Raw genomic sequence first — 144179 nt, 5'->3', positions numbered from 1 at the left:
TCCAAACTTTTCTTACAATCATCATTCCAACATTATGTAGCATCCTTTTTCAATAGTTTTTCCATTGGCGCTGTTATTTGTGTATAGCTCTTGATAAACTTTCTATAGTAACCAGTATGCCCCAAGGTAGCACGTAGTTGTTTGACACTTTGCATCACTTCCAGATTTAGAATAACGGCAATCTTCACAGGGTCCACCATTAGGCCTTGTTTGTAGACCAGGAAGGTGCACTTTTTAAGATTCAACGCAATCTGGTGTCATTGGCAAGTATCTAGCATCAAAAGTAAGCTCGCTATATGGAGATTAACTAACCCAAATACAATCCAATCATCCAGATAGACCTCCAAGAACTTGTGGATGTATTCCTTGAACGCGGCCACCACTGCGCGTGAAAATATCTCTGGCGCGTTCTTCAATACAAAGGGCATAATGATGTATTGAAAACAACCCCATTTGGTTGTGAAGTTTGTCTTGCTCCTATCTTCTGATGCGATCTTAATCTAATGGTACCTTGAGAAGCCATACACGAATGAGTAAGCTTCCTAACTACTAACATTCTCCAATACTTTTTCTGTAAATGGTTTCGGGAATGGATCATGAACAAAAGCATCGTTAAGCTTCCTGAGGTCCACGTAGATTCTAATTTTGCCCTTCTATTTTTTCTCCTATACTACCATAGGACTCACCCAGTCGGATTCTTCCACTAGTTCAATAATTCTGGCTGCAAGCATTTTGTCTAATTCTTCGCAGACCTTTTCTTTATACATTCAATTCAAACAGTAACGTCACTACATAACTAGCTTTACGTCCAGTTTCAGAGTGATCTTCATCATCCCTAAGTCGCCAATGATCCCCTTTAAGTTCGTGATTTTGGTCGGGAATAAATCTTGGTATTCGCAGAGTAACTCGGCGACCTTGTCTACCGTAGAATTGTCCCAATAGTCCCCAAGCGTCGCGTATTTTGGCTCCGCGTCTGTACCAATGTTTACCTGCTTTGTTTTTAGCGGTGCAGTGATGTCAGGATCCTCAATTGATGATCCTCGAACTTCGCGACACCCTTCAGTTTCTGGAATATTAATATTTCGGGGGTCATCATCATCCTCCTCTACTTGTACGTTATAACATTCTAGGGCACTACTTAACTGGGTTTCCCATGCTGGTTGAACTACTTCTCATGGTTCCTATGGTATTTTGAAGATGGCGGCTTTTACGGCTTGCAGCGCGTCGTCAACAGTATCTGACCATCGATCTTCAAATGTGAATGTTAACAAAAATCCCTCATGCAAGACATCCCATTCGCCTGTACCATGTTGGAGTTTTGTCTCAGTATACCAATTCGTGGGTATGACATCCAGGGTATGGTAGAATAAGTGTACCCATTCAGGCTGAGGTTCTTCTCCATGGGCCTTGGTCCATTTTGCGAGGTGCATGTGCGGGTCATTGCATCCATCGTATTTATCTGTTATCCATAGTTACAGTTTCCCAAATCGTAGGCACATCATCCTCCTATATCCGTGCTAGTTTTCAAAATTTCCTTGATTTGTTCCCCACTAGCGCACAGGTGTCGCACGCAGCGCCCACTTCAACACATCGTACCACTATTGTTTCGGTACTATGCTCTCAAACTTGCTCAAGAATTCATCCACCACTGTCAATCCATCATATGTTGCCAGATCTCAGGCCTGGGTTGTTACGCAACATAGTGATCTAGTCATCATGTTGCAATTCAGCGTTGTCACTTCGTTCAACCGATTGTGCTAGCGTTCGTCTTCTCCGTCTGAATCCGAGGTGCAAGAACTTGCGCGCTCCCACGAGATCCTTCCATCTATAGTTAGGTTCACCCAATCCTAATCTCGCGCAGTTATCTTGTAGATACAATCTAGCTTATCATCACTTCCATCGTCACGCATATGTTCGGTGTAGTGCGCTCCTTCGGCTGGGTCTAGCGGAACAACTACGCGAAGGGACCTTTTCTCGAATATCATCTTCCGCTTCTTCAGGTTGATGACTCCATTCATATTAGTGGCCTAGTCTGTTCCTAGCAACGCGGGATAAGGATTGCTTTCATCGACAATCTCTATTACTTCAAATTCCGTCTGTGTGCTCACGCCTTCGATATCAACTGTTACCCCTTGCAACCGTCCCATGGGCAAAATCTTCTATTGGTTCACCATTCATAATTGAATAGGGGACCACTGTAACGCGGGTCTACCCATGCATTCCCATGTCTTCTTTTGTAATACATTTTCATCTGAACCCAGGTCTAGGATTACCTGATCCATTTCATACTCACCAATTGGCATCATCAATATCATTTCCCTCCTGGTGTGCAATGCATGCTTTCCTAGTTTCTGGACTACGTGCGGTTCCGCTGACCCTGCGCACCTAGTTATCAACTCCTGTAGTCCCTTAACTACCTTATTGTCACACAACAATTTCATGTATGTCTCCAGAAAGGTAGTAAGCATAGAAGGATCCATTCCTGGCTCTGTTTGATCCTTACTACATGAAGTGGAGGCTTCCGAGAAGCTCTTCTTAGCTTCCATGAACATCTCCTTTGTGCATTCTCTGTCAAACTCAGGTTCCTTTATAGGAGCCTTGCGAACCCATGTATCTTCCTCGGGCTGCTTCCCATTATATTCCCCTATGGTCTCACCGTTTCTGAGCACTATGTTCGCATTTGGGTCTTCTTTGCACGGTTCAAACCTCATCATTTGAATATTTTGAGTTGGAGTGGGCTGGAGTACCCTTTTTCGCGCATCTGTGCAATCAACGTAGGACAATCTATTGCTTCATGATCAAACTGAGCACAATATGAATAGGATATTCTCGTTAGGTTGGTACAATCGCAGGCATAGTGCCCGAGTGCTTCGCAATTGTAACAAATTAACTGTCCGCAGCCCCTTCTTGGTCCATTCCTCCTTGTCCTTGACATCACCCTTGAAGTCCACCACTCGCCATTCCCGCCACTAGGTTGAGGGCTCGTGTTTCTATCTGCATCCGATAGGCTGGGGTCTGATCCATCATTAACTCGTAGCTATGACAAGTACGTTCATCGTGGCCTACTGACCTACAGAAATTACAAAACAACTGTTGGGAAGTCTGCGTATACTTCTGCAACAAATGAAAATTCTCCATCATGTGCTTTCCTCCTATCTGACAGATCGCGCACCATGGCATGGGTGTCACACTCGGACCTGCCTGTGCCTCTGGTCTCAATGGTATTGGCCCCCCTCCTGCCAATCAGTTCGCGAATATTGGACAGTGATCCTTGTCATGGTCCTAGCATTTGCATTTTACGCACCACACTTCCTCGCGTGCCTCTAGCCGCGGTGCCCTATCCTGCTTCAAGCTCTGCATTTCCAGACAGAGATTCTATAGTTGCGCGTTGATTTGTTGAACTCCCAGCCCCTGTATTGTGTCTCATGAAACCTCATCGCCATTTCTAATGCTTCGGCCTAGGTAGAAAGTTTTTGTTGCGACAATTCCATCCTTAGGTGTGGTGTCAGAGATGCCACAAACCATGTGCGATGATGCGCATCCATGAGCGTCATATTAGCCTTGTGGATCGTACTCTTCAGCTGTTGATCCAGATCCCAGGGGGTCTCACCTGGAAGCATCGCGATCTCTTTAAATCCAATGATTAACTGTGTCTCTGATTTCAGCCGCCTAAATTCTTTGTTCAGTGCATTCTGGATCTATGTTATTCCTGCATTTGGGTGATCATTGGAATGCTTCATATACCATGTCAATGCATGATCCTGCCACGCGATCATCAATGTATCCTTCTTAATGTTGTCGTCCATGACCCTCTTGTGCTTCCCATACTGCTCTTACCACGAACTATAACTGGTCCGAATCCTCATTCCCTACTCCTCTGAATACGGGTAGCTTGATCGCGCTCGCCATGTTGAACTGTGGGGGTGATGGAGGTGAAGGAGGTGAAGCGGGTGATGGCGTAAGTGGAGGTGGTAATTGTAGAATGTGTTGTTGGTTAACCTCAAAATCCACTCATATAGTTCAAAAGGAAATGATGTGAATAATATCTCATGGATTTCCATATACACGTAGCGATCCAACCACCTTTTCTCGAATAACTGCGGAGTCATGTTTTCCTGCGTCACAAACTCATGAATTTTCTCATCCAAACACTCTTCAATTCCTTTCTTCATTGGGTTCCAATGGCATGACATTAGAAATCCCTTAGGCAGATCCCGGTCCCTGCAATGGAACCATTTGTTGGCTTGTTGGGGCCTGACCTAGGTTCAGAAGTGATTTAGCCAAACAAATCCTGAAACTATCGGCCCTTTCGACAACATTCTGCGATGCACAGACTGAGATCTCACCTAAGGTAGTATGGGAGGGTGTTTGAACTAGGTTTCCGCATCCTAGGGATGTCTTGATGAAGTCTAGGATGTTCGCGAACTGAACCTATGTGCTGGAGCTGCTCCACGCAGCCGTCTGCCCTTCGCAACTTGTGCAACTACTTTCACGTAGCTCTATAAAGAGCATGAAGAGGTGTTGTATAGATCCTTTATCCTTACTGTGCTATTATTATATATCTTACTTAATTGTGTAGGCCCAATATTCTCATTAATCATTCAACATTCATAACAAGTACGCGCAATCATAAAACTGTAAAGAGATGCATAAATATAACAGAAGCGTAGACACATAATATTCTAGAATTAACTTATCTTTTATTAATTCTCTGTCCAAGTACAATCCCAACTCTGCCCTATGCACTCAGCTGCAGGGGTCTACGCACACAGCTGCGAACTCTACTAGGCCTCTGCGCACTCAGCTGCAGAGCCTCTTCCTACTACTACAACCCAAGACTCGGACTTACAGACTCAGAGCTAATTCATCATCCAAAACCCATCTATTTTTTTCCCAAGCTAAGACTTACTTTACCCTTAGAGCCTCACTCTATTTATACAATCCCATGGTTCGCGTACCATGGGTAGGCCGACACACTTTACATTACATTATCTTAGGGCGAACAACCCTAGACTCTCGTGCTCCGTGCCCACATTTCGTGGAGTCTTTACATTACACTTGACCAAAATTCAGGCTTCAAGCCCCAAAAACACACTATGGGGGGATCTGCTGCCCAATAGTTTATTATTCTCTTTGGTTTATAATATCAATCTTGGTCAACCATGATCAATCATGGTCAATCATGTTCGACCATGGTCAACCATGGTCAACTATGTTTTATAAAATCAATCATGGTCAACCATGGTCCAACATCTCATTGTGACAAATATTGTCTCAATATGAAAGACCAACCATGGTGAAGCATGGTCCAATGTCGCATTATGACAAATATTGTCTCGATACGAAAATCAATCATGGTCAACCATGGTCCAACCATGGTTAAGGGTTCATATTCCCATGGTTTAATATTATTCCCTTGGGTTTAATATTATTCCCTTTGGTTTATTATTCACCTGGGTTTATAATATCAATCATGTTCAATGATGGACAATCATGGTCAACCATTTTATAAAATCATTGATGGCCAACCATGGTCCAATGTCAAATTGTGACAAATATTGTCTTGATGTGAAAATCAATCTTGGTCAAGCATGGTCCACCATGATCCAACATTTCATTGTCATAACGATTGTCTTAATATGAAAATCAACCATGTTCAACCATGTTTATTTTAGGGTTTACAATATTTATCTTAGGGTTTATATATGTTGGGTTTATATTATTAATCCCTTAGGTTTAATATTATTCTATTGGGTTCATAATCCCTTCAGGTTTTAGTATTAATCCCTTGGGTTTATAATCCCTTAGGGTTTTAGTATTAATTTATTTGATTTGTTATTCCCTTGGGTTTATAATATCAATCCGTTGGGTTTATTAATCTAAGGGTTCATATTCCTAGGGTGTAATATTATTTGTAGGGTTTATAATATGAATCCTTGGGTTCAATATGAACCCCTTGGGTTTATAGTTATGGTCAAGCATGGTCCAACATCACATTGTGACAAATATTTTCTCAATATGAAAATCAACCATGGGCCAACATCGCATTTCGGTATAGATTATCTCGATATGAAAATAAATAATGTTCAACCATGGTCAACAATGGTCCAACATCACATTGTGTCAATATGAAAATGAACCATGGTTAACCATGGTCAACAATGTTTATTTTAGGGTTTACAATATTTAACTTAGGGTCTATATACCTTGGGTTTATAATATTAACCCCTTGGGTTTATATTACCTTGAGGTTCTAGAATTAATCCCTTGGGGTTTATTATTTCATTGGGTTAATAGCATCAATCCCTTGGGTTTATTGATGTAAGGATTCATATTCCTAAGGTATAATATTATTCATATGGTTTATAATATTAATCCTAGGGTTTAATATAAATCCCTTGGGTTTATAATCATGGTCCACCATGGTCCAATGTCACATTGTGACAAAGATTGTCTAAATATAAAAATAAACCATGGTCAACCATAGTCCAACGTCACAGGGTTTATAGTATTAATCCTTAGGTTTAATGTAAATCATTTAGGTCTATAATCATGATCAACCATGGTCCAACGTCGAATTATGACAAGGATTGTCCCCATATGAAATTCAAATCATGGTGAACCATGGTCCAACGTCACATTGTGAGAAATATTGTCTCAATACGAAAATTAACCATAGTAAACCATGGTTAAACATGTTTATTTTTAGGATTTATAAAATTTATCTTAGGGTTTATATACATTTGGTTTCTAATATTAATCCCTTGGGTTTATAATCCTTTGAGTTTAATATTCCCTTGGGCTTATAATAATAATCCTAGGGTTTATTAATCTAAGGGTTCATATTCCTAGGGTGTAATATTCTTCACAGGGTTTATAATATTAATCCTCAGGTTTAATATAAATGCCTTGGGTTTATAATCATGGTCAACCATGGTCCAATGTCACATTGTGACAAATATTTTATCAATATGAAAATCAACCATGGTGAAACATGGTCAACCGTTTATTTAAGGGTTTATAATATTTATCTTAGGGTTTATATACCTTAGGTTTATATTATTCTCTTGGGTTTAATATTATTCTCTTTCGTTTATAATCCCTTGGGATTTTATTATTAATCCCTTGGGTTTATAATATCAATCATGGTCAACCATGATCAATCATGGTTAACCATGTTTTATAAAAATCAATGATGGTCAACCACGGCCAATCATGGTCAACCATGGTCCAATGTCGCATTGTGACAAATATTTCCTCAATATGAAAATCAAATATGGTCCAACGTCGGATTGTGACAAATATTGTCTCGATACAAAAATCAATCATGGCCATGCATGGTCAACCATGGTCCAACATCGCATTGTGACAAGGATTGTCTTAATATGGAAATCAACCATGGTTAACCATGTTTATTTTAGGGTTTATAATATTTATCTTAGGTTTTATATACCTTGGGGTTATAATATTTATCCCTTGGGTTTAATATTATTCCCTTGGGTTCATAATTCCTTGGGGTTTTAGTATTAATCCATTGGGCTTATTATTCCCATGGGTTTATAATATCAATTCCTTGGATTTGTTAATCTAAGGGTTCATATTCCTATGGTTTAATATTATTTCGTTGGTTTGGCCATGTTCAAGCATGGTCCAACGTCGCATTGGCAAAGATTGTCTCAATATGAAAATCAACCATGGTCAACCATGTTTATTTAAGGGTTTATAATATTTATGTTAGGGTTTATATACCTTAGGTTTAATATTATTCCCTTTATAATCCATTGGGTTTTTAGTATTAATCCCTTGCGTTTATTATTCTCTTAGGTTTATAATATCAATCTTGGTAAACCATGGTCAACCATTGTCAACCATGTTTTATAAAATCAATCATGGTCAACCATGGTCCCATTGATCGCATTATGATAAAGATTGTCTCAATATGAAAACCCACCATGGTCAAGCATGGTCCAATGTCGAATTGTGACAAAGATTGTCTCGATACAAAAATCAACCATGGTTTAGCACGGTCAACCATGTTCCAACCATGGTAAAGGGTTCATATTCCCAAAGTTTAATATTATTCACTTGGGTTTATAATCCCTTGGGTTTTTAGTATTATTCCATTGGGTTTATTGTTCCCTTGGGTTTACAATATAAATCATGTTCAACGATGGAAAATCATGGTCAACCATGGTTGACTATAGACATCCATGTTTTATAAAATCAATCATGGTCAACCATGGTCAATCATGGTCAACCAATAGGTCCAACGTCGTATTGTGACAAACATTGTTTCAATATGAAAATCAACCGTGGTCCAACCTCAAATTGTGCAAAAATTGTCTTGATATGAAAATCAATATTGGTCAAGCATGGTCTAACATTTCATTGTGATAAGGATTGTCTCAATATGAAAATCAACCATGGTCAACCATGTTTGTTTCAGAGTTTATAATATTTATCATAGGATTTATATATCTTGGGTTGTATAATATTCCATTGGGTTCATAATCCCTTGGGGTTTTAGTATTAATCCCTTGGGTTTAATATTATTACCTTAGTTTTATAATTCTTTGACTTTATAATGACAATCCCTTGAATTTATAATATTAATCCCTCGGGTTTATTAATCCCTTGCAGTAATAATCTTATAGTTTTTTATATTAATCTTAGGTTTGATATATTAATGTTGGGGATTGTAATATTTTTTTTTGTAAGCTTGGAAGGACTACATCTTCATAATGTCCAATATATCACCTCGATTAGAGAGGGGAATTGAACCTGTGACTTCACATCAAGGAGTGCCTTAACAAAGCACCCGATCACCATCTATCCAAGACCCCATGGATGTTAGGGATTGCAATATTAATCTTAAGGTTTAATATTAATTCCTTAGGTTTATAATCCCTTGGACTTATAATATTAATCTTAGGATTTATATTGCTCCGATTTAATATTAATCCCATGGGTTTATAATATTAGCCCCTTTATTTTATAATATGAATAGTCCCTTGCATTTATTAATCTCTAGGGAGCTTATAATATTATTAATCTATTGTGTTTATAATATTAATCCCTTGGGCTTATAATATTAATAATCTCTTGGGTTTATAATATTTTTTTTCTAAGGCAAGAGCGGATCCTTTTATTCAATTAAAAAAGAGAAATAGTGTACAAAAGTGACCACAGCGGTGAGGCCCACCAATATGACAAGCCTACCCCAACCCATGGTCCCAAGATGACAAAACAAACCCTGGGCCGCGGGCCCACCAGACCAAACTAGCAGTCCAAAACTGACCGATGGATCCAAAGCTAAAGATCTAGCGGAAGAAGATCATATCGGGCCAACAAGCACACCGTTTAACAAACAAAATGTACCTGATGAACCCAATAGTCCATAATTTATAACCATATCGGGTCCATTTTTGACATAACCTCTGATCACTTTAACCTCCCAAAATCCACCATTTGCACGCAATTCCAGAGAGGTCGTGTGATCAGCATGAAACATAACCTCTATTTCAGACCCACCAACATGCATGATTATTCCTGGCCATGGATCTGCCTTGCTTGATCCAACGGTTGAGGATCATATCGCTCAAACTAAAAGCCCTGAGAATTATCACGCGATGAGGGTGGTATTTCCTCCCCACCCTTGGCCACGTGTTGCGTGGTGAGTGGAATCGCTCTTGATTACGAAAAAATGCTTCCGGCTTGATGGGCATGCGATAAACCGGAAACCACCCCGAGGGCGAAAAGGCCACCACGGAAATTTAAGCGAGGGTTTTGAGTCTATCGAGAAAGTCTGGACTCCGGCTCCATGTACCATCCCATCTCCTCAGGTACATGGGCCAAAGGAAGATGAAGATCCCTCCTTCCAGCCATCCCCCTGAGACTTCTGGATTGTTGTTACCTGGGTTGAGGAGGCTGACAGAGACCTGCATCCCAAAAAAGACCTCACTTTTGAAATAACACTTCATAATGAATCCAAATCAACTAGACCTTGTCTCTGTGGCTCTGTTTCGGAACACCTTCTTGTCCTCATCCGCCTGATCAAGACACTGCTCCCTTAACTTGTTCTGAGGTAGCTCTTGCCAACTCAACTTAACCCTGCTTTTGGTGCAGAGCACCCCTTGATTGGCTAGAATGTCCGCCAATTTATTTTTCGTCCTTTGTATATGAGTAAAACTCACGGTACGTAAGCATCGGAGGTGAAACTGGATCCTTTGAAAGACCTAAAGCAGCCTCCAATGTCTTGAGACTTTTTCCAGCTCTGTACCACAGGAGATTCTCTTGACCGAGTTAATGATCAGCTTAGACTTAGCCTCAATTATAATATTCTGGAGATTATCCTACTTCAGGGAATCTAAACATTGCTCAAGTGCCATTAGTTCCACCATATTGTTTGTAGCTCTTCCCAAATGGCAATGGAAAATAAAAAGGATATAGTCATTTTCATCCCGTAACACTCCTCCAAAACCAGCAATACCCAGGTTGGCTTGTGAGGCCCCATCAATGCTATATTTCAGAAAAACTTGAGGGGGAGGATGCCAGTAATCTGGCTTATTTTCTAGATTCATTAGCTTCCTATCCATTCCTTGTGGTATAAGCCCCTGCATACCCAACTGAATAAGTATCTCCATTTCATTTTCTGAAGGTGGATTCTTTGGGGAATTCTGCACAATAGTGCCAACCATCTCCTTAAGTTGTCTTAAGATATGTTCAATTATGCGTTGGGAGGAAATGTTTTCATTTTTGAAGATTCTGTTATTCCTTTCTTTCCAGACATTCCAAATTATGAAGCTTGGAGTTAAGGCCCAAGCTGAGCGAAGAAAATCATAATCAGAGAAGTTACGTCTCCAGTTATTTAGGGTATTGGTAATGTTTCCTTTGTCCTTGTCTGTCTATTGGAAAATTGTGGCAAAAGTATCCCACAACATGGAGGTGAAAATGCAGTTATTGAGAAGATGCTCCATTCTTTTCTCTTAGGCTTCACAGAGCTGGCATCTAGAAGGTCCCAGAACACCCCTCTTCCAAATGTTTTCCCAGGTCATAATTTTCTTATGATGAACAAGCCACATAAAGAGTTTAATTTTCATCCAACCTTGATGCCTCCATAGGTTCTGCCAAACCCTATCAGGTATAATGAAGTCCAGCTCAAGGATTATGCCCTTTGCCTCCTTAAGATTGAAGCTACCTTCATTATTGTTGCCCCATCTAAGTTGGTCATGCCCCTCTGAAACAAGAATCTTCCTTTGATCCAACATTCTCAGTAGTGCATCTGCTTTAGCATTCAAGGGGTTATCATCCCTTAATTCTATATTCTTCCAGGTTCTCCATTTTCCTTCATTATTGGTTTGATCCCAAAAATATTTTACCCTTAGAAACCCTTTGGTATCAGTTTCTCTCTTGAGGTCTAGAAAGTCCTCTCTTAACAGTGTAGGTTCTTGTTGTCATTTATCCTCCCAAAACAAAGCAAGATCTCCTTCTCTAATTTCCCAGAAGCTATTTTTTTGCACTAAGCCTCTATTCTCCCAGGCCTTATTCCAGATGTGGGAGCCTTTTATGATGCCGATCATCCTTTTGTGATCATTATCTTGCCAAGTGCTAGCATATTTTTCTTTCCAAATGCTAGCCCACTAAGCCTTTGGATCTTTTACCCAATGCCACCATAATGTTTCCCCTAAAACCTTGTTGAGTACTTCCGGATCATCCAATCCAAGGCCCCCATGGTTTTTCAGTTTGCAAATATTATCCCAGGCTACCAAGGCCCATTTCTTTCTCTCCTCCCCCTTACCCCAAAGAAAGTCTCTTTGAATGGTTCTAAATTGTTGTAAAACTCCTTTTGGTGCTGGAAGGGCTGAAAGCCTGATGACGGGGATTAATTGCAGAATAGCTTTTGTAAGCATCAACCTGCCTGCCAAATTTAAAGATTTGATAATCCATTTCCTGATTTTATCCTGCATCTTATTATCACCAGCTCCCAAATGCTCTTGTGAAAAGGTTTATTAGTTATAGGAAGTCCCCGGTACTTGGAAGGAAGGACGTCCCTTTGAAAGCCCAGAATTCTAGAGATATTTCTCTGAATAGCAATGCTAGTATTAAAGAAAAAAATCTTAGATTTGGAGAGATTTACCTCCATACCTGCAGCCATGGCAAAGTCATGCAGGATTTGTTTATAAGCAAGAGCTTCTTTGACCATGGGGATTCCCTGTAGCATAGTGTCATCATCAAATTGTTGATGGGTCAAAGCCAGTCCAGTCTCAGAAAGTTGAAGACCCTTGATGTTACTAACTTCTTTCACATGCTTGATAGACCGACCAAGTCCTTCCATCATGAGGATAAAGAGGAAGGGAGAGAGCGGATCTCCCTTCCTGAGGCCTCTTGAAGGAGTAAAAGTCTTGGAAGGAGAACCATTAACCAAAATTGAAAGGCTAGAAGAGGTTACTAGTGCCATAACCCATCTTACCCAATTATGATCAAAACCAAAGGCTAAAAGGACCTTCCTGATATAGGTCCAATTCAACTTATCATAAGCTTTGGCAAGGTCCAATTGCATAATCATTCCCGCCTTCCTCTTGCTTAACAATGAATGCACCACCTCATACGCTTGAATGATGTTATTGAGAATTTGTCTACCCTCCACATAACCTGATTGCTCCACAGAAACTAGAGTAGGAAGAAGGGGTTTGAGTCTATTGGCAACAACTTTGGATATTATCTTGTACACCACATCGCACAAAGCTATGGGTCTAAACTTGTCTGGAGTCTGAGCATTATCTTGTTTGGGGATCAAGGAGATGAAGGAAGTTTGAGCACCTTCAAAATGGTTCTATTCATGTTGCACTCCTCCACTACATTCAAAATATCTTGTTTAACAATGCTCCAACAAGCTTTAAAGAAATCCACATTGAAACCATCAAGGCTTGGCGCCTTGCCATTCTGCATTTCTTTAACGACCTCACTAACCTCCTCTTCAGTCACTAGCCTATTGAGATTGAAATTATCCTCTCTTGATACTAGCCTAGGTATATGCCTTGTTAAATCCCTAATACAATGAGCTCTGTCTGCAATGGTCTACTTTGCTATACCTTGAAAGTGATGGACTAACACAGATTCTATCTCTTCATGGGAATTGAGTAGATGACCTCCCTCGCCCTTGATCGAAGAGATCCTATTATGAGATCTGTTTGCCATGGTGGATCTGTGGAAAAATCTGATGTTTCTTTCCCCCTCCTTTAGCCATTGAAGTCTAGATTTTTGTCTCCAAAATATTTCCTCTTGTTTACATAAGTTCTCCCAATCTTGATGATGTTTGGTGACTTGGTCATTTCTGACTCTATAAAAGCCATCTGTGATAAGGGCTTGATTGAGTTCCTTCATTTTGTCTTCAACAACTTTTTTCGCTTCAAAAATATTGCCAAATTCATTCTTGTTCTAGTCTTTGAGTCCGAGCTTGATATGTTTTAGTCTTTTGTGTAGCAGAAACATTCGTGTTCCCTAAATATACAGATCTTCTGTCCACCATTTTTCTATATTGCTGATAAAATCTGGGTGGGTGAGCCAGATATTCTCAAATCTAAAAGTTCTATTCTTGGGGGTGCCAATGCCCTATACATCAATTTGTACAGGCCAATGATCTGAGCCACCAAAGGCGAGAATTCTCACTACCATTTCCTTGTCAGTGAGCATGAGGTCCTCTGAACTTATGAATCTATCTAACTTTGAGGTTACTTGAGACTCTCCTCCTCTCTTGTTGTTCCATGTAAAGAGGCCATTACTCATATCAGTGTCAACTAGCTTCATATTATCTATAAAAGTTTGAAATGCTATAAAGTCTTTACTCAAAGTTCTTGTTCCCCCTTTTTTTTCTAAAAGTGATTTGATCATGTTGAAGTCTCCACCCATGATCCATGGTACTCCTACATGTCTGTCTCTTAGTTTTACAAGAGAATCTAGAAAACTGAGTTTATCATCCAGTCTTTGGGGGCCATAAACATTCATGACCAAATAAGTCTCCCTATATCCCACAGGCTGAATAACCACTAATAAATAATTCCTAGATGCCTCAGCATCTATTATGCCAATCTTGTGGGGGTTCCAAAGAGTGAGTATACCTCCTACTGTATTATCTACTTTGACTTCTAGAAACTCAAATTTATTGAGCCATTTGTTGTGAATTTCTTTTATTTTCTGAATGGAACATTTAGTTTCTTGGACAAAGATTATATCCAGAGCTTCTTGTTTCATTCTATTGCTAAGTAATCTCTATTTCCTTTTACTACCTAGACCTCTTATATTCCAAGATGTGAACTTCATTATGAAAAATTTGTAAAGGAGTAGTTGATTAGGTCTTTCATCTTACCTGAATCTATCATTAGTTTTCCACATTCCATCAATAATTCATTCTGCTTTTTTCTGCCTCTTTTCTTTCCTGGGTTTCGACGAGCTAACCCTGGTGTGGTTTTCATAGTTTTCACACCTTCATTGCCTTTCCTTTCATTGTTTCTTTGTCTTTCCAACCCTTTAGCCTGAGTTTTCCATAGGAACAGTTGTTGTACTCTGTTGAACTCCTCTTGAGGTAGTGAGTCTACCCCTCCCATGGTCCCTTGTTTCAAGAACCCTTCCAGATCTAGGTGTTCTCTGTCAATAATATCTTGTAGTTCATGATCCTCCATATCCATCTCACTCTGGATCATTTCTTGGTCCATTTCTAGTTTTCCATCACTCAGCGTAGTCTCTTTCTATTTATTACTATCTTGTGTTTGTTCACTATTTTCTTCTTTCTCCTTCTCCCTTGGGCTGCCTTCCATTACCTGATCTGCCTTTGTTATCTCTTCCTCTTCTTCGAGTACTTGGAACTTGTTCAAATTGGCCTGTTGCCCTTCTGTTTGAGGTGGCTTTGGCCCCCTTTTACCCCCTTTTCCTCTATATCCCACTTTGTGAAAGTTTTCAGTATCTTTCACTGTGGTAGCTTTGCTTTTATTCTCTATTTTAGTGAGAGGGCAGTCTCTAAATAGGTGCCCATGCTCATGGCACTTACAACATTTGTGAAAGGAATATGTTCATAATCGACTATTTGCACCCATTCTTCATCAAAAACTTCTAAGATGACCTCATTCGGTAGAGCTCCAGAGAGATCCATTTCAACACATATTCGTGTGAAGGAAGTGTATTTTCCCCTTCTGGTGGCTTCAGAAGCTTTGACAAAAATGCCCTAATTTATTTCCTATGGTAGATAACGATTCAGTTTGACAGTAATCAAGAGGTAGGGAATAGAGTCTTACCCAGACTGGGACCGAAGTGAAAGTCTCTCGCTCCGGGACAAAATTCATCATCCATGGCCACATGTAGAGGCCTGCAGCTGCATAGAAGTAGGGCCCTCCTTCAAACACCCTGTCTTTGTCCTCGATATTTATAAAGACCACAGTGAAGAAACCCTTTGACCCAAGATGTAAGTCTATGCCTCCTTTTGGTTTCCAGTGGTATTTAATCCACGTTTGTAGTGCCTTTTTAGTGGGCCATAACCCCATGAATTTATAGATGATAGCATAGGTTCTCATGTGGTCCCTGTGTGCCTGCAGAGTAGGGTCATTTAAAACTACTCTGGGTGTAACCTCAGCCTTGGGTTTACATGGCCCCTTTTGCACGTTGTTTTCTGCTCCCTGTTTCTTGTCTTCTTCTTCATTTTCTTTTGTTCTATTATCCTCCCTTGTTTTGGTTAAATCTTGTTCCTCTTCCATGTTTCTTATTCCTTCTCTTGAAGGCCCTCTGTTAGTTTCTATTGGTTTCTTACCTCGACTGGCCACGACCTGCTTGTAGGAGGGAGTGGAGCTCCCCCCTTTGCGCCCCTCCGTGGAGTTCAACACTTGCAGTAGTTTGTAACCCTAGATCTTTGTCCGTAGTCCCAAATCCACTGGTTCCACCTTCTTTCCGTTTGTTACAACATATTCAATATTACTACTTGTGAAGTATATTATGAGTATATTTCATGTTGGCATAGTTTGATAGTTTTACATGTATACCAAAGGTTCTTCTTTACTTCTCTTTTCTTCCTGTTTGTTAATTGGTTCAACCATTAATTAATTCATACCTTGGGTTCACTTGGGTTTATAATATTAATCCTTGATATGTTTAATAATATACTAGAGTTTATAAACATATGTTTTTTAATATTAATCTTAGGTTTAATATATTAAACTTAGGGGTTTTTTCTAAGTAAGGTTAATCTATTGATATAATACAAAAAGCAAAGTTTCCTGGCCATAGAGGGACTCAGCCTTAGTCAGCATGCAACCATGAAAATTGTCTGAGACTGCCCCAACAAAGGGGAAACCAGTCCAAAAGAGAAATGTCCAAAATACAACCAAAGTTAACCCACAGTTTTCCTAATGAGATCATCCAGAAAACAACATCAAAAACCACCCAGAAAGCAATAGTTTGTCCTAACTGGACAAACCAACCAACAAGTTACCCTGAGGACACATAAGCAAGACAGAACGAGACCAAGAACTAAAAGAAATGCCACTTGGCAGATGTGACACGCATTTCAAAGTCATCCGGACTAGGTTCCTCCACAACTGGACACTCCCAATCATTCGGGTTGTCCACCTCACCATGACCCGCCGCCTGATGTCCTCCCTCCCTGCTTCCAGCCTCAACCGGCAGGCCCGATATGTCCTCCAAATGGCTTTCCACAGCCCGCGTATCACTTTGAATGCCCAAGTCATCATGCCAGCTGCCAGCAATGGCTTTCCCATCCTTCTGTTCCAACTGCCATTACCTTCCTGCTCATCATTGTTGGCCCTGTTTCGACCTAGGCCAGCACAGTGTGTCTTCTCCATGGAAATAGTCATAGGGATGTGCTGCTCAGGCTCTTCAGTAATGGATATGGAGACGATAACAACAATTACCGGGAAATTCAATAAGCTACGAAACCAAAACTGCATCGTGTGAGGAACCTGATGCGGAGGAAAAGGAGAGGTTGTAGTGTGAACCGTCGCTTCTTCGCATCTTGAGCAGTAGAGGCAGGCTCTGCCTCTTCCACTTCTGGTATTCGGATAATGACTTGCAAGACTAAACTAGCGGGGATTTTTAGCAGAGGAGACAAGGGAACCTGAATTATGGCTATGCATAGAAGGGGAGTGAGAACTTCTGCCTCGCGTGCCACCGCGTCGGCTACGCATTCGGTGGTGGACGATGGTGGACATAGGAGCAGTAGCAGAGTCGGGGGGGCAGAAAAAGAATTGACAGAAGAAATTTGCGCAGAGGTTATAGTGTTCTAGGGGACAAGAGTTGAATTGCAGAAGTTTTTTTGGGAGTGGTGGAAGCCATTACCTAAGTCAAGACAACACACAATCCAGCATCTGCACCCAGTACTGGTTCGCTCAGTTGGCTCTCCCGCCTGCGGAGGGAAAGCACAGTGAAACAGGGGCAGAATGACTGAAATGTTCTCCGGCTCCATGGTTATGCAAGTAATGGCCTTACCTCGACTGGAGAAGGCATTAAATGCCACCTGTGAGGTGACATGAATATTAATCAGATTGATCTTGGGATGGTTGTAGAGGGCCATGTGGCCGCCCTTCCCGTCGTCGCCCCGTCTTATCATCATAATCACCTTAATTAACACCTGCATCCGAGGAGGGGTTGCAATATTAATCTTAGGGTTTAAATATAAATGATCCATTGGTTTTATAATATTAATCACAAGGGCCTATAATAATTATCCCTTGGGTTTACTATTAATTAATAATATAATAATATATTAATATTTAAACTAATATTTATGATTACAATATTTTCTAATTACATAATTAATATATTAATATTTAATATTAAGGTTTATAATTAGGGCATATAATATTGGGTTTGATATTATAGTTTATAATATTAAGTTGGTGCCTACAATGTATATCAACCACATTTATTGATATGGTTGTGCTAGTTCAATATTTTTAGATTTTCCTGTGTAAATTTTTTCATCTCCAATATTTTCCTACAATTTCTATCATCTAACACTTTTTCTGATATTTCCTAAAAGTTTCCTTCTAGAACCCCTTTGATTTATTCCACAAAATGAAATTTTCAACAATGATCTATACTACCATTATGAGATGTAATGTTGCTAGGTTGGCATTCTTCCAAAAAATGTAGGTTCTGCCTAGGTGGTTGGAAGGAAAGAGCCTTGGCTAAAGGGGAAGAATGAGTGATAGCCTACGAAGGAAAAATTTCCCTCCAGAGATCACAAGAGCTTAAGATCCTCTTTCTTGTAAATAGTCTTAAACCCTCAGATCGCATCAGCTTATGTTGCTCCCCTGTTCTGCAATCACGCATACTTGATGTTCCGGAAAGCATATGAATTCACCACGTCTTCAATGGACTATCTCAAAGCAAATTCTATTCCTAGAAATTGATACATCCCCTCGGCGCCCTGCTCATGCCAGATCTATATTGGTGGCTAAGAACTTACAACAAACGCTAACAACCAAAATCCACAATCGACACAGAAAACCAAACTTATATATTTATTCATCAATGCAAAGCGATGCCAGGTACACATATTTTTCTTAAATCAATTATTTATCGAAAAAACTAAAACTCAAAATTATCTCTTGCCCTTAATGGCTAATTTACATTGAATCTAGGTGCTCCCAAGGTCCTACCCATTCTTTCTATACTCGCTATCCTTATTCGAACGGATTTACAACCATATCCCATTCGAATCCTCCAATAAATAAATCCCTAATTAATTGGAATATAAAACACCTATGCTAACAAATTCAATCGGTTCGTTGCCAACTTGGTAATCTTAACAACTTATTACAAACAAATAATTAAAGAAAATTAAGAGGACCAACCCTCTTTGGTAAATGATTTTGACTAGTTAGGTCAAAGTGAATCGATATAGTTTGATGCTCCTGCATTAGACTCCCGAGGAAGAAGAGAATGCTCCATCAAAACTTCAGGATCAATCTGATACTTCTGCAATTCAGTTGTTGTCATCCAACTAGCATCTTCTACTGACTATCCCTTCCATTTAATCAAATACTGAAAATAAGTTTGTCCTCTAGTTTTCTTGGTCACTCTCTTATCCAAAACTGCTTCCACTTCCCTTTGTGTTTTAAATTTTGGCAGTTGTTCCCTCAACTTTAAAGTCTGAATTTCACAGGTTCATCCATTACTTATGTTTCTGATTCTATGTAGGGCTATAAATTTGCAACATTAGATATGGAAGAAATTTCAATTCCTTCTGGCAGTTCTATTTCATAGGCATTTGAAGATAATTTTCTCAATATTTTGCATGGTCCTATATTTTTCAATTTCAACTTGTTGTATGTCCCTACAGGAAATATTTATTTCCTCAAATAAAGCATAACCAAATCACCTATCTAAAATTCCTTCTCTTTCCTTCTCATATCAACCTCTTGCTTGTACTTACTCTTGCTTTCTTGTAATCTTTGTTTTACATCTTCTTGCAACTTTTGCATTTGTTCTGCAAATTCTTCAGCCTTTGCAATCCTTATTTTCTTCTTCTCCAAATTTCTATGTTCATATACTCCTCTAGGGTGAATTCCAAAAAAAAATTGAAATGGGCTCATGCTTGTACTCCTATTAGGAGCATCATTGTAAGACAATTCAGCTTGAGAAAGTGCCAAGTCCCACTGTCTTGGATTCTTATAAACCAAACTTCTTAAGATGTTTCCTAAGCTTCTATTCACCACTTCAGTTTGTCCATTTGTTCGAGGCTGATAGGCTGAACTAAAACTGAGGTTTGTACCCAAATTCTTCCATAGATTCCTCCAAAAGTATCCTAGGAACTTAGTATCTTTGTCTGAAACAATAATTATGGGTAGCCCATGTATTCTTACAATTTCTAAGAAAAACATATTACCAATATGTGTTGCGTCATTAGTTTCCTTACAAGCAATAAAATGATCCATTTAATAGAACCTATATACTAAAACGTAGATGGAATCATTTCCTCTTTGCATTTTAGGCAAACCCAAAAAAAAATCCATGTTGACTGCATCCCATGGCCTATTTGGAATTGGAAATGGCTGGTATAATCCAACGTTCTGACTTCTTCCTTTGACATGCTAACAAATCCTGCACTTCTCAACAAACTTCTTTACATGAGTCTACATTCTATGCCAAAATAAGAAATCATTTACTTGAGCAAATGTTTTGACTTGTCCAAAGTGTCCAGACATTCCCCCATTGTGCTTTTCTTTTTTCAGATTCTCTCTCATTGAACACTTAGGTATGCATAGTTTATTTTTTTTAACAACAGGCCTCCTTGTATCATGTAATCCAACCATTGGCTTCTATTGTGAACAACAGTATTTTTAACAACTACATATATGTCCCTAAGGTCTACATCCTCTTGGTACATGTCAATCATTTCTTGAAATCGCAATATGCCAACTTTCAACACCTACAAAACCAAATTCACTCTACTCAAGGCATCAACAACTTTATTTGATTTGCCGCTCATGTGTTTGATTACAAAGGTGAAACTTTGCAGAAATTCCACCCATTTGGATGATTTTGACTCAATTTTGGTTGGTTGTTTATAAATTGTAGTGCATGATTGTCGGACTATAAAACAAATTCTCTAGGCAACAAATAACGTTTCCATTTTTTGAGTGCTTTCATAATAGCATAAAATTCTTTTTCACATGATGAGTACTTTTGTTTAGCCTCATTCAATTTCTCACTAAAATAAGCAATAGGTCTCTGTTCTTGACTCAACAAGGCTCTAATTGTTATCCCACTAGCATCAGTTTCTACTTGAAACGTTTTGTCAAAACTAGGTAAGGCTAAAATAGGTTTCTCAGTGGTATTTCTTTTCAGTAGCTTAAATTTTTGGTATGCAGCCTCTGTCCATTTAAATAGCTGCCTTCTCTCCTTTATGGTTTCTATTATAGGTACACAAATTTGATTGAAACTTCTTATAAACTTCGTACAAAAACTTGCAAGACCATGAAAGCTCCTTACCTCAAATACACTCTTTGGAGTTGGCCAATTTAAAATCACTTGTAGGAGATGAAGGCAATAAAGCTAGAGCATTGTTGTATGGGGGCCTGCACCCTTGGGGTGGTGCATTCCACTGAGGTTGTGGAGGAGTATATGGCTAAAATGGCTGGTTAGTCGGTTGGGAATGGTATTGAGGTGCAAAATACTAAGGAGAAGGTGTAGACAAGGAGGGATGAGCAAGGGGGCCCCAAGAGGGAATGTATGTGCTTTGATTAGGGTTTTAATATGCATAGGATGACCTTGCATGCCTTTCTAGTATGGTCGAGGCCCATGAGGTCTCCTTTGGTTTATGTAGCAGAGTTGTGCAGTCACCCCTTCAGTTCCTTGATACACAACTTTTAGTTCAAGTAGAGAAGGGCACTTTTCTGTGGAGTAGTTTTCTTCACAGTTCGAGCAGATTTCTATAAGGTTTAATGGACATTCATTCCTAGGGTGCCTCCTTATGCATCTAGGATAAAAAATGGTTAATTCTCTCTCTGCTTCCTCCTGCTTTCTCTTGATGTGCATAGTGTCCATCTATAGGGAAAGGGTTTTCAACACTGCACTCTCGAAATCTTCCAACATATTTCCAATTTCACCTTTTATGGATGTGTTGGAAGAGGATGAGTTGGCCATTGGTTGACTACCCCTACCCTTTTTCCTAGCTTCCCTAGAATGGTTCTTAAAGACAGTCTTGATATCTTCATAGGGTAGCTGGTAGATGTCCCCTCCTGCTAGCAGGTTTAGGGTATCCAGAAGATCTTCCCTTACCCCCCTGATCAGGATTAGCTTTAGTGAGTCAAGATCAAGTGTGCACCTGGCCCTTTTGTAGATAAGCTGGAATATTTCCTCATAATCCTTTAAGGATTCATCATGCCCCAAGGTCATTCTAAAAATTTCCTCTTTAGTGTCTTTGGACCTGCAGTAGTCCTGATTCTTGTTATTGAAGGCTTGCTGAATCTGAGCCCAAAATGTGATGTTATCCTCAGGTAAACCCATGAACAAGTGTAGAGCTGCATCCTTGAGAGTGGATGGGAATACTTTCAACTTTTGATCATTAGTGGTGTAATCATAAGTTCTACATATGACAACGAACTCAAACAAGAAAGTATATGGATCCTCTGAGGTCAAGCCATGGAAGTGAGGAAGAGTAGAGGGGCTTATGTTTTTCATCTTGGCATCCCCATTGGTTTCTCTGATGGGAAAAGCACCCTCAATTCTTTCTCTATCTCCTTTGTCATTTCTATTTTCATCCATTAGGTCAGTTGAAATGGGTTCTCCTTCTTCTTCTCCCCCTGTAGGCTCTTCAAAAATCTCTAGTTATTCACCTAAGGGGTCCTCTTGTTCACAGCCACCCAAAGAAGAGAGAAGGTTGGTTGTTTGAAGTGGTGGGGGTATTTGGTACAAATTTTCATAAGTTATCCATATTCCTACAAGGCACAAAAGAAGTTTTTTGTTTTGTTTTGTTTTTCCAGCTTTGAGACTAATTGCAGAATTGAAATAACAAACTGAATGGAAACTAGCTGCTGAATGAAATCTCACTTGCAGAATGGAAAAGAAAGAAAACCAACTATAATTACTTTTGCAGAAATGAAGCTAATAGCATAATGAAAGAGATAAGAAAATGGAAGAAATAAAGTAGAAATCACATCTTACTTATACACCTCCCTGTCAACGGCACCAAAAAGTGATGAGCTCCAGTATTACAATAAGAGTGTTGCAAATCCTGGGGCTACCAACTTTTCTTTATCAACCCGAGGTTCATAAAAATTGGAGGTGAGAGTGTTGTATACACAAGCAAATGTGATGGGTCCAATCTTTGTCATTGCTGACCTAGTGATAGACCACTATGGTTTCTCAAACCAACCTTATATTGATTTAGAAGAAGTTTGATTACCAATGAAGGAAGGAGAATTGTGCACTAATTGGGAGAATTGAAATATTGTCTACTGCAATAAGGAAAGGTTGAAATCAATGCTTTAAACAAACCACTCATCTAACTAATTTCTAAGAGATCTTGCTTCAGAAGAATCCTAAGCTAACATGTGTGTAATCCTAACTGTTCTAGGCATGCAATCTAAAATAACCAAACATTTTACTGTTGTGCATATGAATGAATACAATAACTCTTTTTTCCTTTTTGTCCTTTTTTGTGAAAATGTGAATGCTAAATCTTCTTGTTGATGTGGAAGGTGGGTTAGAGATGGTGGTGAAAGGTCAGATGGATTGGGAGGCAAGTATGGATCTTCTCCTATCTTCCTGGATGCTTTTTCCACAAATTAGCCTCGAAGCAGGACACTACAGGTCATCCTACAGGATGTCCTAATGCTCCTACAGGATCCCCTGTATTCCTACAGGATCTGGTTGAGAGCAATAGGAGTGATTTGGAAGGTGTTATAGGGCTTAGGGAAGGTGAATGATGGAAGAAATAAGGCAAGGAAGTGGCTAGGACTTCTTCAAAGCTCAAAACAGAGTTTGTAAGATGGTTGGATTTGCTCAACAACCCTGGAAAGTTGTTCTTATGGAATGATAAATTGGTTGAGGGACTTAGCAGATTTTGGTGACCATGGATGGATGAGGTTAGGCTGGGGTTATTGGCATGAGATCTTCCTACACTATTGAAACTCTTGAAATACATACATCACTGGCATTTATCCATGAATCATGTCAAACAAGAAAGATTTCCAATCAACTTAAGAAAACAAAATTTCATTATTTAGTTTCCTAGTTCATGCATGGAAATACTTGCAGAATATTTTTGAAATAACAGGAGATCTAAGACAAAGCTGGAGATATCAAAAATGACAATTGAAACCTATTCTTGAAAACTGAAAAGATGCTCACCTAAGTAGCAGAAAACCCTAAATTCCATAAGAAATCAGAATTCTATATTTTTGGGGCTGAATAGGAGTTCTTCCTCAAACCATGGTACCTGAAGGGAGGAGTGAGTCCAAATCCACCTGCTATCAGCCTTTCTTGTATTCCTTTATCTCTCTAAAGCTACTGCTAAAGCGATGCACAAATGGAAGCAAACTAATCAAATTCACCACTACTTGCAATGAAACAATGCTAAAACCAATTCAACAATTAATCTATGAAATAACCTAAGCATACAAGTACAAGAAGAGTAGCCTTTGCTGCCAGGTTTGGGCCCTAACCCAAGAGATTCATCCCTCTGAGTCAACTCAGTGCTGGATCAAGGAAATTCTCATTCTCATTATCATATCAAAAAAATTACATAACAATGTTTTGCCACAAAACTTGAACTCGAAAATTCTTAGTTCTCTTACATAAAAAATATGAATCCTAATGAGGCTTTAGGCCTCCTTATTTATACAGTTGAAGTCTCCAACAACTTCCTTAAATCTAGAGAGGCTTGGCTCCCAAACTCAAGATGAAATGGCTCTTAACTGTCACTCACTCTACTGCCCATGATCTCCATGACTCGGTTGCTTGCAACTCCAAGTTGATTTGTTTGATTGAGGAATATTCAAATGAGTGAGCACTTAATGAGGAGGGTCTATCTCCTATAATCTCTCCTCCTTGTCTCATTCGAGTTTTTCCCCTTAATTAGCCAAAATTTCCATGATTTTCTCTCAAAAATCTAAATCAATGCACATTATACCACTATACATAACATATTGCTTTTACTCATCTCATTAAGCAAAATATGATTAAAACATGTAAGGAATTATGAGAAGAGTTTATTTTAATAATCTTGGAGGTGTATTAAGATCCATATAGTTAACCAATGATGAGGCTCATCACCACCCCCCTACTGAAAGTGTTGCTCATCCTCTGAGCAACTTAATCTATATCCATGTCCGTCATTGCTCTGGTGGCCTCCCTGACATCCCATGCTTTTGTTGTAGTTTCCTCTTCATGTGAATAAAATCCTACCTTCTTCTCTATCTCTTCCCACTGCTTTCTTTATTCTTCTTCTTTCCTCCCTTTGAACATTCCTAAAATAAGTTGTGGACTGAGTCTCAATACAATCCAATTGAATTTGAGTCTTTGTAGAGCTTTCTTGTACATGGGTGTTCTATTTAGTGCCTCTCTCATTCTTTGAGGAGAATGGTATTCTCTAATTTTCAAGCTACAAGGCAAGGTGTTCCATCTCCTTTGGCAAGCCTACTTGTTGTTATCTCCTAGAAACCTGAACATGTCTTCAATGTGTGTGACTATTTGTTCTTGGGCAGCAAGGTACCTAGGTGCAAGCTTAGGATCATTTGCAATCAGGTTGTGGGTGCTGATGATAGCCATTAGATTAGATTGTTTAGCTCTGATCTTAAGGGGTTATGTCGCTTCTCTTGCCATTACCTTTTTCAACTCTGTAGCTCTTGCCTCCTCATGATTCATCCATGATGCTAAGGCCATCAATTGCAAGTCTCCTAGTTTTGAATTTGGGTCCCACACATTCAAATCTATCAAGGCCAAGTTGTGTAGGTAAAACTCAGAAATTTTTTCTCTATCTTCCAAGGTGCTTTGATCACAAAAATCAATGAATTGTCTATATTCTTAGAAGGGCATAGTGCCTCTCTATGCTAAAGTCTTGATTTGGAATTGTAGCCATTGTTCCTTGAAATACAAGGCATAAGACTTTGATGGCATCCTACACTGGATTTCCTCCAAGGATAAAATGTCTATAACTTCCAACTAACTTTCCCTTTCTTATAATTGTCCCCTTAGCCATGTATTATTTGCTTCTAACTGGGCTTTCATTATTGCCTCTTTGTCTCTTATATTACTCAGTTATCTACACATCTCCTTCAATTTCTCCTCCATGTGGCCTACATTCTCCACTCCTTTTGATTTGGCAATTTTCATCCACATGTGTGTCCTTGCCCTCTCTTTCTCAAGTTCAAAGAATAAGGGGATGGAAAACTTATGTGGGATGACCCTACACCCTTCAGTGAACCTATAGCAAGAATTGAGGTATGGTGATGGACTAGGTTCTCTCAGTTCTGGGTCTTCCTTTCTTGTTTCTTGCTGAGTGATACCTTCTTGGTCCATTTTCTGAGTTTCTTGTAGGTTTAGTAGAGTTTCCTATAGGTTTAGCAGAGTTTCCTGTAGGATGGCCTCTACTTCCTATAGGTCTTTCTCTGTCTCCTGTAGGAGACCTTTTCCCTTTGATGAGGCAGACCAAGTGATAGACCTCTATTGTAGTGGCTACAATCCCCCTCCAAAAATTTTCCTTAGCTTCGTTTTGGAGCCTACCTACCAACCTTCATAGCAGCATGTCTTGCTTCATCAAGTACACAAGCTCCAATGATTTTCTTGCAGAAAGACAGCCTGTCGATCAAACCTTGATGCATTCCCCTCATATGTTGTTCATCTCGACTTGGTCAAGTAGCAGGCTGAGCAGCTCCTTCATGGATTTGCACAAATCTGGAGGGAATCCAGCCTTCCCTCTAGAAATTGCACAATCCTGACTGGCAACCTCCTAGGCCTTAAAATTGCTCAATTTTGTTGAGCAAGATTCACCCAGAAAATTTTGCAATCCTTCCCAACTGGTTTTCTCAGCCCAGAATTTGTGCAAATCTAGGTAGTAGTAGGCTGCTCTGCCCAGAATTTGCACAAATCCTCTTAGAAGCACCCTCTTGCATGTGCATCTGAGTTGATCGGTTCCCTCCAGGACCGAGCAAAACAAACTTTCATGCTTGGGATGCTTCTCCCAAGGCAGCATGCAAACACATCCCTTGTTTCAGGGATCTATTTTTGGTAGTTGGAGGTTATATGTAAGGATCATTCCAGAAACCTCCCATTAAGTGTCTCTTTCCCTAGATTTGCGGCATGCACGTCACAACCTCAATTTTATCAAAACTCATCAATTGTACGTTGTAGAGGTCATTCCTCACATTAACCTTGCAACTTTGACATCCCACATCACATCTAAGAGTTGTCTGAACATTCAGCTCAGTTGTTTTGGGGTAAACCTGCTTTCCATGTCTTGTGTTGCATTTCTGGCGCTTTTTGTGTTTCACTTCGTATGAATGTTGTCTACTTGATTTCTTTAAGTTCTTGTTGTCGTTTTGATACATACTAGCTTCTACTAGCACTGTTTCAGTTTTCATTGCTATCTCACTATTGTCGCATGCATGAAACTGTTTTGCACAAATGGTCGCTGATTCGGCGACTCGCTTCACCCACATGCATGTTGATTTTTTTACTGAATCTTTCATTCATTGTTTGCATGCACTACCAATCACTTATGCTTTCACTTAGTGTCTCCATGCATTCACTGTCATACTTGCTTTTAATTGCCCATCAGCAAGTCTGGCCAACCTTGGCCCGGACTTTGCCTTCATTGAGACAACATTGCGTAATCTGAGGAAGGAAGGTTTTGTCTTCCTCTCTAGAAATGCACATTTCTCCACAGGCACTGTCCTCTAGGACTATTTTGTGCATTTCTGAGGGATAGTGACTGATGGCCTAGAAAATTCCGCAATACAGTCACTGAGCCTGCAGCCATTACCAACTGAGATTGCACATTGTGCAATTCCAGCAGTCAGCATCCAAACTAGATTATGCATTATGCAGTTCCAGCAATCAGTCAGCCTTCTAGCAGCCTAGACTGTGCCTTGTGCAGTCTTGGTAGTTAGTCTCCCGACCTCCCGGTGGAAATTGCGTGACCTTCATGATCAGTCACCCAAGTATGTTGCAAGTCATTTCTCAAGTTCATTTTGGGTTTCGATTGATAGATTGCTTGCCATGAATGTTGCCATGTCTCTACGTATAGTAGGTGTTCATTTGCCTCTTAGCAGTACAGGTACAATGGTTTCCAGGAGAGCAGAGACGAAGACACCATTCATAGCACATTTGGGGATGCAGTTGATCAAATGTTTATGAACTTTCCTACCCACGAAGACATCAAGTTGTTCGTAGACAAGGACATCAAGATATTATGGAAACAACATCACAGCGAGAAACATCATGAACATCAGCTAAAGGCAGCATACCGGATGCAACGAATGTGAGAGGAAGGTTGTTGACAACATAGAGGCGGAACAAAGTTGCAAGCTCAAGCAGATCCATTGATGATGAAAGAAACTTTGGAGACTCAGGCTATGAGGTGATAGCGTGACATGGAGATCGTGGAAAGACAGAGAGTGGAACAAATAAGGAGTTTCATGTGCTGAAGAAGCAACTCAAGGAAGAACATGAGTTGCACAGACAAGTGAATGAATTGCAGCAAGAATAGGAACAGCAGAGGCGCAACATGCACTCACGAATGAAATTGCACTCGTACAAGTTATAGATCCATCCCAGTAGCCGGCACAAAGCATACATGGTGAGTAGTGTTGTTGATTGTATGCAATGGATTCAGTAGAATGCATGTCATTTTGTGCACACATGCAATCCAACCCATTCAGAACACTCACCAAGGCAATGAAAAGAAGCCAATCCAACTGGCGCTGAACATGTAGTTGGCAGTTGATGCACATGACAACCAACACACACTAGAAGATCAGCATGAACACTATGCATCAGTGTGTTTCCAGTTTAGCCGCACTGAAGAAGACCATGTGCATGCTAGCAGATGAGTTGGATGAAGGAGCCATACCAATGCACCCGGATGCAACAGAGGCAAGAGTTCGCTTCACCAAGATGTCACCATGGAATTCATGCACACCATCATGAATGACAAGCTTGGCATCATTCTCACTGTCACCATCACAAGCATGTCCAAGAGTTGGTCTCACCACAACGGACCGAGTGTCAGTGATGTCTTTCATGGCTTGCCCAAGCCATTTTGTCTCACATGGGTACATGTGCATTGTAATGTAACGTCTTGTCAAGTGTAAGTCAAGTGTCGATAGTTGGATGTAACAGCCATAGAGTTGATGAAGAGTCATGAGGGTAGATGAACTGTCACAAAGGGGAATGTCAAGGGTCACCCCACCCTTTTCTATAAATAGTCCCTCATAACTCATTGTATAGGCTTTTGGTCAGCCAAGCTTCCAATAAGACTATCTTGGGGAGAGCTTGGACAGAATTGTCATGAGGCTTGGCTTCTCCACTACGCATAGCTAGTACATCTCTTTGGAGGAGCAAGCGGTTGTGGATGTAACGTTCCACTATTGAGACTAGCGGTTGGACATCGATGTACTGTATGATTGGAACTTACACTTCTCAATATAATAAGATCCAACACATTTCATGCATACATTGTATTGTATTCTATGCTATTTGGTTTACTCTAAATGATATATGTATTGGTCTGCTTGTGCATGCATGTATGGACTATTTTGTTATGTATGAATCTTTCAGAAATGTGTTGTTGGTTTAACCATCACTTTGGATTTCTCTCTAACTTGATTTCCAGCCTGTGTTACATCTTCACTCGTGTGTTCCCTTCCAAGCCGTGTATTATTACAGGCTTCCAAGGGGCACACTCACCTCACCCTCAGTGTGTTAGAACCCCTCATGCACCTTCCTTGACTCACTGCAACTATCACACCCTTACTACCAACAGAGTTATCTTACTTGCCTCTGTGCGAAAACACGATTAAGGCATTACCGTATGGCCCACTGATGGAACTCCTACACCAAATGGTCTGAGGTCTAATTGGGACTTCCTACCGGGGAGATCCTCTCACATGTTGGCGGGTCTAGCATTTTCAACACTTTGGCGCTAAAAGGAGGGCCAGATGGCACATTGAGTCCTCACATCTGTTTTAAATCTCTACACATATATCATGACTAATTACTGAGTTTCTCTTCTAGAGTGCATGTCCTATGGAAATGACTTCATTATCTCAGAAAATCTCTCAAATATCTTGTCTCACAAAACATATGATGGTGGAGGCCACGTAGCTTTGGTTAGTGTTGCACTAAAATTGTCACCTTGGTATTCTGCAATTTGTGTGAGTCCATTATCACTCATACTTTCCTCCTTTGCAAGTCTTAAGCCTCAGTTCCTCATATCAAGCCTTGAAATAAGAGAAAGTCGTCAAAAGTCTCTAAAAAACTCTGGTTCCGCACTTTCTCTTTGCATTACCTGCGGTCCCGCACCTAATGGTCATGTCTCCTACGCACCTGATTGCTCTATCTCTATGTTATGGGTGCGGACCCCTGTAAAAGTTAAAAAGGCGCGAGTATATTATAAAAAGCTCACTTTTAGTCATTTCCAGAAGCTTCTGGAAGGAATCTTGAGGTGGCAAGTTCGCTCTCTCGAGGTTCATGCATCCCATACCTTAAGGAGCTAACCCATTGATGTGAGGAGCTTATCCCTTTGAAGGAGGACTTTATCCCTTCATAGGTGGACCTGTAACCTCCTTCCTCTTCACTATAAAATGAAGCATTGGGGTGGTTACTAAAAAGGTTGAAAGCTGAATATTTTTGAGGTGAAATGCTGCTGGAACATAGTATTCTTAGTTGAGCTTTTATGACGAGAGATTACATACCTCTAAGATCTCATTTGGAAGAGTGCAAGTCTTGTCAAAGTAAAGGAAATTCCTGTTTCGGACCCCAGGAAGAGCTTTTTTAACATCAAGGCTAAAAAGGTTGTAAGATTCTTCTAGTTCAAAGTTAATACAAATAAGTTTGTTTTTCTTAATAAGTTGTTCATTTATGGTTTATTTTATGGATTCCTTGATCACCATAATAGACATGATTTACTATATTTGCTATGCAGGTGCTATTTGATGTTTGCTTGTTTGTGATTGCAGGTCTTTAAGGATAACTCTTTTGGATGATCAAGGGAAGACTGCAATGAACAAGCATTGGATCTAAGGTAGGATCGTAACACCTCTATAGTCTTTATTTGTAAATTGCATATGTCTAGAGAAAGATAGATTTATTTGTCTATTTGTTTCTAGATTATCTTGTGATACTAGGGAGATCGGTCTTATCTGCAAGAACGATTTATCCGGCCAACAAATTGGCGACTCCACTGGCATCCCGCATGTGGAGAAACTGGCCTTGGTAGCTGTTCAAGATGTCCAAATATTTCGTCACTACATCTTATTACGCAAAACCATGGTAATTTCTGACTATAACCCTATGATGTATATCTTGACCAAACAATTACTGGGGGGAAGTATTCCAAATGGATAGTTATCTTGCAGGAATTTGACTTGGAATTTGAAAAATCCAAGGCAAAGAAATCTTTGGTTTTTGCCGAACTGATGTATGATTTCCCGCGTACTCGTACTGAAACTGTGGCGGAAGAGCCCATTGCGGATGAATCCTTATTTCTTTTAGTACTCTTGATCCATGGTATGGAGACATTATTGTTTATCTCCAAACCTAATCTTTTCAACCTGAAATCTCACGATCTCAGCGATGGAAAATACGTTTCCAATCCCAACAATACAATATTATTGGTGATACACTCTATCGTCGTGGGGCGAATTCTATTTTCTGACGTTGTCTAACTCATGAAGAAGCTGAAAGGGTTCTGAATGACTGTCACTCTGGAGCATGTGACGGTCATATGTCTGGGTATGCCACAACCCAAAAGATATTGCGCCCTGGTTATTTATAGCCATCCTTATTTAAAGATTGTATCTATGTAGTCCAGAAATGCCACAATTGTCAAATTTTTTATCATAAGATGCATGCTCCACTTGCTCCAATCCACCCTATAATTGTTGTCAGTCCTTTAACAAAGTGGGGTATTGACTTTATTACATGTAACCCTCACTCGGTCGAGGGGCATGCGTATATTATCTTAGCGGTAGATTATTTTACTAAGTGGGCCGAGGCGATGCCTACATTTTCGGCAGACGGCAAGACTACTGCAACTTTTGTATCCAATCATATAATTGCTCGATTTAGTGTTCCTCAATCTATTATTACTAATCATGGAAGTCACTTTCAAAACATCATGATGATTGAACTAACAGATCAACTTTTCCTGCATCACGATAGTTCTACTCCATATTACCGAAGGCTAATGGTCTGGTTGAAGCTATCAATAAAGTTTTAGTCACTATGATCCAACAAATCATTGGTATTCATAAGTCAAATTGGCATAACATGTTATTTTCATCACTTTGGGCATATCGAACCTCAGTGAAAAAATCAACTGGTAACTTCACTCCTTTTCAACTGGTCTATGGTTTGGAAGCAGTGTTACCTATTGAATGCGAAATCCCACCATTACAATTAGCCATAGAATTACTTCCGGCCACTTCTGAAGAGGAGAAACATTTCTTGTACTTAGCTCAGCTAGATGAGAATTGATGTACTGCTGCAATAGCAAATGAGACTCATGCAAAACGAATAAAAGCTCAGTACGATCGAAATGTTACACCTCATAATTTTTTCAGATGGAGACCTAGTTTTACTATATGATCAAGCAAACGATAAGCTAGGGGCTGGAAAATTTGTACCTATGTGGCATGGTCCTTATATTGTTAAGCGAAAGCTAGCAAAAGGGGCCTATGAATTGGTAGATTTTGATGGTGTCTCTTTGGGTAAACCTAGAAATGGGCTTTATCTAAAGAGATATTATGCTTAAATTATGAGTGGAGATTTTTTGTTAGATTAGTTTCTTTACTACTGGCGTGTTTTAGATTAGAAAAGTGTGCCTATTTTAGAGAGTGTTTTTATCACTATTCCTACTTATCTTGATTTTACTCTTGATATTGCAGATGTCGACGTCTCTTCAAACATTCATTGGTTTTGTTGATGGTGCTTGTCATAGTACATAGAACATTTCTTCCACAGCTTGGGTTATCTATTCACCCTCTGATGAGTTAGTATCTATGCATTGGGTAAGCCTCAGTAAAACAACAAATAACATTGCAGAGTACAGTGCAGTGATTGAGTTATTATCTGAATCTATCTCATTTGGGATTCGGAGTTTGATTGTTAGGTTAGATTCTGAACTCGTTGTATTACAGCTTAACAGGGTTTATGCCATTAGAAATCCAGTGTTATTAAGATTATTTTTGAGAGTTCATCTCTTGGAACGTGAATTCGATTACATTGAATATTAGCATATTCCTAGAAATTTAAATACTTTAGCAGATGCAGTTTCTTCTTGTATGATAAATAGACATTTGCAATAATGAAAACAGTAAATTTAAAAACATTTAATAACATGTTAGACAAGATAGGCCGGTAATAACGATATATCATAGCATAGAAGAAGTGTGTCAAAATATACATCGTCTTCTATTATAGGTTAAAAAACACCTTATGATCGACAACAAATATAATACAAAAAGACAAAAATGTTGTGAATCTACAAAACAATCATCCTATCCCTAATGATGATCACAATAAGAAACCACTGCTTGGGCCACCCTACACAGGAACCTCTTAAAAGGTCTTGGGACCCCAATCACATATCGTTGTAACCTAAGTGGAATATCATCTATGCCAGTATCTGGAATATCTACTGTCAAGCGCTCTAGATGATTCTCCAAGTCGGACAGGATCTCTGCTGATTGGTCCTATGGGGTTGGTGCTGCTGCAGTTAGGTGTCTCCTCTCATAAGGCTAGAGAGCGGCTGGTCATCGTGGACCCACATCTGCATTTAAAACTTTTGATTTTCAGCTTTGGACGATTTGAAAAACTAAAAAAAAAAATTAATTAAAACTTAAGTGTTGAAAATGATTTTACCTGAATCATCCCACTGCTCTCCTGGTGGAAGAATCATGTCTGGATCACCATGATAATCCATCCCGGCATATGGAAAATCCTGAATCACAAAAAGTTGGTTGTTCAACCAACGAAAATACTCAGGCGGAAATCAAACAACCTATGTACCCTCCTCAGGGTGACATGCCATCAAAGCAACCCAACGCATTATCCTAGGCTCTCGAGGAAGACCAGCATCAACAGGAAGATGTTGCGGGGTTAGCATAGGGATCCTCTCTAGAGAAAAGCTGACAATGAGAAAACCGTATCCAAAATTTTTCAGTTGTCCGTTCTTTTCTCTGGTAAGTTGGCCTTCCACATTTGCCAACACAGCCTTGCAACAATTGAATATGGTGCCTCGATAATAGTCTACAACCATCTACATCTAGGATCCAGTAGCCATATGTAATGTTGCACTCCCGCATAGCTTGGTAACAGTGAATGCAATAAACTTGAGTTCAAGATGGTCAATCGTTTTAATATCAATCCGTTTGTCCTTTGTTTGACCATTGCAAAACTCCAGTCGAAGACTAGCGACAGACTGGCCACCTAGCCTAGTCCCGAAAAGAGATAATCGTTCGCCTCTCTTGGGCAAACCAGTCAAAAAATATATGTCCTCTAGCTCGATTTTGAGCCGATGGCCACAAATCATGAAACACTGATCCTATATGTTCCACCTGTCTACCAGCCATTGTAAGAGGTCTACTTGGGCCCTCATGCCAGGTATGGCCTAGAACTTAAACAGTCAACATGTTCTCAATGCATTCAATGTGGGTAGATTATTTATTGCGACAAGATCCACATCCTCATGCTCACGTTCCCACCAAATTAGCATTTTCAGTGTCCTATAATGCAAAAAAGGCATATTAGAACAATCTTGTTTGGAAAATTTTAGGCGAGATTGGAGAAATTTAGGTTTCTCAAATCCATTTCGTGGGGTCCGCACCCGCTTCTTACAGACAGTGTGTAGATCTGCACACATGGTAAGAAACAGGTGCGGACCCACGACTTTTTTCTTTGTAGAATCTGCAGGGGCTGCATGTTGCACCTGCGGACCCCCGCGAGCGATTTTCTAAACTAAATTCTCCTTCAAAAATCAAAATTAAAGCCTAAAAATGAAATGTAAATGGTTGAAATGCAAGATAAAGAAGATGTGGATTACCTGGAGCTGATGGTTTTCGATTCCAATGGACGGATTTTCCAGAATCTTCACAGGAAGTTTTTTACCCAAAAGCTCTCACTTCTCACTCTAAAATCAAATGGTAAAAATGAACTTAGAAAAGCCCTTTTAATAAGATTTTTTGAATAAATGAATTTTTAATCTATTTATTTTTCACTTTAAAAAGGTAACTTTTTAATACATTTTTATTTATCTTAAACAGGTATGAGTAATGTTTTGAGTTTTTGTGCAGAATATTCGATTTTTCGGAGAAAATGAATCATTTTTCAACAAAAAGTATATTTTTTATCACTTTTTCGGACTCTTTCAAAAATTTACGAAAAAATGAAACATTGGAGTCCTCTTTAAAGCTCTTTTCTGACTCATAAAATATGAAAAGATTGTCGAGTCTTTCCCCTTTTAAGTCGTTAAATGGAATTAAAAGGGCGATCCACTTACAACTCTTTTCTGACCATATAAACATGAAGAGATCGCCGAACTTTTGTCATTTCAAGTTCGATACTAGTTATGAAACGACGTGTCTTCGATCACTTTTTTACTTTTTCATATCGAAGTAACTAATTATGAAAAGCACTCCTTGATCGTAATGGTCAAGCGGTTCTCTCAAGTATTATTTTATACTTTTTTGGGCTTGAGGGACACAAATTTACGAAAAAGGACACCCATCGAGTTTTCTTAAGTTTTTCTTCTGACTCCCTAAAATTGAAAAACACTGAGTTTTTCCTATACTAGATTCGTTAAAATTTAACAGTAAAGGACCTATTCAATTTTAAACAGGAACGAACCACTCCTTCTTAGGGTTCTAATTTTAAACTAAGTTGAACTCATCTGAAGGATGAGCTTATAAACAAGCAAATGTTATCCTCCTCAAGCTTGTCAAAAATAAAGAGGTACTTGCCAGAAATGGTGGGGGAAAAGAGAGAAAAATGAACCTATTTGTTACACTTTGTGTTTTAGAAAAGTTGTTAACCACTCTTGAACACAATACTTTTGTTCATCTGGGTTGGGAAAATCCTTTGCCTAACAGTTAATCAAACCACATTGAAAGTCTTCAGCCAATTTCTGGGTATTAGCTTTGGGTTAATTATCACCAAATCATCTGCAGTGTCGTTATGTGTTCAAGAGATTAGTTCAAACAAACCATTCATCTACAAAATATCTATCATCCATTTTGACCATCCTTGAGTCAGTCCTTGCAAATATATTTCTTCAAAACTTGATCTATGATTTCGTGTTGTGGTCTTGCCTACGACGGATGACTTTCTATCGACTTCAGCTCATTATCTAGGAATTTGATCTAGAAATCATTAGTACCTTCAAAGTTGCATGCCCTAATGGCAATTTTTCTCACCTTCGACGATAGGTTGCATCATTGACCTTCGATTGAATGATTCCGTGACATGTTCGACTTTGACTCATTTATTCACATTTCATGGATTGTACTGGGTACTTTGAGAGCCATTGACATTACTGGTGGTTTCTCTCACATTTGTTAACAGTTCACATCATTGACTGGTAATCAAGTGGTTTCTACCATGTTTGACTTTGACACATTCATTCACATCGATATAATCGTACTAGTTCGGGAAGCGGAAATCAAGACCCTTGATCTAGTTCCTACCATCCAGGCTGCAAGGAATTTTGTTATTCATTATGCAGTGGATTATTCATAAACAGATGGTTGCATCCATACTGTGTCTACACATGTCTATACTCTTGATGTATTACAAAATCATTCTTGTACCAAAACAGTTTAGTCAGTTTTCTAGTCAGTTTTGATCTAAGTATGGGAATGCCTACCTCAGCGATGATCTATCTATATATATATATATATATATATATATATATATATATATATATTATATATTGCATTGAATGTTTTTACAAATTCCGACTGGGGTGTCCACAGGATGATCCTTGAAATGATAAAGTACTTCACTCTTCATACATGAAGGACTCTATCTTCATCTATTATAGACTTCGCACTTTAGGGGGTAATCTGTTGCACTAAAAATTGTCACCTTGGTATTCTGCAATTTGTGTGAGTCTGTTATCACTCATACTTTCCTCATTTGCAAGTCTTAAGCCTCAGTTCCTCATATCAAGCCTTGAAAATAAGAGAAAGCCCTCAAAAGTCTCTAAAAAACTCTGGTTCCGCACTTTCTCTTTGCATTACCTATGGTCCCGCACCTAATGGTCATGTCTCCTGTGCACCTGACCACTCCATCTCTTTTTTATGGGTGCAGACCCCTGTAAAAGTTAAAAAGGTGCGAGCATATTATAAAAAAATCACTTTCAATCATTTCTAGAAGCTTCTGGAAGGAATCTTGAGGTGGAAAGTTCGCTCTCTTGAGGTTCATAAATCCCATACCTTAAGGAGCTAACCCCTTGATGTGAGGAGCTTATCCCTTTGAAGGAGGACTTTATCCCTTCATAGGTGGACCTGTAACCTCCTTCCTCTACACTATAAAATGAAGCATTGGGCTGGTTACTAAAAGGGTTGAAAGCTTAATATTGGTGAAATGTTGTTGGAACTTAGTCTTCTTAGTTGAGCTTTTATGAGGAGAAATTAAATACCTCTAAGATCTCATTTTGAAGAGTGCAAGGCTTGTTAAAATAAAGGAAATTCTTATTTCAGACCCCAGGAAGAGCTTGTTCAACATCAATGCCGAAAAGGTTGCAAGGTTCTTCTACTTCAAATTTAATAAAAATAAGTTTGTTTTTCTCAATAAGCTGTTCATTTATAGTTTATTTTATGGATTCCTTGATTACCATAATAGACATGATTTACTATATTTGATATGCAGGTGCTATTTGATGTTTGCTTGTTTGTGATTGCAAGTCTTTAAGGATAACTCTTTCGGACGATCAAGGGATGACTACAACGAACAAGCGTTGGATCTAAGGTAGGATCGTAACACCTCTATAGTCTTTATTTGTAAATTGCATATGTCTAGAGAAATATATATTTATTTGTCTGTTTGTTGCTAGACTATCTTGTGACACTAGGGAGATCGGTCTTGTCAGCAAGAATGATTTATCTAGCCAACAGTTAGCCATGCGACCAAAATTGTAGGGTCATGTGAAAGGCATGGATTCTTTGAAGAATACATGAGGTGGACGTTTTTTGTCTACACACTTCGAGGGCACCCAATGCACTGGTGTACCACGCTGCTCGAAAAATCTATTCATTCTCTTCATCATCTGGTTGTAGAGATAGACCATGATTTCAATCACTTTGACCATAAAGCACTCAACAAATAAACTTTGAAATTAAAAAAATGCATGATGAATCCGTTGAACAATTTTACACACATTTTGTAATCTTGCATATCGATTCCCTGAAGATGATATTGATTGGGAATTTCTCGATGGTAGATTTGAGTATCTTCTATACATATTTGAAAATCCACAATTCCTGAAATCACTCGAATCTCGCTCATACTATAATGATGGAACTATGCAATCACGAGCAGGCACAGTCACTATGACAAATGATTGTTCGCCTTCACCTCACCAAACGGCTCCACCACTGTGGAGTGATGTGGGAGATCATGCACATGCCCCTGTTGAACTATCACATCCTCCCACCCCACCTACTCTTGATATTTGTGTAGATTTGGCTTGCAATCCTGTTGGTTGTCACGTGGACTCGTTCCCTCGACCTCCGTCCTCACGTTCTGTTGATCATCTAGATTGTACTATATTGTGTTCTCCCATTCCGGACTCCTCACCTACTGTGAATGAGGATAAAGTTGTCGAAAAAGTTGGTGTTAGACAGCCAACCTGCACCATAATTCATGATGAGTAATTCATAAATCTAAAAGAACCAATAAAGATGACTCCATTACAAGGATGCCTCTCATTACATCCTGACATCCCCTTGTCTTCTGACACCCCTAATTTCACTACTCATAAAACTTATTACTTCTAATCATTCAATCATTCACAGGACATGTCGGATGTTAGTCTTTCATTACAGTGCGGAGATGACACGTCTTCCTCAGAAAATGCATCCAATTTGTCATTTGTCTTTCCTGAAAATACATAGGGTGAACATCTTTGCTTCCCATCTTCCCCTCTACCCGATTCATCAAATCATGAGGATGTCGACGAACATCCTGAATTTTCTGATCTTGGTTGTCATGATCTATCTACTTCCTCATCCAATCACGATTTTGATTCAATTGTTGTTAATCTATCCAAGGCATTGGTCTACGATGATCTATCTATCAACGAAGTCGAAACCCCGTAATTTGTCAAGGCACTTCAACCCGAGCTAATGGTTATGTAAGCCCTCGCTGTCCTCAGGTTGGTTTTACTTCCAGTCAGGAAATTGTGGAAACACTCAAAGCTCCTCATCACTCTCTACTTTGCATCAAAGAACCAAAAACCCATATTTCACTTCCTCCACTCAAAATACATGATCGCATCGCTCACGCATTGGAGGAATCTTACACAACAAGCACAGATGCACAACATAAGTGGTCTACCTTTCTCACGTTTTCTTGCATGTCACATTCAAGAGAATGCACACACTCAACATCTGCATGCAATGTATCACAACACCATGGCAGATCCATATAGTGCATGTCATGTGCTTTCACTCATCTTTGTTCTATGCTCGCTTGTAAACTCGGAGTGTTTTTGTCTTCACTGTTATATCTTCCTTGTTTTCTGGTTCGCATAGCTATCTTGTTCGCAAGCCATGCCTTCACCAACATTGGTCAACCAATGTGCTGGTGGCTGCATTGGAAGTATCACTTCACGTGAGATGAGCCATGCACAGTTAGCTTAGGAGTAGGAGTAGTGCTTGCTTAGTTTGTTTGTTTGTCTATTTTCTTGTTTGTTTACCTTCTTTGCTTTCACTTTTGATTGTCCTCTTTCTTTTATTTTTTGTTTGTTAGTTCGCTTGTTTCGTTTGTAGGATAGCTTCGCATGAAACCATGTATGACTCTTGAAGCAAGATGGGTAAAGTACAAGAGGGCTTGCGTTGCTATCACTACTTGGTTTTCTGTTATCCTACCTCTATATGAAGAACTTGTTGCTTTTAGTCCATGATACGTCGAAGGAAAATATGTACTGTTTGAAGTGAACCTTGGTGAAAAGACAACGCTTGCGCGCTAACTAGTGGCACCTACTCTAGTCGGTTGTTTTTGGGTTAACCCTTGTTAGCTAAGTTAAGTAGAGTAAGGTGAGGGGGAAAACCTTAACAGACATGTCAGAGGTATAAAAAACTACTTCTCTGCTAGAATAACCTCTTCTGATCTCAATAAGTCAGGATCCCTCTTCCGCCTCTGAAATGAATAAGTGTTATGCACAGTTACAAAAATGAAAAAAGTGAAAAAGTTTGAAAAAATGAAAAATAAATAAGGCGAAAGAAGAGAAAGGCTCCCTGCAGAGAGAGGTGATGCAATTAACTCCGTCAAGGTACTAACCAGGCTCACTGGTAGCGGAGCCATGCTTGTGTTCCTATGTGACTCTGTCGGGGTATTGTCTAGGCCTGCTGGCAGCGGAGTGTTGAACCTCAAACCTGCACTTCTTCACACATCTTCTCAGCCTCCTTTTCCTATTCATTTCCTTCTTTTTCCACTCATTCCCTCCATCAAATTACTCAAATCATTGTATTTTAGGACTTTTTACATGGTTTGCTAATTATGCTAATGACTGTTGTTGGTTTAGAATTTTGGTTCAAAGTGCTGCGTTTCCGCAGCTCACACAGGGTTTCCGCAGCTGATCCCGGTTTCCGCAGCCAACCCCGGATTCCGCAGCTGTTTTATTAAATGATATGTTCCAGGTGTTCTCAGGGAAGAAGAGCCACATGGGCAAGTTTGTGGAACCAAGGACATGGTGTGTATCCCTCCAGCTCACCCAAACGGTCATAAAAACACGTGGTCAATGAGGAGGCAAATACAGTCAAACAGAAGTCATTAGCGGTGGCACGGCTCTGTGTGTTCTGTTTTGGAGCACGTGAAGAACAGGTGGCATCTTCCTCAGCCACGAAGACAGTGGGAAACACGAATCCAACAGAAGATTGAATGCCCACAACGATCGTTGCCTAAATCCGAGGACGCAGCCAGATTACGTGTTTATACACAGCTTCTTGAATAGCTTAGTTTTCGTTAAGTTAGTTTGCTTTCCTCTGTTATAAATAAAGCGTCTTTGAAAGCTGGTCAATTAGTCATTGCTGCAATCATTTTTGTAATTTTGAGCTCCCCACTATACTTGACATTTTGATGATTAATACATGAGAAGACTGTTCTGTTTCTAAGCATGTAACTGCTCTTTGGATTGGCTAAAGTAGGCAGAGGGCCCCTGTTTGCGGCAGCCAATGTACAGTAGTTTTACTTTTAATTTCCAGCATTTCTTTTTTTTCTTGTTTCATGTACAATAGCTGTACAAATGTCTTTTAATTGCTGCATTTTCAACATGTATAATAGCTGTACATAAACTTTGAATTCTGCTGATTTACATTTCTGCACTTTTGTTCATGACTGATCAGTGCGTTATGCAGGTTTCTTAGGCAAGCCCGGGATTATTTTCTTTCTTTTCTTTGTACAACTAGTGGCATGTGTGATCGTCTTGTCTAGGCTGCTGACCTTTGTTTTTCTGCAGTTTGATTTTCATTAGTATTATTTCTTTAACTTGCACTTTACTTTCTACTCAGTAGTTATCAAGTTGTTCATCTATTGATGGTTCTTTTTCCATAATCCAATATCTTTATTGAGAGCCAAAATATCACTTAGTGCAGCTTGGTTTATTTTGCTTTAAGACTCACATTGCTGACCTGTTCATAATTGTTCTCACATGATTAAGAAAAGGTTAAGATGGTGTGATTTGTCTCACTTAGATTTCACATTGACTAGATTTTAATGAAGAGTTAAAATAGTGTAAAGTAGTATAAAGTAGTTGTTCTTGCTTTTCATTAAGTTAATATAGATTTCATTTTCATTTTCATCAGCAACAGAGATACTGGGCCGATGCCATTAGTCCTTTATTTGATTTTAAGCTTTGATTTTATTTCAGTTATTATTCAAGTTTCCTTTTAGAATACTCTTTAAGTTTCAAGAAATCACTTAGAAATCATCACAATCACCCACATTCACTCGCTTTATTACATCTCCATCTCATCACATCTAGGAAAGATACAAACAAAAACAAACTAAAAAGATAAAAACGACAAAAGATTAAGAAAACAGTTACCTAAGTACATATAGTACACCTCACTTCATCAGCTTACGAGCCCCGGGTTGACATTTAAAAGTTGCAATTTAGACATCACTAAATTGACCAAACATTTTGGCGCCGTTGCCGGGGAAGTGAAATTAGGTAGCCAATTCTTAAAAACAAAAAACAAAAAAAACAAGAAAATTTCAAGGAAGGAAAATTAATAACCTCTCAAAGTATGCTCTCCTCTTGCACCTAGAGTGACCTGGAGGATCAGAAAAGAGAAAGTTATTGGTTTAATAGTTTCTTGCGTATGCTCTCTTCTTGCACCTAGAGTGATCTGGAAGATCAGAAAGAGAATTATTACCCCGACTTGAAGGAAAATAAAAAAATGACATGCATAGAGCAAGAGATTCTAGGGGAAGGTTTTTAGCTAGAGCCAAGAGTTCGATTTTTACAAGTCCATCTACTTCAAGGAATAGACAAGAGACACCTCCATCATCTCCAACTTACACTCCTAGCCTAAGGATTCCTGGAATTCAAGAGGCAATAGTTGACTCTCCCACACCATCTATCGAATCTGAATCAGAAAGGGACCCTTTTCTTCCTTCCATAGGAGGACAAATTGTAATTGAAGAAGTAGAATCATCTGAAGAAGAGGGAGAAATTCCTTCTCGTTCACCCTTAGTAGAGGAACCGGAAAACGCTGAAGTCTCCGGGGGGACTACCATGACAGAAGAAGGAGCACCTGAATTTGGTAGAGGTAGAGGTAGAGGAGGAGGAGGAGGAGGAGCAAACAATGGAGGAGGTCGAGGTAACATTGGGGGAAATAGGGATGGAGATAACTCATTCGGATTTCCTATAGTCGATGAGGACTCCCGAGCCACCATGAAAAACATCTCACCATCTATCCTCCCAAACTTCCATGGGATGAGGAATGAAGACCCTGAAACATTTCTATTTGAGTTTGAAGTCGTTTGTCGAACTTATGACTATCTGGAAGACTCTCAAAAACCCAAACTGTTCCCTTCAACATTGAAAGGAGCAGCCTTGAAGTGGTTCATGGGATTACTCACTCAGTCCATTAGGTCTTGGAATGATATGAAACAAACATTTTTGGATAGGTACCTGGACTATTGTATGTCCACCAATCACAAGGATGAGGTATTCAAAATGATGCAAAAAGAAGATGAAAATTTGGAGGATTTGCTTGAAAGATTTCAATACAACTTGAAAAGAGAAAAAATGAACAACTTAGATGAGGAGACCTTAAAAGCCCTTCTACTAAAAGCCATTAGAGATGAACGGATAGATATTTTGAACATGATGGGAAAGGGAGATATATCTCAACTTTCACTCAATGATATAGCAGAACTATGTGTCCATCTCTCAAGGGGGAAGTCTAAAACTCAAAAAGGGCCTAGAGATCCTTCTCTCATCAGAGCAAACAAATCTGCAACTAGATCAGTAAGTAGGGCTGAGATTGGCAATATGCTTGATGAATTTAAAACTGATATCTTAGGAAGTCTTAGTGAACAATTAGACACCCTTAAGATTCACAATAAGCAGAAAGCAGAAGCTGAGGTTTTGGCCATCTTTTGCCCAAAGTGTAGGAAGAAACATGCTCTAAGGGAATGTCCCTTAGATGCAAAAGTTGTAGAGACATGTGTAATTTGTTCAGAGAATCATGAGACCAAGGATTGTCCTTCAATCCCTGGGCTCAAAGCTGTCCTTCAAGAAGATCCAAATACACTCGAATCTCTCTGTTTTGTTGCAAGGAGACCTTGGGAGGGGCAACAAAATCAAGGGTTTAACAACTCTATGAATTTTCAACCCCCACCAAATTGGAATCCTTGGCAACAACCTTGGTCCCAACCTCAAAATCCTTTTCAATCATGGGTACAAGGTATGAAAAATCCTTATAGGAGATTTGCTCAATTTTACCAATATCCTCCATCTTTTCAAAACCAACAAGCTCCACAACTTCCAAATCAAAATCCACAACTATCATTGCCATTTCAACAACAACAACCTTCTCAACAGCCAAATTCTCAACTCTTGCTTCCTCAAACCAAAGTCAAACACAACTTCTCTCAACTTGCCAAACCAATAATAAAAATCCTCAAAAATGCTTAATATTTGAAAGTCAACCATTTCCTTTATATGATTGTTCCTCTCAATGAAGTACAACTCAATCAGATCAGATAGATCGATAACCTTCTATAAATGATCAAAAAGTAAAGCATTTTTGAGGAAGAATCTCTTGAAGCCAATAAGGGTTCTGAAGCATCTCTTCAAAACCAAAACACTCAAAAAGAAAAAGAAAAAGAATTAACCCCCACAACTCCCGTAGTTGAGCAACCTGCATCTTTATCCACACCTCCTTTTCCTGAAAGATTACAAATTGACAAAGGAGTGGAAAAACAAATTTGGTTGCCTGACTATAATTTTCTAGATGAATTGAAGAATGTCTGTATCAAGATTCCCTTGTTACAAGCCATTAAGGAAATTCCTATTCTAGCAAAAACAATAAAGGAGTTGAGCCTTAAAAGACCAGGAAGGAAACCAAGAGATACCAGAAGGATCCACCTGGTAGGAAAAATTGCAGATATCATGATGGGAAAAATTACTATGCAGAAATATGTAGACCCTAGTAGTCCAATTGTCAAAACACATATCAATGGGGTAGAAATAACAAATACTTTGATTGATTTAGGGGCTGCTATTAACATTATGAGTAGACAGACTATGGAACAGCTAAAAGTTCCTAATATTCTTTTTACACCTACTTTATTGCAATTAGCAGATCGATCAATTATTAAACCAGATGGTGTATTAGAAGACATTCCAGTCTCCCTAGACTCTTGGGAATATCCAGTGGATTTCATGATTTTAACTCCCAAGAGTAATCTAGGAGGACATCCTATTATTTTAGGAAGACCTTGGCTAGCCACAGCTGATGCTTTCATAAGTTGTAGGTCTGGGGATATGTATATTTCTGATGGTAATTCGACAAAGAAGTTCAATCTGTATCCTCCATCAAAAGCAATTACAGAAATAGGGGATAATGAGTGGATTGATGATGAAGATACTATACAACCTGTCTTTACCATTTCTGAGATTAGTGAAGATAGTCAAATTCTGAACACATTAAAAAATTTTGAACCATCTTCAGAATATGACTCCACACAATTTCAGTTGGATTCTGACATTGAGTGTCTATCATCTAGACAAATGTCTCTTTTCTCTATGGAAGAGTTTGGTAGTTCTGCCATTGAGATTTTTCCAGGAAAAACATTGAATATCAACAGAAACTTGGAAAAATCACAATAAGGGGAGCTAACCAAAATCTTGCAAAAACATTCTACTGCATTTGCATGGGAGTATACCGATATGAAAGGTATTGACCCTAAGACTTGCATTCATCACATCTACATTGAGGAAAACAGTAAACCAATCAGACAACCTCAAAGAAGGATGAATCCAAACCTTAGGGAGATAGTGAAAGAAGAGCTCCAAAAGCTACTTAACGTAAACTTCATTTACCCCATTTCAGATAGCCGGTGGGTTTCCCCTTTGGTTATAGTACCTAAAAAGAATGGTAAATGGAGGGTTTGCATTGATTACAGGGAATTAAAAAAGCAACTTTGAAGGATCACTTTCCTTTACCCTTTATTGATCAAGTATTAGATACTTTAGCAGGCAAAAAGTACTTCTCATTTTTGGATGGTTTTAGTGGTTACAATCAAATTCAGGTAGCACCTGAAGATCAAGACAAAACCACATTTACCTGTCCATGGGGAACTTTTGCTTACCGAGTACTTCCTTTTGGATTATGTAATGCACCTGCAACATTTCAAAGGGCAGTATTAGGAATCTTTTCTGATCTAATTCATGATTGTGTAGAGGTCTTTATGGATGATTTTACAGTTTATGGTAATTCATTTGAAGAAGCATTAGAAAATTTGGAAAAAGTCCTTATAAGATGTAAGGAAACAAATCTTTCATTAAGTCATGAAAAATGCTTTATGATGTTTACTGAAGGGATTGGTTTAGGACATCATATTTCAGGAGATGGAATTAAAGTTGATAGATCAAAAGTTGAAGTCATCTCTAAGTTACCTATTCCAAATTGTCAAAAAGATGTTAGAAGTTTTCTTGGGTTTACTGGATATTATAGAAGATTTATTGAAAACTTCACCAAGATATCATCTCCGCTCTTCAAATTACTTACAAAAGACTGTGAATTCAAGTGGGATCCTGACTGTCAATCTGCATTTTAAACTCTAAAAACAAGAATATCTGAAGCACCCATTCTGAGAGGGCCAAATTGGAAACTTTCTTTCCATATTTCTACAGATGCTTCAGATATAGCTCTAGGAGTTGTGTTGGGTCAAAAGGATTTAGTTCCTTATGCCATTTATTACACCAGTAAAAATTTGACTCCCATTGAGTTAAATTATACTGTGACTGAAAAAGAGTTCTTAGCCGTTGTTCATGCAATTAACAAGTTTAGACATTACATAACTGGCTATGAAACTTTTGTCCATATTGATCATTCTGCAATTAGATATCTCAGGAAAAAACCTGTTACTAATGGCAGAGTCACAAGATGGCTTTTACTTTTACAAGAATTCAATATTACTGTGTTAGATAGACCAGGAAAACAAAATACAGTAGCCGATTTCTTGTCTAGAATCCAAAATACTAACGAAGATTCTCCCGTAGAGGATAAGTTTCCAGATGAATATCTGTTTGCAGTAACTACTAAAACTCCTTGGTATGCAGATATTGCTAACTATTTGGTTACAGGGAAGCTACCTCCACACTTATTTCCTAATGAGAAAAGGAAAATCATTCAGGAGAGTTCAAAGTATTCATGGATTTCTAATGAATTGTTCAAAACAGGGCTAGATTGTGTGATCAGAAGATGTGTTCGGGAAGATGAAATGCCTGACATCCTTAAGGCATGTCATGATGAACCGTGCGGTGGACACTTTGCTGACAAGAGGACGGCCTATAAAATCCTTTCTTTAGGATATTATTGGCCTTCTCTCTTCAAAGATGCAAAACATTATGTTAGAAGGTGTGACAGCTGCCAAAGAGTTGGGAGACCAACTCTTTCAAATGAAATGCCATTACAGCCACAGGTACTCATCGAACCCTTTGAGAAATGGGCTTTAGATTTTGTTGGACCTATTAATCCACCATTTAAACAAAAGAAGTATATATTGGTTTGCACTGATTATGTTACTAAATGGGTAGAAGCCAAGGCATTGCCTTCTGCCACTGAAAATTCAGTTGTTCAATTTCTTTTTGAGGATATTTTTACTCGTTTTGGTGTCCCAAGAGAAATTGTGACAGATCAGGGAAGTCAATATACCTCTAACTTGATGGAGAAGCTGATGGAAGAATACAAAATCAAGCATAGAAAATCTACTCCATACCATCCACAAGCAAATGGTCAAGTGGAATCCACAAACAAAGTTCTTGAGAGCATCATCACCAAAACTGTTCATCTCCACAGAAGAGATTGGGCAGAAAGGCTTCCTGAAGCCTTATGGGCCTATAGAACTACATGGAGGAACACAACAGGACATTCTCCCTATGAACTTGTTTATGGGAAAGAAGTCTTGCTCCCCATTGAGTTCCAAGTTAAGACCTTCAAGATGACAGTTCAGTTGGGGATGAGTCTATCAGAAGCCCAAAAGCACAGAATGGAGCAGCTGAATGAGCTAGATGAAATAAGACAAGATGCAATTTTAAGGACCGATCTAGTTCAGCACCAAAGAACTAAGTGGCATGACAGATATATCAAAGAGAAGAAGTTTCAAAAGGGAGATTGGGCGTTACTGTTTGATTCAAAGTTTAAAGACTTCAAAGGAAAATTTCAAACTCATTGTCTTGGGCCATATGAGATTGATGAAGTCTTTAGCAATGGAGCAGTTCGAGTCAAGACTATTGATGAGTTTCAAACTCCTCTCATTGTGAATGGCCACCGATTGAAAATTTATCATAAGCCACTCTCAAAAGAGGACTTTGTCAAAATGTTTCAAGAGAATTCTGCAATGAGACTAGTGGAGAAGAATTCTTCTCCTCCATCAGCCTAGTCTTTGTTTCTTTTTGAAAAAAAAAAAAAAAAAAAAAAAAAAAAAAAAAAAAAACAAAAACAAAAAAAAAAAAAAAAAAATTGTGTATAAACCTGAAAACCAATCTCAGATTGGCGGTCTTATACAGAAAATATGGAGTGAAAATTAGGGACACCTGACACTATATTTTCCAAAAAAAAAAAATCTCTTTCTCTCCATCTTCACTCCACCTCACTTGTCATTTCCATCTTCACCTCCATCTCATCTTCATCTCCATTTCCACTTCACTCCATTCCATTTCCATTTCATTCCATTCCATTAATAAAAGTCCCTCTCAGGACTATTTCATTCAGTTAGTTTTTTTTCTAACTAAATTTGTGCAGCAAAAAGGTAGTTTCCGCAGCTGGGAACCATTTCCGCAGCTCGCACCACTTTCCGCAGCTCGAAATTATTCCGCAACCAGCACACTCTGTCTCCACAGCAGCACTCTGTTTTCAAAAGTCACAGTCAGAGGTATCATCATCACCAAGAATAGCAAGGATATGAGGCATCTGCAAGATCAAAAAGAAATAATGGATCAGCGACCTTAATCAACAAATGGCAAACTTGTGAAGGTATGATCAAAATCTTTTCCAAACAACAATTTAATGTCATTTTATGCATAGTTATTAAATCGTGGAAAGAGCCACTAAATGCAATGATTCGGCAAGATCATCCCATTCGTCCTCCATGATAATCCACCTCATACCTTTTTAACGGTTCCATAATCACTCTTAATTTAAACTCGAAATGGGGCTGCGCTTTCATTTATTCAGAAAACCAAGGACAATTTTGGCAGCAAGGAGAAAGAGAAGAAGGCTAGATGTTTTGGCAGAAGCATCTGAACACATGGATTGAAAAACAATGACAAATTTTTGGTTGCATGAGGACATGCAACACCTTCACAGTGGGGGTATGTTGAGCCTCAAACCTGCACTTCTTCACACATCTTCTCAGCCTCCTTTTCCTATTCATTTCCTTCTTTTGCCACTCATTCCCTCCATCAAATTGCTCAAATCATTGTATTTTAGGACTTTTTACATGGTTTGCTAATTATGCTAATGACTATTGTTGGTTTAGAATTTTGGTTCAAAGTGTTGCGTTTCCGCAGCTCACACAGGGTTTCCGCAGTTGATCCCGGTTTCCGTAGCCAACCCCGGATTCTGCAGCTGTTTTATTAAATGATATGTTCCAGGTGTCCTCAGGGAAGAAGAGCCACATGGGCAAGTTCGTGGAACCAAGGACATGGTGTGTATCCCTCCAGCTCACCCAAACCGGTCATAAAAACCCGTGGTCAACAAGGAGGCAAATACGGTCAAACAGAAGTCATTAGCGGTGGCACGACTCTGCGTGTTCTGTTTTGGAGCACGTGAAGAACAGGTGGCATCTTCCTCAGCCACGAAGACAGTGGGAAACACGAATCCAACAGAAGATTGAATGCCCACAACGACCGTTGCCTAAATCCGAGGACGCAGCCAGATTACGTGTTTATACACAGCTGCTTGAATAGCTTAGTTTTCGTAAGTTAGTTTGCTTTCCTCTGTTATAAATAAAGCGTCTTTGAACGCTGGATAGTTAGTCATTGCTGCAATCATTTTTGTATTTTGAGCTCCCCACTGTACTTGACATTTTGTGATGATTACATACATGAAAAACTGTTTTGTTTCTAAGCGTGTAACTGCTCTTTTGGATTGGCTAAAGTAGGGCAGAGGGCCCCTGTTTGCGGCAGCCACTGTACAGTATTTTTACTTTTAATTTCCAGCGATTCTTTTTTTTCTTGTTTCATGTACAATAGCTGTACAGATGTCTTTTAATTGCTGCATTTTCAACATGTATAATAGTTGTACATAAACTTTGAATTCTGTTGATTTACATTTCTGCACTTTTGTTCATGAATGATCAGTGTGTTATGCAGGTTTCTTAGGCGAGCCCGGGACAGTTTTCTTTCTTTTCTTTGTACAACTAGTGGCATGTGTGATCGTCTTGTCTAGGCTGCTGACCTTTGTTTTTCTGCAGTTTGATTTTCATTAGTATTATTTCTTTAACTTGCACTTTACTTTCTGCTCAATAGTTATCAAGTTGTTCATCTATTGATGGTTCTTTTTCCATAATCCAATATCTTTATTGAGAGCCAAAATATCACTTAGTGCAGCTTGGTTTATTTTGCTTTAAGACTCACATCGCTGACCTGTTCATAATTGTTCTCACATGATTAAGAAAGGTTAAGATGGTGTGATTTGTCTCACTTAGATTTCACATTGACTAGACTTTAATGAAAAGTTAAAATAGTGTAAAGTAGTATAAAGTAGTTGTTCTTGCTTTTCATTAAGTTAATATAGATTTCATTTTCATTTTCATCAGCAGTAGAGATACTGGGCCGATGCCATTAGTCCTTTATTTGATTTTAAGCTTTGATTTTATTTCAGTTATTGTTCAAGTTTCCTTTTAGAATACTCTTTAAGTTTCAAGAAATCACTTAGAAATCATCACAATCACCCACATTCACTTCGCTTTATTACATCTCCATCTCATCACATCTAGGAAAGATACAAACAAAAACAAACTGAAAAGATAAAAACGACAAAAGATTAAGAAAACAGTTACCTAAGTACATATAGTACACCTCACTTCATCAGCTTACGAGCCCCGGGTTGACATTTAAAAGTTGCAATTTAGACATCACTAAATTGACCAAACACGGAGCAACACAAGAGATGAAACTAAGACTCTGACTACTATACTGCTTCTGCACCAATATACCCCTCAAACCAACCGGAACAACTGTGTTGACTTGGCTTGGAATGTGTGTCAATCGACCAAGATCTTGGTGGATGTTATATCTTACAATCCAGTTAGTGTGAAACCAAGACAAGCTGAGAACTGAACAATACTTCTGGAGGTGTTAGACTTTCTTTTCACAAATAAGGTCCATTCATAGAGCTAGAGTTCTATTAGTGTTGCACCAAGTGTTCTAGCAGCTACAACCACCCTCCAAAATTTTTCCTTAGCTTCGTTTTGGATCCTCCCTGCCAGCATTCACAATAGCATGTCTTGCTTCGTCAAGTACACAAGCTCCAGTTATTTTCTTGCAAAAAGGCAGCCTGTCGATCAAATCTTGATGCATTTCCCTCATAGGATGTTCATCTAGACTTGGTCCAGCAGTAGGCTGAGCTGCTCGTTCAAGGGTTTGCGTGAATCTGGAGGGCACCCAGCCTTCCATCCAAAACTTGTGCAATCCTGACTGGCAGCCTCCTAGGCCCCAAAATTGTGTAATTCGCTGAGTAAGTTTCACCCAAAAAATTGCACAATCCTTCCCTACTAGGTTTCTCAACCCAGAATTTGTGCAAATCTGGGTAGCAGTCACCTGCTCTGCCTAGAAATTATGGAAATCCTCTAAGCAGTCAGCTGATCTCCCAGCTAGAAATGCACATTTTATCCTAGCACGTGAGCAGCCTCTTGCATGTGCAGCTGAGTTGACTAGTTCCCTCCTGGACCGAGAAAAACAAACTTGCATGCATGGGCTACTTCTCCCAAGGCAGCATGCAAAGGCATCCCTTGTTTTAGGGATCTGTTTTTGGTAGTTGGAGGTTACATGCAAGGATCGTTTCAAAAACCTTCCACCAAGTGTCACTTTCCCTATATTTGTGGCATGCGCATCACAACCTTGATTTTATCAAAACTCATCAACCGGACCCTGTAGAGCTCATTCCTCACATCAACCTTGCAGCTCTGACATCCCACATCGTATCTAGGAGTTGTTGGCACATTCAGCTCAGTTGTTTTGGGGTAAGCCTGCTTTCAATGTCTTGTTTTGCATTTCTGATGCTTTTTGTGTTTCACTTCATATGAATGTTGACTGCTTGCTTTTAGTAAGAGCTTTTTATCACTTTGATACATACTAGCTTTTACTAGCACCGTTTTAGTTTTCATTGCTATCTTGCTGTTGTTGCATGCATGAAACTGTTTTGCACGAAAGGCACCGACTCGGTGACTCACTTCACCCACATGCATATTGATTTGTTTATTGAATCTTTCATTCAATGTTTTCATGCACTGTCAACAACGTTTGCTTTCACATAGTGTCACCAGGCATGCACAGTCATATTTTCTTTCAGTTGCTCATCAGCGAGTCTGACCAACATTGGCCCGGACTCTGCCTCCACTGGGACATCATTGCATAATATGGGGAAGGAAGGCTCTATCTTCCTCTCCAAAAATTCACATTTCTACCCAGGCACTATCCTCCGGGACTGTTTTGCGCATTTCTAAGGGACAGTGACTCTTAGCCCAAAAATTGCGCAATGAAGTCACTGAGCTTGCAGCCATTTCCAGCTGAGATTTCGCATTGCGTAATTCCAACAATTAGCAACCAAACTAGACTTTGCATTGCATAGTTCCAGTAGTCAACCATCCTTCCAGCAGCCTAGATTGTGCCTTGCAGAATCTTGGTAGTCAGTCTCCCAACCTCCCAGTGGAAATTGCGCAACCTTCATGATCAGTCGCCCAGGTATGTTGCAAGTCATTTCTCAAGTTCATTTTGGTTTTCGACTAACAGATTTCTTGCCATGTATCCAGGTATCATAAGTGTTCATTTGCCTCTCAGCAGTACAGGTACAATGGTTTCCAGGATAGCAGAGACAAGGACACCATTCAGAGCACACTTGGGGATGCAGTTGATCAAGTGTCTATGAACTTGCCTACCCACGAAGACATCAAGTTGTTCATAGACAAGGACATCAAGATATGACGGCAGCAATGTCATAGCGAGCAGCATCATGAACATCAACTGAAGGTAGCATATTGGATGCAACGAATGCGAGAGGAAGGTATTTGACAACATAGAGGAGGAACAAAGTTGTAAGCTCAAGTAAATTCACTGATAATGAAAGAAACTCTGGAGACTCTGGCTATGAGGTGACGACATGACATGGAGATCGCGTGAAGATAGAGAGTGGAACAAAGAAGGAGTTGCATGTGCTGAAGCAGCAACTAAAGGAGGAACATGAGCTACACAGACAAGCGAATGAGTTGCAGCAGGAACACGAACAACATGGGTGCAACACGCACTCACATAAGAAACTATGCCCATGCAAGTTATAGATCCATTCCAGCAGCTGGCACGGAGGAGACATGGTTTGCAGTGTTGTTGATCGCTTGCAAGGGATTCAGCAACATGCATGTCATTGTGCACATGCATGCGATCCTGCCCATTCAATACACTCATCAAGGCGAAGACAAGAAGCCAGTGCAACTGGAGCTTAACATTTAGTTGACAATTGATGTGCATGACCACCAGCATACACTAGAAGATCAGCATGAACACTATGCATCAGTGTTGTTTCAGTTCAGCCGCACCCAAGAAGACCATGCGCATGCTAGCAGATGAGTTGGACGGAGGAGCCATACCAATGCACCCAGATGCAACCGAGGCAAGAGTTCTCTTCAGCAAGATGTCACCATGGAGTGCATGCACACCATCATGGACAGCCAAGCTTGGCATCAACTTCCCACCTTCACCATCACAAGCATGTCCAAGAGTTGGTCTCGCCACAATAGACCGGGTGTCAGTGATGTCTTGCATGGCTTTCTCAAGCCATTTTGTTTCACATGGGTACATGTGCATTGTAATGTAATGTCTTTTCAAGTGTAAGTCAAGTGTCGATAGTTGGATGTAACAGTGATAGAGTAGATGAAAAGTCATGAGGGTAGATGAACTATCACAAAGGGGAATCTCAAGGGTCACCCCACCCTTTGCTATAAATAGTCCCTCATAACTCATTGTATAGGCTTTTGGTCAGCCAAACTTTTGATAAGACTATCTTGGAGACAACTTGAACAGTATTGTAACGAGCCTTGGCTTATCCACTACGTAGAGCTAATACATCTCTTTGGAGGAGCAGGTGGTTATGGCTGTAACATTCCACTATTGGGACTAGCGGTTGGACATGGATGTATTGTACGACTGGAACTTACACTTCTCAATATAATAAGAGCCAACAAGTTTCATGCATATGTTGTATTTTATTCTATGCTATCTGGTTTACTCTAAATGATATATGTATTGGTCTGCTTACGCATGCATGTATGGACTCTTCTATATAAGTATATATGAATATTTTTTAAATGTTTTGTTGGTTTAACCATCACTTTGATTGCGTGCTAACTTGCTTTCTAGCTTGTGACGCATCTTTTCTCGCGTGTTCCCTTCCAAGTCACGTACTATTACAGGTTTCCAAGGGGCGCACTCACCTCACCCTCAATGCGTTAGAACCTCTCATGCACTTTCCTTGACTCACTGCAATTGTCACACCCTTTCTACCAACAGAGTTATCTTACTTGCCTCTGTGCGAAATCACAGTCAAGGCATTACCATATGACCCACTGTTGGGAGTCCTACACCAAATAGTCTAAGGTCTAATTGGGACTTCTTATCGGGGAGATCCCCTCACATGTTGGTGGGTGCAGCATCGTCAACATTTTGGTGCTAGAAGGAGGGCCAGATGACAAGATGAGTCCTCACATCTATTTTGAATCTCTACACATCTATCATGACTAACTACCGAGTTGTTCTTCTGGAGTGCATGTCCAATGGAAATGACTTCATTATCTTGGAAAAGCTCTCGATAACTTGTCTCACAAACCATATGATGGTGGAGGCCATGTAGCCTTGGTTAGGCATGCGGTCGACATTTTAGGCTCATGTGAAAGGCATGGATTCTTTGAAGAATACATGATTTGCGCACTGTTCGTCGACACGCTTCGAGGGCACCCAATGCACTAGTGTGCCACGCTACCCAAAAAAACTATTCATTCTCTTGCTCATCTGGTTGTAGAGATAGACCATGCATTCAATCACTTTGACCATAAAGCACTCAATAAATAAACTTTGAAATTAAAAAAAGCACCTGATGAATCCGTTGAACAATTTTACACACGTTTTTGTAATCTTTCATAGCGATTCCCTAAAGATGATATTGATTGGGAATTTCTCAATGGTATTTTTGAGTATCTTCTATACATATTTGAAAATCCACAATTCCTGAAATCACTCGAATCTCGTTCATACTCTAATGATGGAACTACGTAATCATGAGCAGGCACAGTCACTATGACAAATGATTTTCCGCCTTCACCTCATCAAACAGCTCCACCACTGAGGAGTGATGTGGGAGATCATGCACATGCCCCTGTTGAACTGTCACATCCTCCCACCCCACCTGCTCTTAAGATTTGTGTAGATTTGGCTTGCAAATCCTGTTGGTTGTCACGTTGACTCATTCCCTCGACCTCCGTCCTCGCATTCTGTTGATCCTCCAGATTGTACTGTCTTATGTTCTCCCATTCTGGACTCCTCACCTGTTGTGAATGAGGATAAATTTTCGACAAAGTTGGTGTTATGTAGCCAACCTGCACCATAATTCATGATGAGTGTGTGTAGGAATCTAAAGAAGAACCCGCGGTGAAGGATGACTCCCTTACAATCGTGCCTCATCCGCTTCATCCTGACATCCCTTGTGATTTTGCTACTGCTGATTTCCCCTGTGAAAACTCATTTCTAGATACTTCTACATCCGATCATTCACAAGACATGTCGGATGTTAGTCTTTCATTACAATGCGGAGAGGACACATCTTCCTCAAAAAATCCATCTGATCTGTCATTTGTCTTTCCTGAAAACACAGAGGGTGAACATATTTGCTTCCCATCTACCCCTCTGCCTGATTCATCAAATCATGAGGATGCCGATTAACAACTTGAATTTTATGATTTTGATTGTCGTTATCTATCCACTTCCTCGTTCGATCATGATGTTGATTCAATTGTTGTTAATCTGTCCAAGACACTGGTCTACGGTGATCTATATGTCAACGAAGTCAAAACCCCATAGGTTGTTAGCCTGAGATGATGGTTATGTCAGAACCTCACTATCCTAAGGTTGGTTTCATGTCTAGTTAGGAAATTGTTGAAACCCTCAAGGCTCCTCATCACTCTTTGTTTTGCATTGAAGATCAACTAAACACCCAGATTTCGCTTCCTCCACTCGAACTACACGATCCCATCGCTCATGCATTGAGGAGTCTTACACAGAAAGCACACATGCACAACATAAGTGGTCTACCTTTCTCACGTTCGATTGTATTTCATAGTCAAGAGAATGTAAACACACAACATCTGCATGCAGTGTAGCATAACACCATGGCAGCTCCATAGAGTGCATGTCATGCACTTTCACTCATCTCTGTTCTGTGGTCACTTTTAAACTTGGAGTGTGTTTTTCTTCACTGTTATATCTTTCTTGTTTGCTGGTTCACATGGCTATCTTGTTCACGAGACATGCCTTCACCAACATGGGTCAACCAGTGCGCTGGTCACTGCATTGGAAGTATCACTTCACGTGAGATGACCCATGCACTATTAGCTTAGGAGTAGGAGTAGTGCTTGCTTGGCTTGTTTGTTTGTCTACTTTCTTGTTTTCTTACTTCTTTTCTTTCGCTTTTGCTTCTGCTCTTGCTTTGCTTTGTTGTTTGTTAGTTCACTTGTTTCGTTCGTAGGATAGCTTCGCATGAAACCATGTATGACTCTTGAAGCATGCTAGGTAAAGTAAAAGAGGCCTTGTGTTGCTATCGCTACTTGGTTATCTGTCATCTTGCCTTTGTATGAAGAACTTGTTACTTTTAGTCCATGATATGTCGAAGGAACATACGGATTGTTCGAATTGAACCTTAGTGAAAACATAATGCTTGTGTGCTAACTAGTGTCACCTACTATAGTCGATTGTTTTGGGTTAACCCTTGTCAGCTCAGTCAAGTAGAGTACGGTGAGGGGGAAAAGCTTAACATGCATGTCAGAGGTATAATAAACTACTTCTCTACTGGAACAACCTATTGTTCTCTCAATAAGTTGGGATCCCTCTTTTGCCTCTGAAATTAATAAGTGCTATGCACAGTTAAAAAAATGAAAAAAGTGAAAAAAGTTTGTAAAAATGAAAAATGAATAAGGCGAAAGAAGAGAAAGGCTTCCTACACAGAGAGGTGATGCAAGAAACTCTGCAGGGGTACTGACCAGCTCGTGGCAGCAGAACCATGCTTTTGTTCCTATGTGACTTTGTCGGGGCACTGTCCAGGCCTGCTGGCAGCGGAGCAACACCAGAGATGAAACTAAGACTTTGACAACTATACTGCCTATGCACCAATATACCCCTCAACCCCAATTGAAACCACTGTGTTGAACTGCCTTGGAATGTGTGTCAATCGACCAAGAGCTTGGTAGATGCTACATCTTACAATCAAGCTAGTGTGAAACCAAGACAAGAAGAAAGTGAACAATACTTCCGGAGGTGTTAGACTTGCTTTTCACAAACAAGGTCCATTCAGAGAGCTGGAGTTCTACTTGCCGCCGAGTGTTGTAGTGGCTACAACCACTCCAAAAGTTTTCCATTCAAGAGCTTCAGTTAGACCATAGTGTGTCATGTGAGTGTTGTGTCAACCACCCTCCAAAGTTTTCCTAGCTTATTTTTGAGTACTAAACACACTGTCGCTATAATTAAAGTACAGCAATTTTGATCAAGTGATTTTCTTGCAGAAAGACAACCTGTCGATCAAACCTTGATGCATTCCCCTCATAGGATGTTCACCCGGACTTGGTCCACAGCAGGCTAAGCATTTCCTTCAAGGATTTGCACAAATGTAGAGGGAAACCAGCCTTCCCTCCACAAATTTCCCAATCCTAACTGGTATCTTGCTCAGCCCCAGAATTGCGCAATTCTACTGAGCAAGCTTCACCCAGAAAATTGCACAATCCTTCCCAGCTAGGTTGCTCAACCCAGAATTTTCACAAATCTGGGCAGCAGTCAACTGCTCTGCCCAGAAATTGCAGAAATACTATGAGCAGCCAGCCCAGCTCCTAGCTAGAAATGTACATTTTCTCCTAGCAATTGAGCAGCCTCTTGCATGTGCACCTGAGTTGAACGATTCCCTCCGGACCAAGAAAAAACAAACTTGCATGCATGGGTTGCTTCTCCCAAGGCAGCATGCAAAGGCATCCCTTATTTTAGGGATCTATTTTTGGTAGTTGGAGGTTACATGCAAGTATGATTTCAGAAACCTCCCACCAATTGTCGCTTTCCCTAGACTTGTGGCATGCGTGTCACAACCTCGATTTATCAAAACTCATCAAACGAACACTGCAGAGCTCATTCCTCACATCAACCTTACAGCTCTAACATCCCATATCCCATAACTCATCAAAGTTGCAAACACCGAACTTGTCCACAAACCTCCAAATTTGCTTCAGAAGATGCTATAGACAACCCAACTGACTTCTCAGTCTGTACCAGAATCGTACAAACCTCTGTAGCTGCCATGAACCATCAACTTGAAGCCAATTCACCCAATTCCAGGGATTTCACCATAGAATACTAGTCCCCATTCAAAATTGGAAACGTTCAGCCTATCAAGTACTTTCATTAAGTAAAATTAATTGAAAAATACCTTAAATTTGAAAACCTGTGACCAAACCCTCTGATAAGTTTCCAGTTTCCATTTTAAAACCTTTGAATAAACCCCCAGTGCCTAATTCAAATCCACAAGAACTAAATAATGGTTGCCCCTATTGCCTTGGACGTTAGACCTATCACAACTCCCCATTTGGACCTCGACCACCTTCCCTTGGCTGAGAGGGACTTCCAAATTAAGGATACATCTACCTAGGGCCACCTGCTTAAAATCCATTGTCCAGGTAGGGACAAATACCTCAACCATGCTGATGATATTGGACTTTGGGAGTCAAATTTTCCCAAATATCAGTTCCCCTAAGTACATATCTTCCCAAAAAATGTTCATATGTGCCAAGCATGCTACATCCCTAGCCATAGAGCCATAATGTCTCATGACCAAAAGCTGTTGTTTACTATCACAGCTGAATCCATAAATGAAATGTTACAACTCCAACCAGGACCAAACCTGACTCCACTCTCAATTAGATATTTGTTGAACCAATATTCCAAATTAAGTCCCTCTAGACTGGCCCAATTGTTCCAAGATTTCATTATTGAAGAGCAGTACATTCCTAAAATCTCCCCCACCCACCCCCCCATATCTTTATGCCATGTTCTCTGAAAGAGGCAAAAGAATCATCACCATGATATCATGTGTCCTAGGCTGCTCCGTTGATGAATTTGTTGATGAAAATGCCCTAGATGTCATGTCAATCTATACCCCAGGACAACCTCCTACTGTTGTGTACAATTATGCTAAGTTCATAGCTGAGAGAATGCATGAACAGTTCACCAGGATGAACAATGAAAGAATGTTCAAATACTCATCTGTCCTCTACCATATGTTCTTATATTATCAGCAAGATAGATTTCCTTTTTCCCTCCAGAAGTTGGATACCAAAGGTCAACCCAAATCTGTCATTTTTTGGACCCTACTATGCCATAAGTATGACTCATCATATACCTATTCAGATTTCATAGATTCTTTTGTGCATGTAGTCATGACTATGCTGAAAGGAAGCCCTCCACCTAGGATAAGTCTAGAGATCAAATGGGTCCTTCAATTGTCTAAACAAAGCAAAGTGGGAGATTGGTACCTTTACCAAAACCACAGAGAGATAAGGATTTATGGTTGCCAGCTTGCACCATATAAACTACCCAAGTACCTCCCCATGAGGTTATTTGCTCTAGAGTACTATAGACAAATAATGAACTCTGATGAGATAAATTTTGTCTCGGCCAAGAAAAGATCACAATTCAAAGTAAAAAACCAGTTAGGCCCCTTCATCTGCAATTATGGAGAGGTAGGGAAGGAGGCAGACCAAATTTTGTAGCAATTGAAGTTCCAACAGAGTTTCATGTGGAGGTATGACCCTCAAGAATTCATGAACAAATTGAGAAAAAAGGCCAAGTTGGGACCTTATATCCACCACCCCATACCAAAGATAGAAAGATATGTAAATCAATATGAGTAGGTATAAAATACTCTTATAGATAGAGACAGTACAAAGGTAGATGTAGAGAATGCTTTATGTGACTTAGAAAGACAATTTGATGAGAGCTCATTTCTGTAGGTACCTAAACAGCAAGAACCATCCATGAGTACCCTTCCTATCATGCAGACTCCCAAAAATGAAGAAAGAAATCCTAAGAGGAACAGAGAGGGAGCTTCCAATTCATGCATGGATACATATAATGTACAGTGTGAAACCAATCATAGCAAAAGGCAAAGGCTCAATCATGTTTCTGAACAGGAAGAAAAAAAGGATCAACATAGGTGACCAACACTGATTTGGACAGAAGCAAGGGCACAACCCCATCTGGGAAGACACAAGAACCATCCACATCACAAACTCAGATGTTGGAAAGGCAGCTAAGTGTGGAAGTGTCTTCGTTCAGTAGGCCTGCTGACAAGGACCATGAAATAAAGGATGGATATAAAGAAATCAAAATGAGGAATGAGAAGCTCAAAGCTCAGACATATGCTCAATATCTAAAAATCACTCCCACAAATCAAACAAGGCTGATATCAGCTTTTGACATCAAGGAGGGGAAGCTTCAAATGTGCTTTATCAAACCTACATCACAGCAGCCCAAGACATCATCAAACTTCAAGAGGGTTGAATTTCAAGTATTAGCAAGGGATATTCATCCCATAGACCAAATAGAATTTCATAAACAGGTTGGAGAGATTATATACTCCACCCTTACAGGAAAAGCCATAGCTGCCCATCAGCTACAAATTTCATTGACCAACATCTCGGCACAGTTTCAGTTGGAGAAGGCCTCCTCACATGCCAAGGATAACAGGATTAAGTATTTGGAAGACTTAGTTATTGAGTTGGGACATGATCCCAAAGATATTAAAGCTACAATGCAACTCATAAAGAAGAAAAACGATCGTATTGCTTCACTTAAGAAGCAATTAAAAATACCCCAACTGCAACATCCCCAAACACTTGAATTTTTGGAGACCCAGCACAAGCATGAGGAGTTGATGGAATTGGTCCTACAACTAAATGATCAAATAAGGGAGACAGAGAAGGAATTAGACACTTTCATTCAATTGAAGCAAAGTGATATTTCCACTACATCAGCAAATGTCATCCCAACATTATCTACAACAGTCCCTTCCACACTAGCAGCTTCACTAGCACCTACAACTCCACCTGCCACAACATTGCCAGTCACAGCAGAGTCTACATCAGCAGCAGATACATCAAGAGAAGAGGTAGACAAATCAATCAGAGCCATGAATGAAATGTCTATTCAGGCTAAAGAAATGAAAAAACTGAAAGAAAGGGTTGCAAGTTTAGAAATTGACTACAAACTTTCCCAAATTATGCATAAGGAAGAGGCACAAAAGGGCAATAGAATGGGTGAAAGAGTCAAAGCTATGGAGAAGGACTTAACATTGGAGAAACCCCTTGAGCAAGCCAAGAAACTGTTATGAGCCAATATCATTAACTATTTCAAGGATATTTGGCCATCTATTTAAGTTATTTTTGAGCAAACATAATTGATAAAGATAGCTACAGAATCTATCCAAAAATTCAAGGAGGAATTGGGAGACATGCCTGAGGATGCCAATCCCTTGGGCAAGCCAAGGAACTGTTATGGGCCAATATCATTAACTATGTCAAGGATATTTGGTCATCTATTTAAGTTATTTTTGAGCAAACATAATTGATAAATATAGCTACAGAATCTACCCAAAAATTCAAGGAGGAATTGGGAGACATGCCTGAGGATGCCAATAGACTCATCCACTTCCTTAACAGCAAAAGTATGTATGAGCTTCATAAGCTGGATATAGAAGATAGAACTGAAACCATTTTGGAAATAAGGAAGGTCCTTTCTAGGAGAAACCTAATGCTAAACTTGGAAGAAAAGTGCCAGAACATGCAGGTAGCCATTGATATGGCTAAGTTCCAAATTTTGAGGGAGAAATAATTGCCTAGTGCATTGGTCGTTAACGACAAACTTATGACACAGCAGGACTATGATAAAAGACTCAAGAAGTTGGCTAAATAACAAGCTAGTACTTAAGCAATAAAAGCACTGCCAATAGACAAAGTTTTGTATAATACATTTGAGAACTTGTTTTTTCTCCAGCACAAGATAAAACACTTGTTCATCACCAAGCCCAATTTTGCCAAGTATACCAAGGCTAATGAGATATATATGCGAATGATGAATGTCGAGTTACCTGATGATAAATGGTGGGAAAAGATCATTGATTTATTGTAACAAATTTACAGTAAAAAGGTTATTGTACAGTAAAAGTAGAATAACCAGGTAAACAGATGAAAACAGGTCAGCATGCCAAAGTGTATCAGTGTCAAAGAGTATCAGGTGAAAATTAAAAGTTAAAGAAGATTCCATCGTAAAAGACCACAATAGAAAGCCAGCATAAAGGGCTACAAACCCAACTATAAAGGCCAGTAGCACCACAATAAAAGGGACATCATGAAAACAGTTCAATAGTTGTCTCTATCTTCTTGCAAGAAGATATTTGTATTTCCTAGATTAAATCTCAAGTTTGAGATATTTTGTAATAAACTTTTGTATAAATACTTCACAATTTGAAGTATGTAGGGTGCGTTCTTAGACATTTATATAGACCTTTTTGATCAAAAGACTGTAAGCTATTGTATCACTGACTGGACCAACAAGCTAGATCAATGAATGAAGACAAGATATTTCAGAGGATTCATGTGTAGAGCGAAGTGTAGACAAGTATTTTTCTCTTGTTGTTGTTATCTTTCTTAAAGTTTTTTCACAATCTTTAATGTATTTCAGTATCTGAATGCTATAACATGGAATGATACCTCATAATTTGCTTCATTGCGCTATGTTTTAACTGTTATGCATTTAAATGTTTTCTACTAATTATCTAGTTAAGGAATTCTTAATTGCTCCTTAGTTTAGGTTGTCTTTCTATAATCCATAGCAAAGGATTCTTAATTGGCCTTTGTTTCCGATTATCCTCTATTCCTCGTTTTAATCTCGGTCTGAGAATTCTTAAATGCTTTCTCACCCTGGTTAGGACCATTTCACCCCTCTGGCCCAAAGACTTGCACTATACTCTGCTAGCTTGCCCTTTGAACACTCCCTTTTAGTGAGTTAATTCCAGTTTTTCTCCCCTTCTATTGACTCCATAGCCCAATGGTCTAAAGACATCTTTTTATCCATATGTTATAAGGATTCCACCATCCAATCTTCAATACAAATAAAAAACCCCCTGAACATTCAAAACTAGCCTGAAATCCCAGCAAACAAAGCTAAATCATATAGAGAGAGCCCTCTTTGAGCCATAGGTTGGAAAGAGCCTATGCTTAAAAGTTGGTTTGTGGTTACCTCGGTCATTTTCTTTCTTTTGATAACTTCTAGAGAATATTCTGAGTGATAACACAAGGGGTGCATTCACCTCACCCTCAATTCGTTAGAGCCTCTCATGCACCTTCCTTCACTCACTACAGTTGTCACACCCTTTGCTACCAATAGAGTTATCTTACTTACCTCTATGTGAAATTGCAATCAAGGCATTACTGTACAACCCACTGCTGCGACTCCTAGACCAAATGGTCTGAGGTCTAATTGGGACTTCTTACCAGGGAGATGCCCACACATGTTTGCAGGTCCAGCACCGTCAACATTTTGGCACTAGAAGGAGGGCCAGATGACAAGCTGAGTCCTCACGTCTGTTTTGAATCTCTACACATCTATCATGACTAACTACCGAGTTGCTCTTCCGGAGTGCATGTCCTATGGAAATAAATTCATTAACTCTGAATAGCTCTCAGATAACTTGTCTCACAAAACATATGATGGTGGAGGCCATGTAGCCTTGGTTAGGCACGCGGTCGTTGTTGTAGGCTCATGCGAAAGGCATGGATTCTTTGAAGAATACATGAGTTGCTCGTTGTTCATCTACACGCTAAAAGGGCACCCAATGCACTGGTCTGCCACACTGCCCCAAAAATCTATTCACTCTCTTGCTCATCTAGTCGCAAAGATAGATCGTGCCTTCAATCACTTTGACCGTAAAGCACTCAACAAAGAAATTCTGAAATTACGAAAAGTACTTGATGAATCAATTGAATAGTTTTACACATGCTTTTGTAATCTTGCATATTGATTCCCTGAAGATTATATTGATTGGGAATTTCTCGATGGGAGATTTGAGTATCTTCTTCACATATCTGAAAATCCACAATTCTTGAAATCACTCGAATCCCACTCATACTCCATTGATGGAACTGCGCAATCACGAGAAGACATAGTCACTATCACAAGTGACTATCCACCTTCACCTCATCAAACATCTCCACAGTTGCAAAGTGATATGGGAGATCACGCACATGCCTCTTTTGAACTGTCACATCCTCCCACCCCACCTGCTCTTGAAATTTGCATAGATTTGGCTTGAAATCCTGTTGGTTGTCACATGGACTCATTCCCTTGACCTCCATCCTCGCATTCTGTGATCGTCTGGATTATACTGTCTTTACTTCTCCCATTCCAAACTCCTCAGCTACTGTGTACGAGGATCAAGTTGTCGATGGAGTTGGTCTTATGCAGCCAACCTGCGCCATCATTCATGATGAGTGTGTGTGGGAATCTAAAGAAGAACCCACGATGAAGGATCAATCTCTTCCAGCTGTGGCTCATCTGCTTCATCCTAACATCCCTTGTGATTTTTCCACTGTTGATTTCCCCCATGAAAACTCGTTTCCGGATACTTCTACTTCCGATCACTCACAAGACATGTCAGATGTCAGTCTGTCATTACAATGCAGAGAGGACACATCTTCCTCGGAAAATCCATCCGATATGTCATCTGTCTATCCTAAAAACACAAAGAGTGAACATCTTTGCTTCCCATCTACCCCTCTTCCCAATTCATCAAATCATGAGGATGCCGACGAATATCCTGAATTTTTTGATCTTGGTTGTTGTGATCTATCCACTTCCTCATTCGATCATGATGTTGATTCAATTGTTGTTAATCTATCCAAGGCACTGGTCTACAATGATCTATCTATCAACGAAGTCGAAACCCCGTAGGCTGTCGAGGCACTTCAGCCGAGCTGATGGTTATGCCAGGCCCTCGATGTCCTGAGGTTGGTTTTACTTCCAGCCAGGAAATTGTTGAAACACTCAAGGTTCCTCATCACTCTGTGCTTTGCATTGAATATCAACCAAACACCCAGATTTTGTTTCCTCCACTTGAACTACACGATCCCATTGCTCATGCATTGGAGGAATCTTACACAGAAAGCACGCATGCACAACATAAGTTGTCTACCTTTCAAACATTAACTTGCATGTCACAGTTAAGAGAATTCACACACTCAACATCTACATGTAGTGTATTACAACACCATGGCAGCTCCATATAGTGCATGTCATGCGGTTTCGCTCATCTTTGTTCTGTGGTCGCTTGTAAACTCAGAGTGTGTTTGTCTTCACTGTTATAACTTTCTTGCTTGCTAGTTCGCATAGTTGTCTTGTTAATGAGCCATGCCTTCACCAACATGGGTCAACCAATGTGCTAGTGGCTACATTGGAAGTATCGCTTCATGTGAGATGACCCATGCTCTGTTAGCTGAGGAGTAGGAGTAGTGCTTGCTTGGTTTGTTTGTTTGTCTACTTTCTTGTTTTCTTACTTGCTTTTCTTTCGCTTTTGCTTCTGCTCTTGCTTTGCTTTGTTGTTTGTTAGTTCACATGTTTTGTTCGTAGGATAGCTTTGCATGAAAAAATGTATGACTCTTGAAGCAAGCTGGGTAAAGTACAAGAGGCCTTGTGTTGCTATCACTATTTGATTATCTGTCATCGTACCTCTATATGAAGAACTTGTTACTTTAGTCCATGATACGTCGAAGGAAAATACGTATTGTTCGAAGTGAACCTTGGTGAAAACACAACGCTTGCGCGCTAACTAGTGTCACCTACTATAGTCGATTGTTTTGGGTTAACCCTTGTCAGCTCAGTCAAGTAGAGTAAGGTGAGGGGGGAAACCTTATCAGGCACGTCAGAGGCATAATAAATTGCTTCTCTTCTAGAACAACCTCTTTTGCTCTCAATAAGTTGGGACCCCTCTTCTGCCTCTGAAATGAATAAGTTCTATGTTGATCCGAATTTAAACAGGAACACAACAAATTATAGATATAAACATAAATACAGCGATACAGCAGAAATAATACTTCATTTCATTAATGTAAAATACTGAAATATTCTTACAAACAGAAATGTAAATAAACTAGCTCGGGCGATGGTAGCTTATCTTTGAGGAGAGATGTGGCGGATACAGGCCTTTGAACTATCTTACAATAAGGTTGGAAGGCCTATTTATTGTTGAGAAACAATGCAAAACCCTAAACATCCAAAAATCTAACCCTAGGAAATCAAGCACCAAACTATGGGCCCCGTTTTGGGTAAATTGGTACATCAACTTCCCGGGGTCGTAACTTTGGCATACGATCTTTTTTTGAGGCACACAATACCTCGTTAGAAATATCTATCTAAGGACTACAACTTTGGGATGAGAAATATTAGTCCATGGATACATGTTGCTCCCAATTTTCCCAAAAAACGTCGTTTAGGGCCTCAAAAAGGCTCTGGAAGTTCAGGACTCGAAAAAATTCTAAAAATAGTAAATTGTGCTACAATTAAGAAAACTGAAAAACTGAAAGAGACAGTTGTGGGGGTCCAAGTGGGATAGGAGGTGGCCACCAACATCCACCTGGATCTTATACACATTTACAAAAATGAAAAAAGTGAAGGAAGTTTGAAAAAATGAAAAATGAATAAGGTGAAAGAAAAGAAAGGCTTCTTGCATAGAGAGGTGATGAAAGTAACTCCGCCAGGGTACTGACCAAGCTCGCTGGCAGTATAGCCATGCTTGTGTTCCTATGTGACTTTGTTGGGGTACTGTCCAGGCCTACTGGCAGTGGAGCAACATGAGAGATGAAACTAAGACTCTAACGACTATACTACCTGTGCACCAATATATCCCTCAACCCCAATCGAAACAACTATGTTGACTTTGCTTGGAATGTGTGTCAATTGACCAAGAGCTTGGTGGATGCTACATCTTACAATCAAGCTAGTGTGAAACCAAGACAAGATTAGAACTGAACAATACTTCCGAAGGTGTTAGACTTGCTTTTCACAAACAAGGTCCATTCAGAGAGCTGGAGTTATACCAGTGTGTCGTCAAGTGTTGTAGTGGCTACAACCACCCTCCAAAATTTTTCCTTAGCTTCATTTTGGAGCCTCCCTACCAACCTTCACATCAACATGTCTTGCTTCGTCAAGTACACAAGCTCCAATGATTTTCTTGCAGAAAGACAACTTATCGATCAAACCTTGATGCATTCCCCTCACAAGATGTTCATCCAGACCTGGTCCAGAACAAGGCTAAGCAGCTCCTTCAAGAATTTGCACAAATCTAGAGGGAAACTAGCCTTCCCTCTCGAAATCGCGTAATATTGACTGGTAGCCTATTGGGCCCAAGAATTGCGGAATTCTGCTGAGCAAGCTTCACCTAGAAAATTGATCAATCCTTCCCAGCTGGGCTACTCAGCCCAAAATTTGCACAAATCTGGGCAATAGTTAGCTGCTCTTCCTAGAAATTGCACAAATCCTTTGAGCAGCCAACCCAACTCCTAGCAAGAAATGTGCATTTTCTCCTAGCAGTTGAGCAGCCTATTGCATGTGCAGCTAAGTTGACCGGTTCCGTTTGGGACTGAGCAAAACAGACTTGCATGCATGGGTTGCTTCTCCAAGGAAGTATGCAAAGGTGGCAGTTGGAGGTTACGTGCAAGTATCATTTCAGAAATATCCCACCAAGTGTCGCTTTCCCTAGATTTGTGGCATGTGCATCACAAACTCGATTTTATCAAAAATCATCAACTAGACGCTGCAGAACTTATTCCTCACATCAACCTTGCAACTCTAACATCCCACATCACATCTAGGAGCTGTCGGCACATTCAGTTCAGTTATTTTGGGGTAAGTCCACTTTCCATGTCTTATGTTGCATTTATGGTGCATTTTGTGTTTCGCTTCATATGAATGTTGTCTGCTTTATTTCAGTAAGCGCTTGCTATCGTTTTGATACATACTAGCTTTTACTAGCATTGTTTCAGTTTTCATTGTTGTCGCATGCATGAAACTATTTTGCACAAACGATCGTCGATTCGGTGACTCGCTTCACCCACATGCATGTTGATCTGTTTACTAAATCTTTCATTCATTGCTTTCATGCACTGTCAATCACTTCTTATTTCACTTAGTGTCATCATGCATTCACTGTCATATTTGTTTTCATTTGCCCGTCAGCAAGTCTGGCCAATCTTGGCTCAAACTCTGCCTTTATTGAGACAGCATTGCACAATATGGGGAAGGAAGGCTCTTTATTCCTCTCCAAAAATGCACATTTCTACCCAGGCACTGTCCTCTAGGAGTGTTTTGCACATTTCTTAGGGAGAGTGACTGTTGGCCCACAAAATTGCGCAATGCAGTCACTAAGCCTGCATCCATTACTAGTTGAGATTGCGAAATTCCAGCAATCAATAGCCAAAGTGGACTATGCATTACACAGTTCCAGTAGTCAGTCAACCTTCTAGTAGCCCAGAATGTGCCTTGCAAAGTCTTGGCAGTCAGTCTCCCGACCACCCAGTGGAAATTGTGCAACCTTCATAATCAGTCACCCAGGTATGTTGCAAGTCAGTTCTCAAGTTCATTTTGGTTTTCATCTAATAGTTTGTTTGCCATGAGTGTTACCATGTCTCCAGCTATCGCAGGTGTTCATCTTCCTCTCAACAGTACAGGTACAAATGGTTTCCAGGAGAGTAGAGATGAAGACATTGTTCAGAGCACACTTGGGGATGCAGTCAATCAAGTTTCTATGAACTTGGCTACCCACGAAGACATCAAGTTGTTCATAGACAAGGACATCAAGATATCACAACAGCAACATCACAGTGAGAAGAATCATCAACATGAGCTGAAGGCAGCATATCAAATGCAACGAATGCGAGAGGAAGGTTGTTTACAACATAGAAGTTGAACAAAGTTGCAAGCTCAAGCAGATCCACTAATGATGAAAGAAACTTTGGAGACTCAGGCTATGAGGTGACAACATGACATGGAGATCCCGCGAAGACAGAGAGTGGAACAAAGAAGGAGTTCCATGTGTTGAAACAACAACTCAAAGAAGAACATGAGCTACACAGACAAGTCAATGAGTTGCATCACGAAGAGTAACAGCAGGGGCGTAACATGCACTCATGGATGAAACTACGACCGTACATGTTATAGATCCATCCCAGTAGCTGGCACGAAGTAGACATGGTGAGCAGTGTTGTTGATCACACGCAAGGGATTCAATAGCATGCATGTCATTGTCCCCATCCATGTGATCCAACCCATTCAACACACTCACCAAGGTGAAGACAAGAAGCCAATCCAACTGGAGGTGAACATGTAGTTGACATTTGATGCGCATGACCAACATCACACACCAGAAGATCAACATGAACACTATGCATCAGTGTGTTGCTAGTTCAGTCGCACCCAAGAAGATCATGCGCATGCTAGCAGATTATTTGGATGGTGGAGCCATATCAATGCACCTGGATGCAACGGAGGCAAGAATTGCTTCAGCAAGATCTCACCATGGAGTCCATGCACACCATCACGGATGACCAATCTTGGCATCAGCTTCTCACCTTCACCATCACAAGCATGTCCAAGAGCTTGTCTCACCACAACGAACTGAGTGTCAGTGATGTCTTGCATGGCTTTCTCAAGCCATTTTGTCTCACATGGGTACATGTGCATTGTAATGTAACATCTTTTCAAGTGTAAGTCAAGTGTCGATAGTTGGATGTAATAGTGATAGAGTAGATGAAGAGTCATGAGTGTAGATGAACTGTCACAAAGGGGAATGTCAAGGGTCACCCCACCCTTTGCTATAAATAGTCCCTCATAACTCATTGTATAGGCTTTTGGTTAGCTAAGCTTCCAATAATACTATCTTGGAGAGAGCTTGGACAATATTGTAATGAGCCTTGGCTTCTCCACTCCGCAGAGTTAGTACATCTCTTTGGAGGAGCAAGTGATTGTGGCTGTAACGTTACACTATTGGCCTAGCGGTTGGAGATGGATGCATTGTATGACTGGAACTTACATTTCTCAATATAATAAGAGTCGGCACGCTTCATGCATATGTTGTATTGTATTCTATGTTATCTGGTTTACTCTAAATGATATATGTATTGGTCTACTTACGCATGCATGTATGGACTATTCTGTATAAGTATGTATGAATCTTTCTAAAATGTGTTGTTGGTTTAACCATCACTATGGATTGCTCGCTAACTTGTTTTTTAGCTTGTGATGCATCTTCGCTCGTGTGTTCCCTTCCAATCCACGTACTATTACACGTTTCCAAGGAGTGCACTCACCTCGCCCTCAGTCTGTTAGAACTTCTCATGCACCTTCCTTGACTCACTACAGTTGTGACACCCTTGATACCAACAAAGTTAGCTTACTTTCCTCTGTGAAAAATCGCGGTCAAGGCATTATCGTACGACCCACTACTAGGACTCCTACACCAAACGGTCTGAGGTCTAATTGGGACTTCTTACTAGGGAGATCCCTCACATGTTGGCAGGTCTAGCACCATCAACATTTTGGTGCTAGAAGGAGGGCCAGATGACAAGCTGAGTCCTCACATATGTTTTGAATCTCTGCACATCTATCATGACTAACTACCGAGTTGCTCTTCTGGAGTGCATGTCCTATGGAAATGACTTCATTATCTTGGAAAATATCTCAGATAACTTTTCTCAAAAAACATATGATGGTGGAGGCCATGTAGCCTTGGTTATGCACGCGGTCAGCATTGTAGGCTCATGCGAAAAGGCATGGATTCTTTGAAGAATACATGACCTATGCATTGTTCAGCTACACACTTCGAGGGCACCCAATGCACTGGTGTGCCACGCTGCCTAAAAAATCTATTCATTCTCTTACTCATCTGGTTGCAGATATGGACCATGCTTTCACTCTCTTTGACCGTAAATCACTCAACAAAGAAATTCTGAAATTACGAAAAGCACCTGATGAATCTGTTGAACAGTTTTACACATGCTTTTGTAATCTTGCATATCGATTCCCTGAAGATGATATTGATTGGGAATTTCTCGATGGGAGATTTGAGTATCTTCTTTACATATCTGAAAATCCACAATTCTTGAAATCACTCGAATCCAACTCATACGCTGGTGATGGAACTGTGCAATCACGGTCAAGCACAATCGTTGTCACAAGTGACTGTCCATCTTCACCTCATCAAATAGCTCCACCACTACGGAGTGATGTGGGAGATCATGCACATGCCTTGTTGAACTGTCACATCCTCCCACCCCACTTTCTCTTCAGATTTGTTCAAATTTGGCTTGCAATCCTATTGGTTTTCATGTGGACTCATTCCCTCAACCTCCATCCTCGCATTCCGTTAATCCTCCATATTTTACTGTCTTGTGTTTTCCCATTCGAGACTCCTCACCTACTGTGAACGAGGATCAAGTTGTCGACGAAGTTGGTGTTATGCAGCCAACCTGCGCCATCATTCATGATGAGTGTGTGCAAGAATCTAAAGAAGAACCCACGATGAAGGATGAATCCCTTCCAGTCGCTCCTCATCCGCTTCATCCTGACATCCCTTGTGATTCTGCCACTGCTAATTTCCCTGTGAAAAATCGTTTCCCGATACTTCTACTTCTGATCATTCACAGAACATGTCAAATGTTAGTCTATCATTACAGTGTGAAGACAACACATCTTCCTCAGAAAATATGTCCAATCTATCATCTATCTTTCCTACAAACACAGAGGGTGAACATCTTTGCTTCCCATCTACCCCTCTGCCCAATTCATCAAATCATGAGAATGTCGACGAACATCTTGAATTTTCTAATCTTGTTTGTCATGATCTATCCAATTCCTCATCTAATCACGATGTTGATTCATTTGTTGTTAATCTATCCAAGACATTGGTCTATGATGATCTATCTATCAACAAAGTTGAAACCCTCCAGGTTGTTAAGGCACTTCAGCCCAAGTTGATGGTTATGTCAGGCCCTCGCTGTGCTAATGTTGGTTTCACTTCTAGTCAAGAAATTGTTGAAACACTCAAGGCTCCTCATCACTCTTTGCTTTGCATTGAAGATCAACCAAACACCAGATTTCTCTTCCTTCACTCAAACTACATGATCCCATCGCCCATGCATTGGAGGAATCTTACACAGCAAGAATACATTCACAACATAAGTGGTCTACCTTTCTCACGCTCGCTTTCATGTCATGGTCAAGAGAATGCACACACTCAACATCTACATTCAGTGTAGCACAACACCATAGTAGCTCCATAGAGTGCATATCATGCACTTTCACTCATCTTTATTATATGGTTGCTTGTAAACTCAGAGTGTGTTTGTCTTCACTGTTATATCTTCCTTGTTTGTTGGTTCGCATAGCTATCTTGTTCGCGAGCCATGCCTTCACCAAATGGCTCAACCAATACGTCAGTGGTTGCATTGGAAGTATCACTTCACATGAGATGACCCATGCACTGTTAGCTTAGGAGTAGGAGTAGTTCTTGCTTGGTTTGTTTGTTTGTCTGCTTGCTTGTTTGCATACTTGCTTTGCTTTTTATCTTTCTTCTTCTCTTGCTTTGCTTTTTTGTTTGTTAGTTCACTTGTTTCATTCGTAGGATAGCTTCGCATGAAACTATGTATGACTCTTGTAGCAAGTTGGGTAAAAAACAAGAGGCCTTGTGTTGCTATCACTACTTTGTTATCTATCATCCTGCCTCTATATGAATAGCTTTTTACTTTTATTCCATGATACATCGAAGGAAAATACGTATTGTTCGAATTGAACCTTGGTGAAAACACAACGCTTGCACACTAACTAGTGCCACCTACTCTAGTCGGTTGTTTTTGGGTTAACCCTTGTCAGCTCAGTAAAGTAGAGTAAGGTGAGGGGGAAAACCTTAACAGGAATATCAGAGGTATAATAAATTGCTTCTCTATGGGAACAACCTCTTCTGCACTCAATACATCGGGATCCCTCTTCTGCCTCTGAAATGAATAAGTGCTATGCACAATTACAAAAATGAAAAAAGTGAAAAAGTTATAAAGACGGAAAAACGAATAAGGCGAAAGAAGAGAAAGGTTTCCCGCACAAAGAGGTGATGCAAGTAACTTCACCACGGTACTAACTAGGCTAGCTGGTAGCGGAGCCATGCTTTTTTTTCTATGTCACTTTGTCAGGGTATTGTCTAGACCTACTCACAACGGAGCAACACCAGAAATGAAACAAGGACTCTGATGACTACGCTGCTTCTGCACCAATATACCCCTCAACCCCAATCGAAACAACTGTGTTGACTTGGCTTTGAATGTGTGTCAATCGACCAAGAGCTTGGCAGATGCTACATCTTACAATCAATCTAGTGTGAAACCAAGACAAGTTGAGAATTGAACAATACTTCTGGAGGTGTTAGACTTGATTTTCACAAACAATGTCCATTTAGAGAGCTAGAGTTCTACCAGTGTATCGCCAAGTGTTGTAACGGCTACAAATACCTCCAAAAGTTTTCCTTAGCTTTGTTTTGGAGCCTCCCTACCAACCTTCACAGCAACATATCTTGCTTCGTCAAGTACACAAGCTCCAATGATTTTCTTGCAGAAATACAGCTTGTCGATCGAAAATTGATGCATTCCCCTCACAGGATGTTCATCCATTGGTCATAGTGCATCAAACTGGTCAGTAGCTTAGTAGCTTCTTAAAGGATTTGAGAAATCAAGAGGGAAACAAACCTTTCCTCCAAAAATTGCGTAATCCTGATTGGCAGTCTGCTGGGCCCCAAAATTGTGCAATTCTGTTGAGCAAGATTCACCCAGAAAATTATGCAATCCTTCCCGGCTAGGTTTCTCAACCTAGAATTTGTGCAAATCTGGGCAACAGTTAGCTACTCTGCCTAGAAATTGCGCAAATCCTCTGAGTAGCAGCCCAACTCCCAACCAAAAATGTGCATATTCTCATAGCAATTGAGCAACCTCTTGCATGTGCAGCTGAGTTGACAAGTTCCCTATGGCACCGAGCAAAATACACTTGCATGCATGGGTTTTCTCCCAAGGTAGCATGCAAAGGCATCACTTGTTTTAGGGATCTATTTTTGGTAGTTGGAGGTTACATGCAAGGACCATTTCAGAAACCTCCCACCATTGTCGCTTTCCCTAGATTTGTGGCATGCACATCACAACCTCAATTTTATCAAAACTAATCAACCAAACAATTTAGAGCTCATTCCTCACATCAGCCTTGTAGCTCTAACATACCCACATCGCATCTAGGAGTTTTCGGCACATTTCAGCTCAGCTTTTTTGGGTTAAGCCCACTTTCCATGTCTTGTGTTGCATTTCTGGTGCTTTTTGTGTTTCACTTTGTATGAATGTTCTATGCTTGATTTCAATAATCATTTTTTTTCGTTTTGATACATACTAGATTTTACTAGCACCATTTTAGTTTTCGTTGCTATCTCACTGTTGTCGCATGAATGAAACTATTTTGCACGAATGGTCGTCGATTCAGTGACTCGCTTCACCCACATGCATGTTGATCTCTTTACTGAATCTTTCATTCAATGTTTTCATGCACTGTCAATCACTTCTTCTTTCACTTAGTGTCACCATGCATTCACTGTCATATTTGCTTTCAGTTGCCAGTCGGTGAGTCTGGCCAACCTTGGCCCAAACTCTACCTTCACTAAGACAACATTATGCAATATGGGGATGGAAGGCTCTGTCTTCCTCTCAAAAAATGTGCATTTCTACCCAGGCACTTTCCTCTAGGACTATTTTTCACATTTCTGCGGGGTAGTGACTGCTGGCCCTGAAAATTGCGCAATGCAGTCACTGAGCCTATAGCCATTTCCAACTGAGATTGCGCATTGCTCAATTCCAGCAGTTAGTAGCAAGACTAGATTGTGCATTGTGTAGTTTCAGCAGTCAGCCAGCCTTACAACAACCCATATTGTTCCTTGCACAGTCTTAAGCATTAGTCTCCCGACCTCCCGGCGAAATGCGCGACCTTCATGATTAGTCACCAAGGTAAGTTGCAACTAAGTTCTCAAGTTCATTTTGGTTTTCGACTGATAGATTGCCTTCCATGAGTGTTGTCATGTATCTATGTATCGTAGGTGTTCATTGGCCTCTCATAAGTACAGGTACAATGGTTTCCAAGAGAGAAGAGATGAAGACATCGTTTAGAGTACACTTGGGGATGCAGTCGATCAAGTGTCTATGAACTTGCCTACCCACAAAGATATAAAGTTAGTTCGTAGACAAGGACATCATGATATGAAAACATCAACATCATAGCGAGCAGCATCATGAACATCAATTGAAGGCAGCATACCAAATGAAACGAATGCAAGAGGAATGTTGTTGACAACATAGAGGAAAAAAAAAGTTGCATGCTCAAGCAGATCCATTGATGATGAAAGCAACTTTGGAGACTCAGGCTATGACGTGACGCCGCAACATGGAGATCGCGCAAAGACAAATAGTGGAACAAAGAATGAGTTGCATGTGCTGAAGTAGCAACTCAAGGAAGAAATTGAGCTGCATAGACAAGCGAATGAGTTGCAGTAGTAATAGGAACAATAGGGGTGCAACATGCATTGACGGATGAAACTGCGCCCGTACAAGTTATAGATCCATCCCAGCAGCAGGCACAGAGTAGACATGGTGAGCAATAGTTTTGATTGCATGTAAGGTATTTAGCAGCATGCATGTCATTGTGCGCATGCATGTGATCTAGCCCATTCAGCACACTCACCAAGGCGAAGACAAGAAGCCAGTCCAACTGGGGCTGAACATGTAGTTGAAAATTGATGTGCATGACCACCAACACACACTGGAATATTAGCACGAACACTATGCATGAGTGTGTTGTCAGTTCAGCCACACTTAAGAAGACCATGTACATGCTAGCAGACGAGTTGGATGGAGGAGCCATACCAATTCACCCGGATGCAATGGAGGCAAGAGTTCGCTTCAACAATATGTCACCATGGAGTGCATGCACACCATCACAGATGAGAAAGCTTGGCATCAACTTCCCACCTTCACCATTACAAGAATGTCCAAGACTTGGTCTCACCACAATGGACAGAGTGTTAGTGATGTCTTGCATGGCTTGCTCAAGCCATTTTGTCTCACGTGGGTACATGTTCATTGTAATGTAACGTCTTGTCAACTTTAAGTCAAGTGTTGATAGTTGGATGTAACATTCATAGAGTAGATGAAGATTCATGAGGGTAAATGAACTGTCACAAAGGGGAATGTCAAGGGTCACCCCACCCTTTGCTATAAATACTCCCTCATAACTCTTGTAGAGGATTTTGATAAGCCAAGCTTCCGATAAGACTATCTTGTAGAGAGCTTAAATACTATTAGAAGGAGCCTTGGCTTCTCCACTGTGCACAGCTAGTACATCTCTTTGGAGGAGCAAGCGATTGTGGCTGTAATGTTCCACTATTGGGACTAGTGGCTGGACAAGGATGTATTGTATGACTAGAACTTACATTTCTCAATATAATAAGAGTCAGCACATTTCATGCATATGTTGTATTGTATTATATGCTATCTAGTTTACTCTAAATGATATATGCATTAGTCTGCCTACACATGCATGTATGGACTATTCTATATAAGTATGTATGAATCTTTCTGAAATTTGTTGTTGGTTTAACAATCACTTTGGATTTCTCTCTAAATTGCTTTCCAGCTTATGATGCATCTTTTCTCATGTGTTCCCTTCCAAGCCGTGTTCTATTACAGGTTTCTAAGGGGCACACCCACCTCCCTTCAGTGTGTTAGAACCTCTCATGCAACTTCCTTGACTCACTGCAGTTTTCACACCCTTGCTACCAATAGAGTTATCTTACTTTCCTTTGTGCGAAATCGGGGTCAAGGAATTACCATACAACCCACTGTTGGGACTCCTACACCAAACGGTCTGAGGTCTAATTGGGACTTCTTAGCGGGGAGATCCCCTCACATGTTAGCGGGTCCAACACCGTCAACAACCTCCTAACATAAGTGATGGGAGATTTGGGAGAGGCTTGTCCTAATGATCCTTCTCCTTAATATTTCTCTAGAGGAGCTATCTTTTCTTGCTACTTTGGGGAGTCTTCAATGGCAATAAGAGTTTTGGTGGGTGTTTGAGGTCTTCCTTGCCTAATCCTTGTGCTCTTTCTTGTCCTAAATTATAGTGGGGTTTGTCTTTGTCTCTTCCCTTTTGACTTGATAGGTATACTTGGGGTAGTAAGAGAAATTGTTGCCTCTTTCTTAGTGGGTTCTAGAGATAACCTTGGTGATTCTTCTTTGCCTTGAACTGTATATCTCTGTTCTTCCTTCTTTTTAGTTTCCTCTTTTCAATTCTCCTTCTCATCCTTGTCTTTCTCTTTCTCTTCTTCCTCTACTTCCTCACTCTACTCATATGTTCCTTCTTTTGTTTCTTCTTTTGTCTCTTCTTCATTTTCCTCCTCCTTTTCTTCATCTTTTTCCTCCTTTGTTTCCTCTTGATTTCCTCCTTCTGTTTCTTCATCCCTCTCACTAGTAATGGGGCTTTTGTCATATTCAAGAGCTTGAATTTCTCTCTCTGCCTACATGTCTCTGAAAGTTATCCATGTAATAGGGAGTCTTAGGTTTTTTAGAGCATCTTCTAGGATAAGTTTGATCAACCCATGATGGGCTATTTGTTGATGTTTCCCTCCTACACTTTGATGCTCATATCTATCATTGATTGAAGAAGAAATAGGGTATACTTTCTATTTTGAGGAGGTTTGTCTGCTCCAAATCTTAGTTCTTGGAGGAGTTTGAAATGGTATCCATACACCACACTATATCTCCCTTCATATGATATATATTTAATGAGGTGGTAACTAACTTCATTCCAAGGGTATGGAATTCTTTCTCTTCTGACCCCATTTTTGTCCTTCGTTTCCTCCTCCCCTTCTAAAATTAATTTCTTCTTTGCAAGGGTGTTGTTACCCTTATCTTCTTTTCTCTAAGGTAACCCTAAAGCGAGTGTGGTGATTCTGCTTATAACTTCAAGGGTGATAACTCCTAATAAGCCTTTCACCACAATAGTGGAATGGGTCCTAGTGAGGGGTATGAGTGAGAGAGCAAATTTTCTGGCCACCTCATCAGCATATCCTCTCATTCTCTCAAAGAACCCCATCCATTGGTGCCTTGTGAAAATTTCTATTACATGAGGGTGCTGATGAATTATTACTGTGTTTGTGGGTTCTCTCTTGTTAAAACCCCCTGTCATCTTTCCCTGGTAATTGTGGAGGCTTGTATGGATATAATTCAAGAATTATGGTGGGTGAGAGAGATTTAAATGTTAACTCTGCAATATAATTCTCCTAGACTGCAACTTCCTTAACCAAATGGAGGAATTTTCTTCTTTTTAACTGGAAAACATGGAAGGTATAGCTCTTATCTCACTGGTTACTTTCTGATGAGGACAACCTTTGATCTCTCCTCCCTTAGTGCCCACTGGTAATCCTGTAGATTGACTGCTCTGTATCCTATAGGTTTTCCTATAGGATCCTGTAGCTTTTCTTGTAGGATCCTATAGGTCTCCTACGCTGCAAAATGCTCACTGTCTCCTATAAGTACTGCTTCAAGAAGGCCGAGGCAACCTCTTTTCGATGAATTCTCAATATTGCTAATTCTCTTTTAGTGTAGGAATCAATGTTTTATTTCCTTATATGGATGATCGTGTGGGATGGTGTGTTGGTTATCTAAGTACGAGAACCTCCTTTTGAACCATTGGTCCCACTATCAGTCCATCATTCCATCTTACCTTGTAATCATCTCCCACTTTGTTCCTCCGTAACTTAACCATTTTTGGAATTATCGCCTTTTTCTTCTGATTTGACTGCTTCCAAGTGTGGAGTGGTTCTCCTCGTCGACTAGACGAAGGTGGCCAAGTTAATTGGACACCTTTTCTTATAAAACCAACTCTTACATAATCCTACATTTTTTATCATATCGTGCTAACAGGAGAGCATAAGTAAGATGACATACCTATGGGTAATATGCTTTGATGATAATTCTTGTTGGAGAATGATGTCCCTGTGTTGTTTATTTGTTACATATTTTTTTGTATTGGCCTATTTTGATGCATGTTTCCTTTGATGTGCAGGTATTGTTGATGATCTTGTTGTTGCTACTGAGCTCTGGAGGAGCTTCCTTAACCTTGGAATCTTTATGTTGATGATGATTGCAGCGCTTTGAAGTTTCCTTTGTGGGATAGGCTACTACAGGATTTCCTACAGGAAACCTACAGGATGTCCTATAGTTGCCTCTCCCTAAACTTTCATACTCTTTTCACTTCTGGAGCATGATGATTGTTGACATGACTAGAGAAGGGTTATAGTGAATGGTAGGTGAGAGGTATAGCCTTCAGGTATTGTCCATCTATCCTCTGTTCTCACCCTCTTCTATTTGTTTTTTTCTTTTTGAAAACTGTTTTATTTTTTTGAATTGACTCATTGGATGGATGCAAGGGTAACATGGTGATGAGAGGCATGGTGATGATGTGATGGAGTGAATATTTTATTTTTTTGACACAAGCTTGTCATCACCTTGCTCTAGGGTCACTTTTCTTGGGATTTCAAAGCCATTGTAATTCCTACAGGAAAATCCTGTAGGTTTACATGGAATCTTGTAGGATTACAGGGAATCCTATAGCAAACACAGAGCCTATATAAACAGAGATGGAGGAGTTCATAAATGAAAGAATGGATGAAATAATGAAGCATGGAGGGATTGAAATATGAATTTAGTAGTGTCTTTTGTTCCTCTCAAGCTATGTTGATCCCCCTCTTGCTAACCTGCAAACAACATTTCCAAATTTTTTCTTTTCTCTCTTTTTTTTTTTTTTTCTTTTCCCTTTTTTGAAAAAAACTAGCTTGCCTCTAAGGAGGTTTTCATCCTAGCTTCCTACCCTGGGTGCCTCAAAAGATGTTTTTACCCAGATATCTTTTTATTTTTTCCTTTCTTTTTTCAACACCATTGGGCCGCCTCAAGAGGTTTTCAACCCAATAGTGGGACTCAGGTGCCTCATGGAGGTTTTCACCTAAGTCTCTTTTCAAGATTTGAAGGAGATTTGGGATAGGGGTCAAGCATATCTCATGGAGAAAAATCATGGATAAAGGAATATGTGTCTCATATTGGTTGTAACCATATGAAGGATTTATGGATCTAGGAGGGATTACTGGATCTCCATTAATGAGTTAGTTGCTTATGTTTTTGTATAAATAAGAGTACCTCCTCCATTCCAAAAAGAGGACTCTTGGAGCATGTATCCTAACTTATGATGGAATAGAATAAAGTTTTCTTTCTATAGCTTTATATATAAATTGTCTTAATGTAGTATATGAATTTATGGAATAGTTTGTCACTTTGTTCTTAAGAGAATTAAGCTCACTCTAAAAGGATCAAAGAAACATTTTATTTCATTATAGATTTTATTTTCATTTAATTACTTAGATGTTTCAAGATTTTTCATTATTAATGAATGAATTTTAGTTTAAATCTTATCAACATTTGAAAGGAAAAACAAGGGTCTAAGTTAGGCTCTCTTCCATTTGATATGAGTATAATTGAAATTCATTCTCTTTTTCTAGTTTCAAGTGAATTTCTGAATTACCAGTTTTCCAACAATGGCATCAATGATGAATGAATTTGTAATGAAGAACATCAAGGACGTCCTTAGTTATGAGCCTCTTCTGCTATTTGTTTATGCATCTTAAGTTATTTTCCAATAGTGGTTTTTTATTTCTATTCATGAAGTAGTATTCTAGAAGAAGGACAAATCCGGTTCTCCTAAGTTAGGAGCCACTTCTCCTACTTATTACATAATGAATTAGAAATTACTTAGTTAAATTTATATTTGTAATATGCACTTCTAATTAGTTTATAATTGCATTCCCTTTAGTTTCCATAACTTATCTTCTAAAGTTGATTATAGTTGCATCTAAGGTCCCATATATTTTGGTTTTCTTCTAAGTTTTATGAAACCCTCGGGTTGACAATTAAATAATAGGGATTTAACAGACAATTAGATCACCCAACATTTTGGCGCCATTGTCGGGGAAGTAAACTCAGATGTAACTAAGTTAGGAGGATTGTTTAGGAAACATTTTCTTTTAAGATCATTTTCATTTGGGGTTAGATGCATTTAGACATTTTTCATTTAAGTTTATTTGCAATTTCATATAGAAAACATAGAACATTAAAATAAAATAACCCCATTCATTTAAAAAAAACAAAACAAAAAAATCCAATTCCAAAAACAAGATCTAAAGAGCTCCATGCTATGACAGTTGAAGAAAAAAAAAAAACATAAGATCACATTCAAATTTGGTTTCAACTAGTCAGTGTTCTTGATCATGTCCAAGAACTCAATAGGGTTTACTTTTCAAACTTAGATATGAGTCTGCTCATGATCTTGTTGCGCAAATGGATGCATTGGAAATTCTTTTATACTTAAGAGAATGTTTGATTTCTTTTTCAATAGAATAGGACTAACAAATAAAAAACAAGTTTTTTTTTTTTTAAGATAAATTTGTGATTTTGTGGTGTAGAAAGAACCACCGATTTAATAACCCTTGGCAGGAAAAATTTGCAATAAAACAAACAATTGTGAACAAACAGCACAAGCGAAGGTGGAATAGTGATAGTTTTAGGTAAGAGATCGATTATTTTCAAATTTTTTTTGCATCCAAATTTTTTAAGAGAGGAATCGACTAATAAAAACTTGAGTATGCTCTCTTCCTGTGCTTTGTGTGACTGGAGGATCAAAAAAAAGAATTTTCATGTTAGTATATATTTTGTTAAAAAAAAAAACCTTCTCTTTCATTATTTGTTTCGTTTAAAAATAATAGAAATAAATAAAAACACAAAAACGAAAATGAAAATAAAGTAAACAAACTAAAAAATGCATGGAATCCAAGGAAACGAATTGCTGCAAATGTTATGTGTGATTTTGAAAAAATGAAAGTAACTTGCATTCTCTTGATTTAAAAAAAAAAAAAACGAATTTCACCTGACAATTATATGAGAAGAGCCAAATTCGCAAAGGTTAAAAACGTCATTTTAAAAATGCATTTTGTGACCAAAGGAAAATGAATCTTAAAAATCTAAAACATGGGTTTTTCTCAGAACGTGGTGAATTATGCTTAGTGCAAGATATTTCCTCAAAATTTGTAACCATTTGAGATATTTGCAGGGTTCTCTGGAGCCTTATTCACTAGGTTCCGTGAAAAAAACGGTTTTCAAATAAATGCAGCCACTAGCCAAGGCCACAACCATCCAACGACCCAACCACAGAGCCATGGACAGCCACCGAGTAGTCTTACCAAGCTGCAGAGAAAAAAAATTCAATCAATAAATTTGAAAAAAAAAATTTGATAAAAATAAAAATTTTAATAATTAAATAACAAAAAAATATTAATTATTTAAAAAAAAAATTCTTACTACAGAAATTTTCAGAAATGATATTTTCTCCATGCTTACAACCTACAACAAAAAATATTTAAAAAAAAAACTCATAAAATTTTCCCAAGCTTTTATAGAATAAAAATTGGTTTAAAAAAATCCACTTTCTCAGAAAAAATGATGAGTTCAAAAGATATGAAAAATGATTTGGCAAATATTTCAGAATCCCATTTTCCTAAAAATCTTGGAAATGATGAATTCAAAAGATAAGAAAAATGATTTGGCAAATATTTTTGAATCATATTTTCCTAAAAATCTTGGATTTAGATTGGCCACTTTTCAAGTTGTTGTTTCAATTTTCATTTTAGAATAATTAAAATTTCCAAAATTCCATTAGTTTCGTAAATGTGACTTGTGATTATTGTTAAGTCATTCAAATTGCGTAATGGAGCTCATGAGTGCATATCTTGTGGGGATTGGAATTTTCTAATTATTCTACAATTTTGACACAACATTAATTAAACAACAATTTTGCCACCACATGGTAGCACAACATTGGCCAATATTGCACATTCATCGCCACATCATCAGTCAAACAATCAACATGTCGCATCATCCAGTTGCCATGTCACCCACTACCACATCACTATTACACAGTCACCCTCCATCTGGTAGCTCATTTTTCAACACTGAAAATGGATCAAGAAGAATAACGATAAGGGCACTTCATCTACAAGATTATTGTTTTGCAAATGCCTTGAAAAGAATCCTGTAGATGGAAGATTGAATCTTGTAGACATGTATTTTCTTTTCATAAAGTATTTTTATATGATCATGTTTCTTTGAGTCTTGCAGGGACAGAAGTTAACAGCATCACAAACTGAAAAATCTTATGCCATGGCTCAACCCAAGAAGATAGACAAGATTTTTAGATGCAAGAAGGGCGCAATCCTACAAGTAAGAAACCTCATGACAATCTTCATTGTTTCACCCAAATTTCAAATAAGCACAAATTTCCCAACGACATCGGATTTCAATGATTCAAGCATCGTTGGAAAGATATCGACGAGATCTACACAATGAAAAATATATCATCAGAATTTGAAAAATTTAAAGAATGAATAAACTTCTGACAAGATATAACAGGGAAAATGAGGCACTAGTTTCAAAATAGGTATAAATTCTTTCGATTTTTATTTCATGAATTTGTTTTATTAGTACCAATTCTCAGTTTATTTTGTAAATGGAATAAATATAGATATTGATCACCTCTCTCTTATGATAAACTTACGTTTCATTGCAAAAAAAAGTACTAAGTTTTGGTAGGTTCCATGAAGATAATCAGATGACCACAAGCAAACATTGTCTTTTAAAGACCCCATTTCAAGCATGAGGACATGCTTTTGGGTAAGCCAAGGGGGAGAATGTCATTATATCTATCAAACATTGAAAATCCTCTCAAAGACCACATTTCTTTCACAAGAAAATGATCAAAGCAGCAACAAAGATGAAACATCAATGCATGAGCATATGTTGTCAGATCAGATCCATCACTTGCAAGCCTTTCATATGCTAGTTTCTCCATTGCATCCATGCTTCTTGAGTAAATAAACAATTCACCTCATTTCCATTTACATTCATCATTGTATTCCTCCTTTTTCAGTAAATAAAACCTTCATTACATTCTCACTTTTTCAGTCAATAATTTTTCCTTCACAGTGTTTTCCTACCTCACTTTCACTAACCTGTAACTCATAAAAAAAAACATTCATCTCCTCTACAAAGCTTATTCATTCCATTTCCTTTCCATTTTTCCAAATAAACCTTGTTCCACTATAAAATTTATCATCCATAATCCTTCAAAATTATCGTTTCATGCTCGAGTTAGATGATGGAGAATTCCTTAAGGCCTCCCTTCTAACAAGCCTTGGCCTATCGACATCAACACATTATCTAGGTTCAAGGCTAGAGTCCTTAGTATTACCTTGAGGCTTTTATGCCTTAATGACAGGCTCTCTCGCCAGCAATCATGGGAATACATTAATGTCCCTTGATCGTTGGATCTTGCAAGTAGCTCAACATCAGCACATCTATTCGCCCTTCGCAAGATGTACTTAGGTACCATGGCACTCATTGACATTAATGTTGAGTTTCCTCGCATTGGTTAATGACATGCATCAATGGTCAGTAATCCAACGACTTCTCTTCATGCTCGACATCGGCACATTTATTCACACGATTAGAATTGTACCATCAGGTGTTGTAATGATTGAAGACTATATCATTTTAACAGTTTGCAGCAGATCAATTTGTTATAACAACAATAAAGATTCAAACCTTGTCATCAGCAAAGAGAACACAAAAGAAGATCCAAATTCCTTTGTTTACATACTTCATGATCCAATAGCATCAACAGCCACAATCTTCAGCATCCACAACTCATGTACATTGAGGGTAAGTGAGGGTATGTGGTTTTCTAATTTTTAGTCATGCAATTCCTTAAAATGCTTAAAATTGTAACTTTGGAAAGTTCCTTACTTCCTTTTTCACAATTTTATGTCTCTAGTTGGAGGGAGAATTCATGTTCACACCTCATATTCACATTTCGTGATATATATCACATTCATATTCCATTATCACCTTTCATATGTCATATATTCCCTTTATACACATGCCATCCTAACCAACATACTTTTCCAAACAACTACTATTGCATTATGACGCAAAACATTACATGTTTTGCGAATGATGATCATAAAATGAATGGTTGATCAAATGTTTTCAAAGTCTTTTGATGCAACACAAAAATAACAAAAGTATTGATACACAAGGACCAATACTAATAAAAGTTGGTTCCCACACAAGAACAAACCAAAATAATATGTTGCAATCAAATATTTTTCAAAAGGACAATTTGCAAAAGGAACAAAGTCAGCAAATAATTATGCAAAGATGAAAGAAGAATTAACATCAGCCAAAGTTCATATAAAAGGAAGACAATTCAAAATATCAAATCATGATTAATTTAAGTAAATCAATGTAATATATTGCATGAGGACATGCAATAACTTAATTTTGGGGGTATGTTGGGCCACCAAATTAGCATACAGTTTCACTCCATTTTCACCTTTATCCTCATTTTGTCACCTCATTTCATCACATTATCATTATATTCCCATTACCATATGGGTTCATATTTTCATTTTCTAAAGTTATTTATTTTATGTATTTAAAGTGAATTTATGATTAAAAGTTAGAAAAATAACATGTATTTGCTTATACCTAAAGGTGGAATGAGTTTGGTGACATGTGTAGGTAATTTGGAAGGTTCCAAGACACTCTTATGTGGTGTCCAAGACTCAAATTCAAATTCTCTTAAAGATTTGAAGGAGATTTAGGATAGGGGTCAAGCATATCTCATGGTGAAAAATCATGGATAAAGGAATATGTGTCTCATATTGGTTGTAACCATATGAAGGATTTGTGGATCTAGGAGGGATTAGTAGATCTCCATTAATGAGTTAGTTGCTTATGTTTTTGTATAAATAAGAGTACCTCCTCCATTCCAAAAGGAGGACTCTTGGAGCATGTATCCTAACTTATGATGGAATATAATAAAGTTTTCTTTCTATAGTTTTAGATATAAATTGTCTTAATGTAGTATATGAATTTATGGAATAGTTTGTCACTTTGTTCTTAAGAGAATTGAGCTCACTCTAAAATGACTAAAGAAACATTTTATTTCACTATAGATTTATTTCATTATTGATTTTATTTTCATTTAATTACTTAGATGTTTGAATATTTTTCATTATTAATGAATGAATTTTAATTTAAATCTTATCAGCATATGAAAGGACAAACAAGGGTCTAAGTTAGACTCTCTTCCATTTGATATGAGTAATAATTGAAATTCACTCTCTTTTTCTAGTTTTAGGTGATTTTCTGAATTTCTAGTTTTCCAACGATGGCATTAATGATGAATGAATTTGTAATGAAGAAAAACAGGGACCTCCTTAGTTAGGAGCCTCTTCTATTATTTGTTAATGCATCTTAAGCTATTGTCCACTAGTGCCTTTTTATTTATGTTCATTAAGTAGTATTCTAGAAGAAGGACAAATATGGTTCTCCTAAGTTAGGAAACACTTCTCTTTCTTATTACATAATGAATTAGAAATTACTTAGTTAAATTTTATATTTGTAATATGCACTTCTAATTAGTTTATAATTGCATTCCCTTCAGTTTCCATAACTTATCTTCTAAACCTAATTATAGTTGCATTTCAGGTTCCATATATTTTGGTTTGCTTCTAAGTTTTATGAAACCCCGAGGTTGACAATTAAATAATAGGGACCTAACAGACAATTAAATCACCCAACAGGTACCCAAATTTATATAATACATTTTCCCTTAAGAATTTAGCCACTTTCTCTTCTGTTGCTGCTTTGATGGCCTTGGCTTTAGCCCACTTAGTTAAATATTCATTGCACACAATGATGTACTGCTTTTGCCTAGTTGGAGGGTCAATGGGTCCAATAAAATCCATGCCCCACTTGTCAAATGGATCGAAAGTCACTTGAGGTTGCAGAGGCATTTCATCCCTTGGGGTAGGTTTCCCCATCCTTTGGCACCGATCACACTGACTAGTATACCTCCTCACATCTTGGTGAAGCGTTGGCCAGTAATAACTAGCTTGCAATACCTTGAATGTTGTTCTTTTTGTTGCAAAGTGACCTCCACAGGGCCCATCATGACAGGTTAAAAGGATGTCAAAGGCTTCCTCCTCCCTCACACATCTTCTCAAGATTTGATCTTGGCCTAGTTTGAAAAGGTTGCCCCTAATCCAAGTGAATGGGGTTCTCTTCCTCACAATCTTGCTCTTTTCCTTGGAGGACAAATTTGGTGGAAACGGCATAGCCACCAAGTAATTTGCTATGTCAACAAACCATGGAAATAGAATCGAAATGGTGAATAAGTGTTCATCCGGCAACTGATCATCAACCATCCCTTCCTCCCCTACAGGAAAAGTCAATTTGGATAAAAAATCTGCAACAACATTCTCCTTGCCAAGCTTATCAATAATAGTTAAATCAAACTGTTGCAATAAAAGTAACCATCTAATAATCCAGGCATTTGCATTAGATTTATTCATCAAGTATTTAATTGTAGCATGGTCAGTATGTACAAATTTTTGGTAACCTATAATGTAATGCCTAAATTTGTTCAATGAATTCATAATAACTAGGAGCTCCTTTTCAATCATTGTGTATTTTAGTTCATCTTTTGACGGATTCTTACTGATGAAGTAAATGGCATAAGGTAGCTTGTCATTTATCTGGCCTAGAGCTGCTCCTATGGCTTTGTGATAGGCATTTGCATGTATACGAAAAGGAAGAGCCCAATTTGGGCCTTGGAGAATAGGAGCAGTAGTCAACTTGTCCTTTAGGGTGTCCAAGGCCTCTTTACAACTTTCTGACCATAAAACTTTGGAGTCTTTGGCCAATAACCCAAATAAAGGAGAAGCTAACTTACTGAACTCTTTTATAAATCTCCTATAGTATCCAAATAAACCTAAAAAACTTCTGACATCCCTCTATTTTTGTGGAGGTGGGACCCTTTGGATGATGACTATCTTATTTGGGTCCACCTGCAGTCCTTTATGGGATATTGAATGACCTAGAACAGCCCCTGCAGTCATAAAGAACTCACATTTTTCAGGACTAAGGGACAAGTTCATTTCAATGCATTTGTTCAGCACCTTACCCAAGTTGGACAGAGCCTCCTAGAAATCACACCCATAGGGTGTAAATCATCCATATAAATTTGAACTGCATCATGGAATAGCTTGACAAAGATACTTAAGACTGCCCTCTCGAAAGTGGCAGGCGTATTGCATAGACAAAAAGGAAGGACCCTATAAGTGAAAGTACCCCAAGGATAGGTGAAGGTGGTTTTTTCCTGGTCCTCTGGGCTAATCTGGATTTGATTGTACTCGCTAAACCCATCTAACAAAGAGAAAAACTTTTTCCCTGCCAGGCCATCTAACACTTGGTCAATGAAAGGTAGAGGGAAATGGTCCTTCTTTTTTTCTTTGTTTAACTCTCTATAATGGACAAAAATCCTCCACTTCCCATTTTTCTTTGGAACCAACACCAAAGGAGAAACCCACTCGTTGTCTGAGATAGGGTAAATTAATCTTGCATCCAGCAACTTTTGCAGTTCTTCTTTGACTATATCCTTGAGAGTTGGATTCATTCTCCTTTGGGGTTGTTAGAATGGTTTGAAACATTCTTTGATGTAAATGTGGTGAGTACACACCAAGGGGTGCACTCCCTTCATTTATTTGTAACTCCAAGCAAAGGTATCCAAATGTTCCCTTGCATGTTGCACAACTCTTCTTCTTGGTGTACAAAAAGAGAGGGGTTGATTTTCAATGTTTTCTCAGGGTCGAATTCTATTGTTTTGACACGAGTAGGGCTTGAGTCATCTAAGAATAGATCAATATGATGGTTTATCTTGGTTTCCTTTACTATTTCCTCTAAGGACAAGGTGTTGGGAGTTGGATTTTCGAGGATGTGTTCAATCAAATCATCTTCATATGATTGTTCTCCTCCCATGGCAGTTTCTAGGGTATGGAGTTGGGCTGAGTAGACTTCATCTTCTTCCACCTCTTCTAGAAATAAAGGTAAATCATGTTCTAAAGATGGCTGAGTAGGAGGGTACAAGACCCACTGCTTGGACAGATGCCCATTTTTTATAGTCATATTTCGAGCCCTGTAGCTGATGTAGGCATCAATAGTGTCTAACCAAACCCTCCCCAGTATGAGAGGACAACCATTAAGCTTGGCCTTAGGCTGGAGAACTAGGAAGTCTGCAGGGTACTCCTAGGAATCACTGGAGACCACCACATCCTAAACAATCCCCTCAAGGGCTACCATGGAATGGTCCGCAAGTTGCAAGACTGTTGTGGTATTTCTTAATGAACCTTGGATATTTAGCTTGAGCATGGTGTCCTTAGTCATTACATTAATGGAAACCCCAAGATCAATCAAGGTGTGTAGGAAAATGGTGACATTGATGTGCACATCTACTACAAGGCTTCCAGGATCTAAATACTTTGGGCAAATTACCTGCTCCATCATTAAGTCGGATAGATGTACAATGAAATTAATGATAGGGGTGTTTCTTTTTTGCCTCCCTGGATGTTTGAAACACTTCTCTTTAATCAGTTTGTTCTAAATAGGTACATCCTTAATGGCTTGGAGAAGAGGAATTTTGACACATATATTTTTCAATTCACCCAGAAGTTCATTCTCTTTTGGGGTAGGCTGGACTGGATGAGGTAATCTTTCAGGAAAGGGTGGTGGATTCACTCTGAGCATACTTTCCTCTCTTTCCTCCTCACTCTCCCTAGGTGGAGATGGAGGTTGGTTGTCCAGGAGTACTCTCCCAGACCATAGGTTATTTTCTTTAATTTCCACAACATAAGCAGGGTAGGATGTCTCTCCATTGTATACTTGTTGTGCCTATCCGTTGTTCTGGTTTAGATTTGGTTGGGCAGGCATCTGAGGTCTTTTAGGTGGATCTAGGTGTAAAATTTGTGGTTGAGTAGGAGGTGAAGGCAATAAAGTTGGAGCATTGTTGTATGGAGGCTTCCACCCCTGGGTTGGTGCATTCCATTGAGGATGTGGAGGAGTATATGGCTGAAATGGATGGTTGGTCGACTAGGAATGGTACTGAGGTGCAAAAGACCAAGGAGAAGGTGTAGACCATGAGGGATGAGAAGGGGGGGCCCAAGAGGGAATGGATGTGCTTTGGTTAGGATTGTAATATGCATAGGATGACCCTTGCATTCCTTGCTGGTACGGTCGAGGCCCATGAGGTCTCCTTTGATTTATGTAGCAAAGTTGTTCAGTCACCCTCAGTTCCCTAATACACAACTTTTAGTCCAGGTAGGGAAGGGCACTTGTCTATGGAGTGTTTTTCTTCACAGACGGAGCAAATTTCTATAAGGTTTAATGGACATTCATTCATAGGGTGCCTCCTTGTGCATCTAGGGAAGAAAATGGCTAATGCTCTCTTTGCTTCCTCCTTCTTTCTCTTGATGTGCATAGTGTCCATCTATAGGGCAAGGATTTTCAAAATTTCACTCTTGAAATCTTCCAGCATATTTCCAATTTCACCTTTTATGGATGTGTTGGGAGAGGATGAGTTGGCCATTAGTTGACTACCCCTACCCTTTTTCCTAGCTGCCCTAGAATGGTTCTTAAAGACAGTCTTCATATATTCATAGGGTAGCTGGTAGATGTTCCCTCCTGCTAGCAGGTTTAGGGTATCTAGAAGATCTTCCCTTAACCCCCTGAGCAGGACTAGCTTCAGTGACTCAGGATCAAGTGTGCACTGGCCCTTTTGTAGCTAAGTTGGAATATTTCCTCATAATCCTATAAGGATTCATCATGCCCCAAGGTCATTCTAAAAATTTCCTCTTTTGTTTCTTTGGACCTGCAGTAGTCCCGATACTTGTTTTTGAAGGATTTCTACATTTGATCCTAGGTTGTGATGATATCCCCAAGCAAACCATGAACCAACGCAGAGCTGCATCCTTGAGAGTGGATGGGAATAATTTCAACTTCTGATCATCAGTGGTGTGATCATAAGTTCTGCATATGACAATGAACTCAAACAAGAAAGCATCTGGATCCTCTGAGGTCAGGCCATGGAAGTGAGGAATAATAGAGGGGCTTATGTTTTTCATCTTGGCATCTCCATTGGTTTATCTGGTGGGAAAAACACCCTCAATTCTTTCTCTATCTCCTCTGTCATTTCTATTTTCAGCCATTAGGTCAGATGGAATGGGTTCTCCTTCTTCTTCTCCCCCTAGAGGCTCTTCAAAAATTTCTGGTTGTTTGCCTAAGGGGTCCTCCAGTTCATAGCCACCGAAGAAGAGAGAAGGTTGGTTGTTTGAAGTGGTGGGGGTATTTGGTAGAAATTTTACTAAGTTATCCCTATTCCTACGAGGCATGAAAGAAGTGTTTTTGTTTTGTTTTGTTTCTCAAGATTTGAGACTAATTGCATAATTGAAATAACAAACTAAACGGAAACTAACTGTTGAATGAAATCTCACTTGCAGAACGGAAAAGAAAGCAAACCAACTACAATTAATTTTGCATAAATGAAGCTAACAATAGAATGAAAGAGATAAGAAATGGAAGAAAGAAAGCATAAATCATATCTTACTCAGACAACTCCCTGGAAATGGCCCCAAAATGCGACGAGCACTAGTATTGCAACAAGAATGTTGCAACTCCTGGGGCTACCAACTCTATTTTATCAACCGAGGGTTCGTACAAACTTGGAGGTGACAATGCTGCATACACAAGCATATGTGATGGGTCCACTCTTTGTCACTACTAAGCTAGTGATAGACCACTATGGTTTCTCAAACCAACCTTCTATTGATTCAGAAGAAGTTTGATTACCAATGAAGGAAGGGGAATTTTGCACTAATTGGGAGAATTGAAATATTGTCTACTGCAGTAAGGAAAGACTAAAATCAATGCTTTAAACACACCACTCATCTAACTAATTTCTAAGAGATCTTGCTTCAGAAGAATTCTAAGCTAACATGTGTGTAATCCTAACTATCCTAGGCATGCAATCTGAAATAACCAAACATTTTACTGCTGTGCATATGAATGAACACAATAACTCTTTTTTTCTTTTTGTCCTTTTTTGTGAAAATGTGAATGCTAAATCTTCTTGGTGATGTGGCAGGTGGGTTAGAGATGGTGGTGAAAGGTCAGATGGCTTGGGAGGAAAGTAGGGGTCTTCTCCTATCTTCATGGATGATTTTTTCACAAATCAGACCCAAAATAGGCCACTACAGGTTGTCCTACAGGATGTCCTAATGCTCCTAAAGGATCCCTTGTATTCCTACAAGATCTGGCCGAGAGAAATAGGAGTGATTTGGAAGGTGGTATAGGGCTTAGGGAGGTGAATGATGGAAGAAATAAGGCAAGGGAGTGGCTAGGACTTCTTTAGAGCTCAAAACAGAGTTTGTAATATGGTTGGATTTGATCAACAGCCCTGGAAAGTTGTTCTTATGGAATGATGAATTGGTTGAGGGAATTAGTGGCTTTCAGTGATCATGGAATGATGAGGTTAGGATGGGGTTACTGGCATGAGATCTTCCTGCACTATTGAAACTCCTGCAATACATGCATCACTAGCATTTATCCATGAATCATGTCAAACAATAAAGATTTCCAATCAACTTAAGAAAACACAATTGTATTATTTAGTTGGCTAGTTCATACATGGAAATACTTGCAGGACATTTGTGAAACACCATGAGATCTAAGACAAATTTGGAGATATCAGAAATGACAATTGAACCTATTCTTGAAAACTGAAAAGATGCTGGCTTAGGTAGCAGAAAACCCTAAATTCCATAAGAAATCAGAATTTTGTCTTTTTGGGGATGAATATGAGTTCTTCCTCAAACCATGGTCCCTGAAGGTAGGAGTGAGGCCAAATCCACCTGCTATTAGACTTTTGGGTATTTCTTTATCTCTCTAAAGTTACTACTAAAGTGATGCACAAATGGAAGCAAACTATTCAAATTCACCATTACTTGCAATGAAACAATGCTAAAACCAATTCAACCATTAATCTATGAAATAACATAAGCATACAAGTACAATAAGAGGATCCTTTTCTGCTAGGGTTGGGCCCTAACCCAAGATCTTTGGTCCTCTGAGTCAACTCATTGCTGGATCAAGGAAATGCTCATTCTCATTATCATATCATAAAAAATACATAACAATGTTTTTCCACAAAACTTGAACTCGAAAATGCTTAGTGCTCTTACATAAGAAATTTGAATACTAATGAGGCTCTAGGCCTCCTTATTAATACAATTGAAGTCTCAAACAACTTCCTTAAATCTAGGGAGGCTTGGCTCCCAAACTCAAGATGAACTGGCTCTTAACTCTCACTGCCTCAACTGCCCATGATCTCCATGACTTGGCTACTTGCAACTCTAATCTGATTTGATTTGATTGAGGAATATTCGAATATGTGAGAATTTAATGAGGAGGATCTATCTCCTATAATCTCTCCTCCTTGTCTCATTCGAGTTTCTGCACTTAATTACCCAAAATTGGCATGATTTGTTCTCAAAAACCTGCAATCAATGCACATTAGACCACTAGACATAACATCTTACTTTTACTCATCTCATTAAGAAAAACATAATTAAAACATGTAAGGAATTATGAGAAGAGTTTATTTTAATAAGCTTGGAGGTGTATTAAGGTCCATATAGTTACCCAATGATGAGGCTCATCACAAAGGTCTTCCCAGCAACACATGGCACACGTCCATTGGCATCACATCACATAATACAACATATTTGTATGTACCTATGTGAATCTCCACCTTGCATTGCTCTGTCACTAAGAGCTGATGTCCCTTCTAAAACCAAGAAACTCTATAAGGAGTAGGTTGTACCATTTTCACCAATCCCAACTTCTCTACCATCTCTGTGGAGACAATATTATTAGTACTCCCGCTGTCAATCACAACCTTGTAGCATTTCCCTTTAGACTTGTAGACAGTCCTGAACAAACTTTTCCTTTGAGCCGGTTCATTTACTTCCTTTTTGCCTTGAGCAACACTCTTTTTAATAACAAAGACTCTCCGACCTCAGGTGGTTCTTCCTTCCCTATGACCTGAGGGTTTTCTTCCTTTGCCTTAGTTATATTCACGTTACTTTGATTTGTTGGTTTGTTTTTAGGACAGACCCATGACATGTGTCCAAATTCACCACATGTATAGCACTATATTTCTCTTCCTCAACCTCTTCCTCTAGTTCCAAATCTTCTTCCACCAAAGTCTCCTCTTTGTGGTGGCCGTGTTGGCATTATGATTCAGGTGTTGTCCTTGATGGCAAACCCATTCAGGTGATAAATCAAGAAGGACGCAGGAAATATATTCAGCAAGTGCGTCCCCGCAGGTATACCATACAGAACCCGCGTCCAGGGACGCCGGCCAGCCGTTCAGGAGGTGCGTCCGCCCAGTGCACACATTTCAAGGCAGAGAAAAGCACGTGGGGGTTTCTTGCGTGGTATCTAGCCGACGGTTTTGTGTTTCTATGGTGTCGGCTCGTGGTATTGTTCCATGTTTTGGGGAGAAGCTTGCCTATATAAAGCAAAGGAGTTCATTTGGATTAAGCATCATCTTTGTTGAATATCTTTTGGTGAGATCTAGTCCAGATCTATGAAGGCAAATCTTCTAATGGACTGTGATCTCTATGGCGCATGATCAGATCTGTGGATCTGAGTGTTTGGGTTGGTTCTGAAGTCCTCATATCTTTTATATCTGAAGGGATGCAGGTTCAGTAAAGGGCAAGTGCGCCGGGACGCAGTACAGTAAAGGCTCAGGTGCGTCTCTGAGGCAAAGGACGCGGCGCGACTGTGTTATTGGGTGCGTCTCTGAAGCAAAAGACGCGGCGCGATAGTGTTTCGGGGTGCGCCGGTCGCAGCAAAGCATAGAGGAACAGTGCGTCTGCACGCAGAACAGCGGAGGGTAGACTGCGTCCAGTCGCAGGCCACAGAAAGAAAATATGCGTCCCTGTCTTAAGATGATCTGTTGACTGTATATTTCTGTTCATAAGGTGTTCTGGGTTATTTCTGTAATTACTGATCTGATATCTGTAGTGGACTGTATCTGTTATATACTTGTTGATCATTTGATTCTTCATGAAAAGAAGTAGGGGGTTGTAGCTCCCTTCCAGGAGAAACTGGAAAACGAGAGAGAGTTGTAGCTCTCTGCAGGTTGCAGCCTGCGTGCTGGTAAAGGACTGCACCAGTACAAAATCATTGTAAAAGAATTTCTTGAAAGAAGATAGAGACATATTGCAGCAGGTGGTTTTCTCCCGCATTGGGTTTCCACCTTACATCTTGTGTTCTTTGGTGTGACTGTCTATTTTCTTTATTCAAGCTCATTATTTTATGGTACTGATATGCAAGAATAATTCAAAAGATCAAATAAGGAAGATTTGGTAAATTGCTTAATAATACTGATTCACCCCCCCTCTCAGTATTATTTCCAACAATTGGTATCAGAGCAGGTCCTTCAGAAAAGCTTGATCGCTTGAAGGTAGATCGTTCATCATGAGCAACTACGAGAGAGAAGCATCAATCAGGCCACCAGTTTTTGATGGGACAAACTTCAATTATTGGAAGGTAAGAGTTACTGCATATCTTCAATCTCTTGGTACTGAAGTTTGGGACATTGTAGAAACAGGCTATGCTTTTCCTTCAGCTACTCCTACAGATCCAGCTGAGAAAAAGAAGTATGAAACAAATGCAAAAGCAGTCAGTACTCTATTAGGAAGTATATCCCAAACAGAATTCATGAAGGTAATGCACTTCAAATCAGCAAAAGAAATATGGGACAAAATGATCACAAGCTATGAAGGAGATGAACAGGTAAAACAAGCTAAACTTCAAACTCTCAGGATTCAATATGAGACTCTCAAGATGTATAATGATGAAAGTGTGGCTAATTATTTTCTTCGGGTAGATGAGATTGTTAATTGTATGAAAAATTTGGGTGAAGAAGTAAAGGAGTCCATAGTAGTTCAAAAGATTCTAAGATCATTATCCCCCAAGTTTGAATCCAAAGTATCTGCAATAGAAGAAAAAGAAAATCTCCGTGTTCTTACTATGTCTCAGCTACATGGAATTCTAACTGCTTATGAAATGAGAAAGGGAGGACCATCAGACAGAAGGGAGGCTGCTTTTAAAGCATCAGGCAAAGAAGATTACTATGAAGCAAGCCATGATCCAGAAGAAGAGGAAGAAGAATCAAATTTTGTCAGAAATCTTCAAAGAGGTTCTGGAAGGTTCAGAGGTAAGCTACCTTTCAAATGCTTTGCTTGTGGAAGAGTAGGTCATTATGCTGCAAAATGCTCTTATAAGGATAAAGGAAAGGAACCAGTTAGATGGAACAAGAAACAAAGCGCAAATAAGAAAAGCTACTACACCCATGAAGACAGTGATGGCTTATCAAACAGTGATGAAGATGAACAAGGTAATAAATATAGGTTGTTAATGGCATTTGAAGATGATGATTATGAGGATGCTGTAGATGTGGATAACCTTTATGATGAAATTACTAGACTCAAGAGATGCATAGAAGAAAAGAACATGATTATTGATACTCTACAATTCCAAATTGATGAAAAGGAAAAACATCTTGAAAAATTAGAAGGTGAAATTGTTGGTCTTAGAAAAGAAATTGAGAAAACAAAAACTATTAATCTCAAGTTTGTCAAAGGATCTGAAACTTTGGATGAGATTATCAGTGTGCAGCGGTCTCCACTAAATAAGACAGGTTTGGGCTATAATGGAGAAACTTCTCAAGCATCCACTTCAAAAAGTTATCTTGATGCAGCAAGAAGAAATGAGCAAGAGCACAAGGAAGATCATCAGGTAAAGCAGGGACAAATGTCAAACAGAAACTATCAGGGGCAATCCAGCTTAAGGGTGAACAAAAGCCACAACCAGCCACAGGTAAAATCTTCTCAATTTGGTTCAAGAATAGATGAAAATAGAAATTACAATCAGTTGGCTGGTAGATCCAATAATCGCAGAAGCTTCTTCAATGGACAATGCTTTTCTTGCCATAACTTTGGTCACAAAGCAGCTCAATGTGTTGCGTATAAAACAATCATGACTAGGGAAGCTCAAAAACAAAGAAGTATGACAGGGATTACAAAAAGGACCTATAACAACTTTTCAGCTCTTGAAAATGAAGTTGAATGTTCTATTTGCAATAATTTTGGACATAAAGACTTTGAATGCAGAAGCAGGTTTCCGGAAAGAAAGGTACAAGAGCAGAAAAAGGAACAAGCCTCAGGCACCAAAACATGGAGAATAAAGGAACCTCAAACAGAAAGATGTGGGATAGCATTTTATGCAGAAGGACAAGAAAATCTATGGTACATTGACAGTGGATGTTCGAAGCATATGATAGGTGATAAGAAAAACTTGAGTCTTATTCTAATTCTTAATATTAGAAAGGGAAAGAAAGTCTCTTTTGGAAATGATACTCCTGCAACTATAAAAGGAAAAGGTATTGCTCCTTTAAAAGAAGATGTTAAGGCTGGAAATGTTTTGTTTGTTGATGGATTGAAGCATAATCTACTAAGTGTCAGCCAGATGTGTGATCAAAGAACCGAGGTTATATTCAGATCAAATGGATGCCTTGTTCGTGATCTTGATACAGGTAAAACAGTTCTCAAAGGAAAAGAACTCCAAATAATCTATACATATTTGATGAAGGACAACAACAATGCTATCTAAGCAAGGATGAAGAGCACTGGCTATGGCATCGAAGGTTGGGACATCTAAGCTTCTCACAAATAAGGAAAGCTTGCAAATATCAGGCAGTTCGCGATCTTCCAGATATCAAAATTCCTGACAACACCATATGCAGATCATGTCAGTTTGGAAAACAAACCAGAACTAACTTTCCAGAGAAAGAAGGATCAGCCAGCATGCCTCTTGAGCTAGTACATACAGATGTATGTGGACCATTCAGAAAAAGAACACCTAGAGGAGAGGAATACTTGATATTATTTATTGACGATTTCTCCAGGTTTGTTTGGTTAGGACTTATGAAGCACAAAGATGAAGCATTCGAAAAATTCAAATCCTTCAAAGCCTTGGTTGAAAATGAATCAGGTCACAAAATTAAGTGCCTCAGATCTGACAGAGGTGGGGAATTTACTTCAAATGAATTTTTCGATTTCTGTGATGAACATGGGATAAGGAGAGAATTTTCTACAGCTAGAACTCCTCAGCAAAATGGAGTGGTTGAAAGAATGAACAGAACAATCCAGCAAATGGCTCATGCTATGCTTGATGAATCAGGAACCCCTGCAACCTTCTGGGGTGAAGCTGCACATGCGGCGGTTATTATTCTCAACAAGACAAATTCCGTCCGAGTGAACAGCACTCAAACTCCTCATGAGCTCTGGAGTGGTAAAACTCCTTCGGTAAAGCACTTCAAAATCTTTGGGAGCAAATGCTATATCAAGAATACTGAGGAGCAGCTTGGTAAACTTGATCCTAGAGCAGATGAAGGTATTCTTCTTGGCTACTCTCCACATAGCAAAGCATACAAATGCTACAATAAAAGACTTGGCAAAATTGTTGACAGCATTGATGTAGTGGTTGATGAGAAGGGATACATTCCTAGGCAAATACATCGTGAAGACATCGAAGAAGATGAAAGTCACCCTCAAAGACAGAATGATGAAGAAGAAGAACCGCAAGAAGAATCTCAAGAAGAACCTCACGAAGAAGCAGAAAGAACGAACAAGAATAGAAGAAAAGACTCCATCCAGATATGTTCAAAAGAACCATCCAGAATCTTAGATCATGGGACAGAAAGAAGCAGGTATACAAACTAGAAGAACAGTTGCAGAAGCTTCAAGTTATTTGGCATTACTCTCCTCTACTGAACCACAAAATGTGAAAGAGGCATGCAAAGATGAATGTTGGGTGAAAGCAATGGATGAAGAACTTGAGCAAATCGAAAAGAACAACACTTGGGAGCTGGTTCCTAGACCAAAGGATAAGAATGTTATCGGAACAAAATGGGTCTTCAAAAATAAATTGAATGAAAATGGAGAAGTAATTAGAAACAAAGCCAGACTTGTTTGTAAAGGATATGCAGCAAGAAGGAATAGACTTTGAAGAAACTTTTGCTCCTGTTGCAAGACTTGAGGCCATCCGAATGTTCCTTGCTCTCTCAAGTTCTCAGAATTTCAAAGTATTTCAAATGGACGTAAAATCAGCCTTTCTGAATGGAGACTTGGAAGAAGAAGTGTACATTGAACAGCCAGATGGGTTCATTCTTGGAAATGATCCAAATCTTGTATGCCGATTGAAAAAGGCTCTCTATGGTCTCAAACAAGCCCAAGGGCTTGGTACTACCGGTTGGACAAATATCTTCATCAACAAGGTTTTCCAAAAGGTTCAGCAGATAGCAATCTATATATAAAAATTGAAAATGACAAATTGCTAATACTTGTTGTGTATGTAGATGACATTATTTTTTTTGGCAGCAATGAAGAAGCTATGAGTCAAAGCTTTGCCTCAGTCATGCAGAAAGAATTTGAAATGTCCTTGCTAGGAGAACTGACATACTTTCTTGGTTTGCAAATCCAACAAAAGGAAGGAGGAATCCTTTTATCTCAAACCAAGTATCTCAAGCAGATTTTGAAGAAATATGGCATGGAAGATGCAAAACCAGTATGTACACCCATGGTCACAGGATGCAGTCTCAGTGCAAATGATGAATCTGCAGCAGTACATCAACCAACCTACAGATCTATGATTGGAAGTTTACTATATTTAACAGGTACCCGACCAGACATCATGCATGCAGTTGGAATAGTTGGAAGATTTCAGGCAAATCCGAAGGAGACTCATCTTCAAGCAGTGAAGAGAATTTTCAAATATCTTCAAGGGACTCAAAATTATGGCTTATGGTATCCTAGAAATACAGATCTTACTCTTCATGCCTATACAGATGCAGATTGGGACAGAAGCGTGGATGACAGGAAAAGCACAAGTGGTGGTGCGTTCTTTATGGGTCCCAGACTGGTCTCTTGGTTCAGCAAGATACAGAGTTCAATTGCCTTGTCTACAGCTGAAGCAGAATATGTTGCTGCTGCATCTTGTTGCACCCAACTCCTTTGGATGATGCAGACTTTGCAGGATTATCAAATCACTTGTACACCTCCAATCTCTATCTTATGTGACAACACAAGTGCAATCAGCATCTCAAAGAATCCGATTATGCATTCAAAAACCAAGCACATACCAATCAAGTACCATTTTCTCCGGGAACAAGTACTTGAACAGAAGGTCAAGTTGGAGTATGTTCCTTCTAAGGAACAAGTTGCTGATATTTTCACCAAACCATTACCCAGGGACACTTTTGAATACCTCAGGCAAAAGCTGGGGGTTGTTGATGCATCATCTTACTGTTGATCATCTTCCTATTGGTGGTATAGGCTCAGGGGGAGCACATAATGCATTGTTGGCATTATGGAGAAGGAGATCTTTGAATTAGCTGCAATATGTCTCTATCTCCTTCATGATGGATTTCTGGTTACAGATCTGGAGATGCATGAGCATAGGGGGAGCATACCCTTTGCTCTTGATGTCAAAGGGGGAGAATGAAGCTGAAGATTATGTGGTTGCCATCAAGTCCAAAGGGGGAGATTGTTGGCATTATGATTCAGGTGTTGTCCTTGATGGCAAACCCATTCAGGTGATAAATCAAGAAGGACGCAGGAAATATATTCAGCAAGTGCGTCCCCGCAGGTATACCATACAGAACCCGCGTCCAGGGACGCCGGCCAGCCGTTCAGGAGGTGCGTCCGCCCAGTGCACACATTTCAAGGCAGAGAAAAGCACGTGGGGGTTTCTTGCGTGGTATCTAGCCGACGGTCTTGTGTTTCTATGGTGTCGGCTCGTGGTATTGTTCCATGTTTTGGGGAGAAGCTTGCCTATATAAAGCAAAGGAGTTCATTTGGATTAAGCATCATCTTTGTTGAATATCTTTTGGTGAGATCTAGTCCAGATCTATGAGGGCAAATCTTCTAATGGACTGTGATCTCTATGGCGCATGATCAGATCTGTGGATCTGAGTGTTTGGGTTGGTTCTGAAGTCCTCATATCTTTTATATCTGAAGGGACGCAGGTTCAGTAAAGGGCAAGTGCGCCGGGACGCAGTACAGTAAAGGCTCAGGTGCGTCTCTGAGGCAAAGGACGCGGCGCGACTGTGTTATTGGGTGCGTCTCTGAAGCAAAAGATGCGGCACGATAGTGTTTCGGGGTGCGCCGGTCGCAGCAAAGCATAGAGGAACAGTGCGTCTGCACGCAGAAAGCGGAGGGTAGACTGCGTCCAGTCGCAGGCCACAGAAAGAAAATATGCGTCCCTGTCTTAAGATGATCTGTTGACTGTATATTTCTGTTCATAAGGTGTTCTGGGTTATTTCTGTAATTACTGATCTGATATCTGTAGTGGACTGTATCTGTTATATACTTGTTGATCATTTGATTCTTCATGAAAAGAAGTAGGGGGTTGTAGCTCCCTTCCAGGAGAAACTGGAAAACGAGAGAGAGTTGTAGCTCTCTGCAGGTTGCAGCCTGCGTGCTGGTAAAGGACTGCACCAGTACAAAATCATTGTAAAAGAATTTCTTGAAAGAAGATAGAGACATATTGCAGCAGGTGGTTTTCTCCCGCATTGGGTTTCCACCTTACATCTTGTGTTCTTTGGTGTGACTGTCTATTTTCTTTATTCAAGCTCATTATTTTATGGTACTGATATGCAAGAATAATTCAAAAGATCAAATAAGGAAGATTTGGTAAATTGCTTAATAATACTGATTCACCCCCCCTCTCAGTATTATTTCCAACAGGCCGACTACTAGAGCCTCCTGCTTCATTATGAGAATTCTGAAATCTTGGTTTAGAAGATCCTCTTCCTCCTGCTAGACCCTTTCCTCTGTTTTTCTGATTATGTTTACTTACCATCTTCTCTTCTGCCTTCATGGATGCCTAGTAAGCATCCTCAATAGTCTTCAATTTTAACAAATTGATCTCATCCTGTATGTCATACCTTAAGCCATTTATATATCTGGCTACATTCTCCACATTGTCTTCAGTATGTCTAGCTCAATATATAACTTGTAAAATTATTCAGTGTATTCTTTGACTGTCATCCCCTTTTGTCTTAAATTTTGTTGTTGTTTAAAGAGACTAATTTGATAGTCCTTTGGTATAAATTTTGTATTTATTTTTCAGACCATTTTATCCCAGTTCTTTATTTTAGACTTACCTTTCCTTTCTCTGGATTCTTGTAGCTCATCCCACCATAAAGTTGCATGTCCCTTTAGCCTTGTTGCTACAAATTTTACTTTCTTCTTGTCTTCAACCTCTTCAAAATCAAAGTATTTATCTAATGAACTTATCCAGTCCATTAATTCCTCTACATTTAAATTCCCTCATACATAGGTACTTCCACCTTCGATCTGCCACTAGCCTTTATCAACATTCTGAGAATTTTTTTTTCTTCGGTGTCTTCCTCTTCTTCTTCATCAGAAGATTCTTCCTCACCACTAGTAGTTCCCTCATCAGGTTCCCTCCTCTGAGAAGTTTCCATTGCTTCCATTCTTGTACACAAATGTCTAATTTCTTCAAGAAGTACTGCATTTGGTACATGTCTTCCTTGACCTATGCCAACACCTGCTCCTCTCCTCGGTAACATCTTTACTACAAATTACACACACAAAAGGTTGTTCCCACTGCTATGATACCAAATGATAGCCTACCAAGGAAAAATTTCCCTCCAGAGATCACAAGAGGTTAAGATCCTCTTTCTTGTAATAGTCTTAAACCCTCAAATCGTAGTAGCTTCTTCTACTCCCCTATTCTACAATCACGCATACTTGATGCTCCAAAACGAATATGCATTCACCACATCTTCAATGGACTATCTCAACGCAAATTCAGTTCCTAGAAATTGATGCGTCCCCTCTGCGCCCTGCCCATGCTATATCTATATTGGTGGCTAAAAACTTACAAAAAACTCTAACAACCAAAGTCCAAAATCGACACAGAAAACCAAACTTATATATTTATTCATTAATGCAAAGCAATGCTAGATACAAAGATTTTTCTTAAATCAACTATGACATATCGAAAAAACTAAAACTCAGAATTAACTCTTGCTCTTAATGGCCTAATTTACATTGAATCTGGGTGCTCACAAGGCCCTACCCATTTTTTCTATACTCGCTATACTTATTCGAAGGGATTTACAACCATATCCCATTCGAATCCTCCAAAAAATCAATCCCTAATTAATTGGACTATAAAACACCTATGCTAACAAATTCAATCGGTTCATTTCCAACTTGGCAATATTAACAACTTATTACAAACAAATAATTAAAGAAAATTAAGAGGACCAACCCTCTTTGGTAAATGATTTTCACTGGTTAGGTCAAAGTGAATTGATATAGTTTGATGCTCCTGCATCAATGAGATTTACGAATATTTCCTTTTCTTGGCTAGTTCTTACATACATTAGTCAATGTCATAGCAGTGACAACATTGCTTAATATAACCACACTTTTTGTTGCCAAAGAAACAAAATGAGATATACTGGCTATTTTCAATCTTTGTACGTTATGCCATAGAACTCTGAAAAGTTTTCCCTTAGACTCTGTATGGTCATTTTGTATGCATACATCAGGAGCCACTCCCTTGCATGTTAAGTTTTTCAAACCAGAAACCATTTCTTCCTTGGCCTCTTCTCTCCATCCCAATGACCTGAGGGCATCATTCTTCAATGAATGGTCCATATCTTCATATTGTTTGGCATGTTCGTGAGTGAATGATGCAAAAGTGTTGAGAAATAGAGGAATAACCAAAATAAGGAAACCACACACTAAGTATGTATGGGTTTCAAGGGCCAAAACAAAGGAATGGTTAAAACAATACACGTGCCCTAATAGTATAAGCATCAAATGGAAATTTCAAAATAACATCTAGAGACTAAGAGAGGTTCTTACTAAGTGTATTTTTGGTAGAAATACCTTGCTCCATATGACGATGGTAGCTTCTACACCAACAATTGAACTAGTAAAGGCTACATTTAATCCATCTACCTCCACACCTGCAACCAATATTACTGCCCTTGTGAATTTTGTGACCAATGCTTCCAAAATCCAATTTTTTGTCCTTAGCATTTGCTTCTCACAAAATTTGTCGTAGATATTTTGAAGTAAGCATATTGTCTACCCACAAATATTATGTAATTTTCCTCCACCATCCTTATAGAATTATGGTGTATATTTGCAACTACTCATGAAGTTTTAATCGAAATCACACACATGCACACAACATTTTTCCTTGGGAAAATAATCTGCTAAAAATTCCAATACCTACTTGCATTAATATGATGAATAGAGATGTATTACAATTGATTTTCTCAATTGAGCACAACCTGCAAGTGAATAACCTATCTCTCTACTCACTAAGAAGCTCTGACCCATACTTATTTAATTTCTTCCTCTCCTTGAGCCAATATTTCCTTATGCAATTCCTTGAGAAATTAGGCCCGTATTATTTATAAATTTATACAGATGTATTGCACAATTCCCAAGGTTGATCATCTGACTGCATGCAACACATGTACACTTAAAACTAGTCTACAATTGATGTTACACTGCCTTGGAATCTCCACCACAGTTGTGGAACTCGAATTATCTACATGCACTAGCTACTCTATGATGATTGATTAGTTAACTGGATGATCACTTAATTTGACTGAAGTCTCACTACACAACTGACCTTCCACTAGTTCCTCCAACAGTTGGAACTATTTTAATTGAAACAACTTGATATAACTGACTTTTATTGCTTCAAATGAGCAATCACACATGCTTAATTGAACTCTAACTCCTCTAACTCAAATTTACTGAGTAAATCGGGTGACACAAGCCATGTCACACAAGTTAACTAAATCCAAGTTGTTTGCTGATGTGGAAATTCAATTTTTCTCAATTTGATCAAGGCTAAATCAAATTGAGAATTTATTGCTGCATTTTTCAAATCTCTGTCTCAGTAAGAAATGGACTATCAACTACCCCTATCTTGCACCTTTGGAACTCGAACTTACCTCTTGACAAAGATTTTGTCAAAGTCAGTATCTTGTTCCCCTATCAGAATGTAGTGTAGCAACATTATCCGCCTCTACACACAGTCCTATAAATGGTGATACCAGATATCTATATGCTTGGATCGATCGTGAAATACAATATTCTTAGAGAGCTTGATGTAACTATTATTATCACAGTAAATCAAATTTAGATCCAACAAGCATCTTTCTCATCCATATCGCCTTAGATGTTGCTTGACTTGTACCCATGTATTTTGCTTCTGCCAAACTGAGAGTCATAGATATTTGCTTCTCATTGTACCAAGAAATGGTTGCAGACCCAACACTGGAAATTCCACCTGATGTACTCTTTCATTCTGACGGACTTCACACCTTATTTGCATCTGTGAAGCCAAAAAACTTCACTCCCTCTGCTTGTCTGTACCATAGTCCAAACTAGGTAGTGGCTCTGAGGTATTATAAAACATGCTTAGCTACCTTCCAAAATAATTTGGTTGTCCTAACCATAGCTTGGCTTAGCTAGTTTACTTCACAACACATATTTGGTCATGTGTTCACAATATACATGAGTGAGCCCACTAGTTTCTGATAAATGGTAACATCCACTTCTTCACCTAAAGTGGCATCCTCCTTCCTCTAGTTGGTCACTAGAGGTGTCTCCATGGGTTTACAACTCTCCATGCAGAATATTTGCAGTATCTCATTTGCATACTTTCCTTGAGAGACAAACAATTTCCCATCGCCTTTACATACTTCCAACCATAGGAAGTAGTGCATGAGACCCATGTCCTTCATTCCAAATTCCCTTGCAAGGTTCTCCTTTCAAGATCTAATCAACTGCTCATTACTAGTTAAAATTAAATCATCAACATATAAGAAAATAATAAGAAAATTACCTTTTACCTAGATGTGATATAGGTTTTCATCTGCTTCACTTTTGGTGAAGCCCAAATTGATGAGATAGATATTGATCCTGGTGTCCCAAGCACAAGATTCTTGTTTGAGACCGTACGATGCTCGCTTGAATCTGCACACATGAGACTCCCGATCAAATGTCTCAAAACCTTTGGTTGCTTGATGTACACCTCCTCCTCAATAACCCCATTGAGAAATGTTGTTTTTACATCCATCTGGTGGATCTTCCACCCCATATGCGTAGCCAAAGCAAGAATTGATCTAAGAGAAAATTTCTCCTCATAGTCAATTCCATCAACTTGAGAGTACCTCCTGGCCAAAAATTTGGCCTTCTACTTCTCTATGCTTCCATTTTCTTCCTACTTCACATTGAAGATTCATCCCAAACCCACTATTTATTTATCTATTGGTCTTGGGACCACTTCCCAAACACTATTCTTTACAATGGATTCGTATTCCTCCACCATTGCATCAACCCATATAGGTTTCTCTATAAGCTCATTCATTAGAGCCATGTATCCAATGTACCTCTCAAGTGACCTCCTTTGCTTGTGCAAATATAAAGGAGCTCCCACATTCTCCCTTGCATCATGCATAAGTCTATCAACGTCCCTAGTTATTTTTTTGTCTTCTCTGGATGGTTATGTTTGAGTGAATGTATCCACTCTCTACTCCTTAATTTTTGGCTGCTCCACAACTTCCTGAGGCTCCTCCTTTGGAGCTAAAATCTCCTCTTCTGATGTGATCTAAAGATCCCTCTCAAGAAAAAACTACATTTCTTCTCATCATCAAACTTTACATCCCTTCGCACAACTGTCATTCTGAGAGATGGAAAGTACACATGGTAGTTGTTGGGAGTTTTCGTGTAATCCAAAAATACCCCCAATTTTGCGGCTAAGTCAAGCTTATTCCTTGATTCTTTGGAGACATGGTAGTAAATAGTGGCTCCAAAAATCTGAAGTGTGACACATCCAACTTTCTCCCTCAGAAAGCATCCTTTAGTGTAATCATGCCAAGAACTTGATAAGGAATCATGTTCTACAAATAGATTGATGTGTTGCATGCCTCAACCCACAAATGTAGAGGTAGGCCTAGGTCATGCAATATCTCCCTTGTTTCTCCCACAATCTTAATAGATTGATGTGTTGCATGCCTCAACCCACAAATACAGAGGTAGGCCTAGGTCATGCAATATCTCCCTCGTTGCTCCCACAATCTTACGATTGTTTCTCTCAGCCACCTCATTATGTTGTGCGTTGTGGGGTGCTATCAACTCTCATCAAATGCCTTCTTTCGTACATAAATTTTTAAATTCTTTCGACATGTACTCACCTCCATTGTCACTCTTGAGAGCCTTCACCTTCTTGTTGGTTTCTTTCTCAACCAGTGCCTTGAATTCTATGAACTTGGAGAATGTCTCATCTTTCTTCCACATGAAGCAGCACTTCCGTGAGAATTCATCAATAAAAATGACAAAATATTTGTGTCTGGAAATGGAGGTTGTCGAGAAAGGTCCACATACATTAGAGTGGATCATTTCTAGGACTGCATGTGCTTTTTTTCCTGATCATGGAATGCGTATTTTGTGTACTTCCTTAGCGTACATCCTTTGTATACATCCTACTACTAAAGTGCTCCTTTAGGGAGGCCAGTGGTTATTTTTTGTATAATCTTCAAGGTTCCATTATGCAAATGACCAAGTCTTCCATGCCAAAGTTCACCAACATCATGACCCTACACTTTATCTACCTTAGTGCTTAATGAACCATAGTCTTCCACGTTTATCTTATATAGGTTCTCCACATGAACCCCAATCCATTTCACCTGTATCGTGGCTATGTGTCTCACGAATGATTTTCCTTTGCTGAAGATCACACCATAACCACAGTCTTCGAAAACTACAACAGAGATGATGTTTTTCTTTAGGCCTATACTGAACATGTCATCCTCGAGCTTAAGAGAGGAGCTTGACTCCCTCTGAAAGATGACTATACCAATACCGATCGTGTTGTACCTTTCGTCATCCCCAAATTATGTGCATCTGGAGATATTTCTCCTCCAGGTCACTAAAAAAATATCTACACCTTGTCATGTGGAACGACACACCTACGTCCAAGTACCACACACTCCCCCATCATTGTGTTAGACATGCATGCGTTAAGGGTAAAGTCAAGCTCGAACTGTGAAACCAAGGCTTCACATGTTTCTCCTCCTAAGGTTTTATTGCTTGCTTTTCTGTGTGGACACTTTGTGGCATAATGCTCGTATTCATGACAACGGAAGCATTTAATTTTTTACAAATCTTTCTTCTTTCCTTCTTGGCTTGATTCTAGTTTGGTTTGAGATTTCTTCCCTTTTCCCTTCATTCCCTTTCCAACCAATGCAAAGCTTTCTTCATCCCCACAATTGGATGAGGTCCCATCTTTGGTATTCTGCCTTATTTCCTCATGTACTAAATCAAACCATAAGCCTTCCCAATTCGATAATTTATCCCTCTCGTTCACCGAATCTTAATAGCTATGCCAACTCTTGGGAAAGCCTATAAGGGATAGGCTTACCAAGTCATCCTATGAAATAGTAACACCAACTCCTACAAGATCATCATGAACTTGTGTGAACTTGCTCATATACTGTGGGATATTTTCATTCTTTTGCATCTTGATATTTCAAATTTTATCCTTGAGTGCCAACTTCATGTGGTCATTACTATTCTAGAATAGATCTGTCAATGCCTACCACATTGCATAATGAATTTCATTCCCATGGATATTGAAGACAATTTGGTCTCGTAATACCTCTAATATGTCCCATAATCTCTCCAATATTATTCTCCTAGCCTTGGCTACATCTTTCTTCCACTAAGTAAGGCTCTGCGCATCAGATTCCATTGGTTTTGCAACATCTCTCTTGATGTATTCTAGCAATCCATTGTCATCGAATACCTCCTTAATTTGATCCTTCCATGTGATGAAATTATAAATGCCTTCCAAGGCATACTCTAGCCTCAGCCCGTTGAACTTCATGTTCTCATCTCTGAAGAGATATTGCTACATTGAGATGCAAATTCGAACCTCTTGAGAAAGAACTTCGAAATTCTTGCTCTAATGTGAATCTTTCTCTAATACCATATAGAAATTATGTTCTAAATTTGAAATTGCTTATGAATATTTAATCAAAATTAGAAGACACAAACCTACTCTACTACTCTATGGAAGTTAATTCATAATTTAGAACAAAAATTTTAGACATGCAATAAGAAATAACACACATGCACACAATATTTTTCTTGGGGAAAGCAATATGCTAAAAACCCAAATGCTTGCTTGCATTAATATGATGAATAGAGATTTTTTAGAATTTCTTTGTTCAACTGAGCATAACCTGCAAGTGAATAACCTATCTCTCTACTCACTAAGAAGATTTGACCCAACCTTAGTCAATTTCTGCCTCCACTTGAGCCCCTATTTCCTTGTGCAATTCCTTGAGAAATTAGGCCGCTATTATTTATATTTTTTTCCAAAATGGATTGTCTAATTCCCAGTGTTGATCATTTGACTACATGCAACACCTGTAAACTCAAGGGTATGGTTATCCAAGGGTTAGACATATGATGGAGTTTGTTCGCAGCCAAGAGGAGGTTTTACTAGGTGTGAGGATGCCCTAGCTAGAGGCAGATGCTACAACGAGGATTGGTCTCTCATGATATGTTGGATGGAAACATGATAGTGGATCAACTATGGACGTGGATTGGGCATCTATGGTCTACTGGAGGAAAATGTGATAGTGCCCAAGTTGGAGCTCGGTGTGGAACACTTTGATGGAAAAAAGTAGTTGCTAGAGCGGCAGTTGTTGGAGCTCAAGGGTATGATCAACCAGGAGCAGTTTATGGATCCCTAGACTTGTGTGTGGAGAAGGACTTCTAAACATATGATGGACAATCCTCCTAGCATGTGTTCATTTTGAGATATGGAAATCTTGCAGTGATAGGTGGCAGCACTCCGTTCCATATGTTGGTCTTCATTAGAGCAGTGAAGGAAGACCATAGTGGGTTGAAGTGCCTGAGTAGATGAGGAAGAACAATGGGAAGATTGAGAGTTGTTCATAAGTGGAGCTGTGAACAACTCGACATGAGTCTCGATGTGTTGTGCCCTTGATGGATTAAGGCATAACTACTGAGAAGATTGACAATCGAGGTTCAGTGGTCAGATGGACTTGGAGCATTGATAGAGGAAGGAGATGCAGATAAGGAGCTGAATGACCAGGAAGGTATAGGGTACAATCGAGAGGAGCTGAGAGATCATGCTACATGAGCCATATGGTTAGATTATCTTTTTGAGGGTAGATTCATTGTCGATGTACTGACACCAAGCCCCAGTTTTTATTCTTGTACTAGTTGATGTATGAGGATCATTATCCATTGTACGGGAGCCCTAGACTATTGTATTATATGTTGATTAATATAACAAAGTTGGGTTAAAAAACGTAACAAGTTGTCCATATTTTGTGCATGTGTGATTTACTGTTGTTTATATTCTTTTATGCAAAGTAGTTATGTTGAGATTCTTGGTTTGGTAGTGTCAAAGATTTTAAGATTCTATCATAGACCCAAGATCGTGGAAATTGAATAGGAACTCGAATTCAATAAATGCACTAGATATTTTGGGTTGATTGATTAGTTAACCGTATTATCATTGACTTTGATTGAAGTCCCACTGTACAACTGACCTTCCACTAGTTCATTGAATAGTTAGAACTAGTTTAACTGAAAACAACTTAACATAACAGGCTTTGATTGCCACAAATTAGCAATCACACATGCTTAACTGAGCTCTAACTCCTCCAAATCAAATTTACTGAGTAAACTGGGTGAAAAAAGCCATGTCACACAAGTTAATTGCATCCAAGTTCTCTACTGATGTGGAAATTCAAATGTTCTCAATTTAATGAAGACATAATCAAATTGGCAATTTCTTGCTACATTTTCCAACAATCCTTTAGGTGAATATAACCCATGTTTTTTATGATAGTCAGGAGTTCCAGCAAAACAATGTATTGGTAACAAAAACCAACAGATAGAAGTAGCGTTCAAAATTATAAATGAAATAGTATAAAAGACATATTAAAACACAATTGATGGAGACCCCGAAAAATACTCCAACTATGTTATTGCTTATCCACATTTAGCGAAAGTGCCTCCATCTCTCCTCTCATGAAGCACACCTCTGTTTTCAGCATCCATAGTCCTAGATCCCATCAGTTTTTTTCGGCCTCCATCTCTTCACTTCTTGAAGAACCGATCAACAATGTAAAGACAAACCCCTAATCCTTTACATTTTTTACTAGCACCTCGTATTCAAAATTTTAAGACAAAATATTTCTTGTCTTAAAAAATTGTCTTAAAATCCCCCTCCGTGTAGTAGTGTTGAATGCAACGATAGACAAGTTGTCTCTAATCGTATCAGCAGAGATTGAAGGGACATAAGAGGAATTGATGTCTGGGAAATCTTGCGAGGAAAAGTTGTCATGTTCTTTAGAGTTGGCTACCCCCACAAAATGAATTGCCCAAAAAATTCTTGTCTTTATATAAAATTAAGTGAATGGTAAGTGAAATAGCAACCTTGATATAGGCATGAGATAGCAGTAGCCTCCAAGCTGGTAGACTTAGGGCGCATTTTCAGAGTCAATTTTGCAGTTGTTAGATAATATTGTTTTAAATTGATATGTTTTTGTCTTAATTGTTAATTGTCTTAAATAGGTTTCATCTTAATAAGTGGCCATTGTCTTAAACATAATGTTTTGTCTTTAATATTTTTGTCTCAAACTATTTGTCTTAAATATAAATTTTTGTCTTAAACTTTTTTTGTCTTAAATATAAAGCTTTGTCTTAAACAATTTTTGTCTCAAACTGTTTTTGTCTTAAATATAAAGTTTTGTCTTAAAATATTTTTGTCTCAAATTTTTTTTGTCTTAAATATAAAGTTGTCTTAAAATATTTTTGTCTCAAACTATTTTTGTCTTAAATTTAAAGTTTTGTCTTAATCTATTTTTGTCTTAAATATAAAGTTTTGTCTTAAAATATTTTTGTCTCAGGTTGTTTTTGTCTTAAATTTTATATTTAAGACAATTCAATTAATATTAAACTTTAATGTAAAATAACTAAAATAAAAAGTGACTTTTTAAGACAAAATATTTCTTTTGTCTTAAAAAAATGTCTGAAAAGTGCCCTTAGTGTAGTAGTGTCACGAGAGTTTATCTATGACTTCTAACGTCTTGAAATGAAATCACATGTTTTTCTTGCTTTAATAGCACAACTCTCAAATTTAATGGCAAATATCACAGGCTAGATTTACTCAAGTACAAGTCTAGTCATATAATATTTAGATTAAATTTCTCACTAGCTTGAGCTTGCATAGAGTTGACGTGAGTTTTCTGATACAACTTAATCATGATACAAAAAATATTTGATCGAAATAAGACCATCAAATATGCCTAATATCATTTGTGTTTTTCTTTGGGGGTTTTGCTGGGAATAATTCATTTAGGTAAGGGTGTGAAATAGGTATCACAATGGAGTTTTTTTTTTGGTTCCTAATAAAAATTCCTTTGCTAGGAACTAAAAAAATAAATTGAAAATTACGACAATGTCTACCATACAAATTATTTGTTTCAATTTATTTGATTTAATATAAACATGTTCCCTTCCCAACAACCCAAATTGCATAGGCTTTTCGGAAATTCAGTCGGTCTCAATCACTACAGTTAATCACTGGGCAATTGTGTACAATAAACCATGCCCCTTGCATTATTATATGGATCATACATTTTCCAAGGATAATATACGATGATATAGATACATGTATATAGTTTAAATTGGTATAAATGAATATGATGTCAATGAAATGGTTATTGACGAATCATGTTTATATTTTAACATAATAGATATATTATTCTCTATTAATTTTTTATATAAATATTATATAAGTTAAAAAATTATATAATATTTATATATATTTTTTGTAATCTTGGTAGTTCTTTTCTTTTTCATTAATTTCAATAAGGCAAGTTACATCCACATGCAAATAGTTATCTGGACTCAACACGCCGAGAGGGAACCCAAGTTTTTTGGTCACCTAACAACGTAATAAGCCATCCAGAAACAAAAAATAATAAATATATCCAACCAAGCCAAATATGTCTAATTGTCTTTAAACTTCCTATACTCTAGATACCTAAAAACATAACTAACAAGATAATCAAATTTAAACTCTTCCTGCATACAGAAAAGGAAAAACTACGGGCATAGCTGTCAAACTAGTCATCATCATCAGTAGACTCCACCAGAGTCGGGTCCTTAGCAATGGAACCAGGAAGCTCTATCTGTGGTATGCATGTGATATGCTCTTTAATGCGACACAACTTGCTATCCTTCTTTTGCAGCTGGGACTAGAGTTTTTGAAACTCCTTTTTATAATCAGGAAACTCGTGAACTGTCACTGCCTTTCCCACAAAGATCTGCTTCAAGGCTTTCACCAAAATACTTTTCATTGACTAGTACAAGAAAAATGTCTGCTTAAACTGTGTGGTTCAACCTTGGGTGTGCCCTGAATTCGACACTAAGACCCGCCAGTCCTCCACATCTATGTCCATCATGCCTACCTACTTGTTTAGATCCCCTTCCCATTCTTTAATTAACTGGATAATATCTTCTGAAGTTGCCTCATGATACTTCATAGTTGAATCATTTATGATGCTTGAGACTAGTTTGTGGCCCCGAGCTCGGCTCCTGGAGGAGCTGGGTTGGTTGGGCGCCAAATACCCCATATTTATTTTGTCACGACCCCTTGAGCATGGGTCACCTTTACCTTTCGTTGCAGCTGAACAAGCCATCCTCCTGGACCTGCAATTACCTATATAAACTAAAACCAAACTTTTAATCGCATCAGATGGCAGCCAAAACCCAGAAGCACTCGACTTCCACAGGATGCTATTGAGCCGCAAACTTGCCAGAGGACATAATTGAGCCAAATACTGTCAGAATGAAACCTAGAGAGTCGCCCCATGCCTTATCCAATTCTAACTTCCATTACAGACAAACAAAAATCAGATACATTAACCACATTAAGCCATCAAGGCACCCCATCCTCTCAAGGATTCGGTGGGCCTTTTTATCGACTGACACAACATTTTGGTAAAGCCCCAAGGGTATGATCATTAGGCTACCAGCCCACAAATACAATAACTAACCCTGAGGGTGGGATAAAGTAGAACCACTTAGAGATAACCTAGAAAGAGACGACCAACAGAATAACCCCATTCGAGATAGGACACCAAAGATTACAAACACGGGGAAACCAGGAAACCTTAATACATGCTTCAAATTCCATACAGATACATCCATTTTCTCAAAAACCATCCTCCTTTGAGACTTTGATGACTCAAAACTAGACAAACCAAAGGCCAGCAGGTAATAAGACTGATGCATGGGGGCACTATAAAGAGAGAAGACCACATACCCATTTACCAACGCGAGGAGAAGCCAAGACTGGAGCCACATCTAGACACCCTTTGCGAGCTGAACCTGCACCAAACCACAGAGCCGAGCACCCAAACACCACGAGAGGCAACTCTCGTCGACCAAAAAACTGCCAAACTCACACCCGAAGGTTCTGAAATTCTTCCAAACACTGAAGCCTTTGCCACCATCCACTATGGTGATTAATCTCCGCATGCATAGAGCCACCACTCCATATGCCTTATGCATGTGGAGGGTGGTGTGGATTTACCTCGAAAATACCCTCATTAATCACCCACTGTGAAAGTGTTTTCCAACTCACACCCTGGTCAAGAAGATTAAGAGCTTGAGTTATTTGGTTACTATCCCTCATATCTTGCTCTAGGAGTGTAGTTAAGGGATTCAAATTGACTTCTAGGAGTTGTGGAGGCCAAGCTATCTCAATTGGTTTGTTTTGGTGATTGCAACCCCAATTAGCTAGGAAATCTGTGACTTTATTTCTTTCCCTTCGAACATGCGAGATGATGACATAGTCAAATTTAAAAAGGAGGTCTCCTACCTCTTGTACCAGTGTGGTTGTTCTCAAAATGTGGCTGAGCTTGTCCCATTTGGCACCTTGACTAAGCTTCTTGGTAGTGTCAGTCACTAATTTTGAGTCCCCTTCAACTACTATATTCTTGTAACCCAACTTAATAGCGGTAATGAGACCCTGTCTAACTGTTGTGAATTCTACTTTATTGTTGCTAGCGTAGACACTGTCTAATGCATATATCAGTCGAGTTCTCACTCTTGAATCTCAAAATATCCGCCCAAAACCCACAAGTCCATAGTTGCCTTTTGAGGCTTCATCAAAACTCAACTTGATGAAACCCTCAGGGGGAACTGAGAAATGTTGCAGTGAGGCTATGGTAACTACCATAAGATTCCAAGAATTGAGAGCTATCATTGTGGCAGAGAGATTTAGATGTTGAAGGATTTTTGCTTCATGAGGAGCTACCTGCCAATCGTCCGAGTGCCATTTTTCTGCCACGATTATTTCCTGAATGTTCTGAGTTACTCCCTTCCAGATTTCTTCCTATGATTTCTGGAAATTCTTAAAGTTCCTTCTGTTCTTTTCCTTCCATATAGCCCATATAAGGAATCCCAGAGCTAAAATCCAGGCTCTATTAAGAACCAGACTTGAGAAAACCCCTGTATGCCATAGGACACTAGTTTCTTTAATGCTCTGATGGTCTTTTTCAACATGACCAAAAAGGTCCTCTAACTATCTCCACTTTTGATAAGAAAAAGCACATGAGTTTAGGAGGTGTTCCAAGTCCTCATTGTAGTGAGCACATAAGAAACAATAGGAAGGTCCATGAATACCCCTCTTCTAAAGATGATCCCAAGTGAGGATTGTCCCTTGATACACCAGGCATAGAAATTAAGCTACTTTTGGCCACAAACTGCCATTCCATATCTTCTTCCAAATTTGATTAAGGTGATTTTGACCCCAGATAACTCAGAGGTTCTAAGATTCCTTGATATTGAAAATATCTCTCATAGTGTATCCCCACCTGAGGATATATGGTCCTTCCTAAATTGTGAGCTTCCTAGATTGTAGCTCTCAGTCCAGCTGCTGCCATTGATTTGAATTGGGAGGGTTTGGCTAGTCCTAGGGTTCTTTCCATTTTCTCCATCTGTTTCCTGCCGGAGTGGCTTTCCAAAATTGGTCAATAGTACAAAAGTTTCAACTATTTGTATACAGGAAGAGTTAACCCATATCTTGTCTACCAAACAACCTTTATCTATGTTTCCAAGAGTCATACCATAACAAGGTTGCTCTTCCATTTCTGTTTTCCTAGAAAAAGTGTTGCGATATGAGATCACTTTTCTGTGTTGCCAAGTTCCATATTGAAGAGCCTTTGGGGGGATCTTGGTATCTAATGATATATTCAGTGTGTATAAGCATACCATATTGTCTGGTCTATATGTGTTTCCATAAGTCTGGGCCTCCTTTTATCCATCACCACCAAAGTTTAGCTCCCATAACTTAATTCAATGTGTAAGGGTCTCAGAGACCAAGGCCCCCCTCCATCTTAAGCTTTGTGAGATTGGACCAAGAGACCAATGCCCATTTCTTCAACTGATGTGCCCCTCCCCATAAGAATTTTTTAAAAGTTTTGATCATCTATACACAAGAATTCTTTAGAGAAGCCAACCTCGAGAGCTGGTAAATCAAAATGGATTGAAGAACAACTTTTAAGAGGATAGTTCAACTAGCTAAATTGAGGGTCCTAAAATCCCAGTTGTTAAGATTTAGTTGAATCATTTGAAGCAGAGGCTGCCAGCAGGAGGTTTTTAAGGAGTTAAATTCCAATGGCATGCCAATATATTTGGTGGGAAGGTACCCAATTCCAAAGCCCAACACCAGATCCAAAAAGGAATGGGTGTTCACCAAAGTGTTGAAAACGAAAATGCAGGACTTGTCATTATTAATCAGGGTACCCACGACTTCCATAAAATCATGCAAGATATCTCTTATTCTCCTTGCTTCCCGCAAAGATAAATGAGAAAAGAGCATAATATCATTCACAAATTGTTGGTGGGTAATGGGAAGGTCATTTTTCCATGGGTGAAGTCCTTGAATATGAGAAGAAAGAGCTTCGAATTTCAGGTATCTTCCCAATCTTTCAGTCGCTAAAATGAAGAGGAAGGGAGAGATAGGGTCACCTTGTCTAAGGCCACGAGAGGGGTTGAAGGGTCTTGCGGGAGAGCCATTAAGAAGAATAGAAAACACAGGAGATAGATAAAGGAAAATACCCAATTGATCCATCGATGGTGAAAACCAAAATATTTGAGGATACTGATAAGGTATGTCCAACTAAGGCAGTCAAAGGATTTAGACAGGTTGAGTTTAACCATCATACACGGGGATTTGAACAATTTCTTTGGAGGTAACAATCCCATCTAGAATTTGGCGGCCTTCCAAAAAGCCTATTTTTTCAGGAGAGATCAAGTTTGGGAGTAGGGGAATCAAGTTCTTAACAATGACAGTGGAAATAATCTTATAGATGACATTACATAGAGCGATTGGCTGGAACCCTTAGGGATCTTCAAAATTACAAGTTTTAGGAATTAAAGCAATCAAAGTAGCATTAAGGCTAGGACATACCTTTTGGTTACGATGTGATTCCTCGACCACTTCCATGATATCTTCCCCAATGAAACTCCATGCAGCTTGGTAAAATTAAACCGTGAATCCATCTGGTCCAAGAGCTTTATTTTTGGTCATGCCCTTGACAAGATCCTCTATTTCCTCGAAAGTGAGTACCCCCATGAGGGAAAGGTTCTGATATCTGGATATAAGTTGAGGGATGTTACGCATAATTCTCTAGATGGCCTCTGATCTATCCTAAACAGGTTCAAAGAGCAAGGATTGGAAGTGATCAACTATTAAATCTTCCATTTCCTTGTGTTGAACCAATATATTCTTTGCTTCATCATTAAGAGAGAAAACCATGTTGTGTTGGCAATGTCGAATCATGGCTTTGTGGAATAAGAAGGTGTTTCGTTCCCCTTCTTGAAGCCATTGAACTCTTGATTTCTGCTTCCACAATATCTCTTCCTGTTTTCATCTTTCTTCCAGCTTGTTAAGTAGTCTCCCTTCTTCCTCCACCAGTTCTTCAGATCTACCCTTATTGATGATCTTCTATTGAATTTCTTCATTTTATTGTTCAACTGATGTTGGTATTTCATGATGTGACCAAACTCTCCTTGATTCCATTTCTTGATCTTATTCTTGAGATCCTTCAGCTTAAGCTAGAAAGTATGCATGTGATTTCTTCCTTTCACTATGCATGTGATTTATTCCTTTCACATCACTTTCTTTCCACTAGATTTCAACTTTCCATTAATGTGGGGTCCCTTAACCAGAAGGATTCAAATATGAAAGGGCAGTTCTTAGGGCTGATTTTTAAGTTAATATCCAATTTTATTGGCCAATGGTCTGATCCCATGCAAGGAAGGATGGAGGCTTCAAGAAAAATGTCACAACTAATCACCTGCTTGGAGATTAGGAAGTGATCTAGGCATGAGGCAATCTAATGTGAACCCCCCTCTTTTTATTCCAAGTGTAGATTCTGTTAGTGTCAGTCTTTCTAGCCTTCCTCCAGTGATCAAATATGCTCTTACAAAGTGATTTTGAAGTGTCAAGGTCAAATTTTGTCATTTCAGTGAGTCTTCAAGCAAAATTTGGTCACTAGGCATTAGGTCTAGGGTTTGCTTTCACACTTTTCAAATTTGTCCAAATGTCAGTCCATGTCATCATTCAGCTGAGCCTATCATCATTCAGAGGGTTGCTATCATCATATTAGGTTCCATTGGGTCATGTTACACCTTATTCATGCTTCAGTTGTGCCTAGGCAAGGTCATTTCCCTCTCCTAGGGTTTTGAAGGCAATTTCTCTTGGATGGTCAAATCACCGGCAAAACTTGTTTCCTGATGTTCATACACCTTCCCCTATCCTTAAATTACCTTATCAAACACTTCTCATCCCTTAGATCCGCCAAATTCCTCATTTTTGCACAAACCCTAGTTTCTAGCTACAACTTGGCAATTTTCTAGGTTGGGCCTGTGTTTTGCCCTTTTGGACCCCTTCCCCTCACTCAATCTCTGAGATTCCACTTTCCCCTGCTTCCTAACATCCCTCCCTACTTCCAAAAATTTCCCCAAGAATTTAGAAGCCCCTATTCCTTCATTTCGCTCCATTTCGACAAAATTCCTTGTTTCACACATCAGGACAAGTCGCACTCAAATGATGTTCCAGAGCAATAAAAGATGAATTTCGGAAAACTGAGAGAGGTTTTTGTCCAAAACATGCCAAGGAAGAAAAACCTCCTTCACGTTTTGTACAGGTGTCATTGTTTTAAATAAATGTCAAAAATACCGGCGAGAACGAAGGTGCTCCAAGGACGGTTGGCCAAAGCACAAAAACGAAGGAAAACGCCCAATCCACTCCAAATTTTGGCCAAAGCCTATTTTACTGAGCATGGTACTTGATTGGGGACTCTCAGCCCAAATTTCAAGAAATTTGGAGAAAATTTTGTCATTTGTGAATTTTTTATGCCAAACACAGGTTTTCTCCATTAACGGGTCTCACCCCCCGCGCGACCCTTCATCATGGCAACTCCATTTGACAAAAACTTAGTATTTCCAGATTTTTCATGAGAAGTTACATATGCTCATCAATGGACTTGAGATTTTATGAAGTTTTAGGCCTCCAGAAAGTCAAAAAACAAGCAAAAAATGACTTTCTGCCACATTTTTGAGTTGCAGAAAGCAGTCTTGGGAGATTGCAATTTTGTAGGGGAAAATGACCACCAAATTCAAAAATTCCAGTTGTGTTGGAAAGTAGACTCATAGACCGTTCCAACAAGCCTACTCTTGCTCAATTTGGACACCGGGAAGTGCCCCAAATATGGTCCCAAAGGCGCGCGACCCGTCAGGCAAACTTCTCCAATTTTCAGTGTACAGCTCAGAAAAACGCAGTTTGACCCTGTTTGACTTTTTGGGGTGGATTATTAGGCTCTTTGATGTAATTATTGTACTTTTATGATACTTTTACTCTTATGTACCTCTTCTAGAAGATTCATTCATGAAAAGGGTGAAAATTAAATGAATGAATTGGTTTCCAAGTTTATAGAGGCAAGTTGTTTTGACTGCCTAGTTTGTAGTGCTTAGTTTAGAAGTGGTTGAAACAGCTCCTAGGATAGTGAGCTCGACCCATGGAGGCAGGGAAAGAGGTTATATGATCTATATTATGTACTTTCTTGCTCATTTTCATGGTTAGACTCTTGAGGGATAAGCTATCATTGTATTATTCACTGTATCTCTGCAATTTTTGGCTAAGGAAGACCAGGGTTTTGCAGTCCTCTTTGGGATTCTTGTGGACTCATGTGTTGATGGTGTGTTTCTCAATGTACTTGTAAGCTTGTTATGTGATTCATTTCTTTTCTTTTACTTCTGCACATTAAACAAATGAAGTGTTAAAGTAAAAATTCATGCTTGCCATGCTCTGCTTTTAAGTTTGTTTAATTTCAATGTTTTCTACTGTCTAAAGAGAATTCAAAGTTATTGTTTGCTCTCTTTAGCTCTTCACCTTTCATTCTTGATCATCCACCTCAATCAAAGGCATCAACACTATCTCCTACCTCGCCCCAAGGAACCCCCTGCAGAAACTGTGTCCAATCCCCGCACCCAAAATTGCCCTCTCCTCAATTTGCCACCAAAAACCCCAAAAAAACCCCAAATCAAACTCTTTGATCAGTTTACTAGCCTAATATCAGTGTTACCTTATTGGTCATCTCATCTATTGAAGATTCTACGAGACAGACCGGAGAGAGCCTTCTCCTGCCCCGTAGGGCTAGCTACGAGGCTAAATGGTTTGATGTTGCCTTGAGGTTTACCTTTCTCAGCCTGAGGTGAAATTTCAAGTGCTAACATACTGGCGACCATACTGGGGAGAACAGACTTGTCTGTGGATTGATGTGTTTGTTTCATACGTCTTAGACGGAGCCTGAAGTTATGCCAGGTAGCCTTCGAAAACGCTCTTGCTTTGCATCAACGCAAGTAGATAAATGCTGCTTCAGTCAATCTCCGTGAGCTTGTGAATACAACACTTCATTTGCATTTTACCCCAGTACATGTATCAAGTTCAGATTTGATTGTTGATAGTGGACAACGATCAGACACTTGAAAAGCTGAAATCATTCGCTGGCGACTCCTTCACTGAAAACTCCAAAGATCAATGCTTCATGGTGACTTCACTGCAGAGAGATCAGTAGCTTTGAGCTTTTCAAGATGGACCGAATCACAAGACGATACGCTCCCCTGAGCCGAGATCACATTCCAGGCTTTCCGAATAAAATTCTGAAGGTAGATTGGTCAAGGAATTTGCCTACATTTAATGATGATGGTAAGAAGGATGTTGCTCTACATCTAGTTAGATTTCATATGCATATTCGCAAGTTGAAGGTGAATTTTCCTGAAGATTGTTTGATGAAGATATTCTTGGCCACTCTGGAAGGTAAAGCCGAATCATGGTATGAAAGTTTGCCACCTGCTTGTATTTACTGTTTAAAGGATTTTCATGCTATGTTCATTGAAAGATATAAGGACTCTTATCCATCATTGAATTTAGTTCAAGACTGTTGCAAGCATGCCTATAGTTTTATTGAAAGCCTTGAGAAGTTTTATGAAGATGATAATTTCATGGATGAAGAGATCATGGAAGCCCTGTATGAAAAGTCGTTTCAGCAGCACATAGAAATCTTAGAGGATACTTGTCAAGATCAGCAGGGGTTGAAGATGGCCATATGGTTGTAATTGATGAAAGAGAAGAGCTTGTTTCAGATCTGCCCACAGAAGAAGACAGCGTGCAGGGTAGCAAGATTCAATTTTAGAATGTAATGCAGTCAACTCAGCTATTTCAGATCAAAATTCAGATCATGGTGACACGAATACCTTGTGTTGAATCCTATAACGAAGAACTCGACTGTTGAGATCAGATGGCATGAAGAAAACGAAGTTACAAATCTAAGTGCTCCCACCTCACCGGAACTAGATCTTCATGAGGAGGTCATTCAGTCAGCTCATGAACAACAAGGTGAGATCTTTGCTCAAGCAAGTGAAAAAGTTTTTCTGCATGAATTTGTGGTAGACGATATAAATGATCATCTTGTGCTTCAAGGACCATCTGAAGTTTCTTCTCTTATGATTGATGAATGTAATAAGGAACATGATAACCTGGCCCTCATGTCATATACAAATGACCTACAACACATTCACACCATAGAAGATCAAAACATTCAGGATTTCCTTTCAGATTCTTCATATGTTTCATGTGCTGAAATGTCTTTCCAAGAAGAGATCTGCTCATCCATTTGTTCAGAGTTTTTTGAAGCCCATGAGCGTACTTTTACTGAAGCACATGATGAAGGCAGATCAAAATTTGAAACAAAGGATACCTTGTTCTTTCAGCAGGAGGTGGCAATGTCAAATCTTCATGTTTTCCAGGATCTAATGGCAGATTTGTTACAGCTAGCAGTGAAAGTGATTATTGTTGTGTTCAGTAATGAAGGAGATCATGGTCAGCTATGTTTTTGGATGCCTAGATACCAGTATCTATTGTTGATCATGAGATCTGATCAGGAGAATCAATCAAGAAGCCATCTTCTTGATTGGTTGCATTGGCATTATGATATAGTTTGATGGTAGGTTGTCTTGTAAGAAACATAGGCGGTTATGTACTGCCATCAAGTTTTAAATTTTAAGTTCAAGTCTTGAGTTAGTTTGTTAGAGTCAAGTTTTTCCATCATTTCAATTTGTCATCGAGTCAGTTTGAGTCAAGTTTCAGTTAAGTTTCAGTCACTTTTTAGTCAAGTTTTCATTTAATAAATGTGTCAAAGGTTTTGTGTTCTCCGTTCAAAATAATGACTCCATTGCCCAATGATTGTAAGGCACTGGTCTGCTCTCCCAGAGGTCTAAGGTTCTTGGCACCTCCAAGGAGCTACCATCCCCATTGGAGCCAATGTTAGTGTCAGCCTTTCCAGCCTTCCTCCAGTGATCAAATATGCTCTTACAAAGTGATTTTGAAGTGTCAAGGTCAAATTTTGTCATTTCAGTGAGTCTTCAAGCAAAATTTGGTCACTAGGCATTAGGTCTAGGGTTTGCTTTCACACTTTTCAAATTTGTCCAAATGTCAGTCCATGTCATCATTCAGCTGAGCCTATCATCATTCAGAGGGTTGCTATCATCATATTAGGTTCCATTGGGTCATGTTACACCTTATTCATGCTTCAGTTGTGCCTAGGCAAGGTCATTTCCCTCTCCTAGGGTTTTGAAGGCAATTTCTCTTGGATAGTCAAATCACCGGCAAAACTTGTTTCCTGATGTTCATACACCTTCCCCTATCCTTAAATTACCTTATCAAACACTTCCCATCCCTTAGATCCGCCAAATTCCTCATTTTTGCACAAACCCTAGTTTCTAGCTACAACCTGGCAATTTTCTAGGTTGGGCCTGTGTTTTGCCCTTTTGGACCCCTTCCCCTCACTCAATCTCTGAGATTCCACTTTCCCCTGCTTCCTAACATCCCTCCCTACTTCCAAAAATTTTCCCAAGAATTTAGAAGCCCCCTATTCCCTTCATTTCGCTCCATTTCGACAAAATTCCTTGTTTCACACATCGGGACAAGTCGCACTCAAATGATGTTCCAGAGCAATAAAAGATGAATTTTGGAAAAATGAGAGAGGTTTTTGTCCACAACATGCCAAGGAAGAAAAACCTCCGTCACTTTTTGCACAGGTGTCATGGTTTTAAAGAAATGTCAAAATACCGGCGAGAACGAAGGTGCTCCAAGGACGGTTGGCCAAAGCACAAAAACGAAGGAAAACGCCCGATCCACTCCAAATTTTGGCCAAAGCCTCTTTGACTGAGCATGGTACTTGATTGGGGACTGCCAGCCCAAATTTCAAGAAATTTGGAGAAAATTTTGTCATTTGTGAATTTTTTATGCCAAACACAGGTTTTCTCCATTAACGGGTCTCACCCCCCGCGCGACTCTTCATCATGGCAACTCCATTTTGAAAAAACTTAGCATTTCCAGATTTTTCATGAGAAGTTACATATGCTCATCAATGGACTTGAGATTTTATGAAGTTTTAGGCCTCCAGAAAGTCAAAAAACAAGCAAAAAATGACTTTCTGCCACATTTTTGAGTTGCAGAAAGTAGTCTTGGGAGATTGCAATTTGGGAGGGGCAAATGACCACCAAATTCAGAAATTAAAATTGGGTTGGAAAGTAGACTCACAGACCGTTCCAACAAGCCTACTCTTGCTCAATTTTGACACCGGGAAGTGCCCCAAATATGGTCCCAAAGGCGCGCGACCCGTCAGGCAGAGGCGCGCGACCCGTCAGGCAAACTTCTCCAATTTTCAGTGTACAGCTCAGAAAAACGCAGTTTGACCCTGTTTGACTTTTTGGGGTGGATTATTAGGCTCTTTGATGTAATTATTGTACTTTTATGATACTTTTACTCTTATGTACCTCTTCTAGAAGATTCATTCATGAAAAGGGTGAAAATTAAATGAATGAATTGGTTTCCAAGTTTATAGAGGCAAGTTGTTTTGACTGCCTAGTTTGTAGTGCTTAGTTTAGAAGTGGTTGAAACAGCTCCTAGGATAGTGAGCTCGACCCATGGAGGCAGGGAAAGAGGTTAGATTATCTATATTATGTACTTTCTTGCTCATTTTCATGGTTGGACTCTTGAGGGATAAGCTATCATTGTATTATTCACTGTATCTCTGCAATTTTGGCTAAGGAAGACCAGGGTTTTGCAGTCCTCTTTGGGATTCTTGTGGACTCATGTGTTGAGGGGTGTGTTTCTCAATGTACTTGTAAGTTTGTTATGTGATTCATTTCCTTTCTTTTACTTCTGCACATTAAACAAATGAAGTGTTAAAGTAAGAATTCATGCTTGCCATGCTCTGCTTTTAAGTTTGTTTAATTTCAATGTTTCTACTGTCTAAAGAGAATTCAAAGTTATTGTTTGCTCTCTTTAGCTCTTCACCTTTCATTCTGATCATCCACCTCAATCAAAGGCATCAACACTGTCTCCTTCCTCGCCCCAAGGAACCCCTGCAGAAACTGTGTCCAATCCCTGCACCCAAAATTGCCCTCTCCTCATTTGCACCAAAAACCCAAAAAAACCCCAAATCAAACTCTTTGATCAGTTTACTAGCCTAATATCAGTGTTACCTTATTGGTCATCTCATCTATTGAAGATTCTATGAGACAGACCGGAGAGAGCCTTCTCTGCCCCGTAGGGCTAGCTACGAGGCTAAATGTTTTATATGGTTTGATGGCCTTGAGGTTTACCTTTCTCAGCCTGAGGTGAAATTTCAAGCGCTAACAGATTCCATTGTTTGTTTTCATGTCCACTAGGTGCAGGTCTGAGATGATATCTCTGAATGCCTCCATGTCCACATATTCGATGGATACCCCATTTTTTCTGATAAAGAGACAAGATTACGTTGAAGTCTCCACCCACAATACATAGTTCTTCTGGATATACCCTTCTAAGTTTACCGAGGTTTTGAATAAAAACCCTTTTCTCTTGGAATGTGAGGCCCAGTAAACTCTAGACAGTAGGGCCCAATATCTGGTTTCGATGTGCTTGAATTTACCTGAGAGGATTCTAGGAAGGCTAACCCAATCCTCAAATATGATTTCTATAGGATTCCAAAGAATGGCTAGACCCCCAGCACTTCGCTTGACACCTTGAGCTACTACCTCATATGGTGTTTAAAACCATTGACAATATCCTTCAGTTTGGCTTCTGAAATATTATTTTCTTGAATCATCATGATACTTGGTTTGTCTCTTTTGAGCTTGTCTTTCAGGTACCATTGTTTTCCTCTACTGTTGAGGCCTCATACATTCTAGGATGTAATTATCATTTTGAATATTTGTTAAGTTGGTGGTATACCACAGACAATGATACCACCCTTCTCGAGTTAACCAACATCTCGCCTACCATCTGAATGGATTCATGGAAATTATTTCTTCCTTGTTTTTTCCCTCCTTTTCCATTGAGACTCGAATCATCCCCCTGACTTAGCTGGGAACCCAATTGGTCAATCTCGTCAATAGCTATCACCTCTTATTTGTCTTTATACTGTTGAAAGGTCTTTCTATATAGATGATTTTGATCCTTCAGGATGAACCTTTCATCTAGATGGTGCCATTCATTCAACAACCTTCGTATAACTCGTTCCTCTATACTAAGATCCTCCTTATGTCCTTCAATCTTCATGTTAGTTTGTGCCATTGGTTGGGTTAGGGCTTATTTCTCCTGCAGTTCATCTTCTACCTTTCTTTTGCTTTTGTTTCTTCCCTTTTGTGGAGATGTTTGATTACCATTGCTTGGTTGACCACTCAATTTTCCTCGGGTTTCTCCTTCCTCCATTAAAACGTCATATCTGTTGGTATTATTCAGGCCTTTTCAGGGCTGCAGATGAGTCGAAGTCTAGGGGTTCTGTTGATGGTGTTGGACCTGCCAACATGTCAAGGCGATCTCCCCAGTAAGAAGTCCCAATTAGACCTCAGACCGTTTGGTGTAGGAGTCCCAATACTGGTTCGTAAGGTAATTCTTTGACTGTGGTGTCGCACAGAGGCAAGTAGAATAACTCTGTCAGTAGTGAGGGTGTGACTGATGCAGTGAGTCAAGGAAGGTGTATAAGAGGTTCTAACACTTCGAAGGGGGAAGGAGGTGAAGGTGAGTTCCAGGTTGAAAGGATCAATCCCAACTGGGCTAGGAACACAAATGCAAAGGACATGCACAACTTCTGGAGGAGTAGTCCACTCGGATGTGGAATTCACATCATACAAGGTAAGATAACACGTACAACACTCACAGATCAGTCCGATACAAGTGTGATGGTTGTTATAGAAAGGTTCAAGTGAAAGGTTTGTCTGATGTCCGGCAAAGCAGTCGACAAGGATGGTGACAAAATTAACAATGTATGCAACACATTAACAACAAGATTCATATAATTGCATGTTAATCAATTCATACACAAGTACGTAAGTTAAACAACACATATCATTAAATCAACTAGAGCAGTCCACCTACAATAACAACATATGCATGAAAATATGTTGTCTCTTATTATATAAAGAAGTGTAATTCACAATCATACAATACATACATGTAAAACTGCTAGCCCCAATAGTACAACCACATCCACTTTCTCCTCCAAAGAGATGTACTAGCTCCGTGCAGTGGAGAAGGCAAGGTGCGTTACAATACTGTCCAAGCCTTCTTCAAAATAGTCTTAGTAGAAGCTTAGCTGACCAAAACCCTGTAAAATGAGTTATGAGGGACTATTTATAGCAAAGGGTGTGGTGATCCTTGACATTCCCCTTTGTGACAGTTCAACTACCCTCATGACTCTTCACCTACTCTATGACTGTTACATCCAACCATTAACATTTGAGTTACACTTAACATGACTCGACATTACAATGCACATGTACTCTTGTGAGACAACATGTCTTGAGAAAGCCTTCCAAGACATCACTGACACTCAGTCCGTTGTGATGAGACCAACTCTTTGACATGCTTGTGATGGTGAAGGTGGTGAGTTGATGTCAATCTTGGTTGTCTATGGTCATTTGTATGTACCTCATGGTGACATCTTGCTGAAGCAAACTCTTGCCTCCGTTGAAATCGGTGCATTGGTTCAGCCCCTTCATCCAACTCGTCCACTAACATGTGCATGGTCTTCTTGGGTGCAGCTGAACTGACAACACACTGATGCGTAGTGTCTGTGCTGATCTTCAAATGTTTGCTAGTGATCATGTGCATCAACTTGCCAAAGTACATGTTTAGCTCCAGTTGGACTTGCTTCTTGTCTTCGCCTTGGTGAGTGTGTTGAATGGGTTGGATTGCATGTGTGTGCACAATGACATGCATGTTACTGAATCCCTTGCATGTGATCACCAACACTGCTCACCATGTCTACTCCATGTTATCTGTTGGGACAGATCTTTAACTTGTATAGGCACAGTTTCATCCGTGAGTGCATGATGTGCCCACTGCTATCCTTGATCCTACTGCAACTCATTCGTCTATCTATGCAGCTTCATGTTCTTCCTTGAGTTGATGGTTCAACACATGCAACCCCTTCTTTGTTCCATTCTCTTGTCTTCACACGATCTTCATGTTGCGCCATCACCTCATAGTTGCAGTCTCCAAAGTTTATTTCATCATCAATGGCTCTGCTTGAGCTTTCAACTTTGTTCCGCCTCCGTGTTGTCAACAACCCTCCTCTTTCATTCGTTGCATTTGGCATGTTGTCTTCAGCTACTATTCATGATGCTTCTTGTTGTGATGTTGCTGTTGTCATATCTTGATGTCCTTGTCTACGAACAAATTGATGTCTTCATGGGTAGGCAAGTCCATAGACACTTGATCAACTACATCCCCAAGTGTGCTCTGAATGGTGTATTCGTCTCTGCTCTCCTGGAAACCATTTTACTTGCACTGCTGAGAGGCAGATGAACACCTGTGATACCTGGAGACATGGAAATACTCATGGAAAGAAATCTGTCAATCGAAAACCAAAATGAACATGAGAATTGACTTGCAACATATTTGGGTGAATGATCATGAAGGTTGCGCAATTTCGGCCGGGAGGTCAAGAGACCGACTACCAAGACTACACAAAGCATAGTTTGGGCTGCTGGGAGACTCACTGACTGCCGGAACTGCGCAATGCATAGTCCAGTCTGGCTGTTGACTAATAGGATTTCGCAATGCACAATTGCAGCTGGGAAGGACTACTCGCCTAGGGACAGATTTGCACAATTTCTTGGGCCAAGCAACCATTGTCCTCTAGAAATGTGAAAATAGTGCTAGAGGCCAGTGCTGGGCAAGAATGCACAAATCTAGAGAGGAAGGTGAGCCTTCCTTACCCAGATTACGCAATGCAGCCTTGGTGAAGGCAGAGTCCGAGCCAAGGTTGGCTCGACTCGCTGACGGGCAACTGAAAGAAACTAAGACATTAAATGCATGACGAAACTAAGTGAGAGTAGAAGTGATTGACAGTGCATGCATAACATGAATGAACAATTCAGCAAACAAATCAACATGCATGTGGGTGAGGCAGTTCACCGGTTGGGCGAACGTTCGTGCAACATTTTCATGCATGTGACAATAGTGAGATAGCAACGAAAACTGAAACAGAGCTAGGAAAAGCTAGAATACATGTAAACAACAACAAATGTTCAAAGAAATCAAGAAAAAAATACTCCTACAAGCGAAAACACAAAAAGCGACAGAAATGTAGCACAAGGCATGGGACGCAGGATTGCCCCAAAACAGCTGAGCTAAATGTGCCAACTACTCCTAGATGTGATGTGGAATGTTAAAGCAGCAAGGTTGATGTAAGGAATGAGCTCTGCAGCATCCAGTTGATGATTTTTGATAACATTGAGATTGTGATGTGCATGCCATGAATCTAGGGGAAGCGACACTTAGTGGGAGGTTTTGGAATTTCTCCTTGCATGTAACCTCCAACAGCTAAACATAGATCCATGAAACAAGGGATGCCTTTTTCACACTACCTTGGGAGAAGCAGCCCATGCATGCAAGTCTTTTTTGCTCAGTCCCAGAGGGAACCAGTGAACTTAGCTGCACATGCAAGAGACTGCTCGACTGCTGGAGAAAAATGTGCATTTCTAGCTAGGAGCTGGGTTGGCTGCTCAGGAGATTTGCACAATTTTGGGGCAGAGCAGCTGACTGCTACCCATATTTGTGCAAATCATGGGTTGAACAGCCTGTTGCTAGGAAAATTTGCGCAAATCCTGCTAGGAGGGTTAGCTGGCAGGATTGCACAATCCTGGAGCCCAGCAGGCTATCTGAGAGGATTGCACAATTCATGGAGGGAAGGCTGGTTTCCCTCCAAAAATGCATAGTTTTCAAGGGGAAGCTACTCAGCCTGCAGCTGGACCGAGTTTGGGTGAGCAGCTTGTGAGGGTAATGGATCAACTGTGATCGACAGGTTCCATTTATGCGAGGAAAACACTTGAAGCTTGAGTACTTTACGAAGCAAGACAAATTGTTGTGTAAGGTTGGTAGTGAGGCTCCAAAACATGCTAAGGAAAAATTTTGGAGGGTGGTTGTAGCCACTACAACACTTGGAAACACACTGGTAGAACTCCAGCTCTCTAAATGGACCTTGTTCGTGAAAAGCAAGTCTAACACCTCCGAAAGTATTGTTCGACTCTGAGCTCATCTTGGCTTCACGCTAGTTTGATTGTAAGACGTAGCATCTGCCAAACCCTTGGTCAATTTACACACATTCCAAGCCAAGGAAACACAATTTTTTCGATTTGGGTTGAGGGGTATATAGGTGCACAAGCATTATAGTTGTTAGAGTCTTAGTTTCATCGCTGGTGTTGCTCCACTACCAGCAAGCCTGGACAGGACCCTGGTGGAGTCACATAGGAACACAAGCATGGCTCCGCTGCCAGTGAGCCTAGTCAATACCCTGGCGGATTCACTTGCATCACCTCCCTGTGCAGGAAGCCTTTCTCTTCTTTTGCCTTATTCATTTTTCATTTTGATTTTTTTTTTACTTTTCATTTTTTTCATTTTCACTGTGCATAGCACTTATTCATTTCAGAGGCGGAAGAGGGATCCCGACTTATTGAGAGCAGAAGAGGTTGTTTCAGCAGAGAATTAGTTTATTATGTCTCTGACGTGCCTATTAAGGTTTTCCCCCTCGCCTTACTCTATTTTACTGAGCTAACAAGGGTTAACCCAAAAACAATCGACTAGAGAAGGTGACACTAGTTAGCGCGCAAGCGTTGTGTTTACACCAAGGTTCACTTCGAACAATACATATTTTCCTTCGACGTATCATGGACTAAAAGTAACAAGCTCATCATATAGAGGCATGATGACAGATAACTAAGTAGTGATAGATGTACAATCCCTCTTGTACTTTACCGAGCTCACTTCAAGAAACATACATGGTTTCATGCAAAACTAACCTATGAATGAAACAAGCGAATGAACTAATAATCAACAAAGAAAAGCAAGAGAAAAAGAAAAAATGAAAGCAAAGCAAAGAAACAAGAAAACGAATCACGTAAGAAAACAAGTATGCAAGCAAACAACTGAAAGAAGACATTACTCCTACTCCTACACTAATGGTACATGGGCCTGATCACATGAAGTGATACTTCCAATGTAGCCATTGGCACATTGGTAGACCCATGTTTGTGAAGGCGTCCACGAGCAACCTAGTTGTGTGAACCAACAAGCAAGAAAGATATAACAATGAAGACAACCACACTTCATGATTCAAAGTGCCCACGAGACATAAGTGAGTGTATGTGCATGACGGGAAGTCCGCGGACTTATCATGGTGTTGTGTGACACTACGTGCAACTTTGAAACATAAGCACACCCTTGACTGTGACATGCAAGCAAATGAAAGGAATAAAGATAACTTGTGTCACGCACAAGCACTTGCAATGTAAGACTCCTCCAATGCATGAGAAATGGGATCATGTAGTTCGAGTGGAGGAAGTAAAATCTGAGTGTTGTACTGATCTTGAGTGCATACAGATGAGTGATGAGGTGCCTTAATTGTTTGAACAATTTCTTGATCGAAAGTGAAACCAACCTCAAGACAGCGAGGGCCTGACATAACCATCAGCTCAGGTTGAAGTGCCTCAATGGTCTATGGGGTTTCGACTTCGTTGATAGATCGATCTTCGTAGACCAGTGGCTTAGATGAATTAACAATGAGTGAATCAAAATTGTGATCGGATGATGAGGTGAAGATATCACGATAACCAAGATCAAAAATTCAAGATGTTGGTTGGCATCCTCATGGTTGGATGAATCACACAAGAGGCATAGATTAAAAGTGAACAAACTCATCCTCTATGTTTTTGGGAAAGATAGATGAAGGATCAAGTGGGTTTTCAATGAGTAACTTATCCTCTCCGTTGTTGAATGATGGACTAACATCTGGTGAGTCCTGCATGTGATCATGGATGGTAGGTTCACCAAAGAGGTTAGGAAAGAACGAAGGCGACTCAAACAGAAGGGAGTCATCCTTCGCCGAGTGTTGATGTTCAAGCTCCCAGTCATACACTTCATGAATGATAGTGAATGTTGGTTGTGCAACACTGACTTCGTCAGTGGGATGTTCATCATTCACAACAAGTGGAGAGTCCAGAATGGACGAACACAAGACAACATCATCCGGAGGAACACTTGAGTGCGAAGACGGAGGTTGAATAAAAGAATGCATATGAGAACTTGAAGGACTCACAACCAAATCCACGCGAACATCGAGTGGAGTGATTTGGGAGAGTGTGAAGGATGAACAGGTGTGTGAGCATGATCCTCAACATCACTAGGCAGTGATGGAGCTGTTGAATGAGAGGTAGGCAGCAGTGATTTGAGACAGTGCTCACTTCCACATGAGATTGCGCAGTTCCATCAGTGAAGAATGTTGAGCCAGGCTTGATATCAAGCTCCCTCTTGGGGCGAGCATATTTCTTAAGCAAATACTCGAACCGGTCCCAAATATAAGAAAATTTCATCTGGCTCTTCGGATCTTGAAACTACATGTCACAGAAGCATTGCCAAAAATCAATAATGGATTCATGCAGAGCCCTCCATTGCTGTAACAGTTTCCGGTCAAGATAGTATGGATCAAAATGCTAGAACGTGTCTTCAATGAGATCATAGAAGTGCTCAAATGAGTGCATGGTGTCAACCAATATGTTGATCACCCAACGAAATGGAGATTCGTGAAGTGTGTATGCAAGCAACAAATCAAACTATTCATCAGAAAACGCATCTTCCTCATAAATCATGAAAATAAAGTTATATAAGTGCTCAGGCTAGGCCAATTTGCCTTCACCATCATACGTGTGAGTGGAAAAGAGATTGAAAAGCTTCCTCAAGATGGACACATCTTCACAAATCGAAAAACACCTTGAGGGAAGAAGAGTGCAAGACTTCGTGAAAGATATGCAAAGGTTCAAAACTGATGAGAGGACATAGCTTGTCATCAGGCCTTCCTTCTAGCGCCAAAAATGTTGACGGTGTTGGACCCGCGAACATGTCAAGGGGATCTCCCTGGTAAGAAGTCACAATTAGACCTTTAGACCATTTGGTGTAGGAGTCACAACAGTGGGTTGTAAGCTAATGCCTTGACCGCGATGTCACACAAGGGCAAGTAGAATAACTCTATCAGCGGCAAGGGTGTGACTGATGCAGTGAGTCAAGGAAGGTGTGTGAGAGGTTCCAACACTTCGAAGGGGGGGAGGAGGTGAAGGTTAGTTCCAGGTTGAAAGGGATTAGTCCCAATTCGGCTAGGAACACACAGCACAAAGGACATGCACAGCTTCCTGCGAAGAAGTACACTCGGATGCGACAATCACATTATACAAGGTAAGATAACATGTACAACACTCACGGATGAGTCCGAGACGAGTGTGACGGTTGTTATAGCAAGGTTCAATTGAAAGGTCTGTTTGATGTCCGACAGAGTAGTCAACACGGACAATGACAACATTAACAACATATGAAACACATTAACAACACGATTCATATAATTGCATGTGAATCAGTTCATACACAAGTACGTAAGTTAAACGACACATATCATTAAAGAAATCGGAGCAGTCCAACTACAATAACAACATATGCATGAAAATGTGTTGGCTCTTATTATATAAAGAAGTGTAAATCACAATCATACAATACATCCATGTAAACCTGCTAGCCCCAACAGTGGAACATTACAGCCTCATCCGCCTGCTCCTCCAAAGAGATGGACTAGCTTCGTGCAGTGGAGAAGCCAAGGCACGTTACAACACTATCCAAGCCTTCTTAAAAATAGTCTTTTTAGAAGCTTGACTGACCAAAACCCTGTACAATGAGTTATGAGGGACTATTTATAGAAAAGGGCAGGGTGACCCTTGACATTCCCCTTTTGTAACAGTACAACTACCCTCGTGACTCTTCATCTACTCTATGACTGTTACATCCAACCATTGACACATGACTTACAGTTGACATGACTGAACATTACAAGGCACATGTACTCATGTGAGACAACATGGCTTGAGCAAGCCTTACAAGAAATCACTAACACTCAGTCCGCTGTGATAAGACCAACTCTTTGACATGCTTGTGATGGTGAAGGTGGTGAGCTAATGCCAAGCTTGGTCATCCGTGGTGGTGTGTATGCACCTCATGGTGACATATTGCTGAAGTGAACTCTTGCCTCCATTGAAACTGGTGCATTGGTTCGGCCCCTTCATCCAACTCGTCTACTAACATGTGCATGGTATTCTTGCATGCGGCTGAATCGGAAACAAACGGATGCATAGTGTCTATGTTGATCTTCAAGTGTGTATTGGTGGTCATGCGCATCATCTTGCCGAAGTACATGTTCAACTCCAGTTTGACTTGCTTCTTGTCTTTTCCTTGGTGAGTGTGGTGAATGGGTTAGATTGCACGCGTGTGCACAATGCCATGCACGCTAATGAATCCCTTGCATGCGATGACCAACACTGCTCAATGTGTCTACTCTGTGTTACCTGTTGGGATGGATATTTAACTTGTACGGGTGTAGTTTCATCTATGAGTGCACGATGCGTCCACTATTGTTCCTGATCCTGCTACAACTCATTCGTCTATCTGTGCAGCTTCATGTTCTTCCTTGATTTGCTGCTTCATCACATGCAACTCCTTCTTTGTTCCATTCTCTTGTATTCACACAATCTTCATGTCACACCATCACCTCATAGCTGGAGTCTCCAAAGTTGCTTTCATCATCAATGGATCTGCTTGAGCTTGCAACCTTGTTCCACCTCCATGTTGTCAACAACAGTCCTCTTGGATTCATTGCATTTGGCATGCTATCTTCAGCTACTATTCATGATGCCACTCGCTGTGATGTTGCTTCTCTCATATCTTGATGTCCTTGTCTATGAATAAGTTTATGTCTTCATTGGTAGGCAAGTCCATAGACACTTGATCGACTGCATCCCCAAGTGTGCTCTGAATGGTTTCTTCGTCTCTGCTCTCCTGAAAACCATTGTACCTATGCTGTTGAGAGGCAGATGAACACCTGTGATACCTGAAGACATGGCAAGAATCATGGCAAGCAATCTATAAGTTGAAAACCAACATGAACACGAGAATTGACTTGCAACATACCTGGGTGAATGATCATAAAGGTTGCGCAATTTTGGTCAGGAGACCGACTGCCAAGACTGCACAAGGAATAGTCTGGGCTACTGGGAGACTGAATGAATGTTGGAACTATGCAATGCACAGTCTGGTCTAGTTGTTGACTGTTGGGATTGCGCAATGCACAATTCCAACTAGGAAGGAATGCTGGCCTAGGGACATATTTGCGCAATTTCTTGGGCCAAGCAGCCACTATCCTCCAGAAATGCGCAAAACAATCCTAGAGGCCAGTGTTGGGCAGGAATGCGTAAATATGGAGAGGAAGGTGAGCCTTCCTTACCTAGATTGCGCAATGCAACCTTGGTGAAGGCAGAATCCGGGCCAAGGTTAGCCTGATTCACCAACATGAAACTGAAAGCAACTAAGACAGTAAATGCATGGCAACACTAAGTGATAGCAGAAGTGATTGACAGTGCATGAAAAAAATGAATGAAACGTTCATCAAACAGATCAGCATGTATGTGGGTGAGGCATTTCGTGAGTTGGGTGAATGTCTGTGCAACAGCTTCATGCATGTGACAGCAGTGAGATAGCAAGGAAAATTAAAACAGTGCTAGGACAAGATAGAATACATGTAAATGACAAAAAACATTCAAATAAATCAAGCAAATAGGACTCCTACAAGTGAAAACACAAAAAGTGACATAAATGCAACACAAGGCATGGGAAGTGGGCTTACCTCAAAACAGCTGAGTTGAATGTGCCAACTGCTCCTAGATGTGATGTGGGATGTTAGAGCTACAAGGTTGATGTGAGGAATGATCTCTGCAGCGTCTAGTTGATGAGTTTTGATAACATCGAGGTTGTGACGCGCATGGCATGAATCTAAGGGAAGCGAAACTTGGTGGGAGGTTTCAGAATTTCTCCTTGCATGTAACCTCCAACTGCTAAACATAGATCCCTGAAACAAGGGATGCCTTTACATGTTGCCTTGGGAGAAGCAAACCATGCATGCAAGTCTATTTTTCTCAGTCCTGAAGGGAACCGGTCAAATCAGCTACACATGCAAGAGACTTCTCGACTGTTGGAGAAAAATGCGCATTTCTGGTTGGGAGATGGGCTGGTTGCCCAAGATATTTGCACAATTTCTCGATAGAGCAACTGACTGTTACCTAGATTTGCACAAATCCTAGGCTGAATAGCCTGCTGCTGGGAAAATTTGCGCAAATCCTGCTGGGAGGGTTGGCTGGCAGGATTGCGCAATCCTGGAGCCCAGTAGGCTGTCACAGAGGATTGCACAATTCCTAGAGGGAAAGGCTGGTTGCCTTCTAGAAATGCGCAATTTTCAAGGGGGAGCTTCTCAGCCTGCAGCCAAACCAAGTTTGGGTGAGTAGCCTATGAGGGGAATGGATAAACTGTGATCAACAAGCTGCCTTAATGCAAGGAAAACACTTGATGCTTGAGTATTTGACAAAACAAGACAAAGTGTTGTGTAAGGTTGGTAGGGAGGCTCCAAAACAGGCTAAGGAAAAATTTTGGAGCGTGGTTGTAGCCGCTACAATAGGTTCTTCGGATTTCTCTTTTTCCTTTGGACTCCCCAGAAACCCTCTACATCCTCCTGAGTCTTCGATGAGCCTTTGGCTGCTTGAGACTCCTAGGATTCTCGCTGGTTCAATGGGAAATTACGATACATATTTCCATACTTGTGGCATCGTCAACACTGGAAGGGAATGTGTTCGTAGTCTAGGGGCAATTGCCATACCTCATCTTGGTATTTTAGCTCAATAAATTCTAGTAGTGGCTCCGTTATATTCATGTACACAGATCCTGGCATAGGAAGTATAGCTTCCTCAACAGGTTCAATCAGCAACTTTGACAAAGCTCCCAATAGATTTTCTGATTCCTTCCAGTATTTCTAGATCCCAGAAATCTACCAGCAAAGAAAATAACTAAACCCACACCAGGCCTACCATGAAGTTATCCTGGTCCAGGTTGTAGCACTCTTCCCAATGACACATGAAGAGCCCAATGTTGTAGAAAAAATAAGGCCCATTTTCAAAACCCTCTCCTTGTCTTCCAAACTGGTAAAAATCATGGTGAAAAAGCCTCTAGCCCCCAACTTCAGTTCAATATGTCCTTTTGGCTGCCATTTGATATGGATCCATTTCACCAAATCCCATTCAATGGGCCAAACCCCGATAAACTTGCAGATTAGAGCATGATCTTTCATAAAATTTATGTACATCTCCAATTTTTTACTGGAGATTAAAAATCTCGGCTTTTTGAATGCTCTCAAGAGGCGCTGGCCTCTCATGCGTGGTTGCCATTGAGCACCCAAAAATGGGGTGCCCTTACCACCTCCATCCCGACTGCCTGCGACTGTTGTTGCGTATTGGGCACTTGATTCCCCAACAACAACATTTCTATAGGAGGGGACCTCTCCCCTCCCCACAAACGTGCACATTCCTCACCGACAGCAATGCGTCATATGGAAAGTCATTTGGTCAAGCATAAAACATCACTTCAAGCGTGATTCAAGGTTTGCAAGCACAAACCCTAGCAGAGCTCATCTCGACTTTTTAGAATGAGTACTAACACCTTTTTTGGAAATTGTTTTAATTTAGTTGCAATTAGTTAGATTTTTAGTCAATCATAGAAACTTTCAGATTTACTCATCACTACTTTGGTTGTTACAGGATTGAGTGCTCACATAAAATTAAATTCACAAAAACATTTCCTTTATTGATAGCTTGCAAAATCACAAAAACATTTCCTTTATTGATAGTTTGCTCGAATACTTAGACTCAAATTTATTTTCATGCTTGAATGAACACTCATTAAAACCCCACACACTAATATATAATATTTATATTATTATTAGAAATAATTAAAAAATAATAATCAATTTTTTTTATTATATTTAATTGAGATGATGTTCTTTCAAATAGTAATCTTTGAATAATAAAACAAAGCATATATTTTAAATAGGCATTTAACTCCAAATTTTTAATGAAAAAATATAAATAAACATAAATGAAAAAAAAAAAAATATTTATATATATATATATATTATATAAATTAAAAAAATTTATTAAAAACAAAGTATAGAGAAAAAGTTAAATATGATTATATAAATTTTAAGTTTTTTAAATAAATGTTAATATAAAAATTAAAAAACAATCATCCAATTTACATTATCCTTTCCAAGATAATAAAATAATGGATATATTTGAGATGGACCTAGACATATTTTAAGTGGAGTTTTATTAAAATCATTGACTTATAAAAAATCAAAAACCTTTATCACATTGAATCAAAGTTATTCACATTTCTTTTAAAAAAAAAAAAACTTTAATTCCATGTGATTAAAATAGATGATTAATTCCATTAATCACAGCAATTCAAAAGAAAATTGTATGAAAATCAATGGCTCCTTAGGTTAATTTTGATGGAAATTTATTTGTTTGGTAATTGTTTAATGGTATATGTTTTATGATTGTGTTTTTTAAATTAATGTTTCAAATTATGATATATGTTAATTTGTTTGTAATTAATTATAGTTTTTTAAATCTCAATGGGGGTGTATTAACACTTGGTCGAACCACCTTGGAGTTCGCTTTACGAGGCACGTGATAGGTGAAGGATTTATGAAGTATAAGGTGATGAGATAAGGTGGAGGTCAACTGAACTCTCCAGACCCACCTCTCGTTGTCATATTATGTAGAGATGATAGTGTAACAGTTGTTGTATTATGGGTGATGAACTTTGCATGTAGGGTGGTGGAGGATAGTGTTAAACGCTGAGTGAGCTTTCCAAGGCCATGGGGTAGCTGGACCTCCGTGGAATTCTTTGACTTTGGTATTGTGGCTTCTTTGACAACCTTTTGTACATTCATATGGGATCCTGGTTCGTTTGAAGGTTCCTTTCCTCTCTGGTGCGTTTAGTTTGGTTATGCAAGGTGGAACCCTAGGTGTCGCCAAAGGAGTGTTGCTCTAGGCTGGTGGGTACTCGATGGTTTCTAGGCTATTGTTTATATCTTGTTAAGTTATTTCCCTATACTTTAGTTGTCGGTGGTCATTAGTAAGTCGACGTTGCCCATTTCGTGGTGGTGGGTGTGGCCTTTTCTATGGCTACATTTTCTTTCTGAAGTCAATTTTCTTACAAACAGTCAGGGTCTTTGGTGCCACTTTATTTTGCAGAGGCCCTTTGGAATTTTTTGTGAAGGAGGAGTGTTTCTTGTAGCAGGGAAGTTTATAGCCCTAGTTTTTTGTCTCCTTGTTGCTTATATTGAGGAATTTAGCAAGCCGTTGGGAGTGTGGTTATGTACTTTTGGGAAGAGCCTTGTGGCTAGCCTTTCCCTGTTAAGGTTGTGGGCCTAAAGAGGAAGAGGGACACCTAGGGGCTTCAGTGTTGTGGTACTTATGCAGATTCAGTGGGTGGCCTAGCTTGGTCAGAGCTGTAAGGCAAAAGCAGGTAGTATGTGCCATTGTTCGAGGTTTCTCGGGCATGTGTAAGTGGTTGGCTCCTCCTAGGAGGTTGTATCCTCCCTACTCATTCCGGTTGGTGGTATTCAGGAGTGGTCAACCATGACTCGGCAATGTCAGCATTGTCGTTGTGGAGGCGCCCATCAGGGCCAGGGTGGATGAGAATTTAGGGATTTGAGCTCGACTTTGGAGCATGCAGTTAGTGGAGAATGAATAAATGAGGTCGCTCAAGCTCGTGACCGCTCACCAAGTAGAGGGGAGGCTCTAGCCTCACTGGAAACCATTGTAGATCAGCTGAGGGGAAACCATTCCAACCTGGACATTATGATAGAGCAGCATGATGAAGATCAAAATGAATTGGTGGCCTAATTTAATGACATTCAATTTTGCCTCAATGATACTCTGGAGTTGCTCGAGAGAATCAACCACAATCAGAGAAGCCTCAATGACCACCTACATGATTTGGAGGATTGAGTGGCACGTGTCGATTTCCATATGCATGAGCGGGTTGGCTTCCCTATAGGGCCCCCTAGACTTTTGCCCTACCACCCTCTGTGATATGATTATCTCATGTTCTTAGTCTTTTTTGTCATCTTTTTGTTATGTAAGGCGAGTAAGCCTATCGGAAATAATGGTTATCTAGTTGCATCTTCGGTTATCTCTAGAACCCTTGCTCTCCACTCTATCTGACATGAAGCTAAGGAGGCCATGCTACTTATTTTTGTACTCTAGATTTCACTAATGATAATATAAAGAAATTCATTAAAAAAAAAGTTTTTTCAAAATTTTAATTAATTTTTTGTTAGTAGATTTATTAATAATGACTAAAAGGATTTCTCACCATCCTATATACACCTCTTTTACATCGCTTTATATCATGTTGAAATTCACATTCACCTACTCATAAACCATATTAATAAATATTTACGATTAAGTAGTGTTATGTTTTAGCGGTAGGTTTAATAATAATTTTACATTTTACAATCATTTTTTTATAATAAGAGTTAAAAAATAAAAGAAGATATAATAAATAAATAAATATATGGTCACCAAAAATAAGGAAAGAAGGATCTGATATAACAATTTTAAAGTTAGGGTTTGATATAGCATTAGAATGTTAAATTATAATATTATAGTATTATATTTTATTTAATAATATTATAATATTGTTAGGTTCCATTAGCACAACCGGTTGAGGATGGGCCTCGTTACCAATGTGACCCGGGATCAAACCTCACAGAGGTTGTTGCACCCTTGCTAGTAGGATGAGACATACTAAAATCCCAGTCAGCTTAGGGCTAGTGTGGCCCAAGCTGAGTGCGAGATTTTAACGGCTTAGATGCCCCTGGGTCGTGGTTTCTCAAGCCACGAGTCAAGCCTGGAGAAACACAAATAACTTGACAAATTTTATTATTATAATAATATTATAATATATTATTATTATTATTATTATTAAAAATATAAATATGATTATTTATTTATTATTATTATTTAAAAATATAAATATCCTTTATTTTTATAATATATATATTAATTATTCTCAATTAATTAAACCCAAACGATTTATATTAAACCCACATATTCATATATAAACCCTATGAATAATATTATACCCTAGGAATATGAACCCTTCGATTAATAAACCCAACGAATTGATATTATAAACCCAAGGGATTATAAACGCAAGGGAATAATATTAAACCCCAAGGTATTATAAACCCCTTCGTAAACATTATAAACCATAAATAATCATGGTTGACCATGGTCAACCATGGTCCAATGTCACATTGTAACAAAGATTATCTCAATATGAAAATCAACCATGTTTATCTTAGGGTTTATATACCTAGGGTTTATAAGATTGATCCCTTGGATTTAGTATTATTCCCTTGGGTTTATATTCCCTTAGATTTTTAGTATCAATCCCTTGGGTTTATAATATCAATCCATTGGGTTTATTAAAGGGTTCATATTCATAGGATGTAATATTGTTCATAGGGTTTATAATATAATTCCCTTCAGTTTATAATCATGGTCAACCCTGGTCCAACATCACATTATGACTAAGATTTTCTCTATGAAAATCATCTATGGTCCAATGTCACATTATGAAAAATATTGTCTCGATTTGAAAATCAATCATGCTCAACCATGCTCGACCATGATCCAATGTCGCATTATGACAAATATTGTCTCAACATGAAAATGAAGCATGGTCAACCATGTTTATTTTAGGGTTTATAATATTTATCTTAGGGTTTATATACTGGATTTATAATATTTATCCCTTGGGTTTAATATTATTCCCTTGGGGTTTTAGAATTAATCCCTTGGGTTTATATATCAATTTCCTGGATTTATTAATCCAAGGGTTCATATTCCTAGGGTATAATATTATTCATAAGGTGTATAATATTAATCATAGGGTTTAATATAAATCCCTTGGGTTTGTAATCATGGTCAACCATGGTCCATGTCACAATATGTCAAATATTGTCTCAATATGAAAATCAACCTTGGTCAACCATGGTGAACTATACTCCAACGTCACATTGTGACAAAGATTGTCTCAATATGAAACGATTGTCAACCATGGTAAACCATTGTCAACCATGATTATTTTAGGGTTTATAGTATTTATCTTAGGGCTTATATAACTAGGGTTTATAATATTAATTCCTTGGGTTTAATATTATTACCTTGGGTTTTAGTATTAATCCCTTGGGTTTATAATATCAATATGTTGGTTTATTAATCTAAGGGTTCATATTCTTAGGGTGTAATATGGTTCACATAGTTTATAATGTAAGTCATTGAGTTTAAGATAAATCCTTTGGGTTTACAATCATAGTCAACCATGGTCCAATGTCACATTTTGAGTAAGATTTTCTCAATATGAAAATTAACCATGGTCCAACATTGCATTGTAACAAAGATTGTCTCAATTTGAAAAATAATCATGCTCAAACATGGACCAATGTCACATTGTGACAAATATTTTCTCAATGTGAAAATTGTAGAAATTCCTTGTAGATTCAAACTGCTAATTGTAATATGCTAAAACAAAAGACTTGAAACTACTCTATTCATCAATGGAAACAATTAAACGATCGTGAAATCATGAAGAAAATAAGAGAAAGAATTCAATCAACACATTACACAATGATTTCCTAGGGAAAGCCACAATTAAAAACCCTTGCTATCTATATATTGCATTAGTAAGAAAATATGAGAATATTACAATGCTTTTCTCAAGCCCGAGCAGGCTCTACACTATCTCTATCTGTCTCACAGCTTCCTAGGCAAGCCCATGCCAATACTTAGTCCATACTTTTTGTACCTATAGTTTATTATTTCTTAAAGATGATAGGAATATTCTTTATAGTGCATACACTATAACATCATTTGAGTGTTGACTATACAAAAATAGAGGTGCCACCTAAAATTTGTACCTATACATTTTCAACATAAGACAATAAGTATAATTTCAAAAAATTAAGCATTATAGATAATGCAGAGAAAAATAATATTAAATAATAAAAGATATTTTGAAGCAAAGAAACACAACCAAATGAAATTCAACAATAGCTCAAGGATACTAAGAAGGTAGACATCACCTTTAAGCCTCCATTGATGATGATTAAGTAGATCTAGGAAATCATAATATCTATTCAAGGTTGTGAATCCTATTAGAGTCAGTCTTTGAAGCCTTCCACCAGTGATCAAACATGCTCTTACAAAGTGGTTTTAGGGTGTAAAAGTCAAATTTTGTCATTTCAGTGAGTCTTCAAGAAAAATTTGGTCACTAGGTATTAGGTCTAGGATTGTTTTCACTCCTTCCAAAGTTTTCCAAATATTGGTCCATGTCACCATTCGGCTGAGTGTACCATCATTCAAAGAGTTTTCATCATCATTTCAAGTTCCAATGGGTCATTTTACACCTTGTTCGTGCTTCAGTTGTACTTAGGTAAGGCTGATTTCGCTCTTCTAGGATTTTGAAGGTAATTTCCCTTGGATGGTCAAATCATCAACAAACTT

This window comes from Pinus tabuliformis, chromosome 9 (assembly GCF_031772625.1).
Source record: "Pinus tabuliformis cultivar Carrire ecotype Pingquan chromosome 9, CPIR1, whole genome shotgun sequence".
NCBI classification, from domain to species: domain Eukaryota; kingdom Viridiplantae; phylum Streptophyta; class Pinopsida; order Pinales; family Pinaceae; genus Pinus; species Pinus tabuliformis.
Note: the sequence above shows the minus strand (reverse complement) of the source record.